This window comes from Dermacentor andersoni, chromosome 7, assembly GCF_023375885.2.
Source record: "Dermacentor andersoni chromosome 7, qqDerAnde1_hic_scaffold, whole genome shotgun sequence".
NCBI lineage: Eukaryota > Metazoa > Arthropoda > Arachnida > Ixodida > Ixodidae > Dermacentor > Dermacentor andersoni.
The window spans coordinates 124,850,450-124,994,628 of NC_092820.1; the positions used below are offsets into that span (position 1 = coordinate 124,850,450).

Below are 144,179 nucleotides of genomic sequence, written 5' to 3' on the forward strand. Positions count from 1 at the left end.
TCGAAAGCACCCCACGTGGTCAAAAATTCAAAAATGTTGCAGGAATTTTGACAATTGTCAACTGATGCGTATTAGCATTATTTGGTTCGGCCGCTACTTCGCTTTCGGTTACGTGCTCTTCCTAGCCTTGTGCATGTAAAGTAATGAAATCCGTGTACTGGACGGTGTGGAGATGAGTTACCAGGAAGATGTGCATAGTCCCCTTCGCAGCGTTCGTATCACTGAGCTGGAACACCGGCACCACCGGTTTCACCACAGCTGTCATTTTCCGTGTATATTATTTTCCATTTTTTTTCGCTTTTTTGCGACCTTGACGTGGCTACGGCGACGTGACCAGTTTTATTTTCGTTAACGCCACCAATATTTTGTATTAAAAATAAACTATTATCACATGTACCAATAAGTTGCAATTAGTACACTCAGTAGCCCCACAGCAGGCTTCTCTGCACAGAGTCTCTTACCGCGGAAAAGTAAGCTTTCGAGGCGGCCTGACGACAACAAATTTCTATCTGATCCGTTTTTTTTTTCTTTAGTTTCAATTGTTCATTGTCGTCTATAACGCAATCAATCATCTACACTTAGACTATTATAATGATTAAACGTCTTAACTTTACGAATTACGCATTTTTGTGCAGATACAAGGTATTACACTTTTCGCACGAGACAGATTTTGCTGGGGGTTTTCGCTAAAGAATGCTTACGCATTAATACCGGAGTACAACGTGTCTCGTAAGCAAACGGTCGTTCTGGCAAGTAAAACACCATAATTTATTGTGTTTATATTTACCCACGCCACCAACTCGCTTTACATATTCGCTGACGTAACGCAAGGTGCCATGGTCCACAAGTACGAGGAAAAGCTGCATGCGAACAATTAAAACTCAGGAAAAAAGAAAAAAAGAAAGCAGCATGAAGGCGGTTGATCGATCGGATTTAATGTCCCAAAGCAAGACACGGGTTGCTACTGATGACGCAGCAGAGGGTGTTGGATTAGTTTCGAACGCCTGGGGCTGTTTAGCGTCCACCAAGAGCTCGGAACACGATTGTTCCTGCACTTCGTCGTCGTGGAAATGCAGATGTACACCGCGACCGGAAATTGAACGCGCAACTATTCGTTCGCAGCGAAACACTACCGTAGCCAATGAAACCTCCCCCCGCCCCCCCTACCCTCATCCTTCTTCAAAATAAACTGAATTAACCCGGCAAGCTGGGCGAGTTGGTGACTGAACATATTCCTGAGCTCGTATCGTGCACTTAGTATTGTCCTTCGTCCGGCTTACGTTGCCCGCCCCTAGGAATATGTTCAAAATGAAGTAAAAATTATTAAAGCGAAGCGTTGTTCGGGAACATTTCCAGATGCGCGTTTGTCAACCTACGCTCACTTGAGTTGCGGAATAGCTTGTCACGGGACGAGAAGAAAGTGGGTTAACCGAGGGGGTCTGAGGAGCCCACGGGACGAGGCATTTATATAACGAATCGGCTTACACAGCCATCTGTACGGTCCTCACTCAGTCGGGACGGTGACCATGGAGTCCACCGGATAGACCCACTGAGCGGACTGCCCATTTCAGCGCGCGCTGAATGGGTATAGCTCGAGGTCCGGCAGCGAAAATTGGCGCCTGCTTATGCACCGGCTTCGATCTCTGCAGCCAATCAGTGCGCCGCGCGCTGAGATGGACATTCTAGACAGTGGACACTTACAGAACGGCCGCTTTCTTTCCTCTACCGAACTGCCAAACGTAACAAGTGGTACCTGAATATGGCACCCAAATGTCGAGGGTTCAGTTCACACCCAACATCGTTGTCGTATTCGTCGCTTTTTGAAGAAAAAAAGTATGGGTTTAGCGTGCCGAAACCACTTTCTGATTATGAGGCACGCCGTATAGCGGAGGACGCCGGAAATTCCGACCACCTGGGGTTCTTTAACGTGCACCTACTTCTTGACGACCATCGCAACAGTATTGAATACAGGAGTGACAACATTCTTAATTATACTGAAAGGAATATACGCGCTCAAGCGCTCATTCTTCTTTATCAAAGCGAAGCTTTCTTCTCCCTTCTTTCCCGTGATTTGGCGCGCCAGCATGGTCTGTTCTTTGTCAAATGGGCCGACTGCGGAGTCTATACGTATAATCCGTGGTCACGTGTGTCGCCATGTTGTGGCTATCAACCGCCTTGCGGTAGGCTATGCTGTCACGCAGGTACGTATTCGTTATACGCTGGGAAACATGGCGCGGAACTCGAACAGCGACGTGCGCGTAACCGCGAAACCACATTGGCACAAGGCATATCTGCTCATTGTGAGACAAGAAGGCCGAACAGTTCCTTGCACGTATAAACTTGGAAATAATAGAAGATTGCACGCAGCGTGCGTGCCCTTGCGCATATCGTTTAACTGAAACGTTTGAATCAAACGTTTCTTCCTTCGCCTAACGTTGATTCCAACAAGCGCATTGGATTTCACGTATTTCCTTTTAAAATTATTATAAACAGAAAAAGAAAGTGAGATGGAGCGAGGTCCGGGAGCGTCGCTATAAGCCTAAATACACACTGAACGAAAAAGTCAACGCGCGTGTTTTGATACGCGATACGTCGGTCTAGACGAGGCAGGCCGGAGGGTGGGGAGGGGGGGGTGGTAGCCAAGGGACCGTGCAGGCGAGGTTAGGTGCGCTCGAACCGGGCCAAACTAGGTCCCTAATCGGTGCGATATAATTTGAGCTCGCTGCCCTGAGATCCCCCTCTTGTCCAAACAGACGGGCGCGGTCGGGAGTCGGGGAGAGAGATTATGGCACGGGGAACTGGAGTGTTCCTTTGGGAGTAAGGGGCAGCGAGCAGTATGGCGTCATTAGAGGCCTTATCCCTTCCCCCTCTCCCCTCTCCCTCCCCCCACTTGTGACGTCAACAGCAGCGTCAATCCGCACATGGATCTGCAGCGTTTGGTGTACAGGCTTTCGCGTGCTAGATGCCAAAGCTGGATGATATGAAACCGCGTTTTCTTTTATTGCGAATAGTCGTAAATTAATTACATTAAATCGCGACGTTTAAGTGCTGGAACGGGATGTCGTGGTGGAGGGCTCGGGATTCATTTTCGTTGTCCACCCGGGACGTGGTTCTTTGACGCGCACCCAAATCACGGTTAACGAGCGCTTTTGCGTTCCGCGCTCGTCGAAATGCGGCCGTCACGGTCGTATCGAACTCGCGACCAACGTCGGAGATGTAGACGGCCGCAGCAGCAGCACTTGATGGTGATGATGATATGAGCGTACATATTGAAACCATTCATTGCGCAGTTTTACGCATTGGTCCACATTATTCAAAGGTGCAAAAGTTTGTTTCATTACATGCTTTCCGTTGTTCGAGCCAAAGAAGGTAGCGACTCATTCAACCGAATATCAATTATGTTGTTGCGCGCGCACACATACATAAACACACACACAAGAACACACGCACTAACACACACAAACACACGCACAAGCACACACACAAACACACACAAAAACACACACACGTACAAACACACACAAACACATGCACACACACACACCCACAAACACATGCACACGCACACACACACACACACACACTCACTCACGCACGCACGCGCTCACGATCGCGCAGGAACGCATAACTTCAATTTCCTTCCCTCTCCGGCCTCATTTCCGACACGCGCTGTCGCTCAGCCCCCTGTAGATTTTTTTTAGTCGCATTCCGAAGTTGCGTTTCGCGTTCGACAGTAGTCTGAACGGGCTCGAGAGCGACTGCGGGACTGTCGAGCGTCGCCCCTTCAACGGCCCGATGTAGTAGAGTGGCGTGGGATCAAGTGTGGGCGCGTCCCTTTGTGCGGAGGCAAGTGGCTTGCGTCACGCGATCCAGCGCGCGTTCAAGCGGCGGCGGCGGCGGCGGCTGTGAGGGACGCAAAAAATAAATAAAAAGAAATCGGGGTCGACAATCAGTGGGCAGGTATGGGGCGGTTGACTAAAGAGGAAAAGGTGTAAAATGCCGAGTGTATCGAATATATACACCAATAACCACGATGACTTTTCAATACGTGGCACCGGTGCCGCTAGGGCGTCGAATCCGTTAGCGGTCTGTATAGCGAACTATCGTGGTCCGAAGCATGTATGTTGTTTTTATGTAATTCATATTTTTACGTGATAAAGAGGTTCGAACGTACGCTACGATGAAGAAAATGAAGCTGTGCTACATGATTATGTGCTACAGAAGTGCTTTTCCAAGCGTGTAGGAAGCCCGCGAATACACGCAAAGTACCTCGAGCAGCTTGTCGCGCGGCAGTTTTGCGTGCATTTGCGGGCCTCTTTAACGATTGCAAAAACACGTTTATGTAGCACTTATTGAGCAACAGAAAGCTGTATCGGGAGTTTTTCATGTCACCGTACAATTTTCTCAGTGACACTTTTCATGTAGTTATATTTGAGAAGGTCATAAATTAATGAAGACTGATGATCCAATTGGGTGCAGCGAGTGAGTGAAAACTTTATTCGAAATTCCCCGTGATTTGGGCGGGGTGGGGTCATAAGAACCCCAGCCTAGGTGACGGCCTGGACACAGGCGGCTTCTTCGGCGGGCCGGGCAACCCACAGAATGAAAACAAAAATAATTTGGGTATCTCCAAGCGACCGCAAACAACATTACCTTGGTTCTGTCCAGCTACGTGGCATTTGCATATTTTCAAACTCTGGCTAAAGTTAGCTAGAACATTCTGTATAACCGGGCGCGCGCACACACACACACATATTATGTGTCGAATTTCTGAGGCCAGTTGTTCATAGGGTCGGTGGCACATTGGGTTTTGTATGCACTGAAGGGCTCCCTTGGAGTCACTAAAGACTGTACATTGTTGCGGTGGTTCCTGTTTAATGAAATCAAGTGCAGCATGGAGTGCCGCAAGTTCAGTACCCGTCGATCTGGTCACACATGAAGTTCTTCATTTGATTTCTTCAGATTTTGCTGGGATGATGACGGCAGCAGCATAGCTGTTGAGTTTTACCGAACCATCTGTGTAGACATGTTGCAGCAATCTGTGTACGTTTGGAATGTGTGCCAAAGTTGCTTGTTTCAAAGCTTGCAAAGGCGCTCCAGCTTTGTTTCTGATGCCTCGAATTGTCAATTGCACTTGCGGCAGGTGCAGACACCCCAATGGGTCTGATAAGCGGCTGGATATCACCGATATCGTTGCGCGGGCCACAGGTATCCGCTTGAGCGACGCAAGCGCTGGTGCTGCCATCACTTGTTCACTTCGCTGCTTACTCACAACGCGTGAGGAGACTTCAAGGCACCGCCTTGTGTACATTTCCTTTTATAAATTACGAAAGCCGCCGTCGTCATAATCTCTCATGATGTGAAACTTGCTTAACCTTGATAAGTTAAAAAAAGTCGAAGGAGGTTTCTAATGTTTAACTAATATTATTTCCAATGATTGAGTTCAGAAAAAAAAATGATGGCCCGGAACACAAATACCAGCGCCACCCGAGAGCGATGCAAATCCTATGAGCACGCGTTATGAACAAAAGGTATTCATGGCCACATAAACGACAGGGAAAATGCGGCGACAAGCACGTCTCTCGTCCGCCCTTGCATAAATGGTCGCTCATTAGCATGATTCGCCCAGATCGTGGCACTACAAATTATGGCGGGAAATCTCTGCAATGCCGACCCAGCGCAACGTCACGCGACGTCAAACTGACGTTTACAAAAGGGCCCTTCCTGTGACGGTCGTCACGGGATATTCCTTCATCCAATCAGCAAGCCGACATGGCAGCTATCTTGCACCGCCATCCCGTATTCGTGAAATTGCAGATGCATTGCACGGGCTTCTGAACGCTACCACTTATTTTGTTTTTAAAGCGCAAAAGTCGCCATATAGCTGCCAAGGACATGAAGAAAGTAGTAGTCGATAAAATTGGCAGCTCTACGTCACGCGTTGTCATTTTGATGAAAACGCACAAATGCATTTTGCTAAAGTTCCGTTTCCCGGCACAAATTTCGAAGCACCTGACCTGTCGACAGCCAATCAGAGAGTGAACATGGCGTATAATGGTGGCCGTGCAGTCGTCATGCGTGTTGTAGTTGTTGGGGACTCGGTGCTGACACCCGTTATTGCAAATGGGTCGCAAGCCCCAAGGGTAGCGTTGGCCTGGCGGCCTGGGGCACTGGAAGCATCCGAAGGTCCCGGCAAAGCAAGAGTAGACTGGTAACAGAACAACTTGTTTATTCTAACATAGCAAAAGAGTGGCCGGTCAGTTCGACCGAAGTGGAGAGACGGGAGAGCACGTAACTCAACAGTACAAATCGGAGCCTCTCTCCTGGCGTCCGGGGGCAGCTGCTCTTATACTCTCGGCGTCGCGGGCCAGAAGGAAGGTCACGGGATGAGCCCACGCGACGGCGGAGCATGAGCCCACGACGGCGCGCACGGTCGAGCCGAGAGACATGTTGAGCCGAGTGTAGTGACGCATCGCCAACCCGCCGACGGACAGACCTGCTGGCTCCTCACTTGGGGAGCTCCGCTCCCCGGCTGCCGCGCTTTGACAAGCGTGGGCACACACACACACACGCACATACGAAGACACGTGGCACTGAAACACGCCTGGACACGCTTGGCGGGGAGGCGTTGCGGCGGCGTCGAACGGGCCAAAATGTCCGCCGCTTTGAACGAAGCCCCGGCGTCCGTTGCATCCGCGCCGGCATTACCGCGCGTTGTAGGCGAAACGTAACAGACCGCCCCGCCGGGGGAAGGAGATCCCGATGGTCAGGGGACTGCATCCGCTGTCCGGAGGGATGTCGCTCGATGATGCTCATAACCGAAGTCGGGCGTCCTTTGGCGTTTCTTGAGCGCAGCGCACAGAGAAGCCCTCGTTCTCACGTTCAGGTGCACACAGGACACTGCAAAGTGACTTCGGGAGAGTTGACATTTTTGTTCTCGTTTCCGGCAAGCGTTAGAACTACGCCGAAAGTCAACCGCTCAGTCAGCAAGCACGGCACAACCCTCACTAAGCCCTGCCAGGCTCTTTCCCCTTTTATACTGCTGCCTAGTTCCTTACAGTAGTTTAGCAGCACTCAGAACGCGTCCACAAATCGGAAAATTGCACTAGAAAGCACATCATCACTTTGAAACACTACACAAAAGCAATAAGTTAAAAAAAATCCTGCCTCAGGAAGAAAAACATCAGTAACAAGCAATTTTGAGGCTGATTCCCACGTTAGGGGCTTCGACTTAAGCCATCGGCGTTACCGTTGAGACTCCCCTTTTTGTAACGCACCTCAAAGGAATATTGTTGCAAAGCGAGGCTCCAGCGCAGGAGGCGGCCATTTTTGGGAGAGATGGTCTGCAGCCATTGGAGAGGGCAGTGATCCGTCTCAATGATAAACCTCGAGCCAGCTAGGTAACATGACAATTTCTGAACGGCCCACACGATACACGCACACTCTTTCTCGGTGGCGCTATACGCCTGCTCACGACTCGTCAGCTTACGACTAGCATACAGGACGGGGTGTTCTACTTCTCCATTTTCCCGTTGGCACAGTACAACGCCCATGCCTCGCTCACAAGCATCACACTGAACAACGAACCCTTTTGTGTAGTCGGGCGATCGTAGCACAGGCTGGCTTGTTAGGGCGCTCTTTAGGGCGCTAAAAGCTCTTTCCTTTGTCTCATCCCAGACGACTGTTTGCGGCTCTGTCTTTCTTAGCGCATCCGTTAGGGGAGACGCGATATCAGAGTACCTTGGGATGTACCTCTGATAGTAGCCGGCGACACCTAAGAACGACCGAATATCGGTCTTCGTGCGCGGTTGCGGGAAGTCTCGCACAGCGGCCACCTTTATTTCAGAGGGGCGGCGACGACCCCGACCAATCACGTGTCCGAGGTAGACAACCTCGGCCTGTGCTAACTGGCACTTGGGAGCCTTGACTGTCAAGCCCGCATCGCGCAGGCGGGTTAGCACTGCCCGCAAGTGCGCCATATGCTCAGGCCAGGATGCGGAGAATATCGCTACGTCGTCTAGATACGGTAATGCGAATTCTTGCTGTCCCCGCAACACTTTATCCATGAGGCTTGAAAAGCAGTATGGCGCGTTCTTCAAACCAAAACTCAAAACTTTAGGACGGAATGTCCCCATTGGTGAAATGAATGCCGCATACCTACTAGCCTCTTCTGTAAGTGGAACCTGCCAATAACCCCTGACAAGATCTAGGGTGGAAATAAACTGAGCGCTACTCACTCTCTCAAGGCGCTCCTCGATGTTAGGGATCGGATAAATTTGATCCTTAGTGATGGAATTAAGCCTGCGGTAGTCGACGCAAGGACGAGGTTCCTTGCCCGGTACCTCAACTAAAATCAAAGGGGAGGTATAATCACTCTCACCCGCTTCAATAACACCGAGCTGTAGCATTTTCTTTACCTCAGCCTCCATAATATCGCTCTGGCGGGGTGACACCCGGTACGCCTTGGATCGTACTGGCTCTGGGGAGGTAAGTTCTATGTCATGAGTAAGGACAGAAGTCCTACCAGGCCTCTCAGAGAACAGACCTTGAAACTCTTGTAAGAGCTGGTGTAGTTCGGTTTTCTGCTCAGGCGACAGCGATGCTTTACTTATTAAGTCACTAATGACTTGATCGGTGTCTTTCCTGTTCGTCACTGAGCCTAGTCCCGGAAGCTCGACCGGGAGCTCTTCGGGAACGTTTACCATCATGCACACCACTGCTTCCCGTTGCTTATAGGGTTTGAGCAGATTACAGTGGTAAACTTGCTGTGCTTTCCGCTTTCCTGGCAGACTCACCACGTAGTTAACGTCCGACAGTTTTTGAACAATCCGTGCTGGGCCCTCCCACTGCACGTCGAGTTTGTTCTTTAGCGATGTGCGCAATATCATGACCTCATCGCCCACCTCAAAACGACGGGCCCTGGCTGTCCGATCATAATAAACCTTGGCCCTCTGCTGGGCCTCTGCCATTGCTTCACCTGACAACTCCTGTGCCCTTCTTAAGCGTTCGAGGAGCTTAAGCACGTACTCTACCACGACTGGGTCGTCGCCCCTGCCTTCCCATGATTCTCGAAGCATGCGAAGCGGAGATCGCAGCGAGCGACCGTACACCAGCTCAGCTGGCGAAAACCCCGTAGCCGCATGCGGCGCGGTCCTTAATGCAAACATCACTCCAGGCAGACACAGCTCCCAGTCAGTTTGATGTTCAAAACACAATGCTCTCAACACGCGCTTCATGACGGAGTGGAGCTTCTCAACGGAATTCGACTGGGGGTGGTGCACTGAGCTGTATAACAGCCTTACCCCGCACCTTTCGAGAAAGGCTGTCGTCAAAGCGCTAGTAAACACTGTACCCTGATCTGACTGGATTTCTGCAGGAAAACCAACTCGCGCAAATATGGACAGTAGTGCATTGACTATCTCAACTGAGCTGAGTTCTTTAAGCGGCACTGCTTCAGGGAACTTTGTCGCTGGGCAGATCACAGTCAAAATGTGTCGGTACCCCGTGGCTGTTACCGGCAGAGGTCCCACTGTATCAATAACGAGCCGTCTAAAAGGCTCCGTAATGATAGGTACCAACTTCAACGGCGCCCTCGATTTGTCCCCTGGCTTGCCCACCCGCTGACAGGTGTCGCATGTCTTCACAAAGTGGTCTGCGTCCCGAAAACACCCTGGCCAATAGTACTCTTGCAAGAGACGGTCCTTAGTTTTCTTAACTCCTAGGTGTCCGGACCACGAACCCCCATGCGACAAGCGCAACAGATCCTGACGATAGCATTGAGGCACGATCAGCTGATCGAACTCCACTCCCCTGCGGTCTAGATACTTCCGGTACAGGACCCCACCTCTTTCCACAAAGCGAGCATTTTTCTTGGCGATACCTTCCTCGACAATGCAGCGTATGTTTTCTAGGCTGCCATCCTTCTTTTGCTCGGCTATCAAAGCCGACCGGCTGACTTTTAGCAACCTGTTAAGTCCGTCTGACGTAGGCGCGATGAGCAAATCTGGAGACAGCTCTTCTAACTTTCCCGTGTCGGGATTTTCCTCTCCAGTATCTGCTGCCTTTAACGCTACAGGCGCAATTTTATTCAGTTCGGGCGTGCTCTGAATATCAGCTTGCTGCACCTCTGACCCTTTCTCATTGTTTGACAACGTCGGTCCCGCAACTACCGCCTTTGCAGCGAGCTCCCGAACCTTCGATCTGGTTAAGGCCTGAATGCTAGCCTAACCAAACAAAAGCCCCTTCTCGCGCAGGAGGTGATCGGACCTGTTCGAAAATAGGTACGGGTACTGGGGGGGCAGCATAGATGACACTGCGGCCTCCGTCTCAAGTGCTCCGAAAGGTCCTTCAATAAGCACTTTTGCTACCGGCAGACACACGCTATGAGCTTCCACTGCTTGCTTGATCCATGCGCACTCGCCCGTGAACATATCGGGTTCTACGTAAGAGGGGTGAACTACATCCATTGTAGCTGCGGAATTGCGAAGCACTCGGCACTCTTTCCCGTTCACGAGGAGGTCTCGCATGTAAGGCTCGAGAAGCTTCATGTTCTCGTCAGTGCTGCATAAAGACAAAAACACGACTTTTGATTTTGTTTCTGGACACTGCGCCGAAAAGTGACCCGGCTTCTGGCACGTATAACAAACGCGCGCTTGCCTCGTCTCGAACCGCTTTCTGCGTTCGGCTTCGGTTGCCGCCGTCTCCGTACGTTCGGTCGGACTGCTTTCACTTGCATCCGAACTACGTGTGTCCCCCTTTGCTCTCATGGGTGTGAACTTTGGCCTCTCAAACTTGGAGCCAAATTCACCCTTTTGACCGTCCTTAGCTCCACGAGCCCGACGCGTCACAAACTCCTCGGCTAGCTCAGCGGCTCGAGCCACCGTACTAACGTCTGGCCTATCCAAGACCCAGTACCGCACGTTCTCAGGTAACCGACTATAAAACTGTTCTAGCCCGAAACACTGCAGAACTTTCTCGTGGTCACCAAACGCTTTCTCTTCTTTGAGCCACTCCTGCATGTTTGACATAAGCCTGTACGCAAACTCTGTATATGACTCACTTTTGCCTTTCTCATTTTCCCGAAACTTCCGACGGAACGCCTCCGCTGACAGCCGGTACTTTTTTAGCAGACTCGATTTCACTTTGTCGAAATCCTCTGCCTCCTCTCTCTCCAAGCGAGCGACTACGTCGGCCGCCTCGCCGGGTAGCAAAGTGAGCAAGCGCTGTGGCCACGTTTCCCGAGAGAACCCCTGCTTCTCGCACGTTCGCTCAAAGTTAACCAGGAACAAACCAATGTCCTCTCCAAGCTTAAACGGCCGCATCAGGTCAGTCATTTTGAACAATACTCGTTCTCCTGCACCGTGTGCCTGACTTCCATTACGAGCGCGTTCCATCTCTAACTCGAGACGCTTCATTTCCAAAGCGTGTTGACGGTCGCGCTCTTCTTTTTCTTTCTCTTTTTGCTCTCGTTCTATCTGTTCTTTACGTTCGCGCTCATCTTTCTCTTTCTGTTCTTTAAGTTCACGCTCCTGTCTTTTTGCCGTCTCCCTCTCCTCAATGGTCTCAAGGCATTCCGACAGCTCGTCATCCTCAGCTTCTAACTCAAGAATAGCCCTTAGCAGTTCTGGTTTTCTGAGTTTGTCTGAGACATCCAGACCCAACTCTCTTGCAAGCTCCAGCAATTTCGGTTTGCGCAACGACTTCAAATCCATGGCTGCTCTGAAAGCTGCTTTCTCTACTGCCTACTATTGTCTTGCCGCAAACTAACCCGGCAGCAACGACAACCACAATTACCAGCTCTGTTTCTGACACTAACAAAAGCCTGGCAAAACTCAGAAGAAGAAAGTCCCGCACTCACCAAACCTCGCAGCCAAGAATTCAGCGCAGTCGTTCCGCTGCAGGCAACCAGTCATCACACAGGGCTCGTTGCACTGCTCCCGGATGGTCGTTGTGCTGCTCAGCATACAGTCAACCGCATCTCTTCGCTGCTGGCCTCCGTTGTCGCGATCTCACCGCTGGCAACCAGTTGTTGGGGACTCGGTGCTGACACCCGTTATTGCAAATGGGTCGCAAGCCCCAAGGGTAGCGTTGGCCTGGCGGCCTGGGGCACTGGAAGCATCCGAAGGTCTCGGCAAAGCATGAGTCGACTGGTAACAGAACAACTGGTTTATTCTAACATCGCAAAAGAGCGGGCGGTCAGGTCGACCGAAGTGAGAGACGGGAGAGCACGTAACTCAACAGTACAAATCGGAGCCTCTCTCCTGGCGTCCGGGGGCAGCTGCTCTTATACTCTCGGCGTCGCGGGCCAGAAGGAAGGTCACGGGATGAGCCCACGCGACGGCGGAGCATGAGCCCACGACGGCGCGCACGGTCGAGCCGAGAGACATGTTGAGCCGAGTGTAGTGACGCATCGCCAACCCGCCGACGGACAGACCTGCTGGCTCCTCACTTGGGGAGCTCCGCTCCCCGGCTGCCGCGCTTTGACAAGCGTGGGCACACACACACACACGCACATACGAAGACACGTGGCACTGAAACACGCCTGGACACGCTTGGCGGGGAGGCGTTGCGGCGGCGTCGAACGGGCCAAAATGTCCGCCGCTTTGAACGAAGCCCCGGCGTCCGTTGCATCCGCGCCGGCATTACCGCGCGTTGTAGGCGAAACGTAACAGTGTTGAGGATAGAACCCATAAACTGGGAACGTAACCGCTGTGTTGGCGCTGCAAAAAATGATACATTTCACGTACAATTTACGACAAGTGATACTATCATAACTTTATTGGTTGGCCAACCCTGGGTAGAAAAGTCAATGCAGAAAAGGATTGTACAGAATTGACTTAACGTAGGATGATTTGTCAACGTCGATCGATAGCTCCCCAGTATACCAACCGAGATATGCTACTGAGGACTATTGCTACTTGGTAACAAAAACCAATCTCGAAGGCTCTGCTTCTGCATGCTGCCTGCGGCAGAAGAACTTTCGGAGCCGGCAATAGATCGTGAGTGCCATGTTTTGAAACATCACCTTCTGGGCCTCTTCGATTTGTCATTCCAGGATGTCCAGGACTGCCCGAGACTCTGGATACGCAACCGTCACCGGCTCAAAGCACCACATTGGGAAGCGTCAGGAACGGATAATCGACGAGGTCTATTGATTATTGCTGTTGAGGATTGTGGGTGCTCTGACGTTGTACGGCCTCCAAGATCGGGGCACGTTACAAACCACGTTAAACACCCTTGCAGGGCCACATGTCGTACACTGGTGCCAGGATCGGTACACCAAGTCAGCACCTTTGATTACACTGCACTCGACATCGGCCCTGCTTACCTCTGCCAGACAGATACTCTCTCCGTACACAGTGGGTGAACACCCAATAAAAAATTCGCTTTAAAAGAACCGCATGTGAACTTCAGAGTGTGAGCCCCATGGCAGCTCACTCAATGGGCAGGCCAAAATATATGAAAGAACAGGGTGTAAGAAGTTGAAGTAAAATGATGTGTTGACCGGGATACTGCAGAGATAACCTGTATGCATGGCTTCCGAGATTTCGCGCGATCTCGGCGGCCGTGGTGTATGCACAGAGTTTCCTACAAAAAATTACTAGAGGGAACTCTGGCACTGCAATCGTTCAGCAACCACGGTATTGGTGGTTATTAATTTGTGTGATCTTCGTGCTTGTGGCTTCAGACTTCCTTGTTTCTTTATTTACTACGCCTTAACTGACTTTATTGACCCGATTTTTTTTTTTCTAAACGTAGAATGGAAGAAGATTTGCGCGCACGCATATTCAAAGCGAGTCGTTGCATTTCTAAAGCAGTATGCCGTTGAATACGATCCATTTCCAAATCACAAAGCTGTTTGAAGCCAGGACGACCGAGTTTAGGAAATTTCATGCGCAAACAATCACGACCATGCAGGCTGAAGCGCCATGCTTGGGGCTCCCATAGACACTAGTGCCGGAGTTCGCTCTAGTTGTTTTTGTAAGAAACTCTATTATGTTATGCGTGGCCTACGAGATCGCGACGGCGCACCTGCGTGCACCGTAATATCCGTAAATAGTGAAGAATCACGCAGATCACTATACGCACATATAGGAATCAATGTGAAGCGAAGCTTTCTTGAAGCAGTAAATTAATTCCCGTATAACTAAACGCGATGCGCGAACAAGTTTTTGTTATCCTATGCGACGTGTTTCCTCATTTAGTGTCTATATTTATACACCGCACAGGTCACAACTTTACTCTTATGCGATTTTTTGTGTTTATGTAATATACCATTCATAAGCTATGCGCGAAAAAGAAGAGAAAGAGAGGCGCGCGATTAGCCAACATACCCTATATAGCACAAGGCCTCCGATCCATGACGTCACGCTACCTGGCCCGAAATTTCCATTGACAAGGCTGGCGTGAGGACAGCGGTGACCTCATATCAATGTTCCTTACTGAGGAGCATCCCATTAGATTTTATGGCAGTCGGGCCAGGTAACATGACGGAGTGAAAAGGCCTTGTGCAATCTAGGTGGTGTTGGATTAGCTGCGGCAGTAGAGACGTCGTTGCTCTCCGCCGCAGCCGAGCGCCCGCGCTGCAGTTTCTCTCCGTTTCCGTAATGGGTGGGCCACGCGTCACACGTGCCCCTTAGGAACAGGCAGCTTTCGATCCCGAGCACAAGAACAGGCTCGTGGAGCCTGCGCAAACAGCAACTGCGTACCGAGGACCCGGCAGCCTACCAAGCCGTCGTTTAATGAACCGTCGGGATTAACCCAGTGATAAACGCCGGGGCCGCACGTTTCAGCTTCGCTGGTTAACCATCTGTACGGAGTGTTTTGTTGTTAATTCTTTTTTCTGGTCTTAGTTGACTTGCCCATATTTTGTTACACACTGCATTGGGCCGGCCATAGCTAAATTCGGCTATCGGTCCAAGCATGTTTGTACACATCTTTTGTGTTCTTTAAAATAATGTTCCGGTGATTGAATGATAGTCGAGCGAAGAATGCTGATGACAGTTGTTTGTACAGAGAAATGCGACTCATGTGCAGTTGCATTTAAGTATTATGCACGTCTTTTGCCACAGTGACTCAGACCAGCTCTGAGAGGTTCGGCCAGGAATGGACACGTGCTCAGTGGCTAAATCGAAGAATGTCATGTGAATGAAATAATTCGTTCTATATATTGCGCTGCTTTATTAAGAGGCCAGTGTGCCGACATCATATGTAATGCTTTATGCAACACTTTTTTTACAATGAAGCTGTGCATGGCTAGGTTCTGGAAAAAAATTGCTTGTGCCTATCGAGCCGTGTAGATCAAGAATGTCTCCCCATACGTGGGCCGATCCCGAAGACGGTGCAATACCGGGCCGACCTGCGGCGGTGGTGAAGCAGGCTTTAAGCACTACGCTACTTGCAAAAATGAGCTTAATATCTTGGGTCAAAATACAATCTGTATCAGATATTAAGCTGATAACAACATATACTACACTTTCACCCGCGTCTGCCACGTCTTTACGTTCGCACCGCACTCTCTTTGTCGGCGTTCCAAGCGCTTGCGTATCTCCTTTGCTTCCCTTCCGCTCTCCCGTGGTGGTGGTCCCTTAAGCGTGCTGCCCGCCAGGACCACGAGGCGGAAAGAATTGCGAACCGTCCATACGGCCCCGATTCCGCAAACTTGGAAGATTTCACCGGGGCAACGGTCAGGTTTCAGAGGGTGTTTGTGGGGAACTAATATTGTGTGGTCTGTGTTATGTGTGACCGCTTTTGGTTTTCGAGTGACCTCACAACCATTACTGCACTGCGGGACGTCGACCGACGCAGGATCGCCTTGGCTACGGTGAAGCAGTGTGTGTGCCCTCGGAGTGCGGTGAGGTGCGTGTCTGTTATATAGTATACGTGCCGGGATTCGTTAGTCAAAGGTGTCGTGCCGCGTTTTACAACAAGACATGGGTATGTCTACGCCCCGGTGCCTCATCATCTTCCGAGGCTCGACATCGTCGAGGAGCGACTAGTCGCGCCTCGCCAACCAATATATGTGCATACGGCGTTTGACGCACGACAATGGACAGTTCCCGATTAAGGGACCCACATACACAGCTTCGCTGATCATCCACCTTCACAGAGTGGAATGGCACTGAATTTTTTTTTCGGGCGATTAGGCCCAGATATTGCCAGCAATGCGTGCAACTAACTTTTCAAAAGCGCTGTCCATCCTCCGAGAGCATCGCCAAGTTCCGTGCACCAGGTCGCCGCAGCACCGGTGGACGCAACCGGACCGCGCCGCGCCCAAAACCTCCTTGGTCGCGCCGCGTCGTCCCCGCACCACAACTCGAAATGTAGGACTAATCGCTGCCGCACGCCTCGCTGGGAACGCTGCAGTGGACGTCGAACGCATTCTGTCGGCGACCGATTTGGCTGGCGGATTACCGGTCGGGCTGCATGTTTGCGAAACACGAGGGGAGCAGGGACCGGATTGGGGAGGATTAACGCCCGCGGCCGCGGCGGCGATGCAGCTAAGCGGCCCGTTAAAGGGCTGCGCGTCCCTGGATCAGCGAAATGTGCGTCCATTGGCGTGGAGTATCACGCATTGTAGAAATCTGTTTGTTTCTTTGCACTCCACCTCAGTATAGTTCTCGGCAGCACTCAGGATGGCTACGAGGTGATTCTGAAACTGTGTGGTGGCGCGGCGCATACTCGCTACGTCCAGACACTGCTCATACTGACGTCGACTATAATATTCCCTACGCTGACATATGCCAGTGATGCTGGAATAAGCGTGTACATGAGCGTTAAGCACTGGGAATCATGGCGGGCGTGAAGCAGACGACGATCTAGCAGATGACGGGATGCGAATGAACGCGTTCTCGATGAAGTTCAGCCTCCCCATCGGCCACCAACGTTCGCGACTTTCCCAGTGCTGCAGGGAACTAATAAGGGCAAAGGGAAGGGAGCGCAGCGGTTTGGGTGGAAGGGAGAAGTGTGGCGGGCAGCGGATATGCGCGTGCGTTGGTAAGTGCTTTGATCATGGCCGGGTCCGACCGTGGTCCTTCGCTTATGCGAGGCGTGAACAGTTCGTTCTGAGGAGCGAGGTGTTGCACCTCCCCTGCCTCGGGGCTTTGTCTATAGAGCGCGATTTTGAGGGAGCGCTGCAGGCGAACGACGAGTGGGTGCCTCTTCCTTCTCGACAGGGCCCTATAGGTTGGTCGCGGGAGTGAATTGCTCGGCGGTGATGTTTTCAGAAGCACCAGAAACAAGGCTAGCCCACCATCCACGTCGCTGTGCTGGAAAGCACGGAATGCTTGACGGGAGGAGCGGGACGGATTTGTGTGAGCGGGCGCGCGCGAGCTGGACACGTTCATTCAACAATAGGGCACACCTTGCTTTGCTATGGGTGTGTGTGTGTGCGTGTGCGTGCGTGCGTGTGTGTGCGTGTGTTTCCGTAGGTGCGTGCATGCGTGCGTGTGTCTTGCGTGCGTATGTGCATGCATTCTCTGTCTTAAAGGATTTATACAGTAGCGCTCGTCCGGTGTTTTCTTCACCCCGTCCATCGTTTCTTTTTTTCACACTGATACCATTATGAATGCTTACCAAATTGCCCACCTTTCTACTTAAAAAGATATGATATTGTGCTTTCCCGTGGAAAATGTATTACCTTTCCAAGGTATTAGTTGCAGTTTATTTTTATTTTTTTACAATGATGTCAAACAGGGTATGCGTTGGCGCAGCTAAACAAGGAGAGCTGGATAAAAAAAACTTCTTTAACGGTGCCATAAAGCTAGATTTTCCACGTTGCTCATGTTAGGTTGCTTATGTTTGACTACATTTCCCAGTTTGTGTGCGAGTATATGCGTGTGGCATTTCTTTCTTTTCTCAGCAAATATGCAAAATATATCTTTTTGTTCACTAGTGTATATACTAATTTATCTATTTCTGCCCACAGCGGCCACTAATAAAACACGAAACATTAAACGAAACGGAAAATAATGACGGATGTAAATGCCAATGACAGCCGTGTAAATCGTTACGTGTAAGGCAAACACGCCGACGATCACTAAACTATGTTTTTCGATAAATATTGTATTGCGTGCGTTTGTTAATAACGCATAGCTAAATGTGGGTTGTATTGCTCTAAAGAGTTTTAGCTTGGCCACGCACGTATTACCATTTACTGAATATCGGAGACGTAGACGTAAGCACCAGTGCTGGTGGAGCCATATCGTGGCGCTTAGCTCAACCAGAGCGAACAAAACTATCATTGCAACGACGTGCCTGATGTTACTTACTTGCTAATGCGAATGATGTTGCTAATGCGATATTCACGGGTGTATAGTGGCTTTCCTTTGCTTTTGTTTTCTTTAGACGAAAGTAAAACAAAACTTTTCGGGCGCTTTGAGGCTAGAAAAACCGCCAACGTTTCGCTACCAGTGCCGCTCGTTCACCGTTCACATCTGCGTCGTTACAATGTTTGTTAAACTACAATACTTACATGGGCATGCTGAAACTCTCTGAATAATGTATAGTGCCCTATGTGACATACACGGGTATGCCGTAACGTGAGTGGCGGTAGTAACGCTCGTGGCGACGCCGCGACGCCTGTCTTGCAACAACGCATTAAAAACATCTCGTGTTACACGAGTGCTCTCGCCGAATAAAAACTTCGAAGAAAGAACTGCGCGTGTTAACAATCACCTCGCTGCCGACCTTACTACAGTATCCAAGTGAGAATACGGTTGGTATCTGCAATAGTAGCCCTCTTGTCATTTTTGCCACAAGATGTCGCCACCAACGTGGCGGCATAGATCTACGTCTGTACGGTAACCCGTTATTCCATAGACGTCTATAGGTATACGGTCATACTAGAGAGTAGAAAACTTTAGCCTGTCGGGAAACTTCTGGTTGTCTACAAACACCAGGGTTACCGTAGCCGGGGACCGCAGTAGAAAAGGCGGTAGTGATATCTTGAGACGATACGTCCAACTACAAAGCATTCGAAAAAAATTTTTGTGTCGCGTCAGTGTTATCGTCGAAGGAAAATTATAAAAGTGCGGCTCGTTAACGATCATGTAGCTGCTGTACACCTGCTGTATAATAGAATATGCAAATCACTGCAGTATTAGTTTCGCGTGCACTCGTGGTTATAGACTCCGCATCACCAGATGCCGCTACCAGTGTTTTCTGCAGCCTTGCACTTGCCTTTGCACGTTCCGCAAGAACTACTACGTTTACGGACTAGCTAAAACATTTTAGTTTAAGCTTGTCCGTAAACCTATTACCCTTTGAGGAATAACGGGTTACCGGAGACCATTACATATGCTTCCGTATTGTTGGCGTCATCTTGCCGCGCAGAGTTTAACCAGACTGGACGCAAAGCTGCTGGCGGCAACCCACTTAAGTGTTGTTTTAACGCGTCGGTAGCGAGGTAACAGCTAACACGCAGTATTTTCTATAATTTTATTCAACGAAGAACACTCACGTAACACAAAAACGTTTGAGACGTATTGTAGCTTGACAGAGCATCACTAGATGCCGCTACCAGCGTTTCTAGTGCCGTCCAGGGCTCCTAAAACCCGCTATTTCGTAAAGGCTGTTACATTTGCGGACTAGCAAAGACTCTCTACTTTCGCGTATACCTAACCTGGCTGTGGAGCGTGTTGAATACGTGCGTGTGCCTTGAGGAAATTGAAACATCCACACCGAGTCTAGCCGAGTATCTACACAACAACCGATTCGCCCCGCTGCTGGGAAGGCAGATCTATATTTTTGTTCTTTTTCTGCAGCCAGTACAGGAGCACCGTGCGCTCCTATGTACAGCACAATGCCAATGGCCTTTTTATACGCCATACGGTTAGCGAGACAGGGTCGCGTTTGGAGTGTGAGCGCCCGGGGTGAGGGGACGGGGGGAGAGGATTGAAGTAGGGGTGATGTCAAAGGTGCAGTGCTTTGCAGTGAGTCTTGGAAAAAAAAGGAAGAAGGAAAAGCACTTCGCTTTCTTTTTCTCGGGCTCGTTCCCTCCACAGAGGAAGTGGGCAACGACATCTTCATATACTATGGTCGCGTCGCGTTTGTCCATTCAAGGGGAAGCATAATGCTCGAATGGGACATTGGGTGCGCTTCGAAGGAGGTGGGTGGGAGCCGTGGTTTGTTGAAGAGACCGCAAAAAGGCACGCCAGCCGCGCAAGAAAGGGAGCCATTCTTCGAGAGAGACAGCAGCAGCGAAAAGGGAAATGGGCATACACGATCGCATTGGGCGGCTCGCGGGTGCTCAGAGAAGACAGCCCGGAGGCAGAGAGCGAGCCGCGTCGGTTTTGCGTCGAAGTGCTTCACGAGACATCATCAAAGGATATTGAAACAGCAGTTGTCGCAGCACGAGGTCTCGCTTCTTCTTATTTGTATATTAAGAGGAGGCTACATAAAACTTAATGTCACAGTAGGGGACCTAAGGTGCAACGCTCTATCAGCTTAGACCAGTCTTCGGTGCCGAGGTTGTGAGTTCGACTGCCACAAGCAAACATTTCCCATTTTTCCTTTATTTTAGATGTAGGAAGCTTGTCGTAAATTTACGACTCATTCGTAATTGATTTTAGATTTAAATAAAACAGCGGCAGCTCCAACGTACGCAAATGTGAAGCCAACCTTTCGTGAAGCGCCTAATTGAACGTTGTCCAACTGTTCATCTTCTGCACAGCGTTCTGTATGGCATAGCGATTACCCCTCGCCCCTTCCCCATCCTCCCGTGCGACCCGCGCTCGTGCGTGGATTAAGGTGTCCCCGGGATCGGCCTACATTGGTACGACACTGTCTCCAGGGCCGCCTCGCGTTACTATTGCACTATATCCAGGATCGGCCTATACTTTGCTCGCTATAGGCGAGGAACCGATCTCAGCAGACACCCCAAACCGAGGGATAGAAGGCATTCAAAGCTTCGCCATGATAAAATAGTTACGGAGATAAAGACTTATATGTGTTTCAGTAAGGACATTTACGTACCCCTTTGTTGTTTCATTGTGTCATTCCGTACAGAACAGAGAGCTGATTCGTTATACGAGCGCCTTTCCTGCTCTACACGGTGTCGCTGTCGCTGTCACGATCGGCAAAGCCTGGGAGGCTTCTCAAAGAGAGAGAGAGAGAGATATATATATAACATTTATTCCATGCAAGTGACAGAGACCCAAGATTCGTTTTATAAACAACTAAGTCATTCGGTGCCGTGTCTTGACTGGCCGAGAGACTTTATAGCATGGTCGCTGTGTAATGTACTCGCACAAACCCCCTCCTTCCCTTCTTCTCAGATGGCCATTCATCCTTACACGCCTTCACTCCCCTTCCCTCAATGCAATGCGCAGGTGAGTGTTTATTAGCTTTGTTCTCTAACGATGGCAATTGGTGCAGTTGGAAGTAATCACCGATATAAATACCGATGAGTTCTCATACATATACATGTGTAAAATACACGCACTCTCTACTCGAGGCGCACGTGATGCAGATATGCCATCTTGCACTGGCGAAAGCAGAAGAAGCCTGAATCCGTCGCGGAACATTTAGAGCGAGAAGGTAAAATTCGTCATCCACCCGAATGTAGCGCGAAGTTATACGAAAAAAAACCCATACGAGTTTCCCAGAAAGGACGCTTCGCAGTTGAAGAAAGAAATTCGTCCAATATAAATTTGAGGAAAAAATCCTGGACCAGGAGGAATTCTTTTGCTTTTCTTTTTTCCAACTGTGAAGGGTTCCTTCTCATAAAGTCGAATGGTTTTCCCTTTCAGCTTCGGGCTATGCATTCGGGTGCATGACAATTTTTTTTTCCTTTTCATAAAAATTTCTCCACCTTGCGCAATTCCGCAGAACTGATTTGCCGAACTTGTAGGGCTAGATTTCTTTGCCTGGTGCAGCTAAGCATGCGCATCGCACATGTGACAGAGAGTCAAGTTTTGGGGCAGCACTTGGCCCGGCCGATAAATGGACCGGATTCTTGTTCTTTCCCCAACATATACACGTTCACAGATGAAAAAAAAGTAAAGAAAGATGTTGCTCGAGTTGGACACGAAATAAGAGGGGGGGGGAGGGGAAGGCACACAGAGTTTGCCATTCTCCCTATGTACCTTACTACAAAGGTGTATACCAGAGGGCTAGACGAAGGGGGCCGGGAAAGAAATCTTTCCCTACCGACCCCCTCTCCGCTCCGTTCTCCCCTCCCTCCCTTAGACTCCCTCCACTCCACTGCTGATTTCTGTAGCTTCAATGCTTGCGTTCGCACTGCGGGTTGTTCTTTTCAAGTTCCGCACCCCAATCGACACGACGGGGTGTCTTGCGCGTTTGAATGAAAAGAACATCACAGGAGGGGAGAAAAAAAGAACTGCGTTGACACGGCGATTTCACGCTTGTTGGACCCATGCGGGACTGTGTTAGTTCGTTATTTTCACATGCAGCGTTGCGTGCTAAGTCTGTTCCTCGTCGTTGCGGCGCTACATACAGCTGTAGGACTAAATAAGCAATAAATATATAAGGTCCAAGGACCGCCCTTTCGTTGAGTCCTCGCGGAAGCACTAAATGCGCGTAGTTCTCGTATGGAAACGTATTTAAGGGGTGGTAATAAGTGCAATAGTAAATAAATGTACAGTGGTGAACCATACATTTAAAGAAATATAGATGTGGGGGCGGGGGGGAGGAGGTAGGACAGGAGGTGCGCTCATTTGCCTAAAAGCGCATTGCGTTTAACGAGACCCTTAAGAATCAGTGCGACGGACAGTCGGCCGAGTTGGTCGACGTTCATTTTATTGCGATAGCAGCTATGCGGACAGTCGCCGTGGTGTTCCGCACATATACAGGTATACGCATGCTATACGCTTACCCATGCCATATATGCGTGATATATTGCTAGTACCAGTACCCACGTACCACGCACAAACCTGGAGGCATACGAAAAGGGTTCTACTTAAACTGAGGATGAAGCAAGGAACTATGGATCGAACTATGATGGGTGTAACGTTAAGGGGTAAGAAAAGAGCAGATTGGGTGAGGGAACAAACGCGAGATGACACCTTAGTTGAAATCAAGAAAAAGAAATTGGCATGGGCAGCACATGTAATGAGGAGGGAAGATAACCGACGGTCATTAAGGGTTACGGACTGCATTCCAAGGGAAGGGAAGCGTAGCAGGGGGAGGCAGAAAGTTGGGTGGGCAGATGAGATCAAGAAGTTTTCAGGGACAACACGGCCACAATTAGTACATGACCGGGGTAGATGGAGAAGTATGGGAGAGGCCTTTGCCCTGCAGTGGGCGTAACCAGGCTAATGATTATGATATTGCTACACTATTCAATCGCCAAAGTTGCTCGTACCGGTTCTTACCTTCATGACGAAATTAATACCCATAATTTTCTGAGAATGGCAGCATGCAAAAAAAGAAAGCTTTTATTAAACATAATATTCAGAACACACGCCTTTTATTTTAGATCTTCTAAGACTACTGAGCACTAAAATTGCGAAACAACATTAGTGCTCAAACTGGAAAGTGGTGTAACTTTAATGGAGCGGCTCTTTACGGGGAGCGTACAGTGGGGCCTGTGCGATGTCATTACTGGCCCCTACACACGTCGCGTCTAAGCTTTTACAATGGGTGCCAGAAATTTCGGCGCAGCCGCTTTTGTCGCGTCCGCATTAGTCGGACCGGCGTATAGTTAGAACACTGTCCGAGAAATTCCATCGCAACGAACCTTTCTATAGCACAGTCAGTGCTTCGCCTTTCATGACAAAATGCAATCTCTCTTTTTTTTTTTTTTTGAAGCACCTTAAACGGGCTGAAAGACGCAGGAGGTAAATACGCAGGACAGGCGCTGTCTGATAGTTGCCATTATTTTCTTTTGTTTATCCGGAAAATCAGCGAATAAATTCAAAATGGTCAACGTGCGCGCGCATGCGCTCGACCAACGGCGCTTTCGAGAAAAAAAAAAGAAGCTTAATTTTGCAATCGAACAGAGAAATAGAATGAGGGAACTGGTATGCAATTATCATTTGTATTGTTTTTTTTCTTATGAGAACCATTTCACGAGTCTGCTAACTACATGCCTAGATATATCACTAAGTTGCGCAGAAAAGGACAGCAGCCACACGACCTTTCAGTCCTGTCCTGCGTAGTGTTTGTCCCGTGTCTTCCTTCCCGCAAGCGCTGTTTCAAAAGTGAAGGCTAGAAACACGCGGTTCACTTTTTCTTCTTCCTTTCGTACAGGCAGAACGCCAAGGCCAGACCAGACCCCGAAGTTACTCTCAATTTAAGCCTCGCTTTGCGTAACCCGAAGCCGTTCCAGATTAAAACGGTAACTGGGTGTAATACGCTCGATGATGCGGTAGACCCGCTACCCCCCCCCCCCCCTGTTTTATTCTCTCTCTCCCACCCACCCAGCCGCTTTTCCAGTGGTTCTGGCATCCCGCTGTCAGCGCCCTCTGCACAACGTTCTACCTCGGCACAAAAGCACGGGGCTCCCGCCGTGCGCGCGACGCGAGGGGTACCTTCTTCACGGTGCCGTTTAGGGATGTTTAGTCGCTCTCCAACAAGAGGCAACCCCCCCTACCTCCCTCTTGCCCCCTACCCCTCCCCCTCCCCCAACTCCAAACTTCTCTGCGTGCTCTGCTACTTTCGTTTTCTTTATCGTGTTCTGCGTAACGCTGGGTCGTCGCAGCCTTCGCCCCCAAACGCACCGCTTCCCTACAGCCACCCTGACTCCCCCCCCCCCCCCCCCGCCTCCTTTCTGCATCACCATACAAGTTTTGCCTCCGCTATAGCATGTTTTCATATTCGACCAAGAGAGGGAGCCTTTGTCAGCTTCCGCATCTATGCACATCCATGAAACTGAAATAGAGGGATGGGGAGTGGGGATCCGGGTGGTTGGGAGGGGTGGGGGCCGGTGGGAGGGGGGGACGTTATGGCTCGATGAGTGCTGTTGAACTGTTGTACTTAGCTGTTGCACGCCTGTTGACTGCCACGACGGCGGTTTTCTCTGTCTGGCGGCCAGCCGGAAAGCGCGAAAAAGGAGGCGAATAAAGACGCACGTAGAAACCCCGCGCATGCAGACCGCGTCGACGTAAAACGTGGGCGCGATTTCTCGTGCGCGAGGTCGGCGGCATTCTTTCGCTGTCGCTTATCTTTTGTTTATCTTTCCTGTTTGTGTCGCGAGCACCGCTTCAGTGTACGTGTGAGCACGGTGTGCGTACACACACGCTGAGATAGAATAGCGAGTGGCTTTGCAGTTTGGCCGGCCAAACCGCGTGCGCCCGACCTGCCTTCCTTGGTTGCAAATTGTATCATCAACAACGCGGGGCCCCGCGGGATAAACGAATGCACCACGCAGGGGTTGCGGTGGTGACGTTGGTCCCGCGGTTACGTGCGGTGTTCCAGACGCTTATACACAGGCAAGAAGACCAAGCTTTTTCTTTCTTTATTTTTTTTTTAGGCAACAACACCGTGGAGCTGAAAGTAGTATAGATGGCCTTGTTTGTAGATGACCTTGTTTGCACGGATCACGTAGATGGCATTGTGGTCTGGCGGAGCATGGCATATACACGGACTCTAGTGGAGCGGGGAACTATTAAAACGAAAAAAGAAAACAAATTCTGCGGTTTTACTTGCACAAAAGTGACGCTTTGGTTATGCGGTACTCCGTATAGCGGCGAAGTCCGGGTTGATTTCGTTATCAATCAATCAATTTCATTATTCTTAGACATTAATACAATACCAAAGGAAATGTAGTACAGACGGAGGTCCCAAAATAAAAGCCGTTAGGGGGACCTCCTGTCATGACGTGTGTAAAAATGTAGAATATACGATTAGCAACGAAGGTAAGAACAGCGGGAAAATACAGATAAATATATTAGAAATAACTAATCAAACATCTGGTGGTTGAAAATTACACAGGAATGAGCAAGAATATTTCTATATTGAAATACACATGAAAGTACGAACATTACAGTGATTTAATAGGAATATAATGATTATATACCATCGACAGTGCGCAATACAACAATGCAACAAAATTTATAAACGGCTAATAATCTATGAACATAAACCGAGAGAAAAAACATGGCTACAGAGTAATGTACATGCATACATACATACATACATACATACATACATACATACATACATACATATGTATATTAATCAGGTTAGGTATGTTAGTAAACAATGTTTAAGAAGCCACCGGAAGCAGTGTAGTGAAGGGCATGATCTAATATTTGATGGCAGTGAATTCCAAAGCGAAATTGCAGAAAAGAAGGCTGTCATTTTACTGTAGTTAGTGTTGGCTTTAGGAAGCGAGAGATCATTATTTTCAGAAAACCGCGGGTTATTTGTGTGGAAAAGTTGCGTTGGGCGAAGTAACTCACTTGGAATGTCACTGTTTCTACTTCTATAGAATATAAGACCTAGCCTAAATTGAAATGTGCAGGTTAAGGGTAGAATTTCAAGAGTGAGAAAAAGGGGTGTTGCTGATGCATCGTATGAACTACGGGTAATTATTCGGACCACCCGGTTCTGAAGGTGAATGAGGAATGTCAAGTGTGCGGGGTATGTGTTGCCCCACGATGAAATGTAATCAGCAAAGTGACTGTTAAAGAAAACGCAGTAACGTGATTTTAGAATATGTTGCTGAAAACGGTGTCTTGTTCGAATGAGTGCGCGGATGCCAAAAGCAGTCTGTTTAGTGACATAGTTTACGTGAATGTTAAACGTAAGTTGAGGGTCTAATGTAACACCTAGAAAAGTAATAAAATTAGATGGGGTAATGCCGTAGTTATCGATGTGTAGTTCAGGGGTTAGTGTAGGCGTTTTTTGGGACGAGTGAAATGACATACGGATTGTTTTAACAGGGTTTACTTTTAGCGAGTTTTTTTACACCAAGAAACAAGATTCGTGACATCGGCGTTTAACTTTCTGAGTACACTGTTAATCTCTTTATCACTAGATAATATCGTTGTATCAGCAGCATAGAGGATGCAGTCAGAATAACTAAGTGATGATAGTAAGTCATTAATGTAAATGAGGAATAACAGAGGACCCAAAATTGATCCTTGTGGAAGGCCCTGATTAGTTGTTATTGGAGAGGATAAGACGCTTCCGTATCTTGCAACCTGGGTTCTGTTAGTACGGTAGCCTTGCAAAAGGACTAAAACAGGTCCAAAAATTCCAAATGATTCAAGTTTAGCATACAAGATGGAGTTGTTAATAGTGTCAAAAGCTTTAGTTAAATCAACAAATACCGCCCCTGCCCATTAGCCCATTATCGATAAACTGCTTTATGCTGCCAGTTAGCTTTATCAGCACTAATTTGGTTGATAAGTTAGCACGAAGACCAAACTGCTTAGGTGTCAAAAGGTTACGTTTTGTTAGGTAGTTCGTTAGGCGGTTAACAAGGAGCTTCTCAGTTACTTTTAAAAAAATGGAAGTATTGTTATAGGGCGATAATTAGAAAAAAATATTTAGATCTCCTTTTTTAAATACTTGTGTTACTTTTCCTTGTTTTAGACTCTTTGGAAAAACGTCAATACGAAAGGCAGTGTTAATGATATGAGAGAGCGCAAAAGATATATCCCACGAACAACACGTTCGATTTTAGATGGATGAATTGAATCTAAACCCCAGCCTGTGGTCTTCAGACGTATTATAGTGCGATGAACTTCATCTTGAACTTGAACTTGAACTTCATAGTGTGATGAACTTCATTGGCCACCAATGCACGGTACACGAGGTTCTTTTTTTTTTTAATTTCACCACCTGGGGAAGCTTACCGGGGCGGTTTGAGTGGTCACCATATATACATATTCAGCGATGACACTGACGCAGTTCCATTGCTACGTCACAACGTGAAGCCAATCATCTCCAAACAATGGGTGCGCCACCAACTAGATCGACGAACGCCTTAAGTGGCTCATTGCAATGGCGCATACCCACGTAAGCAAGCAAGGATGCGATGTCCGAATGTTAATAAAGAAACGAAAGAAAGAAATAACGAAGGAACAAAGAATGAAAGAAAGAGAGAACGAAAGGAAGAACGAAAGTACATTTAGGCAGTGCATTAGTTGCTCGCATGTGTTGTTGAGGAGGTCGACCTATTGCGCCATACGTTTACCTCAGAATGCGGCTTGTTATGTCTCGCAAGACGTCTGACCCCTCCGATCGCATAACTTAATGCATTACCACGCGTGCAGCTGAATTTCGCCTTCACGTGTTACAGGAATGTAAAACGTGCTGCCGAGCTTTACCTCTTTTCATATCACAATGAATAATCATTTAATATCACAATTTTCCCTTACCGTCTTAAAAATTTACTTTCCACAATTTCTTTCTGTAATTTCCTCTCACCCTCGTGTATACCAGTCGGTTTATGGCTATAATTCGCCAGAGTAATTTCCGCCATTTCACCGAGGACGAGCCAACCAACCAATCAAGCAACATGTGCGGTCACGTGCCGTGCAAGCCGGAGGACAAGAAGAAGAGGAAGAAGGATATGCGACGCCGAGTCCTCGGCACGGCTCTGTTCGTGTTCCTCGTTTCCGTCGCCTCCGTCCTCCTCATCGTCGCCATCGCCGTGACTCCGCGCAAGGAGGTGCCCACGCCGGCCCAGCCGTCCTGCGCCCTCGACACGCTACGGGAACTGCAAGCCAGCGTTGCAACCTGACGTCCGACCCCTGCGCCGACTTCTCCGGGTTCGCGTGCTCCCGGCAAACGCTGCGGCGAGGCCACAGGGAGGCGGTGCGCCTGCGGTACCTGGAGAACGTCGTCTACCGGACCCTGCAGGGAGTGCGGGGGGAAAGGGCGAGCCGCGCGATCCACGTGCTCCACAGGACTTGCGTGCGCCACTGGCTCGACCTAGTTAGACCCGTCGACCACGCCCGAGACGACGTGGAGCCAGATGGTGGACGCGATGCGCTCCCTCTCGAATTCGGACCGGCTGGACCCGCTGCACCTGGTTGGCCTCCTGGACATCAGGTACAACGTCGAGGCGTTCCTGCGCTCCTCCCTGACTTCTCCGTGGAGCCGCAGCATGACCCTGAGGCTGAAACCGGCCATGCCCAATCTTGAGCGACACTGCCAGCTCGCGCAGCGATTTGCTCGGTCGCCTGCTGGCGTTTCTCCGTTCGTCCCTCAACGTGTCGACTACGGCCGAAGGCCTGGACAGATTGGTCGGCGTCTTGACGAGCAATTTTCTCGCAAACGGAACGGGAGCTGCGGAAGAATCCCGAGGGAAGATTTCCCTGTTGGGCGAATATCTGTCCACGGCGTCGTTCAAAGTGTGTGTGTACTCCGTAAAAGATGTGTGCGCGTGCGACGGCGTCGTCTACGCGGACCTGAGGATCTACGACGCCAAGCTGTTCGCCGCCATAATCGACGTCTGCGCCGGCCGCGAGTACCGAGACGAAGTGCTCGCGTAGGCGATGGCGGCCGCCAGCGCGAAGTTGTTCGACAAGTGGCTTGCCGCAAGCGTGGACTGGGACTCGCCGACGCGTCTGGACGTTTGCACGTCGTGGGTGCTGAACGTCCACCACATCTGGGACGTCGTGACCATCGAGCGCCACGGTGACCGAGCCAAGGACAAGATCTTGAGGTCGCTCGTCGGTGCCACCGTAAAGGCCGCCGCGAAAGGTACGGAGGCCTTGTTTGCGCCCAAAGGAGGTGTTGCGGAGCTGCGTCGCTTCCTGTCGACGCTGGCTCTGCTCTACCCCCGGCATGTGAGCGACTTGTACGCCGACCTCTTGCCGAAGTTCGAAGGCGGTGAGCACGTTCGCAACACCTTCACCGCGCGCGAGTACTACGTGAGAACCCTGGCGATGGACGCCGCCTTGGACCTGAACGACAAGCGCATCTGGAAGGCGGGCACCCTAGGTCCGCTCGTGACCATAGCCAGCCGATACGTCTTCTTCTTCTTCTTTTCGAGAAAATTAACGAGATGACTATATATGATGTGCTCCAGCATTTTGCAACAGATGCTGGTGAGAGATATTGTTCTATAATTAGCGGGAGAAAATTTAACGTCTGATTTGTGGATCGGAACCACGTTCCCAGTTTTCGTTGTACAGGCAAAGTAGATGCGTCCAGTGATTGTTCAAAAAGTTTGGTTGCTATGATTTTGTTTTATAATACAATACAAGGATATTTTTGCAACGAGTGGTTCAGTACTAGGGACTGAATTTAACTGAGGAGTGCCTTCGTCATCGGGCAAGTACTTGAATGTCCCGGGGGAGTCACTAATCTTTTCCTGCATTTATCTGAGTTTCTCGATTATTGAGGCTCTGTTCGCGATAATATTTACGCCTTACAGATTCTCGATTCCTAATCTATAATTTTAGCTTGACTTAATGTTTGCCCTTGTGTCCCTTTAATGTCGATGTGAACCAAGGACGGCTTCGTTAAATCGAAAATACTTAACACGGGTCTTTCGATTTCCTCGTTATATATTCAAGAGCAAACAAGATATTTAATTTCTGACCGTGTAATCTTTTGCCACTTACAGAGGACCGTGAACCCGTCTTGTATTCCTTCGGCGTCCTTCATCAAGTGAGAGCAGACATATACCCGTCTTTTACGCATACCTTCCCCTTTCGTTAAACCGGACGATACGTTCATTGCTTTGAGGTTTTTAATGCATTATGCTCTATCGATGTGGGCCGGCGAATCAAAACTTCTTGGTGAAACCATAACCTTTATAAACACAGGGATGCTCCCGCCACTCACAAAGAGGTTATGAAATTCTCCTACATGTGTAGAAGGGTCTTTCCAACCCCTCACCCCAAGTTGCATAGGGCGCAAGCCGTTTCTCTTTGACTCTTACAGGCCAGAGCATATCCGTGTCTGTCCGTTCTCCACGAGGCATACCCCGACGTGTATCGCGACTACGCCTGCCCGTCCTGCGCGCAGACCTCTACTCTAGCGCACATGCTGTGGTAGTGCGGGTCGACATACCCCAATTTCATCAAGGGGGAGTGGGACTCGCTTCTGCGTATCCCCCTTTAGACAAGCAAATCCTGGCTGTCCGATGTGCCCGCGACCGCGGCAGTGGGCTAGACCTGCCGGTCCCGACGTGGGACTAGCCGGGTTCGCGACGAGCTCGCGTCCTCGCCGGATCTGCAATTAGGTTTTTTTTGTTTTCATTCATTATAAACACAGGTTTCATTGAATAGAGCACAAATGCACAAATATATATGTATATTATGAACGAGAAGAAAGGAAACCGAGGGGCCCAATTTTGTTATCATAAGAGGTCCACAAACCTTGGTGTCATTGTTTGTTGGCTTGTTATCATTCATATGACTAACAAAATCGGGCCCCTTGGTTTCCTTTCTTCTCGTTCACACACACACACACACACACACATATATATATATATATATATATATATATATATATATATATATATATATATATATATATATATATATATATATATATATATGCGTGCGTGAGTGTGCAGAGCGAGGCTTGGATTCAAGTACATACGGTACTCTCGTCTGTATAGGCCACCCGATGATCGACCCCTTCGTCGCCAGCGGCGAGCGGAATTGCTAAAAGGTCAGCGACTACAGAGAGAGAACCCTTTGCAATGCTCTGCGATGCGATGGGTCTCGGCGCTCTGTGTACGCACAAATGTCACTAGGGTGGCGATAAGGATCGAGAACGACGAGTCCGAGTGGCATAGCACTCGGCCGAACAGTGGCGCCCCCTCGGTGAGCGACGCGGATGAACGAACTACTACTGCCTCTACTTCTATGTGCAGAACGGACGTTGTCCTTCACGAGATACTGGCCGGCGCCTTTGTGAGCTCTCCCAATGGCTTCTCGTTCGTGTGTGAGACTTTCCTTGGTTATATATATATTTTTTCTGTTTGGTTCTGCTTGTTCGCTGACAGGACGCGTGCATAAGCGAGCCCCCCCTCTTTCTTCCACCTTTGGCTGCGAAAGGGTTTCACCGTTGTACGTAACTGCTTGTTTGCTGCTTCTGCGCGGGCCGACTACAGCCAATTCGTTCGCGTGCCTTTCATAGCTCGTGTGTGTGTGTTTTTTTTTCTTTTTTTTCCTGCAATCTGGACTTGTGCCCTGCCGAATACGCGTATCCCTATTCTTCCGTTCAGAAAGGCTTCCTGTCATTTCCTCGCACGGCATGCCGATTTGTTGATACAGACGGTGGTAATCTTAAATATATGGGCATATACAGCTAGAGGGGCAGAGACAGACAGAGATATTCTTTAATGAAAACCCGGGAGGTCCGCCTGGCGTAGCATGCGGTGACAAACAAGTTCTTTTTTTCTTTCTTTTTTCAGCGGCGTGCCTTGAGGCATGGATGTGTACTTAAAGTACATTACAGACACGGGGCGTACACCAAACACACAATTTGGTACACAACGGTACACAACGGTACACAGCGTACGAAATTATGCTCCTTGTTCATAAATGTACATTGAAGAAGAATGATACTCGCAGGACATAGGACAAGACGTATAACACAATCAATTACAGTGTTACACACACCGGCACCAAAATGAAGCCCTATTGAGAAAGACCACGTGATTAGGGTTGTCTGCAGCGCGTAGTAGCCGGAGCTATGGGATGAAGCGGCCTTCAGCGAAAGTGTGAGACTAGTGGTTCCTAAGTTTTGTGCAGCGCAAGCTCCCTCGGTGTTCCGAAGGTGACCTTCCTTGCGAAGGACTGACCGAAGACAACGCTGCTCACAGCGTCGCTGATTAAGAACAGGCGCGTTCAAGCAGGACATGTCCGACAGTGTTGTGGCCACCAAAATGTAACCGGCAAACACTAAGAACGAAGATATAAAATAAGATGTGAAAGTCAGGGGAGCTTAACTAGGGTAGCTGTCCGGTAAGGCTTTACCCTGCACTGATGGAAAGGTAAACGGGTAGAAACAGCGGCATTTAAGGCAGAGAACTGGACCAGTTGGAATTTAGACAAGGACGTGTTCCAGAGCGTAAGGAAGACGAAAGGAGGTAAAGAGACAAGAAAGAACAACTTTTTTTTGTCGTCCCTTTTATCTCCGCACCTCTTTTGTTTTTTCTTACGCGCGGGAACATGTCCTTGGGAAGAAAGAAAGAAAGAATGAAAGAAAGAAAACGCAGATGGGAAACGGAGTTGTAAGCGCAAACACAAGGAAGGCACTTAAAAGTGATTAGTCTTTAATAAAGTGCCGATGTATGGACATAACAAAGGGGAAAAAAGCACTAGTGCCCCCTTAAAGCAACGCTGACTGACGTTAGCTGACATCAGGGTACAAAGCATTCTGTTTTCAGTACGGGTGCGGTTTTCAAGCTTGTCGAGCATGACAGTGTGTGCTTTTCTTTGCTCACTGAAGCAAGGACAAGGAAGCAGGACCGTAAAAACTAGCGTCTCTTATCCGTATTTTCCCGTTCCCAGCCCAGAAAAGCGATGTGCGTGCGTGCGTGTGTGTGTGTGTGCGTGTGCGTGTGCGTGTGCGTGTGCGTGTGCGTGTGTGTGTGTGTGTGTGAAACGGTAATGCGTTCATATGTAAACCTCCACCTTTTACTTGTAAACTTTCAAGCTGCCTTGAAAGCTTGTTTCGTTGTTTCTATGCTTGATTCCTTGTTTGCTTTTTGTCCGTTTTTACACTGTCCTGGAAACAACAGCGAGCGAACTCACATCAAGCTTCGCGCTTCTTCATTTGTCCCTCCCACAGGTCGTAGTCCTCATGGTTAGCGAAATGCCACTCTTTGGATGCCTCTGTTGCGCAACCCCATCAGCCCACTCTGAATAAGCCTGCTATCTTCAATAAAGAAAAAAAAAAACCATTCCACACTTGTAGTACTTAAAACACATTCTATATACGCGCAGCAAGAGACGTCGCATTTCAGTAACGCTGTACCGGTCAGGCCCTGCACAAAGCCAACTTGCAGTCAAAAGGCCTTTCGGCCGTCTTTTAATTTGCTCTTCACGATGCTTAAATGACACACAAGACAACCGCCGCGGATTTTATAACTCGAGCATAATAAGTTGATTGATTACCGAAAATGACGTCATTTAGGATGTATATAACCCGTTGTTTCACTCTTTTACGAACGCCTAAATCCTCCGTAGAATGCCACAGCACGGTGTCTCATATCAGCGCATCGACCTCTCTTAAAGTGGCATGCACTAAACGTGAAAGTGAGAGAGAGAGAGAGAGAGACAGAGAGAGAATAAAGGCGAGCTTTATTTATAGATCGCCCTTTTACAATACGGAAAGAATCACTCTTACCGTGAGATGAAGTGTGATGAGCCAGAAAAGACTAAAGAAACAAAAGACGGCTGGCGACGTTGCCTTGAAACTTCTGCACCATGCACCTCGCCGTGATGTCATAGAGTTGGTGACGTCTGCTCTGGCCTAGTCAGTGTTCGTGAAAATGGATTGCATTGTATGCCAAAAGGTTCAATAAATGATCTTGGCAAGATTCAATAACTTTTATTGGGCCACAGCAGGACAAACTAAAAGGAATTAATAACTTAGAAAATGATATTCGTGATGTCACACCGACGCAAGGCGTTGAGGTTTCCGGGTAAAATACGAAAAAAAAATGAAATTTTGGCGTTCGTTTTCACTTGTAATATCAACGTGCATTACCGCAAAATCAACAGAAATTCAATTTCCAATGAACAAATTAAAAAGCGTAAAGTATTTCAGTGCTTCTATTTAGTGTCCCATTAACGAGACGTGGTCCGCTCTAAATGTCAGTCAATCGTTCAGAATAGGGTCCCACTTGTTTGTAATCTCCACACTGTTTGCCCATGTCGAAGCCCGTATTCACAAGGACTTTCTTACGCTGGAAGTGGCCTTGATGGTGCAGGTCAAGAATTCATCGACAACGAGATTCTTGGTGGACTCCACCATCAGGTTCCTCGTCAGGCAAGGGCACAAGTCGCCCGCCTTTGCCGGACAGATAAATCCCCAAGACGCCGGGACCATTATTTTATATACTTCGATGTCCGTCCTATAATAATGGTGGCGCGAGGCATGCGACACTTGTTGCCTACAGCTGTCTGAAGTAGATCAGACTCGATACGCGGCCGACCCCGCGCGATTAGCGCACCCTGCCGGTGCTCCTTCCTAACTCCTAGCTCCTTTATTTACCAATCAAGCTTAGTGCTAACCTGTTAACAGTTCACTTTACAACCCGCGGGGACGCGTGGCTTCTCGCCTTTCGCGCCAACGTCTCAGATGACAAGATAAGAGACCTATGAGCTAGGCGGGCTGCCAACGATGCTAATCCCATAGGGGTGCACGCATGTACTCTTATAACAGGCGCACATGGCCCCACGACTGTCATGCACACTCACGCGGGCTGAACCACAGGCAAATATAGGCTTTCACTACAGGCCCGAACGCTAACAAGTTTGGCTGGCCGCGTGGTACTTGTTGAATGTCCCCCCGTCGGGTGTCATCCGACGCTCGCGATTCTGCAGAGGCAACCAGGCGTATAGCTCGCTCGAGAGTAAGCACGGGCTCTGGCGTGCCTTGCGGATCGAACGCACACCACACACACACTCACATGCAAACGCGTACCCGCGGACCGGGCACAACCGCACACGCTTGCACATGCAAGCACATATAAAACACACTGGTAAACAGTTGCACTGGGCACCCACACAAACGCGAACCCACACACACACACACGCAAATACGAACTCGGGGGCATACAGAACAACCGCGCGCACAAGAAACACGCGCACAGACAAACATACAAACCCACGCCAAATGCAACACACACAAACAAACGCGCACTTACACGCACGCACACACGCATACAGAAAGTAACGACAAGCAAGAGACCATCTTGCAAGACGTGCCTGCACACCGTATAGGCATGCGGTGCTGACAAAAAGAGCGTCTCCCTCGCGGCCGTGTTTGCGAGGCGCGCAGTGAGCAGTCTCGAGAAAAGGTCTCCCTCGAGAAGGCGTGCACGAGCACCGTGTTCGGGAGGACACAATAGCGGAAACGCCGCCGCACGGCGGAGCGGAAGGAAAACATTTTCGTTTCGCCCCGCTGTTTTTTTCGCAGCCAACGCGCCCGGCCGACGTCTTCATTCGTCTGCACGGTGCCCTGTGCTGCCGGATCCGTAGACTGCTCGGGGGTCGCGTTGTCGCAGATGAAAGGAAAATAAAGAGCGAAGTTGAACGAGTGTTGGGTTTCAAAGCCGATGGCTGTCTTTCCTCGTTGACTGTCTGTGTGGAGTTCTGTGTGTTTTTGTTTACGGGAGTGTTTATGAAGTGGTCGCCACGATAAATAGAGAGAGAGAGAAATGGGGAGGACGGCGGGTGTCGAGGAGAGGGAATGGGGAGAGAGTGAGGAAGTTGCCGGGAGTAGAGTCGGGAGTAAGGGAAGTAACTCTGCAAAGCGAAAATACTCCTTCAGACCTCTCTTTCAGCCGAACTTCACAAGGGAATTGTATGGAGTGCGTTTGGTGGTTGCTTCGGCGTTGTGTCTCTTCCCCTTCCGGATGCTGCATTGCGTCCGCAAGGCCGTATTGCAGACACAATCTTGTACTTTTCAAGAAGAGAGAGCGATAGGGGAGAGGGGGGAAGAAAGGATACGGAAGGGTTGACGGAAAGACAAGCTCGCGTATTTCGATGTGCAATACATCGACATTGTGTTCGCCATTTTTGAAAACAACCCTGAGCAGTTTCCTCTCTTGACCCGAAAGCAGCTTGCGCCGGGGAGCATCGCGTTCCCCTTTCCTATTTGCCTTGCGTTTACGTGCGTGCGCGCGCATATGGGTGACGGGGGAGGGAGTGGTGAGGGAGGGATGTTGTTCGCGGGTGTGTGTGTTCGAAATTTCAGTGTATTTGTCCGCGCTTGCGTTTATTGGCGTAGTGTGCGTGCGTGCTGGCGCGGGTGTGCATGTTTTGTCTGTTATTTTGTGTGTGTGCGTGTCTGTCTGTTCATGCTCGTTTGCTTGCGCGTGTGAGCATGTTAATACGGAGCCCAACAATTTACTGCGTCCCTCATAACCCAGTGGGCAGTTTCAGGACATCAAACCAAACAAGTTATATAGTTTTGTTTATGTGCGTGAGCCCGCTATCGCAGCTGGCTGAATCTGAACGCAAGCCTAACTTTTCCTTTCTTTTTTTTTTAATTAGAATAGGCTACTTTGCTGACACTTCGTTAGTCGAAGCACAGGGAAATTACTGACTAAACGTACACGTGGGATTGCTTACGGACGCAAAATGAGATGTGCAGGCAAACTTTTGACTACAGCATTTCTGGCGAACAGCATTTTGAAGATGACTGAATTGTTTCCTGAGGCGCTCGCGTTTTCTTTTTTTTTCATCTTTCTTTCGTCTTTTTTTTTTTCGATGTTACTTGTACACTTTCTTTTTCCTTGGTGACATTTAAAATTATTGGCGTTCCGCAAACTTGAGCATATAAGCTTAATGCGCAACAGTTTAATCTCTGCATGACTAGCCGTGCAGTCAAGTCCACACACACACACCTATATATATATATATATATATATATATATATATATATATATATATATATAATGTGACGCTCTTAGGTGCATAGTGGGTTCACGAATGTGACGCGCTTAGGTGCATAGTGGGTTCACGCCTCAACAAACAGTATGCGGGGGCACCGAAGGGTGGTGAACGAGGACGACGACGTGTGGCTGGCTCGCTGAATCTCGACAGGCGCTCAGTTGACCAAGGCCATCGCTTCTAACTCTACCCGGCTTCAAAGTAACGCCTTTTGTGGGCGTAACAGAGTGGTGGAGGTGCTGGGTAGAGTTAGAAGCCTCCTCCTCCAGAAGGGCGTTCCCTTTGAATGGACTCCTGAATGTGAAGCTAGTTTTCGTGAGCTGAAGTCTCGTCTGACGTCTCATCCCATTCTCCGACACTTCGACCATGCGGCTCCCACAGAAGTTCATACGGACGCTAGCGGTATTGGCATCGGCGCCGTCCTTATTCAACGCGTCGACACCAAAGAACACGTCGTCGCCTATGCGAGTCGTTCTTTAAGTAAGTCCGAGCGTAACTACACCGTTACAGAGCAAGAATGTCTTGCAGTTATTTTCGCAGTACAGCGCTTCCGGTCGTACCTGTACGGGCGCCCCTTCACTGTGGTGACAGACCATCATTCTCTCTGCTGGCTGGTGAATCTCCGTGATCCGTCGGGCCGGCTTGCGCGTTGGACACTCCGTTTACAGGAATATAACTTTACCGTCTCTTATAAAAGCGGCCGCCGACACGCCGACGCTGACTGCCTCTCGCGCATGCCGCTTCCAACGACGGACTGCGACGCGGACAACTTCGACTGCTATATCGCATCACTGGAGCCGGGATTTCCTGATATAAATACCTTCAAGGTCGAGCAACAAAAAGACAGAACTTTAGAACCACTGCTCAATACTGCAAGGCGATCAGCACCATCCACTCGTTTCTGTGTTCGTGATGGGGTTCTTTACAAAAAGAACTATTCTACTACAGGCCCACGATATCTTCTGGTGGTCCCGGAGAGTCTCCGTGTCTCCGTCTTGCGCGCTATGCATGACGATCCAACATCTGGACATTTGGGTTCTGCGCGAACTCTCTACCGCCTCCAAGAAAGGTTCTACTGGCCTAAAATGCGCCAGACGACCGCCCAGTATGTGTCCAGCTGCAGCGAGTGTCAACGTTATAAGCGTCCGACGAGTGCTCCTCCTGGTCAACTCCATCCAGTGCCACCCCCCAGCTCTCCCTTTGAGCAAGTTGGCATCGACCTCCTCGGTCCTTTCCCGCGTTCATCCGATGGGAATCGCTGGATTATCGTGTGTGCCGATCACTTGACACGCTACTGTGAGACAGCTGCAATACCATCGGCTACTGCAACCGAAGTGTGTATTTTTCTGCTGCATTTTGTCATTCTCCGACATGGACCTCCCAGAGTCATCATCAGCGATCGTGGGCGGCAGTTCACTGCAGACGTGGTCGAAGAGATGCTTCGTCTATGTGCTTCAAGGTTTCGACATTCCACCCCGTATCATCCCCAAACAAATGGCCTTACGGAACGCACGAACAGAACTCTTACTAACATGCTGTCCATGTATGTCGAGTCAGATCATAAGAACTGGGACAGCGTGCTACCTTTCATTACGTACGCATTTAACACCTCAAAGCATGAAGTTACGGGCTACAGTCCCTTCTTTCTTCTCTACGCTCGTCCGCCTCGTTATACACTAGACATTATCTTCCCGTTTTCCAGCCACGATAATCTTTGTATATCAGAGACAGTCTGTCTTGCTGAAGAAGCCCGACGACTTGCTTCGTTACGCACTCTTGTTTCACAAGACCGCTCGAAGGCACGCTGCGACCGCCGACGCCGACACGTGATATATGACCCTGGTGATTTAGTGTTGCTCTGGAAACCAACCAGGAAACGTGGACTATGTGAAAAACTGCTGGCCCACTATGTTGGACCCTATGTTATTACGGAGCGCATCAGGGAATTAACCTACCGCATAGCACGTCTCACATCAAATGGCCGACGGTCAGCAAAGACTGAACTTTCGCATGTCGCCCGTTTAAAACCCTTTATTTCTCGACAGCCTGTTTGACTTGCCCGGCGGGCTTCGTCTGCGCGGAGGGAAATGTGACGCTCTTAGGTGCATAGTGGGTTCACGAATGTGACGCGCTTAGGTGCATAGTGGGTTCACGCCTCAACAAACAGTATGCGGGGGCACCGAAGGGTGGTGAACGAGGACGACGACGTGTGGCTGGCTCGCTGAATCTCGACAGGCGCTCAGTTGACCAAGGCCATCGCTTCTAACTCTACCCGGCTTCAAAGTAACGCCTTTTGTGGGCGTAACAATATATATATGAGCCCAACAGAGTGAATATAACTTTGGAATGGCACTAAACAAAATCACTGAATATCTGTAAACTGATCACTCAGTTTAGTTCTGAGCACTTTTATTTGGCGCTTCTTATTTTTTTTTCTTGAGTGTTCTGTCTACTCGGGAGCCGGTTCTTGAGCTGAATAAGGCAACGACTAAAAAAAAAAAAGTGTAGAAATGAGAGAAAGCATTTGGTGCAGTTTGCCAGGCGGTCAGTTAGGATAAAGCATACATGTTCACATTACAGTCAGATTCTATCTGAGCACACCTGGATACTCAGGTTACGAAAACTTAGCGGTGAACCCCTATAAAAAAAAAGCGTTGTCTTGAGCAATCTTCTCTAGTTTTAGCGGTATTTAGCTCTGACTCTGTTTTTTGTGCAGAAACAGAACTAAACACACACTCTCTCTCTCTGTCTCTGATATGACAGAAATTACACAAAACTAATAATCACATACGATCCGAGAATAAATATAAAGCAGAAGTATTCAAATGAGATTGATGCATAATCGGCGTACGTGCCGTACGAGATTTTCCGATAGGGACGGACAACACACATAGCAGTAATCCTTCTTATACAACCGAAAGCTTTTGTCCGCATCCCTGTAGAAGGCACTACATTGCAGCTTCATGTCTCAACGACAGAAAAAATAAAAAAAGGAAGGCGAAATAAAAGAAACAAGCAAGCAAGAAAAGAACACGACACTACAACATAACTTAGTCAGTGTCAGTGAACTGTACCTCGAAATTTTTTCCCGTCGCTTGCGTTAAGTGCTCCAGGTTTCTTTTTCTTTCTTACTGATCTTATTTCGAACTCCACTGTTACATCGTGGATGCGTACGGGTCTCTCCTTTCCTTGACTTGAGTTCCCCGGAATCCAAAGTTCGCGGAATCCGTCCTTCGTCAAATCCCCTCCCTCGTCCTGCTAATCCAGTGGCCCTGTTTTAAATCACTACGCACACCCCTATCCACAGCGAGTGCCCGTCTAGCTTTTTTTATGTTCTTCCCCGAAAACGATTTTCTCCCTCGACGTCGCCGCCAACGGCCCGAGGCATCGCAGCGTGCCGTAACCCGAGACGGGCGCCGGCCACGCGCCGACAGTGTATTAAAATAATGAAGCGCCCCCCACGCACGGACAGACACACCTAAGGAACGCACGAAACACAAGGCGAGGCGGGAATGGCGCCCCGGATGAACATGCGCGCAAGCAACGCACTCCTCGCGTCTCGGTGCGACACAGGCTCAGGTCTCGGTAGTGAATGCATCGCGGGGCTCTGTAAACGTGGGGCTCCCCCCTACCCCCTCCCCCCGCCTTCCTTGTGCGAATTCACGTAAAGCCAACGGAGCAGGACTCTGCTGCTGGACAGGCGGCATATTTTGTTTCAGTCTACGCTTTGGAAAAGCTAAACTTAGTTACAAACTTTGCACATTCTCAGATTTTGTGCGGGTCAACCCGTGCTATTTGCTTTAAATAATGGGAAAGAGTGCCCGAAATAATGCGACACAACTTGGTGAAAGTGGGGAGGAGTTCTCTTCATTTCAGACTTGATTCGGGAGCGTTTCTGTGTCTGTGCGGGGAGGTGGGGGGAAGCTGTAGAGGGGGGCGTGCTTCTCATGTTACACTTGAGTGAGATGTACGTACGCGGTACAATAGGTGTGCTGGCCCACGTTCTGTACCTTTGAGGTGCTGTCACAGCATTATTTATAACCGAAATCGCCCATTTGACTGCCGTCCGCGCGTTTTGCCGACGTCCGCACATGTGAAGGATGTTTCGCCTTCGGAATCCCCGTTGGTAGTACACCAAACGAGATAAAAAAGATTTTCTAATGCAAGCGTCACTAAAAGCTAAATTAATTTGGCGTTGATTTCCCAAGTGAGGCCTTTCTTTAATTTTTGCTTCAAGGACAGCTTCGCTTATACGGGCTTGCCCCAGCGTTTGGGATTCACAGATTTTTTGGGGCCTATTTAATATCAAGTCCACATAGCATAGATTCCCCCCCCCCCCCCCCACCCTCACGATCAAAGGAATGTTTTTTGTGACCGGGAGATGTGGTCTGTTTGTATATCTGGTAGAGCCGACTCTCTCTCTCTCTCTCTTACACGCACCATGCTTGCAGACCGCGATCTCTTTGGGGGGTCTCGACAGACACGCGAGTTCTCAACCCGTGCCGCAGGTTTTCGCAGTTTGCGGTATACGCGAACGGAAAGAATACGTACGCAGCCCCTGATCGGTGCTGCCGCTTGCATGGAGCAACTTATCGCATACATAATACCGCTTGCCCTCGTCCCTCCATCGACACACCCCTCGACCCGACCGCTTGCATATTGCTTATAGTCTCGTACATAACGGGCGCCAGCCAAAAGCTTGCGCGGCTGGCCCTTGTCTATTGAACGGGCACTTCGCGGTGCGCGCGTGTGCCCCCCTCCCCCTCTTTCTTTTTTGCCATCAACATCCATAGACTACAGCGTACCGCCGAATGACTGAGGTCATTGTTAAACTTTTTGGCTTGACTTTTTTTTTTTAAGCTTCACTTTCTCTTTCGCGAACTTCTCGACGGGTGGTGACCTCTATTGTACCACACGCATACACGCTTTCTTTTTTTACAACAAGTTTTTGCGAAGCGCCCGAACCAGAGCTGGCGCGCAGCTTGAGCATTCAATGTTGGCATTCAATGGCGTTCCCCTTAATCGCATAGGCGCTTGTTTTTGCGCCATGGGCATGAGTGGACTGTCTGGGGCCGTGCACGTCCTTCTTGTCTCTCCAATCGTGAATCTACACCTGCGTGACTGTATGATCAAACACGGCCTCCGAGATGTGCACCGTGTTACCGGGCGAGCTGAATATCTCGGAAGTCACTGTAGGAACATAGAGAATTTCTTGCTAAAAGTACTGGAGGTAAGCCTGAAGCCAGGGCGCAGCTTGCGCTGTATGCGCTATACGAATTTTCAGCCACAGCGGGAACAACGGGCACTGCAGGGGTCAATCCGTTAAACTCGTCTTCCGAAACGGTGGTGAGCTTCATTCAATTTCACGAGGTCTAAATATCTTTTTTGGCACGGTGAATTTGATTCCACAAAATTCTGATTTAAAGCGCTCTGAACCTAACACAAATGCAGCAGTAGCCATTTTGAAACAATGGAAGGGTCTTAAAATTGTGGAAAGTTCAACAAACTAATTATTTTATAGTTATCATAATAAAGCTTTAGTTAATTTGATCTCCTTGTTTGCTTGTTTGATTGTTTTCTTGCATGTCTTACGAATATACTCTCCGGGGTCAGACATCAATTATGGACGTCTCATTTTTTTTATTTTATGTAGAAGGGTGCATGAGGGCTTTGTAGGTGTAGCCTTTAATTTCAACGAATTGGACTTTTTAAGTCACTAATATATGCGCGGAAAATGCGCTGCGAACTTCATACACCTATTTATAACAGCTATGAATAAGCGTATTAAACAGAAACAAAAGTAAGCTTTTTTGTGTATGGAAGAAAAATCGCAGAGCTTTAGCACTCAATCCATAAAACGAAATTCAACGAAATTCCAATAAAATCACACACTTATTCAGATTACAGATCACTTCAGATTCATATCCGGAGAATACGCACATACTGTACTGGAGAGTTATGCTGTGTCATGTACTGGAATGTCTTAGTGGCCACAATGTTTGGCACTGCGAAGCCATGAGAAAAAATCGGAAAGCCAGAACAAAAAAGAAAACAAAAGAAACATAAACGACTACAAATGGGCGTACGTGGAGCCCCTTCTATCCAACATGTCATCTTTCTCAGATAATTTTTCTTTTTTCCAGCTTCCACGATCGAAATACTAACGAAAAGCGGTGAATGGTGCATGAGAAACTCTTACAACTAAAAAATCAATGCATTCCTAAAATCACAATCACGTCTTCCAGTCACAGCCGATGGTTCAACTCACACGTAATGCGGTGCATCAACAAGAAAAAGCGCTTGCATTCAAAAGCAACGTTCTCAGACTCTGATGGCTATTGGAAAAAAATTATAGACAGCAAGCTAGTTTATGCAATAAAGAAATAGCAACAGCTAAAGAGGAATATACGATTACACGCTTTGCTAAGAAGCAATACTAAAAAAAAAAATTGGAAAGTGGTTAATCCTATCATTTCCTGCGTAAATTCAATTCATTTAACTAAGGACGGTGAGCTTTTGTCTCCATCGGAGATTGTAGAAGAATTAAATTTGTTCATTGGTTCTGTTTTCACTAAGGAGGAGCCCGTTTCTGCTAATCTAGAATTTGACTCCATTAACGCCACTATGAATGACATCGTGATCACTCATGAAGGAATCCAATTAGCTATTGAACATCTCAGAAATAACTCGTCACCTGGTCCAGATGGTATATGCCCTAAATTACTTAAAATTGCTAAGCCGTTCATATCACACATTTTGGAAGCCATATTTCAACAATGTATTGGCACAGGATGTGCGCCTGAAGCCTGGAAAATTGCTCGTGTGACGCCGATATTGCAAACAGGCGATCCCTCCGTGCCATCAAATTGCAGGCCCATTTCCCTAACCTCTATACACTGCAAATAACTAGAACACATCATATCATCCGCAATAATGAAGTATTTAACCGAGCACAATTTCATTTCTAACCAACATGGTTTCCAGGGCGGTCATTCATCTGAAACACAATTATTCGAATTAGTTACCGACCTCAATCATCCTGTTCATGCGTCCATACTAAGTGATGCCATATTTATCGATTTTGCTGAAGTATTTCATAAGGTCCCTCACAGTCACCTGATAATGAAACCTGAGTGCCTTAGCATAAGCAGAAAGGTTACTAACTGGACAGCTAGTTTTTTATATAACCGCTATCAATTCGTTACTGTGAATGATTGCTCGTCTTCATTAATTCAAGTTAAATCCGGGGTACCATAGGGCTCAGTGCTTGGGCCGTTACTCTTCCTTGTCTACATTAACGGCATCACTAACAACCTCACTTCTACGACTCGCTTACTTGCAGACGATTGCGTGATTTATAAACAGATTACTAACAGCGACGACAATACTGCCTTACAAAATGACCTTGACAGCATTTCCACTCGGTGTAATCAATGACAAATGACAATTAACGCTTCTAAAACAAAAGTTATAACTTTTACGGCTGCTACTAACGCCACATGGAATCCCTACGTGATTAACGCAATGCCTATAGAACACGTTTCTTCATTAAAGTACTTAGGCGTCCACCTGCCTGCCGACCAACATGGAATACCCGCATTGACCCACTAAGCTCTAAAGCATCCAAAACACTCGGATTTATCAGATGTCGCTTACATCAAGCTAATCCGAAGAAAAAACTTATGGCATACATCTCTGTGCACAGTTCGCTATAAAATAGACAATGCGTCATTCATTTGGAACCTACATCAAGTATTCATTTGGAACCTACATCAAGTATACCTAATTAATAAGCTAGAGTCTGTCCAGAATAAAGCTACCCGATTTGTAACAAGAAATTGCTTACGTCTTTCCAGCATAACCAATATCAAAGCATCACTAAACCTTCCATTACCAGATAAAAGAAGGCTGCTGGCACTGTTATTCTACTTTCACAAGCTCTGCCCTAATCATTCGCCATTTGCGGCCTCTTACATAGAGCCTGCCCGTCGAGTTTTCCCGCGCCTAAATCACCCTTTCACAGTTGTAACCCAACATGCACGTACAAACCTCTCGAATAACTCTCCACTGTTTCGTGCCATCCATCGTTAGAATAATCTATCACACGATGTCGTGTCTATAATTAACCACGATACAGTTGTGCATACGCTGAATAGTTCGCTTAGCATCGATTAATATTTGTGTTTGAATCCTTATGTATACACCCTCGTAAATATTTTTTGTATACGCGAGTGTCATTGATTGCCCGTTTCATTGATGTTGCTCATAATGACTGTTCACCTGTTTCACTGTAACTCCCTATGTTTACTGTAACATCCCTCACCCCCTCACCCCTCTTCTTAATGCCTGGTCGGGCCTTTAGGGTTTATGAATAAAAAAAATAACACGGACGGATGTATCTAAACGTGCTTGAAGTTCCAAAAGAATGTTGATCCATTCAAAAGCGTTGAGTACCAAAAGGTTATAAAAGGTGCATTCTTATAATTTTCTTCATTTCTATAAACAGATTTATCTCTCTATCTCTCTCATGTCAAAAACATAGGTACAGCTAAAGCAGGCTCAATAGTGGTTCAGGAGGAACACTTGAAGGATTACTGACTTGACATTCGTGACTTGTTAATAAAGAGAAAATGAGACATCCAGCCAAATGTAGCTGAGTGCTACAAAGGACGAATTTTTCTTCAACTGCCGAGCTGTTCTTTCGAGGAACCCGTATGGGTTTCATTTGTAGCACTTAGCTACGTTTAGGTGGATGTCTCATTTTCCCTTTATTAATAACTTCTCTCCACCTTGCGGGTTTCTGCAGAACTATGAAGTCAAATTCGTGACTAGTATTTTCTTGCATGTGTAAATGAAGTTCCACATCATCTATAGGTAAAAAAAAAAAAAAGACGATAATATTCTAGAACGCTAAAATTGTTCGTAAGCGCTAGCAAATCCCAGATAATGGTAATGCAGGACGTATTATTAGGGAAGACGGTCGGCCAATGAAAGATCACTTATGAATCGAAACGCTAATAAATGCGATTCCAGCAGATTTTGCTCTGTGTCATGACGTCGCCATAACGTCCATCAGGTCCGGTTTGGCGCTTCGAGTCAACTCAGTGTCCAAGCATAATTAAGCACTTCCCAGAATTCACACTTTCTAAGTATTATTATCCTCTTACGTCTGAGAAACGTGCGCCAGGGTTTCTGCGATTTTGTTTCTTTACTCCTTTAAACTGAAATAGTGCCGAACTGTGGAAAGAAGAAACCGCGAAGTATGAACGCATCGACCGTCGAGAAAAAAGAAAGAAGAAAAAAAAGGGGGGGGGGGATTGGTACAAAAGAAGGAGGGACAGATCGCATTCACATATTAGAAATCTATGGGAAACAAAACGTTAGTGAAGCGGTTAATTAAATGTTATTATCCGATGATCTTCTACACAGCGTTTTAGCATAGAATTACATATACGTACACCGTAGGTGAGGCACGAAAAACCCCCACCGCGCGAGATAGTACAATGGTAAGTTGCACTATCACCGGTATCGGCGGACTTTTACTCGAGGAGGAACTGACCAATCAGACGTGGCAAAAGTGGGGAAAGAAGTCGTAGAAAGCTTTGTTGTAATAAATAAATTATGCGATCGATGGCGTATACCTTTGTAGCGAGGATATTTAGGCAGCTTTGGTTGTTTCACTGCGTAATTTTACAGAGAACTGAGCTGGCAACCAGCACATTTATACGGGTAGTAACAGATGGAGACAACGTACAAAATGTTTCAGCGAACACTTTCAAAAATCTTTAAAAGTTGCGTGAGGCAGATATGACAATTCTGGTTCATGAGCTGGTCTACTCGAAGCGCCGGACAATACTTGCACAACAAACTGAGGTCCAAAATCGACTAATTAATAGGAAAATCACTAATTAAGTTTCTAACTAATTACATTATGACCCGTATTGCAATTTACAAATTCTAGCCGTGGAGTTAACAAGGCGGATCCACTTGGAACGAATTGTCAAACGACACCAGTTTCGGTACATAAATTCGCGAACTTTGCGGAAGAAATGCGTTGGCCCTCCAGTTATTTGTTAACGAAACGCTGTTTCATGCACTGAAGCACACAAGTAACTGGAACGCCAATGCATTTCTCCGCAAAGTTCGGGAATATACATCTCGTAACTGGTGTCGTCGTGAGAATTCCAAGTGGATTCGCCTTGCGAAGTCAGCTGCAAGAATTTGCAAATTGCAATATGGGTCATAAGGTAATGAGCTAAAAAGTTAATTAGTGAATTCTTGTTGATTAATAAATTTTTCATTTCAATTATTGTGTGCAAGTAGTGTCCGCCGCTTCGAGTAGACCGGCTCATAAACTAGAACTGAGCTATCTGCTCCAGGCAACCTTCAAAAGCTTTTGAAAGTGTTCGCTGAAACACCCTGTATAAGTCGATTGGTTATGCCTGTGCGTAAACTATTATGGTGTGTAAACTATTCGGCCAGACAGCAGCAGCGTTCACGGTTCAACAAACCCCCCGGGGGGCGGGGGGGTTGCGAAGGAGGCTTCGCCTCAAAGAAAAAAAGAAAAAGAAACTCGGCAGAATGTTTAAGGCTTCTTACGTGTGGAATGTGAGAGCATTATACCTTTCGTAGACCTCGGAACGTCATCAACGCGCTCGCGTTATGCACTCATGACGTGGCACCACCTCCTCCCCATTGGCTGCACCGCCACGTGTCCAGTGACGCAAAAAGGCAAAAAAAAAAAAGACGCTCAGGAAACATAGCACTCCAAGAACAGCGGGCTCACAAATGACAGGCTATAGTTTTTAATGTCTCGTAAGAACAGTGCCAAAGTTTCGAAACGCTGAAAGAGAAAAGGAGGAAATTGCCTAAGAGGCCTCACCGCTATATCCATAATACTACGCATGCAGCTGTAGAACCCAAAGACTTCGAGTAAATTATCCTCGCAATAGAGCAAACGTTGAAAGAGAAGCCTTCAGAAAGCTGAGAAGAGCTTTCCGATTTTAAACAAAACCCTAAACAGAGACAACAGAGCGATGGCTTTGACGACAGGTTGTCTGTTGAATGGGAGAAGAGGCTCTTTATCCCCGCTGTTGCCCCCATTGTGGGCTAACGACGATGTTAACTTTTTAATGCATTCTTACGCAAGTAAGTCGTTAAATCATTAAAATGAAGCGTGCGAGATTGCGTATCTCGCGATAAGTGCGCTGCGACGTAACTATATAAAACATGCATGTACTCGCATCTCTTGTATGCGCAACAATTATTTCTCATTAGGTTTGTTTAATAATGGCTGGAGGTTAGATGGGCGTGCACGTTGATCTAACCATGTACCGAGAATGGGCTAATGGCCGCTCTGCTACATGCAGTGAATTTGACGTGTGAGAGTAGCACGCAAATGTTACCCCTGTACGCGACGGGTCGTCTTTCCTATACCGAGCAAACGCAAATTCTAGTGCAGGCGCGTTTTCTGATTAAGACGCGCTTTTTTCCAACAAGCTGAGTGGCGTAGGGCCGGAATAACGTAAACCATTCTATTACAATTCACTTGCTTTCCGCGCTTCGTAGATGGTCCGAGAGGTGATTCGAGCACGTTATCACCGATGTTGGCTGACCATGAGCGGCTGATGATAACAAAGGAATAGAATATGATCGAGTTTTTGAAAGGAACCCTTAGATTAATCCGCCGTACTCACAAAAAGTTCCTTACGCTGGAACAGTTTCTAAGAGCAGGTGACATGAAATTGGGACGTTGGGCATGGTTTTTGGTCGAACCCGGTTTGGCCAACGACAAACATTACTTACGAACGGAAAGCTTCATGGATCCGACCTATGATACGAAACCTAGGCAAGAAGATAAAGAAAGAGAGGGGGGGGGGGGGGGGCATGCACGAAAAGCCATGTAGTAAACGTAGATGTGGCAGTATCTCGGATGGCGATTACACACATTTTACGTGAGTCGTAGCACTTGGGTAACGCAGCAGCAAGAAGAAAAAGAAAGAACTTCGTCACGAGATGTTGAAGGTATTAATAAACGAGTAACATCAAGCACTACACAGAAGTCCGTACGGAGGCATCAGGCGCGAGCGGCAGCTCTATCAAGGGCTTGGGTGCTTCAGCCCAGCGAAGCGAACAACACGAGGCTTTCACGACAAAACTGCCTTCACGCCCCCCCCCCCCCCCCCCCCCCTACATCACCACCCCGCCGACGTCAGGCCGTACGTCTTTTTTCAGCCGCCACTGAAATGAAGCAAACCAAAAATAAAACGGGAAAATAACCGAAAGGCTCTCTAAAGAAAGAACGCAGAGCGGGGTACCGCGATTTCTCGCTTGTTGTCCGCCGAGAAATGTTTCCTCCTCTCCCTCCAATGACGAGGAATCCATTTCGCTCACTCTCTTTCGCGTCGGCGCTCCCTCATTGGTGCGACGTGCGCTAGAGGTTCCGCCTACCGAAACTCGGCGGCAGCCAATGAGAGGCGTCCGTCCGAGAAGACGTCCCCCCGCGTAGCTTTCCGCCCTGTGGCGCTTTGTTTTTATTCTCTCGACGGGGCTTCCCCACCAGGCTCGAGCGTGGCGATGGTCGTCCCGTGAAGGGTCAGAAACTTCAATCGGTGACGCCGGTCGTTGGTGCTGTAGGCGAAGCTACTGCATCGAGAAAGCTCCGGATATCGAGGACCGTCGTGTTCGCCGCTATGGTTCTGTGGAAACTGTGTCTCGCGCAACGACTTCGCTAAACAACTGGAACGTCCCAAAGGCTGGGACGACGTGATCTTCGACCTGTGAGTGTTTGTGGTGCTGCTTGATTGGCCCATCTGAAACCGCAACGCTGTCCGACTTTCTGTGCGCGTGGGCCATACGTTCGACACGTTTTGAGAATCGTTCCGTTTCGAGTAAGTGAAACGTGTCAGCGAGTTTTCAACATCGTGTGTTTCTGCTTCACCTCTTTGGAAAGGCCGACGTTCCGCGTGTGGATACTATATCTAAGATAACTGTAACGCTAATCCATTTTTCTTTAGCACAAGGACACAACATAAGGCTATAAGGGTGTGGCTTCTCAGGAGCCGTCGATCAGTAGTCACGTGTGACCAAGGAGCAACGAAACAAGTCGCATCAGACTCAGCCAAGCATGAAAGTTGCATTGAAAGCTGAACAATTCAACTCGATAGGCTCACCTGAACTTCCAGTGTCCAATCTTGAGTTGCAATGCTCGAAATCGAAAATTCAGGAGTTGGCCGATGAATGGCACGTGTCTGCCTGAGCTGAACTTCTTCCACAGCCTTCTTCGAGATCCGTGGCGTAGTCAACAGTGGTTCAACACAGAGGCGATTCTTTTGGGCTACATGAAATGCCCCAAGGTAACGGAAACCTTGACGCCATTTCGTTTAGAGGGTCAGTCGCTTGCAAGGACTGATACATCGTGAGTGAAGACCCGATTTGAGCTACTCCTCTAAAGATAATTGTCAACAGGCTCAGCGCTACAAGTGAGAATCTGATGCTCATTGCAGAAATCCATGACCCGTGACGTCAACTGCGCGTAACGAGCTCACAAAAGAGCCTGGAAGGTCAATTACATGCGCAGGATGCAGTGCTTCAGTGCAATTTTAGTTACTCAGTGACACCCCAGTACTATCACGTGATTAGACACGCGAACAACCGTCTACCCCGCATTCTGGAAAGCCATTTGTGTACCGGGGGCAACTCACAGACAGAAGTCACACCATCCAAAGCGTGGTCTCTGTCGCAAGTTTCATATTCCTAGGCAGCAGAACAAAGGGCACTCAAGAACTACAGAGTTCAGTCGTCACGCCTGGTTCTATGTTTTGTCAACTATACTTACGCCACTAGGCCGGCTAAGGTCAGTGTGCCACAGGTGAAGGTCGCTGGAGACCTGTCCGCTTCACTTGGTTATTCATGGCATTCCCCGTTTCTCCGCGACATGACGGGAAACATTAGCGACGGTGGTCCTAACATCGGCAGAATAGCTGGCCGCTGAGCAATCCTTGTCTGCGTCGGAGGCAGCGCCTCAGTCCATTCGGACTTTTGGCCCATCATGGCGACTTCGGCTCTGAGCAGTACCAGCGGCGGTGGTACGGACTCGTCCGGAGACAGCTGTCACTACCGGTCTTCCTCGTCTCCCGCTCCGCTGGACCTGAACCGCGACGAGCACGGTGGGTCCGGTGCTCAACATTCCATGCTGCTGGACCACCACGGCCCGTCGACGTCCGTGTACGGGGCCAGCCGGCGCGACGACCTGATGGACGACGATGAGGACGACGAGGACGAAGAAGAGGACTCATCGCTCCCGGACGTGGGTCACCACCACCACTCGTCGTCCCAGAGTCACCAGCACCACCACCACCTGCTGAGGCGAGGCGGGCACGAGCTCATCAACGGCGTGTCGCACCACGCTGAGCTGGTGGCGGCGGCAGGACAGCACGACTCGGTGTCGCGCGGTGTGCTGCCAGCGTTGGATCCGGACTCGATATGGTCAGTGCCGATTTCCTTTGTTTGTTTGTTTGTTTGTTTGTTTGTGAGTTTATCGTCTGACAAGAGTGTGCCGTCTTTAAGCGAAGGCACGAATGCCGACCCCTGTGCGGGAAAAATATCCCTTCTATCTGCATGCCGTGCCTATATTATATGGGCGGAGCCACTGCTCTGATTAAATTACGATTGAGGCCGGAGGTTTCTGCTGCGTCGATCTTTGTGTAAATGACCTCGTGTGGACGAAAAACGTGGGCATGGAATGTAGGCTGCTGTTGCCCTTGCCCATGAAAGGGGGTATAAAAAATAAGCGCCTTAAATTGTGGGGGACCCCGGCACTTGCCATTGATGAGGAACAGCAGATTCGGTTCCCCGGTGTGCCCCATCTCTATACACGGACAGTCTTTCAGAATGACCTCTTTCCTTGTGCGTGTGCTGTTTCCTAACTAAACAAAGTTTCTGAGTCATGTGTGACGCGAATGACAGGGCAAGATAATACAGAGACAGTGTGTAAAAGGGTTTCGAGTCACCGTAATTAATGGCGTATCCGGACACACAGAAGCATGGCAATTGCTAATAGATACGATGGCGTTTATAAGCCCCAATAAAGGTCACATGACGTCACTCTGCAGAGGAACGAAACGCTTCCCTCATCGGCGCCTGTGTCACTCGCTATTGGAACGCAGTGAATGCTGTATCGCGCCTCTGCTCGTTTCCTTCTCTCTGGTAGAGCTGCACCCATTCAGCAGCGGCCGAAATGGACAGTCCACTAGGTGGACTCTTACAGAATACCCCCTCAGGGAAAAGTTCTGTACTTCACATTGCTTCAAATGTACCCTTCAATAAAGAAAAATCTACCAAGTATCGGATGTAATCCTTAGAAGATGTGATACAAAGAAGAATGACTTTATGTCTTGAATACCATAGCGTCAAGCTTTTCTTCATTGTGAAGAAATCCTTCCTAAAACTTTTGGTTCCAAGGTCTTACCCGATGACGTTTATAGTTGCCCTCTGTTAGGCCTACCTGATAACCGTTGTGACTGCGAAGCGATGGCTCAAGCGTTCGTGGCCCAATCGAAGACCGCTTATCAAGCGAACAAAACATACATACAGCAAAAAGAATAAAAGGTATTCAGCAGGAAATGCTTTTAGCTCCAGTTATCGGCGACCATCAAGAGTCCTTGTGCCGAAATGCTGAGCCGTTATACGGGCACTCAAAACGAGAATGGAACGAGATTATTCGGACATCGTTGCGAGAAGAAAACGAGATCATCCGGGCTTAAGAAAATGCGGCTTTTTGCCCCCAACCCTTTGTACAGGACCGCATTACGTACGCTATAGTTACTGCCCAAACGAGTCTCAAGAAATATTGCTTCCGAGTTCTACCGAATGTTCACGATATCACTCAAGCTGTAACTTCTAATACGCTGAAGTTTTATTTGACATTTCCAATAGCGACGTCCAAAAGGCAGATACAGGGCACTATAAACTTGATTGTCACATTTTGGCGCTGAGACAGAGTTGCCGGCGCTCTTTTCAAAAACGCCAGCGGTCCGTGAGTTCGGCGGCGCGTCCGGCGCGCAGTGGATGACTGTTTGGCCGAGACGAGACTTGCAATGAGGTTCTGTCCGTGACAGGAAACTATTGCGTCCGTATGGACCGGTGCACAGCCCGGCATGGTGCGGTGTGGTGGGGTGGGGTGTGCCGTTGCGAACATGCGCTGCGCCCATTTTAAGATTGCGGCTAGTATAATCTCCACTCAATCAGCTTTGCCGGTAGCCATTTCATGCTTACATCTACTCTCCATCGAGCGAGAGCCAGCATTTTGTTTCTGTATTATTCCGTGTTCTCATTCGTCTTTGGCCACCTTCGGTTTCCTTTTTGCACCTGTGGAACGTACGCTATCAGGAAAAACGCCACTGCTATCAACACCACCACAACCACCACCACCATCATCATCATCATAATCATTTTCCTGACATATTCTCTTACCTTTCCTAGCCGATCACGTGGAGTTTGAGCAGTGACTGTCCCCCATTACTTTAGGTGGAGAATTCGAGCAAAAATAATTTTGCCGGCCGAAATTTCTAACAGCGGCAGATATTCGCGTTATTTGATTCAAATTTGATGCAGTAGTGTCAGTGACTTCCAGTAAGCAACATCTTTAAGCCCTCTAATACTGATTGTAGCAATTTTCATATGGAACTATTAAAAAAAGAAAACGTCACATTTAATTTTTAGCTACTGCGGCTCAACAATAGAAAACCTTATGTCAATTCCTTGTCACAAACTGCGTCTAATCATGAATTTAAAGCGGACAAAATGAATTTATCATACACCGCTCCGAAATATATCACTAACTTGTTAGCAGGTCACTTGCAAGACCCTCGTAAGCCTTGTGACAATCTAACGTCAGCTGTAATGTTATATATCAGGTTTCTTCGCTTTGGAGGCTCTAACAGATTCAGTTTATAGAACTGCGATAATTTTTTTTTTGGTGTGAAGTTACGGATTTGTAAATATTTTTTAGACTTACCAAATTTTGGGAATTCACGGAAAAGAATGCAGGCCTAAATCGAAATTCTGTCTGCTTGCTGTAGTCTCTAGAATTAAACTTTCTTCTTTTAAATGCAATAAATTTCATTCAAGTCGGACCAGTGCTTGTCTGACCAATGCATTTCTGCGTATTACTTGTATTTGACTAGAGAGATTGGAGCTGGCCCTGAACTAAAGCTTCCTCTTAAATAAATCGATCCGTTCAGAAATTCTTGTATGAATGGCTGTGTTGTGAAGGTCGTTTGACTTGGATGAAGGCTATGAACAAGAGAAAGAAAAGAACAGGAAAAAAAAGGGAAGGGAGGCTGTGAAAGTAAAACTATATAACAGGCATTTTTTTAGGCTTCCTTTTGGCGACGCAGAAATATGCGTAGAATTTTTTGAATCCCTATATTGACGTACGTCTACAATGTTCAACACTGCGCAGAAGAGTAGCACAAATACTCGTGTATGTCTATAAGGAATACGTTTTAGCGTCTCAGCGTTGTTACAACAACTGAATGTGTCAGTATGCCATTGTGCCATATTTATGCATTTACAGGTTTACTAACTTTATAATGTTTTCGCAATAGCTTCCTGCAGATAAACTTTAGTGACTGAACCAGGTGGAGGAGAAGTTATATATATATACATACATATATATATATATATATATATATATATATATACACACACACACACACACACATTGGCTATAAGCTGGCACGAGGAATGCAAAACTCCTAGTAGCCTTTCAAGAAGGCCTCTCTCATAACCCTGTATGCACTGTCGCGACCCTAGAACCCCAAAAATTAAGCTGTTAGTGAAAGTGAAGGCTTGAATTCATCATAAAAACAGCATAAACGAGGAATCCTTAGAAGCTACCTTGAAGTTCCCGCACAAGCTTGCCGTAACAGGTGGAATTCGACGCCGTCCGCTTGAGCCTAATTAAACTTTCATCCGTAAGTATGGACTACATCGTATACTAGATGAGGCAGAGACTGAACTTCAGTTTTGAGAACGTTTATTTAGTCACAATGGCACCAAATTCGAAAACAATGCTTTGAACTCCGTGACGTCACAGTGAGGTACCGGCCCTGGGGCTTCGGCGCGAAATTCAAAAAGGAATGGAACGTTGAACGTCGTCTTATATTCTAATAACCAACCTATTACCACGTAATCAACGAAGAATGGACTTCACCAAGAATACTTTATCAATCTAGACTGATTCAGCGCTCATGTTTAGCGTAGGAATAAATAGAGTCCAAAGATTATACCCTACCATGAAATGGGCTGCCACCCAAAATTCAACGCAGCTGTGCCAGTCTCCTGGACAGACTTAGGCTGGGGTTGGCGTTTACGCGCGGGTACGTGCACCTCATGCTACGCTCCGAGTCTCCACACTGTGAGCTGTGGAATGTGAACGAGGCTATAGGTCACGTGGTGTTTGGCTGCCCTCAGTACGTGGGTTCAGAGCGTCAAAAGTTGAGCAATGGCCTTACGCTCCTTGGCAGCCCGCCACTGTCGGAGGACCTTATTTTAGGCCTTCGGCCAGACGTTAAATTGAGTTTTGAGGACATTCAGGCTTTACTTGAGAGAGAGAGACAGAGGAAAGGGTGAAAGGCCGGGAGGTTAACCAGAGGGGAAGATACGGTTTGCTACCCTACGCTGTGGAGAGAGGGGAGGGGGAGGTAAAGGGATAACGAAGTAGAGATAAAGAAAGAAAGGAGCATAGACATACAATCACAGTCGGTCACTGTCGCCGCATACTGTCACCGCACAGGCCTTACTTGACTTCTTCAAAAAGTACGGGCCTGGGCTGTAGGCCTTGAGCCTTTCAAATTGCCTGCCGTATGTTTTGCACCCTCCTCCTCTCGTCATCTTCGCCCATCATGCGCCTCTTTCTTCCCTCTTTCTTTCCCTCTTCCCCTTTCCCCGGTGCAGAGTAGCTGGCTAGAGGAATGTACCTCAGGCCGCGACCTCTCTGCATTTCGTATCATTGAGCCTTTCTATCTCTCCCCAATGGAGTTGGACAGATCATTATTGCGAAGTACAGGAGAGACACCAAGGGACTACAAACGCAGCCTGGGACGTCAGAGGATCGAGTCATGAGCTGACACTAGGGAAATTTGTAGGCGTACGGCAAAATCCGCCGACGAAAGACAGGGTCAATTGGGTGCAACCTGGGAGGAGCTTTCGTGCTTCGGCCGCACATAACTCAGGCTGATGATGATAGTGCTAACGCAGCGTAAAGCTCTAAAGCGAATGTCAACCTTCCGTACCACGGAACATCCTGCACTCTCGTCGATACCCGCACAAATGTTCTGATGCAGTTCGCTGTACCTGGTTAAATGTACAGTACAAATTGAGAGAGATAGAAATAAAAAGGAAATGGATGGAGGTCAACGATATCGCACCTAAAGTTTGCTACCCTACACTCGCGGAGGGGGAAGATGAAACGAAAATGGAAAGAGGTGCCCGCGCGCGCGCAGTAAAGCTCGCGCACATTAATAGAGCAAACATAAAGGTGGTTGCACTAGACGCTCGTTTTCAAAGAGGACAGCGACGCCTTCCTTTCTGTGCGGGTGAAGGCCAAATCGAGGGTGCTACATTGAATCTTCCGTAAAGTAGTAGGTCCTCCAATCAGCAACGAGAAGTATAGAGATGGATGCAGCAATAGCAGCTTCTCGAATGTTACAAATATACAGTGCCGGAAGCTTACTATAGACTAGAAGAGCAGATTTAGCATTAGAAGTAATTGTCCAAAACATTGAAGTGCTACCGCATTCCACAACTACTCGTGTCCTCACTGGCGTGTTGTTACTGCGCAGGAGGCCGGACATCCAGACAAGCATCGCCGGTGGACACCAGACTTGCTCCTGGTCAAAGCTAGAGTGAGTACAACGTGAACTTGCGGAAATGTTGTGCCGTTACATCGCGCATCACGTGACATATGAAGAGAGAAATAAATGAAAATACGGGGAGGTTAACCAGAGGTGGGATACAAGTGGAAGCTACAAATGCTAACGGCGAGAAATCCATCATGCGTGCACCAGAAAGAAGCTCTAGCGAGGACATATAAACTGCAACAGGAACACATCGGGAACACGGAATTGACGTTGGCAAACGAGCTGTACATAAGTTGGTTACCTTGCCAAGCAGATCCACTGAGGCGCGTTAATGCACTTGGGCAGCAATTGTTCTTTTATTTGCGATAGCAATTATATGGACACACTCCAGTCAAATTTTAGCTGTCGCCATGCTGTTTCGTATATATATATATATATTGCTGACCAATCCAATCCAATTCGTGGCTCGTACCTACTGCGGGGACTGACCGAGAAAAGGCTACGTTATGCCAACAAATCATACATAACCACAAATAAACTTTCAGGACTACTATAGAGTAAGTGCTGCTGAAAGGCGAAATTACACGTTAAATTCAAAGCAACCATAGTCGGAAATGTCAATATAACCATTAATTGAAAAGCACGCACGCACGCACGCGCGCGCGCGCGCACACACACACACACACACACACACACACACACACACAAACAAAAGCAAACGATAGCATTCCACAGTGCTTTCGGTTGGACTTAATAAGAAATTTCTGGCCTGCGGAGCAAGCATCCCCACGTGACTGAATCACAGAATATAGGCACGAAACGAAAGAGTCCAAGCGCAAGGGTAAACTTGGCTATCGTGCTCAATGTTTCGCCCTTCGGGAGTAGACTGCAACTTTAATTAGAAGTGTTGCAAATTTTAGTGAACTCTGGATGTTCTTTTCTTTCTTCTGTCGACCTTTTGTTGCCTTTAGTACATGCTTTTGATTGAAATGCAATATATGACGTACAACACCCCCAAGTGTGCTTCTCCGCATACCACGTATTTCTTAATCAAGATATCAGTCAGAAGGCTATAATTTCTAAACGTTGGTCTACTTGAACATTTTAGTAGACTATTATAGTAAACCTTCTGTACGCGCAGGGGCTGATGCTGCCATCCCTGCTGTCTTTCATTCCTCAGAGAAAGCAACTTTCCAAACGCGTATCTTAGCTTCTAGAAGCAGTTAACGAGAGGTTGTTATTTTAGTTAAGGTAAGTTAGGTGTGCGTGCTTAGGGAATTTCGCATGTCGTAGATTATATATTACATGAGGCACGGTTTATGCAGGAGATCCCACGTGAACAGTGCGCGCCCGAAAATTTAGTGTGTTCCTCAGTCGCTCTACGCGTGTAACACCTGAAGACTTTGCATTGTGTTCTAACTGAAACAATACGAACAACCGTTTTTCTGTAATATGAATGAAAAAAAAGACATAGTATTGATAGATTACCTGATAGATTTTGATAGGCTGACAAACTGATTTGATCTGAAAGCAATATTCAAAAGATGGCCTCAGACATGCAAGAACACCTATACGAAGCTAAGTTTTGTAAGTTGTCTGGACCTTGAGCAGGCCGAGTATATAGACCTTGCGTAAATACCAGGTACAAGCTTTAAATAGAAACTAAACATAAAAATTACTCGAGTTATTTTTGTAGATAACCATTCCACAATACCGCTAGAGCAATTCTCGCCGCGAGGAGCGATTGATAAGTCAGAAAAAAGACTAACTATCTGGCTAACTAACTAACTAATTAACTAACTAACTACCTAACTAACTACCTAACTAACTAACTAACAAAAAGTACTGGTGGCGACGCCGCCTTGAAATTCCGGGCCACCATCAGTTGCACTTTGCTCCTCGAAGAGGCACGATGTGTGTTAAGTGAGCGTTTTGAATCACGGATCCGGGACCTCAAAGAGCTGCGACGTAATGCTAACGCATGAATTTTGCCTCGCCCATTGAACAAACCTAATTATATATATGTATACCCGTTCACTCCGACGAAGGCCGGTCCTCCGGCCGAAACTTCGGTAAAAAGATATGCCATAACGTTCGCCTTTTAAAAAATCTTTTTGGAATGTTATACCTACGGGTACGGGGCGAAATCCTTTGTCTTTTGTATGTATACACATATACTGTACCTTGGAAGCTGCAGGACTCCTTAGCCAATAGGAAAGGCCGCATGCCAGTGTACCTTCGGTACGAATGCTCGTAGTACCTGCAGCACTGCTGCAAACTATTTCTGAGATGCAGTATAGCATGGATTCCCACAGTGAGTGGGATCTGCAGAATGTTTATCGCGATTGCAATTTACACGGACGCTCGGCGCCGTTGGCGCCAGTGTGGTACTGTCGTGGTGTCAAAGCACACGCGGGGCCCTATGTGTGGCAATGCCTTATGACTACATGCGATCAATGAAATTTGTGATTATGACTATAGAACACTTACAGTTACAGTCAGCAAAGAAAGAAAGCATGCCATTACAGTCGGCGCAGCAAGTAACGCCACGAAGTTTTTATTAAATAGTATATATATATATATATATATATATATATATATATCCAAAGTCTACATAAGAGCAGATTACAAGATTTCATTTGGTTTCACTTAGGATAGCATATAGAACAACTACAGTTGCCGCAACAGTCAGCGCAAAAAGTTAGCGAACAGTGCAGTTGTCACAACAAGCAGCTATATCATGCAGCAAGAAAGCAGGCCACTACAGTTGCCAAAACAACTAACTATATCGTACAGTTGGGGTAAAAAGAAAGTAGGCCATAAAAGTTGACGCAACAAGTATACCGTGCAATCGGCCATTGCATACAGTCTTACCAGATAGAAAGCAGGTCATACAGTTGCCGCAAGAAATGTGAAATTAATTATTCTAACTAGGCAATTGAATAATTAAACATAATAAAAAATAATTCAGAGTACTTAATCTTAATGACGCCTCATTTCGATTGATTAGCATTACATTGGTTAATGCTAACCAGAATTAATTGAGAGTAACCAAGACGACCTAAGGGTAATTAAGATTCATTACGAGCACCATAATGAAGCCCAATCGGTAATAATAGGGGTAACGAAAATGAATTCATATTACCTTACTTAACTCTAATTCGAACTAATTACGGGTACATTATTTTGCCCAGTAAGATTATTTCCGACTAATTTGTTTCACCAATTAACAAATCTCCACAGCTGACTCCAATAATTCGAGCACGTTGCGTTATCCTTGACACAGATGAGCCGCGGTCTGCGTAACTCGGCCAATCAATCAATCAATCAATCAATCAATCAATCAATCAATCAATCGTTGCATGAGTGAAAGCTGAGCGACCGGAAATAATGCGTACTCATTGCGAGTGGCACGAGGCACCAATCAATCAATCAATCAATCAATCAATCGTTGCATGAGTGAAAGCTGAGCGACCGGCAATAATGCGTACTCATTGCGAGTGGCACCAGGCACTTGTAGTGTTCCCGCTGTAATTTCTTCTACTGCAGAGCCATTGCGTCGTGTTCGATGTGCCGCCAACGTATCTCTTCCCGCGTATACGTAGAAGACCGTCTGACGAGTTTTGACACAGCGTTAAATTTAGCCGTTCATTTCACTCGACTTTAAGCCTGAAGGGACACTCGTTATGCAACCGAAAGCGAAATTTGAGACTGACAATTGAAATGGCTCACATTGCGAAAAGGCTACTACCCTGCCTCTAACCCATACTGCCCTGCCTACGTAGAACGCAGAAAGATGCGCTGCTGTGGTAAAAGAAGATTTGCAATATTTCTTTCCAGTCACACAAAAAGTGCATCGAAGGACCCAATCGTTATCTGGTATTCCATCGCCCACACTGACCTTTCGATCAAACGTCACTAAACATTCGAACTATTAGAAACAAAGCTTCATTTAACGCTCAAAACGCACCGGGACTGTTGCCATCCGCTAGCATGCAGCAAGCAATTTACATAGGTCGCTTTCGCGAGGGACCCGGACCGGCGGGGTGGAGTGTGGAACTTGCTGCTGCAGTCTCTGTCGGCCACCTTGGGGAATATCGACTAGCTTCGGGAAAGGACTCGTAAGCCTCCCATAATTCCTTGCGAACCCTCGCTAACCTTGCTGACCGTGGCTGCTGCTGCCTTGCCAAATAGGTCACGCGGAAGACACCACTTATATGTAACGAATCGGATTACACGTTGTCCAATCTATACTATAACCCCCTACAGCTGAGCCGTAGGCTGGCTCTGCAGGTGTCAGCGGAATTGCCCAGCGAAAGGACACACACTGCCTAAATATCTTCAGTGCAACAAAATGTACGTCTTCAGGGGCGTGATTAGTTTATTAAAGCGAAGCGAGGTCTTGCTTCCCGTGGTTTGTGGGCTCGGTCGGCTTCTTGCCGAGTATGGTGGGGCCGATCCTGGAGATATGGCGCCAGAGCTGTGATTCTGCAGCGATGCCTTTTTTTTTTTTTGCCGATGCTGTTGACGTTGGCGTTTTCTCGCGCTTCGTTAGTGGTCAGAGCGACGCACACCACCCGTGTTATCAGTGGGATCAGCCGGCCGTGAACGGTGCACGATAAGAGAGGCATGGAATCGGGCGGGGGATGGCATCGCTGCAAGATCCCCGAGATGGCGGGAAGATAAGTAGGCCGATACTGGAGACTCTTCCGTGGTCGCGCGGTTCACGCAGCGAATGTATCAAGTTCTCGATGTTTCACTGGGCAGGCAGGTAATCAATACACTGTAAAAACGCGTTGCGGAACAGTTATGCATCATTTGTGTAGCCGATTCACGAAGACGCCGCTTCACGTAGATTCCAAAGTGTGCGTTGGACCTGCACAATTCTTTTATTGCAATTTTGTGCGGACAATGGAGCCACGTTCGCGCGTCACGGCCGCCGTGCTGTCCTGGCTTCTGCGGCGCATGCGCGTTCCGCACTCGGTGGTTTAGGAGCTCTCCAGACGACAAGCGATACGCTGGACTAATAATCTAAGGTTATCTCATAATCAGATCGATGGTTCTGGCGCGTAAAAGCCCAGAATTCAGCTTTTTTTTTTAATTTTTAGACATAAGTTGCACGTAGACGCGTTCCTGCGGGGCTTCTGTGTGCATAGCGACAACAACGTGGTACGCACACAGAGTGACACACACACACGGCGTCGCTGCGTTATTGCGCGTCCGGACTGCAACGCTTTCAATCGCGTTTCACAGAAACGCAACAAGGCGAGAAGGTACTGCGCCACGTACGTAATCTCGGCGAATTCGTTGCATCCATAACGCGTACACATTGCTGAAAAATGCTCAGTTTCACATTGCACAAACTCGCAAAACCTTTTGCAGTGCCAGGGCGAACTTTGAGCAAATCCATGTACTGTATAGTAACAATCATTTCGGTGCTGGTTGAACTACCAATCTTGTAGCTCCAGCAGACCACTAGCGCCAGCGATCACTCTCGTAAATTTTTTTCCAGTTTTCTTTTGTTTTGTTTTTTGCAGGGCGCGTTGCGCCTTTGTTGCCACGCGGTTCGGAGAGCTCCGAGGTCCGCGCTCGATAATCTGCTCAACGGACAGCGAGTCGTTCTCGCCGAACAAAGAAACGAGAAATCTCGCATGTGCGCGTATGTTCACGCGAGATCTCGCAACTTCGCGCTCAATTATAGTCAGGCCGACGGCGCGATAGCATCCAGCTGGACAGACAAATAGAAAATAAAAGGAAAAAAAATCAGGGGAGGGGGGGGGGGGGTAGCGCTAGGCACGCTTGATAAGCACGTCCGCAGAGCGGCTTTGCCTTCAAGGAACGACGCCGTGGATGTGGCCGTCAACACGCTCTGTCGCAACTGGCGTAGCGCAGATATCAGCTCGCGGAGGAGAGAGATAGCGGCTGAGCAAGAAGGAAAGGCCTGGTCGGGATGGGGACACATCGGGGTGCAGTGATAAGAGTCTGGGACCTTACTAGTGACCCGGGAGGTATTTCTTTATCTTTTTTTTTTGTAATGTAGAAATTTCTTGGTTATCTATAATTATAGTTTTTTGCCTTTCTCCCATGAAGGGGCTGAGAGAGGAGGCTGGAGATAGGACGGGGTTGTTTCATATTAGTTATGAGCTGGAAGTTTTATCTTGCGGACCCGATGTACCATCGAGCACACGTGTGTCGGCCTCCGCGGCGGAGATGCGGGCTTCGCCTCAGACGCTACGCGTAGTGCAGGGAAGACCACATCGTGTGTCCTACGAAACTTGCGCCGAAATCAAAAAAAGAAAAATAATAATAATAATATGCGAGTGCCACGTAGGTGGACCAACAGCAGAACCATGCGACTTGTCGCGCGGCATTTTTTTGTTTTGCTTTTGTATTTCGCGCGTTTTCTTTCAGGCTTGGGAAAAGACATTTATGTATCACGGGATAAGCAACAGGAATGCTGGATCGGGAATTTTCCAGGATGGTCTACAATATTCTCATGACACTTTTGCTCTGAATATAAGGTTTGAAGAGTTGAATAAATAATGGCTGATTATGCAATTATGTAAAATACAAAAGAAAAAGAATAGTCTGACTTGCTTCAAGCGAAGGCAGACAACCTTACCTTGGTTCTGTGCAGCTGTGCAGCTTGCATATCTTTTTAAATATTGGCGCGAGTTACGGGGGACACCTTATATAGGCTGTCCCACGCCTATTGTGCTCCACTAATCCTTCCGTGAAGAACAGGCAGCGTTCGCTTTGTGTTCTTCGCTAGTCGTCCTCGTCTATTTTGCGCACGCTGCTTACTCGATGGATTACATTCAGTCGGCGTCGAAGGGATGGCGATCATAGGTGGAGCGCGAGGGAGCCCTCCCTCAGTTTTGACTTCTTGTTGGGCTAGTTGGTACACCTTGCTTAAAGTGAACTACACGCACAACGTCAGAGGATGGAAAAGAAGCCACCGGCAGGACACGGCGCCCCTTCCTGTGGGGCCCATTTCACGCAGCTTTCCGGTCGCACTAAGTAACAATCCTGAAGTTGGTGATATCATTAGCGGCCAGTAGCACAGAACGCTTACGAACAGAGCTGAGGCAATTTCATTGGCTATTTGATAATTGTCATTTCTACGAGAATATTTTTAATGCCCCCTATTCTCGCACTTTGGTTGAAGGGAAGCCGAGCTGGCGAAAGGAAGAGAACCGAGCGACATGAATCGTTACGTCATGCCGTCCCTGGCTCTTTGAGTTCCGATTGGCTTACGCTTTGCTGATAGCTTTCGCCGCAACGCCCGGAGTTTGCGAGATATAAGGTTTCGTTCGATTCGCCTGCACTTTCGAAACTGGTTCGAGATGTGTTCTGCAAAAGGATAGACAGTTGGGCGAGTTGGTACGGTAACATGATTTTGGCTTCTAGCGCGAAGTGAAACACGGACACAGAAAGGAGCAGACAGGACGAGCGCTAGAAGTCTCGTCCGAGCGCTCGTCCTGTCTGCTCCTTTCTGTGTCCGTGTTTCACTTCGCGCTAGAAGCCACAACGAGATGTGTTCGATGCACGTCGCCATTCGTTTCACCCGGTGCATGCAGGCTTCGTGCAGGACGAGTGCACAGCATTGCATTCACTCGTCATAAAAGTAGCGCAGCATTGGTGCAGGAAATGCCGTGCCCGTTCCGCGCGCGAGAGAACTGGCACTGAACTGGTGGGACCTATTTGACGAACGATAGGGCGAATCGAATGTACCCGTGTAGTGCGGGAAAAGAGGCAAACCAGGTGGTCTATGTTAGAGAACGAATTCGAGGAAGTGGGGGCGGGGGACGGGTGGGGGGCGGAGGCGAGTAATTAACGAAACCTGCATAAACAGTGAATATCGTGCCGCTGTGTTCCCCAAATCTTTCTCCTACCCTGCGATCCACGCGAAGAAAAAGAATAGTGTCGTAGCGATGGCAACAATGACATCAGCTTTTTTGGCTTCAACGCATTTGGCTACTGAGTATTCTGCATTCTTCACTTCTTTCTGTAGAAAACGTTTCACTCTTATTAAAGGTCTAGATATGCGGTGTTGGCGACGTCACTCCCAAGATGCATCTGAAGTGCTTTTTCGCACTGCAGTTCGACGTTGGTCCTCAGAAACCAAAGAGCCGTTATAATAATAAACCGTATATTATGGTACATGCGCTGGCGATCGCGTCGCAAGCGCGTAAAGCCCAGACCGCACGTACGCTTGCGTCCGCGCGCCCACGCATGCGCAGACGGTGCCGCATGGCTCGCATGCGTCGAAACGCGCGTGATCTCGGGGAACAGCTTCCCTCTGTTATCGCGCGCTTGGGCTGCCCCGCGTCGGCGCGCCTGGCTACGCAGCTACGGCGCGGTACATTCAACTCTTCGTGAAGCAGATTTATATCATGCAAGAAAGTGCTTCTTCTTTCGTTTTTGTGCCAATCTAACAGCTGTAAAAATATAACAATTACGTTTATAGATATCGAAGCATATTGAAACGCCGTCGATAACAAAGTACGAAGCGGCGTCTGCAAAATCGTCTGCGAGTGAGCCCAGTGAGCACGCGCTATAGTGTACTAGAATAATGTATACATTATTCTAATACACTATAGCACGCGCTGTCTCACGTCATTGTGTACGCGAACCGCCATTCCTTCCGTCTTTCCTTTCTTTATATCACTATCATCATCATACGCCATTCCTCGCGAGGCGCGGCAGGCGCTAGGGGCGCTGACACGAGCTTGCGCGCGTCTTCAAGCGTACATGTGGTCTCGGCTCAAGCCGGTCTATACAACAATCAGCGCGCCGCTCGGATGCGACTCCGACGCCTTCTCGCGACGTGCCAACCTCGGCGTGTGCCCCGTTATAAACGAGCCCTGGCGCACTTGGCCGACCCCGCGGCCAGTGCGCGTTGAGCGCATCCCAAAGCAAGCAAGCAAGCAAGCAAGCAAGAAAGAAACATTCACTTTACACGGGGACGACTGCTGCGCGGTGACCGATTGTGGCGACGTGTTGTGGTCGAAACTCGAGACTTCCAGCCTCCTGATAACATCGCCCACGGGGCACGGCCCGTGGCACGCCGTCACGGAAGAAAAAAGAAGAGAGAGAGAGAGAGGGGCAGAGAGATGAGGGTGAGGGGGTGCAAGAGGACATTTATCGTCTGTTTCAAGGCTCGCGCCCGGCCGCACTATGCAGCCGCGTTAACGCGCATAATCACTCAGAAAGAAATACCGAAGAAACAAACCAAAAAAGAATACTCACAACCGATTTTATTCGGGTGCGTTGTGAGTGGCGGACGGAGGGTAGGAAAAGGGAGGGGAGGGGGCAGGATTCCTCTCATGGTGCCCCGCGGTCGTAAATATAGTTGCAGATGGTCTCATTTTTCAGCGTTTAAAGTTGGTAAGTTGGTTGGCGAGCTCACCCCCCTGTCCCCTATGCTCTCTCCCACACAGCTCCCTTTCCGCAGTTTCAATCTGTGCTGTCTGCCGGCGTGTGTGTTTGAGCCTCAGGGACATGGGCCTCTCTGCCGTTTGGGCGTCGTATAATGCACGCTCGTGTGAAATGAGTCGGTGCACGCGAGGCGGTAGAGTTATTCGCAGCGCAGATAATATCAATCATTAGTCTGCCCGGTCCTCTCTTTTTTTCTCCACATTTGTTCATTTTTTTCTTTGTACCGTTTTCTTCAGTTCGGTTGCGGCGTGCTTGATGGACTGCAATTTGATAAGAATGCCCAGTTTCAACTGTCGTTCTCTTAGGTCTGTCATTGCAAATAGTCTTGCGGTGGTCTGGAGTCGAACACATGACCACTTAGATCACTGAAGTGCATTAATTTGACGTTGTGGGGAGACAGAGGGCACATTTATTGACATGTATGTATGTATGTATGTATGTATGTATGTATGTATGTATGTAGATATGTATGTAGATATGTATGTAGATATGTATGTAGATATGTATGTATGTATGTATGTATGTATGTATGTATGTATGTATGTATGTATGTATGTATGTATGTATGTATGTATGTTTTTTGGGCCCTTCTGTGCCTATATTTTCTTTACCAGCGTTGTTCTTAACAACCATGCCATAATGTATCAACCCAAGAAAGATAATCCTTGGATAATCATGGATGACTGTAACGCCCATCATCCGCTCTGGGGAAGCTTCAGGACACATAAACGAGGCACGAGTCTAGTTGATCTCGCTGAGCATTGACTAAGAGTTTTGAACAATGGCAGCCCGACTTATCTCCGAGGAGTATCTTACAGCAGCTGCTTGGACTTGACATTAGTTTCGCCTAGATTAGGTTCCGAAGTTCAATGGTTCACAGACATTAGAACTCATTGCAGCGACCATATTCCTACGTATATGACTATCAGAAGCCTCGGCATTTCTCTGTACCCTGTGACAGACTGGCAGACAAACAAACTGGCAAGTGTACCGAATTTCGATCGAGGGAAAGTGCAAACATGACTGTCCCGAGCCCCTCGAAGTCATGATCATACAGGCTCTGCAGGCTACAAGAACTACAAGACGCACAGATTTCGACGAAGAATTGGAGAGGCTTCCGGTGGTCCACCGGCGGGCCGAGAGAGGATATTGGGGGCGAGATCCACCACTGGAAAAGCTGGCGCCACCGTCGGCGTGACGTGACATGAGGGATCACGTGGACACAGCGGCCATGTCGGCTGCTTCGGAAGCGCCGAAGCGAGCTGAAAACGAAAGTTTAAAGTCCCAGCTTAGCTGCGGTTCTGCTTAAGCGGTGAGCCTTTATCACCTTGGGTGTCTGCTTGACAACATTTCAAAGTACTATAATAGGTAGTGGCTGCCTTTGGAGGCGTGCAGCATGGTAGGCTACTGCTCGGTGCCGCAGTGCCGGACGTACGCAACGGAGCCCGGTGTCAGCCTTATTCACACGTAGCCGCAGGACAAAGAGCTGCGTGAAGCTTGGCTCGCGAAACTTAGAACCACCAGACAACCATCGGCTACAACTCGGGTAGGCAGCAAGCACAGACGCGAGGAAGATTTCTGCTACAGCGCCGGGACTGCGATGTTCGGTGAATAGCAGAAAACGCGCACTGAGACGCTCGCCCGCGCCCGCTGCCCGGCTAATATCACGACGGTTTGGTCTATGCACTTGTTGATGCTAGACACTGGCAAGTTTACTGGAATGGAAAGGGAGTGGTAAGAAGCACATTAAACAAAGGCATGGCATATGGTCATGTTTGTGTTATGAATTAACGCACTGGATTACGAAAAAGAAGCAGCGCGAAATCGCCCACTGAGTGCATACAGTGCGACGCAACTTTAGAAATAATGTTGAAACGTCCAAGAATTTAGAAGAATAAAAATATTGAATCGTCGCGACGGCACATCATAGTCACCGTAGGCGTCGAAGTCTATATAACGAAATTATTTTTCAACAGCTCTGATAGCCTCCGCGCAACAATGGTTGCTTGTGTTCTGTCAAATGCCCATAGTCTGCACCCTGAAGCTCACAGCACGGTGCGAAAACACGCTCACAGCGAAAGCAAAACATTGTGCGCGGACATGCATGCAGACGCGCAGTCGGTCGCTGCGAACCCGTGCGATCGCTGCATTGGGGCTTCATTCTGTTATGCTCCATTTGTTTATATAGACAACCCACTATAAGATCATATTTCACATAGTTTTCTCTCAGCGTTTGCCTACATTTCACGCAAGAAGTCGGTTCGGGAGACTCCATCGCGGCGACCGCACGCGGTGGCGTTCACTGTAAGTATTCGGTAAAGAGATAGCATCTGTAAACGTTTCTGTGCTTTCAGGTTGCCCAAGATTATTATATCGACAGTGAAAAATTTTCCTCGTTTTGGGAGTACTTACATAAATGTCCAGGAGGGCTGCTGCGTGGCGTTTTTATTGAGCGCCGTAACCGAAACTTATGAGGAGCGCGCAGCGTTATCCCTCATACTACGCAAGAGAGGTGCTTCCGACAGATGGGGACTCCGTAAGTCCTCGCCCCCAATAGGCGCACTAAAGGCACGCTCACACCGAAGGCGGAGCGGACAAGCGGATCCGACCAAGCGGCCGCGGATTTTCCGCTTTGCGGAAAATACGCGGCCGCTTGGCCGGATCGCGCCCGGACCGATTTTTTCCGCGCGGATAAGTTGGCCGCTTTGGCCGCAGCCAATCAGAACCCGACACTGCGGAAGCGCTGGTGAAGGAATGTAAACGAATGTCTTTCTCTGGGCTTTTCGCTTCTGTTATTCAAAAGCGTCAGAACGGCAAGTTGGGCCAGTTGGTTGGGATTCATAGTAAGGTTTGTCACAGCGCAACACAAGACAAGGACAAAAGAAGGTATAAAACGACGACACGGCGCCGTGTCGTCGCTGTATACCTTCTTTTGTCCTTGTCTTGTGTTGCGCTGTAACAAATCTTGAAAATCGACTAGACAAGTGGCGAGTCCCTGAAATTGCTAAAGAAATTGCGAGATGCCCCGCCTTCCCGGCGGCGCGGATAGCCAGACAACGCGGCCGGTCTGAACAGGCGCGGGCGCTCGCCGCCTCGCCGCTTTGAAAATCCGCTTGTCCGCTTAGACGCTCCGCTTTCGGTGTGAATGTGCCTTAAGTCCATCTTTGACCCGAGGGAAGCCCGACGCATTCAGTAGAAAGTTCAGCGTCAGATGAACAAACTTTAGGACCAACGATGCCCACCGGATCGCTGGACCAAAGGTCCAGCTTCACCGGAGCGCTGGACCTTTGCATGCTGTTATCCCCCGTGTGGAGAACTCTTCAGGGCCTTCGCTCACCTCTACAACAGCATCGTCCCTTTACAGCGCTGGCTCTACATCAAAGTCATCCAGAACTTGAGTCGCGGGAGAATTTTGTTTGAAAGTTACTGACGACTTCGTTCTGCTGGCCGACTTCTCGCTACATGACGTTCCCGTCGCGTAATCAAATCATGGAAGTGCGCTTCTCTGTGAAAGGACTGCAAGCGACCTTGGCTGCGTATAGGTGGTCGTCAACACCCGGTCCCGGTGGGGTGACCTACGCTGCCTTAAGGCACCTAGGTTCAACAGCACAACGTTGTCTTCTGGATATCTTCAATTAATCTTGGCGTGACGGCATAGTCCCCGACGGTTGGTAGAGTAGCCGACTGGTGCCTCTACTGAAGCCTGGGAAGTCTCCGCTGGATCTTACACTGTACCGGCCAATTGCACTTGTGAGTTGCATCAGTAAGGTCATGGAGAATACTATAACATCTACCCTGAGGCTATGGTTGGTTTTCGTCGTGGACGGTCTTCAGTTGACACCGTCACTGATCTCGTGACCTCCGTGCACCAATAAAATGTTATGAAGCGCCTCCCCATGGCACTCTTCTTAAACGCAAAAGGCGCGTACGACAACGTAATCCATGAAGCCATTCTCCAAGCTTTTGAGGCTGCAGAACTTCGAGGCCAAGTCTTTAGGTGGATTGGGAGCTATCTGCCACGGAGATCTGTGTTTGTCCTTACAGAAGATGGCCCTACAAATATATATATCTCCAGTCGTGGTGTCCCACAAGGCGGAGTGTTCAGTCCCACTTTTTCCAATCTCGTTCTTGTGGGGCTCGCCGAAACGCTACCACAGACTGCTAATTTATCGCTACACGCTGACGATATTTGCATCTGGGCGTACGGCGTGACAACGCCACAAGTGCACGCTAGAATACAGAAAGCGGCAACCCTCACAGCGGAATACCTTCGCTGACACGGTCTGACAATTTCTACAGAAAAAATTTGCCCTGGTGGCATTTACATGAAAACCGATGTCTTTCTACCCGGTGTGTATCGAGGGCCAGTTAATTGCGTACAAGAAAGCTCACAGGTTCTTATGCGTTATTGTGGATCGTGACCTCACCTGGAGTCCCCTGGCTCACAAAGGAAGAAAAATCTAATTTTTATTGCCAATATGTCCAAATTCGTAGCTGGAAAATCGTGCGAACCGTCCGTGCGCTGAATGTTACGGCTGTACACGGCACTTTTTATCGGACTTCTGCTATACAGCCTTCCTGTTATGTCCAGCATACGCAAGAATAATCTCCTTGCACTGCAGAGCATACAAGCTCAAGCACTTCGGACATGTCTTGGCTTCCCGAAATGTTCTTCGACAGCTGCAACCATTGTCGTTGCACGGGAGCAACCGATCACCATTCATATCGTCGGTGAGACGCTAAGAGCGCACATTGGACACCTTTCACTGCTATCATGGCACCATTTAGCCGATTTGCCAGTGTGAAGACCACAGGCTATATTCTGTGGTATTGTGACGGGACACCCTGGCTCGATACCACCTGGCTTCAAGCCTCCGAAACGCCCAACATTGGCATTGTGGTGTCTCCGGCCAATCCACGTGTGCCACTCAATTCCTGGGATTGCAAAGAAGGCAGATTTCTCACCGGTAGCCCTGAAGCAGTTGTCTCTGATCCTCCTCAACGAGTCTTACTTTGACCGCATACACATTTACACGGACAGTTTCACCAATTCCAACAGCTCCACCGTAGCAGTAGTTGTTCCATCAGGCGCCGTCTCTTCGCAATTTAAATATTCGCACAATACGACGTCTACGCCAGCAGAACTTGCGGCTCTTCAAGGTGCACTCAAGCCATTAGCGATTCTAAAGCAGGCCTACAAATTCTGCAGTTTGCCCTACGTCATGAGTTACACGAGCAGCTAGTGTACAAAATAAGGAACGATAATTGTCACGCGTTCGAGAAAGGCCACGATATTGTATTCCAATGGTTGCCGAGCCACTGCGGAATTGTCGGCAATGACAGCGCAGATGAAGCTGCTCGTTCGGCAGGCCAAAAATTTCAGCGGGTTTATATACCACTTTCGAGAACTGATGCTGCGCGGAAACTTCGATCACTTGGTCGCCACATTACACTTCTACGACGGAATTCACCGGGTTTCACCAACTTACGCTTGCACTCTCTCGAGCCCAACTTGCGACTTCGGCTGCCACCTGGGCTCTCCCGTCGCGAAACAACTTTACTGTGTCGCATGCATTTAGGCGTCGCATTTAACTATGCTTATTCATCCCTAATAGGGATGGCCAACTGCGCGGCGTGCAACTTGTGCGGGTGCGATGAGACTCTCGAGCGCCTTGTGTGTCACTGCCCATCCTTTGACACTCAACGACGTTCTCTACAAGCTAAACTCAACCTGCTACATAATAGAGTGCTCTCGGAAGGAAAGTCCTTGGACCATGGCCCATGCATTCGTGCATGCAAAAGGCCACAAAAACCCTTCCGCACTTCGCGAAGGACACTGGATTGTATGAACGCTTGTGATGGTGGAGATTCCTCCGCGACTGACTGTGAATGACTGACTATTATTTTTTCTTTTCTTATCTATTCCCCTTTCCCCTCCCCAAGAGTAGGGTAGCCAACCGGGAACGTCCTTGGTTAATCTCTCCACCTTTCCCTCTTCGTTTCTCTCTCTCACTCTCTCTCCGAGAAAGATAAAGTGTCGCTCTCTCGAGACCCCGCTCCATTCCTTCTTCGCAGCGTGGGCCTGAGCAACGGCACGTCGTCCCTGACCGGCACCAGCACGGGCAGCGCAACCAGCAGGTTGACCGAGCTCATGTCCGCTGGCCTAGGAGGAGGCGCCGGGACCGCGTCACCGTCACGCGGAAGCAGCGGCGGCAGCGTATCTACAGGTGGCAGCAGCAGCAGCATCGGAGCGAGCGGTTCTTCGGGGACCGCCAGCGGGGGCAAGGCGCTCAGGTTCACGCTGGAGCAGGTGGCCTGCCTGTGCGAGGCGCTGCAACAGGCGCGCAACCTGGACCGCCTGGCCCGGTTCCTCTGGTCGCTGCCCCCAGGGGACTTGCTCCGTTCGGACGAGGCGGTGCTCAGGGCGCAGGCGGCCGTGGCGTTTCATCGCGAGAATTATAAGGTACGGAGGCCTGAAGAGAATGGGTCGCGATGGTTACACCACGTCGGTGGTGTCTGTGTGTAATTACGTGTCATGTCCACGTGACGCGTATTTTTTACGTTCGATAACAGCGTCCCCATAGACAAATACCCATACACCTCCTACCGTAATTCTACATAGTCATATGGGTTTGCATAGGAACATGCAACCTTTCATATAAGAACCCATGTGATCATACAGGATTGTGGACTCTGGCCACATTGGCTACACGTGATTTTTCGATAGAGATATCATATCCACTGTTGGCAGCATTTTTTTTTTTCGAAGTAAAGTCCCAAGTTTGCAGCACAAAACAAACCATCTTTCAGTTAAAGTCGCTAACTAAAGAAAATGACCATGACTTGCTTAAGCGTTCTGTCTTTATTCGGTTTCCATTTTTAATAGACGTATTCCTTTTTTTTAAACTGCAGCTTCCAACTATCGCAGTGGCGTGTGAGAGGTTTGAATGGGGAAAAGCGAAAAGAACAATCGATTTTCTAAAATGACATGTTTTCTCATGAAAAGCAGCTTTAATGCACTCAGATGGCTAGGTAACAACCTGTTTGGTACATCTTTACAAGGAGCAATAATTTGAGGCGCGTATGTCTCACTTCTAATAAAATGAGGACGAGGCGATAAGGAGGATGAGGATGATGAGGAGGATGAAAAGGAACAAAGGAGAGGTAGGGAGGTCAACCAGACGTTAAACATCGTTAATCTCCCTTGAGGAACTGGCGCAGGGCATTTCCCTGGCAATATGCGTCACTGTAAAGCAAATGCGAAGGCAGCTGATACAAAAGGTTACTAAAGCTCGCTAAGTTTAACGAATTTATTGCTAAGTTATATTAAAGATACGCTCGGTCGTACGAACAACAGTGTGGCAAACAACACTGAGCCTCAGTCTAGAGTAAACGTTTCGACAACGGGAATCGTCTTCGTCAGGGCTGCCTCAATCCGAAGCCAGCGTTTCGACAGAGGGACTTGTTAAGTCGGCTTGTCTCCTTTAAATTGATGCACAGGTGGGACCTAGTTCGGCTGCCTGTCGGCAACTAAAAGTCCAGCTGAACGAGACAGACAACGATGGCGTGCTCTTGAATGGGCGATGCGGACGAAAAACAAAAAGATATCTCGCCAAGAAATTATAAAGCAGACTGACATCGGTAATCGGGAGATTTACTTTTGATAATTAAATGTTGTTAGAAGAAAAGATATAGGTCACTGCCAGAATCGCAGGTAACGATTCGCATGTAATTAACTACTCGTAGTCAGCTACGTTCTTTGGTGAGCTTGTAATTTAAGGATTACTTTGTTTACTCGGTGACGCTCACTTTAATTGAATTACTTTTTTTCAGTAACCAATTACGTGTAACCCATTACATTTTTCAGCTTTCGGCGCTTCAATTTGGCGAGAACTGTACAGTCTTCAAAGGGGTGAAAACATGTATATGGGTTACGTCCGTTACAGTTTCATCCATCCTCAAGTGCGCCGCCTGTTGGCGTCGTACACGTTTCGCGGCTGAAGCCATACTTCGCTCGCAGTTATTCGCCTACCACGCGCCGAGGCGGCGCTTCAGGACACGGGAGTCCTGTTACGGAAGCATAAAAGAAGAGAGAGGAAGAAGATGGCGAGCCGCTCGCTGCTGCCTGTTGTTGTACATTGTATATACATTGTAAATACAGTCTTATACTTCCAACATCCCCGTAACAATATTGTTACGTAGGAAGACGCAGACGAAAAGCTATGTACAAGTATGTTACAAGAAAGTAATTAAAGTATTACCAGAAAGTATTACAAGTATTACAAGAAAGTATTACAAGTATATTACAAGCTATGTACAAGTACAAGTACAAGAAAATACGCTGCGCTTGGCCAAGAGGCAACAGCCCGCGCTAGCTTCTAATCGTCGTCGTCGTCTTCACACTGCTCGCCTCTTCATCATCGCACATATTGTTCCGTAGCACTACCCCCGGCTGCAAAAGCGCCGTCCCGGAGCGACTAAAGATCGGACTTCGGTAGGCGCAGAAGGATCGAAATGGGCCAGAACGGGAGGCGTTGTGAGAATGTCGATTAGATGTGAGAATGCAGAGGACTCGTTATCGCCCCACTGGAAAGGAGCGTCTTTTTTCAAAAGCTCGGTTAGTGGTCGTGCTATGGCGGCGAAATTTCTCACGAAACGGCGGAAGTACGAACAAAGGCCGATGAAGCTGCGCACATCCTTGACACACTTCGGAACAGGGAAGTGCGCAACAGCATGGATCTTGCCTGGGTCCGGTTGCACTCCGTAGCAATATCAAAGATTTGAGTATGCCATGCTTTTGTTACCAGGCAATTTTAGCAAGCGAACCCCCTCTGACCGATTTTAAACACGCCTCACGTCAGGAAGAATTAACGCCATTGCAAACTCGGGGCAAAAAAAAAAAAAAGTGGGACTAATCCTCCTCCTCCGCTCCACACTCTCCATTGACCCGAATTGCCGACCGGACAATACGGGCCTCAGCCGTACTGGGACGCGTCGCCTATGCCTGACCAACTCGGGCCAAACTGACGATCCCGTACACAACTGAATACAATGAAATCCCACCGGTGTTCATGGCCCAAGTCGTTGGCAACAACCACGAATCCGCCTTAGACAGGCATCTTCGCGGTTACCTGTCAATGAGACCGGAAACCCACTACACACCTACCCAGTGGTACCCGATGCCTCGAGTCAATGGGACACCACTGTGGTGATGTTACAGAGGTTTAAAGCTCCATATATCTGTACTAGTGCGAACTTATATGTATTCCCATTTTGCTTCGCAATAAAAATACACATAAAGTAATCATTAAGGACACGCGGATGCACATGGACATGGAGACCGAAGCAAGCAAATAAGACCGTGCGGAACAAGCATCTCTGGTTTTCTTACTCAGCGTGTGGTGTGGTCTGCGTGGAGGCACATTTAAGGCAACTTATTTACAACGTGCAGGCAACTTGGAGGCAACTTATTTACGTACCCGCCGTGGTTGCTCACTGGCTATGGTGTTAGGCTGCTGAGCGCGAGGTCGCGGGATCGAATCCCGTCCACGGCGGCCACATTTCGATGGGGGCGAAGGAAATGCGAAAACACCCGTGGTACTTAGATTTAGGTGCATGTTAAAGAACCCCAGGTGGTCAAAATTTCCGGAGTCCTCCACTACGGCGTGCCTCATAATCAGAAAGTGGTTTTGGCACGTAAAACCCCATAATTTATTTTTAGGGCTAAATAATATCCAGCTATACGTTAAATTACCTTGCGAATTTGGCCACCTTTTCAAAAAAAGTGAACGTTTGCTGGCGTATGCTACGATTAGTCGTTCAAGTCCTAACATCTAACGAGTGAGGAGCGCCGGGAGGAGGACCACCGCACGTGGGTCGATGAATGTAAGCGGCGCTTCTGTGTCTCGATAGTGATGGCCAATTCGTGGGGAGGGGAGGGCGAGGGAGGGAACATGTAGCAAATGGTGGGCTTAGCCCGGGGATCGAGGCCGGCAATTGCTTCCGCCAAAGCATCCCTTACCACATTACTACCGTACGTCACCGCTTGGCCCCGAAACAAGTCTTTCTTTAGAATTATTACAAGAGAAGACTTGAAGCTTCTGTGCTAGCCAGAACTCGTCCTTCCGGGGTAGCACACTGTTGCAGGCACGCATCCGGAAGGTCATTCTTTTGCAGGTTGTCAAGTGGAGCATCGTTTTCACCTCGGTATTTTAGACAAGACAAACAGAAAGTGTTCCGTGTCTCTCCGTCCCTCCGCGTGTAATACAGTTTGTAGAATCAATATGCCCAGTCTTAAGTAACCGTGTTGGTGTACTAGCGTGCGCATCGAGCGAGCTTTCAGTGTCGTTGCAGATATCTTTACAAGAAAACGAGATAAGACTATCAGAGAAAATTTTGAAAGCAAGCCTTGGTGCGAAATAAACGAAGTGCGAAGGGGGTGCAGAGGGGCGTATTGAAAAAGCCAGTCTATAGCTGGTTCTATTTGCTGTATTTGTGCAATGTTAATAAAAGTAAGGTAGAAAGCAACGTGAAAGTAACCGATTACGTTTTTTTTAGTAAATATTCAGTTACTTTTGTGGGACTGTAAAAGGTAACCGTAATCAATCAGATTTTTGGAACAAGTAATTGTAATTGTAATTGGTTACCTTTATTTTGTAACGCGTGCAAATCAGATCATCGCATATGTATTGGCAGTGGGAGTTCTGCTGTCAGCGGTACAATACGAAATTACGCCAAGAGCGTAGCTACAACGATTCTTTCCACGGCCCCGCAGGAGCTGTATAGCATCTTGGAGAGCCACAACTTCGACTCCAAGTACCACAACGAACTGCAGCAGATGTGGTACAAGGCGCACTACAGGGAGGCCGAGAAGATACGTGGTCGCCCTCTGGGAGCCGTCGACAAGTACCGGCTCCGGTGAGTTTTGGGGCAGTCTCTATAGACGTCTATATTTAGCTGGCAATATGCGCATTTAAATTTTCGAGAACGTCCTCAAAAAACAATGTATATTACAACATATCTAAAATAACACGAACAAAAACAAGAACAAGGCAGTAAAAATTGCAGAATGCATTGCCTTCCGATAACTGAAGGCGATTCATTAGAATTAGATATCACTCATCACCATAAAAATGGCGGGGGAGAAATTATAAGCACACACAAGTCAACGAGAAGCATAATTAAGACGCACGCATCATCAACGGCAGCCGTCAAAGAAGAAATTACCAATGCCACGCAATAATTTTGTATAAGCCCAATGAAAGTGCACCTACACAGTCTTCAAATTCGCTCAACGCACGCAGCGGAGAAATCGATGACCCATAACGGCCATAGTGTCGCGTCTCTTCCCTGCCCGCAGTCGCAAGTACCCGCTGCCCAAGACCATCTGGGACGGCGAGGACACGGTGTACTGCTTCAAGGAGAAGTCGCGCATCGCGCTCAAGGAGTGCTACAAGGTCAACCGCTACCCGACGCCCGACGAGAAGCGCACGCTGGCGCAGAAGACGGGCCTCACGCTGACGCAGGTCAGCAACTGGTTCAAGAACCGCCGCCAGAGGGACCACGCACCGCACCGCAGGGCGTGAGTGGACACCGTTCTCATCCATCTTGCTTGATCGCCTACTTGCCCGGGCAGTGAGTTTGCTACGGTTATTTCCGGCGACGAATACTCAATTAACATTCGAAACTTGGAGGCTGCAGGCGACGGCTCTGAGTGGTGCTCCAATACTCGCCGTATAGGGACTGAGTAAACGGCGTAGCCTACACCGGCTAACTCAGGTCTCGTTCGAGTCCGTAAAAGCAGGCGGCTTTGCGAAGACAGGTCCATAACCAGGAGCAGCGTATATGTATTTTGCTGTATCAAACATCGTATAAGGAAAATCAAGAAATTAAGTTGTAGTTCACAAAGCGAGTTCCGAGGGTGGTTCGTGAAAAAAGAGTGTAAAACATGCTTCACTGTTAGTTCGGATAAATATCATTGAACATATTGAAAGCCCTCTTTATCCTAACTGTTCGACACAACCTGCCGGAGTTCCTTTTCGAATCTCTAGCGCCTTTAGGCATGACGTTCTCGTTATGTAAACTAGCTGATAAAGACGACGAACACAGCTATTTGGCACCGTAATGCTTCTTGGGCCAACAATATTTGGTAGTTGAGAACGTTCATACGTCATGCACATTCAGACACGAATTCAATGAGGAGTTATTTTTGCCAATTTGCGAGCAGGATGGCTCAAGCGGGTGGTGTGTCTCTTGACTTTATACTTGCCCAAATTGAATCAGGGGAAGCAGAACAAAAAGCATGTTTTTGAAACGAACCGCGGCAGACATTTGTTAATGACTGCTCGGTGCATTGTCGCGCAACTATGAATTATGACGTCCATCCAGCGACGTATATCACCTTTACGTTTGCGGAGACAAAATGGTCACAGAGAAAGCGGACCGAAAAGAACTGGCCGGCAAGTACAACTAGCAGGGGATGAATGCCTCCCTGCTTTGTAATGAGAAATGTACAGGCGCGAGCAAAAAATCTGGAAACGACAGATGCCACGAAAAATTGACATTTTTTTTTCTTCGCACTCATTGCTTACGGGCTGGAATCAAGTTGTACCGCCTACAAGTGTTCGTTCGACCAATGCATTGGGTTTTGGCAATTCCACGTTGCGCAGCTGTGCTAGAATCAGTCTAATTCCTGATGCCGTGGTCACTAGACTTCTGCGGCTGACTGTGCATACAATACGCAATGATTAAAGAAAAAAAGAGAACGACTCGCAACCAATAAGAAGGACAACTACGGAAGACGCACTTACATTACACAAAACGCTGTGGATATCAACGTCGGGCAGATAATCCGCAAATTCGAACAAATTTACGCAGCACCGTTGGTCAAAATGTTTACACTATGTGGGGAAGTCTAAATGCGTCGCTTTCAAGAACACATACGAGCCACACATAAGAAACAACAGCAAGAAAAGAACAGAAGCCGCAGTTTGAGTGGTCGTAGTACATGAAGAAGTGCCAAGAGGACGGGGGTGTTGCTCTGCTGAAGAACAAGCTTGTCGATTTCGATGTGTAAACGGGAAATCGACAAGCTCGATTTCCCGTTTACGTTTCCCGTTAGCGAATAGCCTCGACGACAGCGTGAAGCCGTAATCTCTGACGTCCGTATAGTGTTTTTCGGCGTGTCAGGTCGATGCGATGCAGGGGGTCGCACTGGCGTTTACGCGAGCTCAACGCGGAGTATCTGTAACGCGGCGGAAGCTGCACGGCGGTAAGATCGTGGGACTCGGGTATTTACGAGGCACGCACCTCGAGCTGTTCGCCACCGCGTTATGGCGCATTGGAGGGGCGCGGCCGCGGAGTTGGTTTCCCTCGCCAGTTGCACGACACGACAGCCCAGGGGCTGTCGACACTTCGCCGTTCCGGAGGAAAAATATGTAAACATCGCTGATACTGTACACCCCTGGGCATATATATATATATATATATATATATATATATATATACATACACACACACACACACAAGGCCATTTGGAACGAGGCAGCCAAGCAGGACCTTCTACAGAAAGAGGCTTTCCGGGTGCCCTAGCTGGTCTAGAGCTAACTGTTTAGTTTTGGAAGGTGCACTTCTTGGCACGACTTGGCAGGCTCGAAGCAAAAGTGGTTCGGGATTTGCTGCAGTGGTTGTTGGGGCCTGTGTTTACATAGCTCCCCGGCTCATGCGGGGGAAAAAACAATTCTATGATATCAACCGCTGTCTTCGGTTACGCGCGCGCTACCACGATCGTCGACTTTGGTACAGGAATGTATGCGCATGTTCCGCTATATTGCAGAGTGAGCTCAACAATCCCGTCCCCGATTTAACAAAACAAGACTCCGTTGCGTGCCATCTGATTTACGGCTCTCTGTCAACAACGGACACTTGTAATGGAGGCCACTGCGGTTACTGAGGTTTCTTCGTTTTTCTTTTATCATTTTGTATCTCTCTTTTCTTTCTTCTGCGTTTGGAGAGGAAGGGGCCGTGGACGCAGTGTGAAGTTTATCTTCGCGCCTGCGTATACACAGCATGTCAACGCGCACCTTTGCCTCGCTATAGCTGAGAAGCGGGTGGTCCCGTCGCGTCTTTCCTGCGCTTCGGCTGAGAGCTCCCCCGGTCGCGTGCGTACGAACTTCAGCAACGTCTTGCCGTGCTTATACAGAGCTATATACAGGGCACCGTCGTTGACAGGCTTCCGATGGTGGTTGAAACTTTACCAGCTTCTCATAGGCCCCAGGGCCCACGGCGTTCATGCAGGTTACTAAGCACGAGAGTCGAGGGTTCGACTGCCGACCACATTTTTTTTTTTTCGTGGGAGCCTGCAAAGCAAAAAACTCTCGCCCATATATGTAGCCTGGCTTGCGCGCACCTAAACGAACTCTCACGGTGCAATGAAAATTAATTTGGATCCCCGCATCACGGCGCCTTTCACAGTCAATGTGTCGTGCTTTGGGCCATTCAACCTCATTAACCCATTTATGTGTACCAGTGGGACCGTATGCGGTGTCATTGCAACACGCGCTGCTGCAGACACATTTCCATTTATTGGGATCCAGGATTCAGCCCCGGTTGTCGAAGCGTTTGTGAGTTACTTTTTTACATGCTAGAAAGCACGATACATGTCAGTATTTTGGATGTAGTATCTAGAAGCCCAAGAAAAAAAGAAAACAGGCCCTTACACGCCGGAAGTGGCTCAGTGAATGCGGCGCTTTGCCGGTGAGTGCGATGTCGCGGGTTTGAACTCTCATTTGCATCGCTGCCGCACTCTGATAAAGGCAGCGAGCAACAACACTCGCGTACCGTGCTTCAAGATGGTCGAAATTATTCCGAAGCCTTCCACTATACGCTCCGTGCGTTGCTCTAGAACATTAGACCTCGTAACTTCAACTCACGGATCATACGCGTACGAGTTCTGTTCTTGAAATGGATGCTCAAACGCGACTGCCACAGCGCTGTCAGCTGTCACCATTGGGCACGTTGATCTGTTTGTTTCTGTGCTTGTTAGTACACCGACCCCGTTTCTCGCCCGCTTCAGTTACACTGATTTTCCGGTGAGTGGGGTAACCAGAGAGGGTTGCTCAAGATAAGATAACGGGCTCAGACAGAAGATGCGAGGGATGGGGTTACTCTGTTGTGACAAACACTAAACACCGCTCCCTGCAAGCTGTGGGAACGCAGGCGTCGTCCTCCTGCTTCTGTTGCTTTCTTTCCCTGTTTCAGCCTGGCGCAATGAGGAAAACCAGCGATAACTGCGACCGATGTCGCGTATTAACCTTTTCTTGGTTCGACTAGAGAAAGAAAAATGGACTTTACATCGTACTCCATCATCATTATCCTCCTTTATTCATTAAATTCATTAATTCACTAGTTCATTCGTTATCGTAGACTACATCAGAAATCCTAATTATCAATGCCCTCAGCAGCACTCTAACTTAAAGGGCCCCTCACCAGGTCACATGGCAAATTTCGGTTATACTCAGGAAGTTGTTACGTGCCCTCCAAGATAATTTTTAAAATTGGTTCATTAATATCTGAGATAGAAATGTTCTAGTGCTGCGAACCCACGATTTCATGAGGCAAGCGTCACCGCCAACATAAACACGCTCTCCATTTGCCCCCGTGCAGCCTCCGCAAGCGAAATTCCTTCCCTGTGTTCTCACATACCGGAGCTGGAGGATCGCGTGACGCATACGTCAACGGGTCCCGCCTTCCTTTCTTTTTTTTTTTTTTTCTCTTGCGTTTTTGCTGCGCGGTACACTTCCACAGGTGGCACCGCGCGCGAGCTGTTGAGCTTGTCTCCTTTCGCGCAGCGCGCTCTCCACGAGAACACCTGACTAGCGGTATAAGTCAATGCCGCAGTCACGAGCACAGAGGCAGACGCGAGCGGTAAAACTGCGTCAATTGACGATCAACACCCAGAAGGTAATTTTGTGAGTGGTCTATTTCGAATATATAATAAAAAATAAGACATCCTGATTATGTTCACCAGAAAGCAGGAACGTTGGCACGATGCAACCACTTTAGTGAGCGCCAGAACCGAAGGGCAGTGACCACATAAACAGTATACCAACTGAAAATTTGAAGCTCTGAAAGATGTTTAATGGAGACAGACCAATACAAACGAGGTCATAAACGTGTTCCTCGCTCAGTGCGTTCAGGAATGCTGCTGACCAACACAAATAAATTCTAATCTCCGAGCGTGATTTATATACTCTCGGATTTTAGTTTAGCTGCAAGTTGTTCTAACCCATGTTTCATGGTAGGTTTATTTTTCTTGCGAACTACATGCTGATCAAAATATCCGACGAATGTTTTGCACATCACTTGATTACAAGAAGCACATGCTATGCAACATGCTATGCTGAAGGGTCATGCTAAAAAGTAAAGAAAATCGGGCAAGCAAACACAGGCAAGCATCTAAATATGGAAGCCACTCAGGAACGGGCTTCAACGCATCGTCGACAGGCGCACTGAGTGACGTCGGTTAACAACGTTTGCCGTCTGAGAACTTGTTAAAGGTGGGGCGTTATTACAGCCTTTGAAGCAAGAGTATTTCTTTTTAACACTCGCTCGGTGAACGTCAACAGTTCCGTTGAAATGGCAGAATAGAGCGAACAAGTCACGCATCCTCGAAGAATTTGCGGCGAGGCAGTTAAGACATGTTGCGACATCGCGCGCGCTTCGCGGAAGACTATATAGCCGGGAGTTGCCGGGAAACAATTTGTCATGTTGGCGCATCATTATTATCTACAAATGGTAATACGATCTATATACACGTCCTAGTATGGCGTGTACGTGATAAGGAATGCATAATGAATAAGGACCACAAGTATCTCATAAAGAATATCAGTCAACGATCATTTTCTATAAATACCGTAACATGGCGTCAACGCGTCGTAAATATTGCGTAGACGTGTTGTATGAAGTGCTTGTAGACTCTTAGAACAATTGCACCCTTTGAGGTGCGTATCTGCCACACAAGAATAATCGTCATCTGTCTTGCTTGCGTTTCCTTTCTTGAAAACGCTGCGGTCGCTGCATTCCTGTCGAGAATGCTCTCTCATGCTGATAACGCGCAAGCTGTTCGTGACTTGGAAGTGCCGGGCTCGCAGCGTTATAAAAGGAAAAGCGGCCAGACAGATGATGATTATCGTTGTTTGGCAAATTACATCCCAAAGGGTGCTACTGTTTTTAGAGTGTACGCTTATAGGAGGAGACGTGGGCATCCCTCGGATATCGTCATTGCATCTCGTTCGCTCTGGTAACCGAGGGTCCAGCAGTTTCGTTCTGATTAACTCGCGAAACAAGAATTCAGTCGTCCCCAGTGCGTGTGCGGACGTCGCGCGAGTAGTTTCGCGACGCACTGCCATCGAGCAACTCCGGGCGGGACGATCTCTGTAGCTATGCACGTCCGTCTGGCTGGCGCAGTCGGCTTTGGCTCGGCTTTGGCTCGCCTTGGTGTCGGGTTTCCTCGGCGCGCCGTCGCCGCCGCCTGGCAGGCATGCGCCCTTCGCTAGCGAGCGCAGAACTAAGCGTCACGGTGCAGTCCGTGCCATCGCGGTTTCGGGTTCCACCAACGCTCTTGCTTTTCTTTTTTTCTCTTCTACAGTTCTTCTTTCTTTCTGTCTTTTTTTCCTTCTTTGTTCGTTCTCTTTCGTGCATTCCCTTTTTCACTCTTCGTTCGGTTCGTTCGGTCTTTTTCTTTCTTTCTTTCTGCCACTTTCTCCCACATCAATCCATTTCTCCTTTCGTCGCATTTCTCCACCGGGAGCACTTCCTCCATCCGGCGCCGGTTAGCGTTCTTTCAATCGCGGGGACTTCCACTCTCGAATCGGCTTTTTTCTGGTACTGTTTTCGGGTAGTTATTTTTTACCCCCCGCTGTGTTCATTATTTCTGTGTTCGTGTTTGTTCGATGCCGTTTAGGTAGTTGCCAGACGTTATTTCGACCAACTATGTCCCTTCACCCAAGTTCCAGGTTCATTCGCGGTTTCCTAGATTGACGAGTCCCCTTGCTTTATTACGTTTCGAACGCGCTATACCGAGAGTAAGTAATTTTAGTTTCGTGTCCCGGTAAGCATATAGCACCAAGGTAACGCTCCTGCAAAACGGGAACACACACACACGCAAACGCACGGATACACAAACAGGCGCACGCAAGAACGCACGCGCACGCACACACACGCACTGTTACGCACTTCTGTGCGTACGTGTTATTTTGTTGTTTAGAACTCAGTCGCAATATAATTTAATGACCTTTCAAGTAAAACGACGCCTGTATGGAATACTGCCTAAAAATCTCAAGGTTCGTTTTTTTTTTTTTCAATTTCATCGTACACGACAACAGCACCGCGTCCAGCATACAAGTCCGGCCCATCAGTCAGATCGACTTCACCGACAAACCAAGTGGCAACGCCGGAAGTGAGAACGCGAAGCACCGTGAGCCACTTAAAAACCGAGTAGCTTCGAATTAGTAGCAGGGCTAGGCTATAGATGCAGCATCACGAGCGAACCGGTCTATATAAACCAGTCCGTCTTTGGTTGCCCATCCCCCTCGTGCCACGAAATTCGTGCTAGTTCGTGTCATTTTCTTACGAGTTTCTTTAATTCCTCTCCCTTCATTTGCTTGATCCTCTCTGTGGTCTTGACAGCATTATAAATTGTTATTTATTATTTAAAGCACGCTTTTTTTCTCGTTTTTGTGTCGTGCAATTTACCCTCAAGGTAGGCTACTGGCAGAGTGCGTGCCACTGAATTTTTTTCCAACCACGTTCTTAAATCTGACGTTAGGTCATCCACCATTTTTTTTCTTCTTCTCTATTCTTTTTGTTTACGTTAACCATCATCATGATCCGCAGTAGCCTATTTTATGTTCACTGCAGGACGAAGGCCTCTCCCTCCAATTACCTCTGACCTGCGTATGTTAATCAAGAGCTTTTTTTTTTCGAGTAATTTTCATCACTCGTAGCGCCTTAGCGCGCATACAAGTCCTAGATAGATACAGAATTTGTCTGAAACCGGGCAGAGAGGTCGGCTTGAGCTAGCGCGCTCAAGCAAGCACATGCTTTTAACTTATCCGCCTGATCCTACGGCTAAACCAACCTGTCTGCCTAGCGGCATAACTGCATGTCACCAACAGCAGCAGTTGCAGCAGCCTACATGCCTACCCTGCGTAAATAATCTTTCTCGCATATATCTGTAATGACCCCTCTTCAGTCCTGCACCGCGACTTATACCATGACTCTGTCAGTTGACCTGCCCGACACCACTTCCGCCTTTTTAATCTCGCCTTTAAGATGCCAACCTCGCACGTTATCTCTCTTAATCATCACTTTACAACGTACGCGTATTGATTTTGATATCACATAGTACGTCGCATAGGCTCGCCCACGAATTGCATCAACTTGGTCGCGCGACCTGACTAGACCGTTAACAACGTGCCACGGTTTACGTGTGGATTTAGATTGACGGATCTCTCTACACGTGCCCTCCCCACTTCGTCACCACATCATCGCTCTCAGTAGCCTCGACTACACTGCACCGAATTCAGCTGGACAGAGTGAAAAAATGAACAAAACCCGTGGCAGCCAGGGATCCCTGCACATCGCCCCGTGTAACGGGGCAGATTTGACAGTTTCAACGAACAAGCCTGTACACATAGTATACTGCGGGGTCGTTCGCATTGAGGATGTGGCAGGGGCCGCACATGCCACAGCGTTTTGTGGCTTCGACAACTGGCCTGCATATATATATATATATATATATATATATATATATATATATATATATATATATATATATATATATATATATATAAACGCACGCGCGGAAGAGTTCACTTTGGTAGCGGAGAAAGTGGGTGAAGCGGCCATGATGCGGCACCGTGCGTCACCCACGTGTGGCGACCCCAGGCGGACTGCGGCCGTACCAAAACGGGAGGCTGGACCAGACGCGGCGCGGAGGCTTTCGGGTGCAGTCAGGCGCACTGCTAGTTCCCCGACGAACACTACCAACCCTTTGACGGCGCGTCCCTCCTGGGTCCTTCGAACCGCTGCATCCTGCAAACAGCTCGCTGTATCCCATGCGGCTCGCGTACGAAAACCATTGGACTCGGGTAGTCATAAACATAACCCGCAAAACCACGCTGGTGCGTCTCGATGGGACGCCCAAAATGGCAGACACGAGAGAGTTGAGCGTACGAGACCATTGCGTCTGAGTGCATGAATACAGGGTTAATGTTCGTAATGGCGAGAAGCTTTGAAGCGTGCAAAACCGTAACGCTGATACTTATACACGCCATCTGCGGGATTGGGCTGCAAGGCGTGGTATATATCGCTTGCAACGTCATACTGCGTGCTGGGCGGACGAAGGGTTGTATTTGGAGCCGTCGCGTTTTGTGCACCGGGAGTATGTATATGAAACGGGACAGATGGGGGTCAGCTTTTGCTTCCAAGCTGATTCTGCCTTACGCATGCATCGGGTCAGTCGTTCCACGAAAATTTGTTGAGGCCGTATGATGTAGACAGTTTGCAGGAGTTCATTTTCGTTTTGCCACGTCTGTAGGCAGTCTGCGAACTTAATTACATGTTTGTTTTGGAGCAGCACAAGATGAAGTACTTGACAAAATTTGTTGTTGAAACGATTATAACAAAAGTGGTTTCGCTTCAAAGAAAAAAACAAGAATGCATTCCTATCACGACTGTTTGAAGCACATTTGCAGATATTTACCGCCAGTTTCTTCTTTGTGAAAGTTTAAAAAAATGCAAGATGTTTGTCACTATGTATCACACCAAATACTAATACAGATAAAGCGACTCTGTAAAGTTCACTTCCTGGCGTGTCTGATGTACGCAGATCTATTGTATGGATTAGCAAGCGTGAAATCGCTTATTTCTTTACGGATCTCATAACTTTGCCCAATGGCAAAGTTATGAGATCCGTTTTATTGCGAAGCTACATTTTCGTATTTTACCAGCTTTCGGAATTTCGGCAATTTGAGGTCTTGTAAATTTATGGTCAACTTCCAATAGTCACTATATAATTTGTTTTATTATTATTCAATGTTTCCGAGCTTATGTAAACTGGTCGAGTGGTGGTCAACCGAAACTGTTTCTGCGTCCCACATCTGTTTCTGCATCCCACACGTCGATAAAATTTCCCGTTACAGGATCCTAAAGAGCAACACCAAGTCAGTTTAGGTTGGTATAGTGGATCTTTTAAAATCTATATTTCGATCTCTTTGGCTAAGTAAGGTCTATTATTTGCGCTGGGACTAAAGGGGCACACTCCCCCATACGAATTAATCTCGCACCCAGGCAGCGGCACCGATGACATGAGCGTAACGTCACGGACTTCGCAATATTTTCGCTTGTTCGGGTCTTTCTCGTAAAAGCAATTTTTTTCTTCGCACACTTGCCACGTCCTCTTAAATGTTGTTATTCTTCACTTTAAAGCGCGCGGCAGACTCATTTCTTGGCAAATGCGTTACTTGACAAGAACAGACGCCACAAAAGTCCGGTGACGTCACAGGAAGCTGGAGCTAAAATGTCTGAAGCGGTGTTGCCACCCACATCTTTCGTCATCGACTCGTGCCTGTCTACCCTAGCCTACGTTCCCGGTGGCACTGGGCTATAGTTATTTCAAACGTTCCACCTATCAACAGTCATTTTAGATTAACGTCACGTTTCTCCAATAAGGTCGGTTAAGCACAAGTATGTACGATAGTGAAGCGAGATTTCAGCTGTCATTCATTCATTTACGTCACAGGCTCCTACAATCGTTTCGTGTGAGGTTGTATTGTGGGAGGAAATAGCGACAAAGAGTAAAAAAGTTATACAACGGTAGCGAGAAAGAAGTAAATCCCAAATTATTCACGGTGGGTTGAAAGTAGCAAGGTGCCCTTTGTTAAGTGGTTCGTTTGTTGTTCCCCCGTTTGCAACAATGGTTAAACAAGGTTAGACAAAAGCAAACGAAAGACAAAAAAATCGCTATAGACTAAGTTACCAAGTGAGTTCTTCAACTAAAGCCTGCGTGGTAAGTTACAAGTCGAGCTCCGGAGAAAACACAGCCTTACAGGGGAATGTATAGTTTTCCGAACAGGTCTCTCAGCCGGCGCAGTATGTGGTCTACACATATGGGACGAATAAAAAAAAAAAAAGAAAACAGAGTCAGCTGAAGTGCGGCGGCCATTAATTGAAGTGAAATGCTCCGTTCCAGCGGACGCAGCAGAGACGCGAGAACAAAGGCGGCCCCAGATGTGTGCTATGCGCTCCACATTACAGCAGCGGAGAGCGTTCCCATTGTTCTCGCGCCCGTACCTGGCTTTCTTTTTTTCTTTCTTTCCTGCTACCCCTGCGAGATCGCTCGGTGCACCAGGGCCATCCTCGAAGCCGCCCGTGGAAAGTTTCCCCACAAGCCGGCAGGGTGCTGCTCCCGAAAGCAGAAAAAAAAGCAAGAAGAAAAGCGATAGGTATAGGCTGTGACGCCATTACTGTTAACACCGCATGCCGGGGAGCTTTGACTGGACTACGTAGGGATAATTTTAATACCGCAAAAGTTAAGAGGGGGGTGGGCGGAAGGTTGCAGGGACGCGGTCCTTTTTATTCGTGAGTTTTAACTTTCCAAGGCAACGCTGGGACTACAGGTGTTGTCATTGTGGTAGGCTCAGGATTAATTTCGACAATCGGTTCTTTTGACCCATTTCGCGGACTAGTTTGTTTTTGACAAACGAGATGGCGCTGTTTTACGCTGCCTTAGAGAAAGCGCACGAATGCTGAACAGTCAACGCTTCTACGCTGCTACTGTGCGATCAGCTATCGGAAATGCAAGTGGGTGATCGCTAACGCACCCTGCTCCTTTCGTGCTCTAAAATGTGGAACGGTAGAGTGAAGACGTGTGCAGTAGTTAGCTGCAATAAATGCTGATTGGCATATTAAAGAATTGAATGAATCTGTGTGTGTAAGTTCATATGCACCGCTGCTATCACTCTTAGGCAAAGTTACACCATTTGGCTTGCCCCTTCTGCCACACAACAATAATCGTTATCTGCCTCGATGCATTTCCTTTCTTTAACGCTGCGAGCCCGGAACTTTCCAGTAACGAACGGCACGCGCGTTATCAGCATAAAACAGTTTACACCCTTTGGAGTGCCCCTTCTGATAACGCGCGTGCCGTTCGTCACTGGAAAGTTCCGGGCTCGCAGCGTTAAAGAAAGGAAACGCATCAAGGCAGATAACGATTATTGTTGTGTGGCAGAAGGGGTAAGCCAAAGGGTGTAACTTTGCCTAAGAGTGTACACTCTTAGGCAAAGCTACACCCTTTGGCGTGTATCTCTGGCACACAGCAATAATTGTTATCTGCCTTGATTGCGTTTCCTCTCTTGAAAACGCCACGCCCGTTACTTTCCTGTCGGGAATGCTATGTCAGGCTGATAACGCGCATGTCTTCCGTTACTGGAAAGTACCGGGCTCGCCGCGTTAAAGAAAGGAAATGCGAACAAGACAGATGACGATTATTCTTGTGTGGTAAAAGGGTGTAATTTTGCTTAAGAGTGTGCACAGGGACTGCCCATGTTGCGGGCCTTTCGCAATCCATGGCTTTCCTCAAGGGTAAAAAAAAAAAAATTAACCCATCCGTCAACATTGTATCGCTAACCTCCAAAAAAAAAAAAAGAACTTTAACCCCGGTACGTCGGCAAGAATGGGTACCGCTCGTTACATGGTGACAAAGTAAGTAGCGCCTCTTCCTGGCATATTAAGTTTTTCGCACGTCAACTACACACAGATCACGTGCAAACTTACGCCCATTACATCGCCAACGTATCAAGAACAAGTGAATGGGCAAATACTTGAATCAGTGCACCGAAGCATGGGTGACGGCGACTACATCGACATCACACGCGAATGTTCGAAGCTGAACGTTTCGTGACGGTCCACAGAGTAATCGAGTGACTTGCGATGATACGTGTTTGCTACAAGCTATTACAAAAGTACAGAGCATCTACGTTCGAAGCCTTGTACGCAGCAGGGACAAATTTATCACAACTAAGCACATCCGCGAGCGATTAAGTAGAGAGAAAGCAATCAGATAGTGACCGCACCGAGCAACTTTAGTTCGAGTAGTTCAGTAGAAACATGACGATCCGCTGCTTCAAAGTGTTTGCTAAATAACGAACGAAAAGCAAAACACACTGATCCCGATATAATTTATAAGCGGAAATTTTGGAATACATTTCTAGCACCGATTTTAGTACAAGCATGGTATATGCTGCTCGCGCCGTTTCGACAAGGCGTAGTGAGCTCTGAAAGCGCTTACGTGTTCACTGAAGCTATGGCCAAAGCTCTGTGTCGGTCATCCAGTCACCGTCTACGATATCCGCCCAGACAATGGTTCTCTGAGCCGCACCGGGAGTCACGCACATCCATCGTAAACACGGAGGTGACGGGCGCCGCTGAGGCATGCGATGGACGCGTCACGACGTGATCAAACATGGCGGCGCCTACGGTATCGTCGCGAAAAGAGTGTGTAGGTGCCGCGTGAGTCTCGCAGTCATTTAGACGCAGCTTATGGTCGAAAATTCCCGCACGTTTGTTTCACCACTCCACGGACCACGGAGCACGTGTCGACGTGACGGCAAGGCTAGAAGTCGAGCAGATGACGCGACGCGGACGAACACATCTTGAGAAGCATTTGGCCTTCCCATTGGCCAAGAAGAAGTCCTGCAGCTTCTGAGAAACGGAGATAGGGCGGCGATTTCGTATCGATGCCTTCCGCTCGATTCTATATGCCACTCGTATCATCCACCATTCACGGCCGGCTGACACCATCGGCGGGCGGAGCGCAGCTCTGACCACGTGACGTAGCGCGAGAAGGCATAGCATCGGAAAAGGCATCGCCACAAAATTGCGTCTGATAGTAGCTCAGAGACGCATCGTTCTGTCACGCGATAGCTTTGTCTCGTCTGAAGGTTAGGTGCTGTGGTTGGTGGTGGCGCTGTGTCGCATTTCCCCGACGCGTGGGTAGACTGTACTAGGTCCATAAAGGCTTTTTTAAAGCCGCAAGTGCTCTTTTCTGTAGACCCATTGTCGGCCGTTGCCCAAGTATTTTTTTTTAATTTTTTTTCAGAGTAAACAGTCGACGGTCTAACAACACTAAGTGAGTTGTGAGTTTGCGCCCGCCCTGTTTACTTCATTGTCCACGTTGCGCTTTGGACTGCCACATTCACTGTAGAACAATAAATCACCCTTTTGTCTTCGCCTGTCAGTATTTTATCGTAGACACTCGGGAATGAAGTGTTGCATACGTGTTCGTCAGCGTGGTGGTGATGATGACAAACACATAGACACGCACACGCACCTTCACTAGAAATTACGAAAAAAAAACGTTCTTGCTTGACCTAAAAAATATTGGTTCAATGCTTTTTTTTTTTTTTTTTAGTTTTGTGGGAATCAGAAACCACTCATGCAGCAGAACAAAAGAGAGCCCGGAGAAACACACATGCGGGTGGGGGGCATTTTTCAGCGTGAGAAAAAGAAGGGGCGAGTTCAATGATGCTCGTCGCGCTGTTGAAGTGAATGACAGCGCGATTTTTTTCTTTTCGTGCTTCATTTATTTTATTTTTTCACTTCGTCGAGGAAGCAAGGAGCAGTGGGTCCGCACAACGTTGGAAAATGTTGGGTGGGAGAACTCGCAATGCGGGAAAGCGCGCGGGGACGTAGGGAGCTACTACGGTAAGCTTGAATGAACGCGACGCGCGTCCGTACGTCCGTCCATCGGTCCGCGTTCCGCGCGTTGTATAGATGAACGTTATTAAGCTGGCCTCTTCGATTTGATCGGTTCGAAGCACCTGACATCCTCATACGTCTTCTCCTTGCCTGCGCGCAATGTCCCACGGGATCCAGGTCCGCGCTGCACAGAGTCGTGGCATACAGGCCCACACTGCGCCAGCGAAGCACGGGAGCCACTATTGTTCTTTCAGAGCCCGGCGTTGGCGAGCTCTTTTCACGATGTACTTTATAGTGAACGGAATCAGGCAAACAGCGAGAGATGCACTGTGACGTCGAGCCTTACGTCATTTAGACGGAGCCGCAGTGATTCAGCTGTAGAGGTTTGTTTGCTTTCTTCGCGAGCAACATGAATGCGCGCAGATTTTTTCCCGCGTAGAATCTTCCCTATAGGGAAAAGAGGCAGTTCCCCCTTCCCCAATCTTGCGATGCCGCTTAGCGAATTGGACATCGAATTTAATGAAATCAACTAGGTCAGCACCTAGATCCTTAAGACCTCTAGGAAATCAACTAGATCCCGGATGTCTTGACGAAGCCGCAATCTCCTTTTGTTTTCTTCAGCAGCGGCAACATCAGCGGATGCACGTGGTCCCAGGCACTTCGTACAAAATAACTCGTAACAAAGGAGTGCAGTACAAAGAACAGAGATAAGAGAGTATAGTGAACAGGCAAACAAATATTGCGAGCAGCAAAGCAATAATAGCAAATCAAGAATGAGCAGATATACCCAAGTGTCGTCGCAATGCATACGTGAAAGTACAATGCCACCGCGGTGCCAAATTATGTTATTTCCACATTTGCTGTATACACCATTCGCGAATATCGTAGTATGTGGCCCGGTAAGCTCATCAAAGTCAGCGATTTGGTACGTTATTTAGAAGTCGCGATAGCGGGTATAGTAAACGTTGTTAACCTCTATTCAAGCGATCGTTTTTAGGGATTGTGAACAGTGCAGGCTTCCGATTCATATCTCCAGGACATTCGCACGTTTGAGCGCGGAATAAACTTTATTTGTACCGTTAAGTTTAGCTTACTTTTGATCGGCAGATTTTCAAACCAGTCTCGTAATTGTTAAATTGTTAAAAAAGGAAACAATATGAAAAGTGGAATAGCTGGAATTAATGGTTCGCCGTACATTAACTACGGAGACGAGATTAAACGGTGTTACATATTTTAATGGAAACACGCCTATTATAGACATCCTGTATTGTAGTTACCGCAATTCTGTCTAATCATCTGGGTCGCTTAGAGGCAAGAAAAATTGCCGATTGACGTTACCTAATTAAAGAATCTAATTAATCAATTTGTAATTAATCACCTTAGAGAATGTCTTCTGATTGCGAAAATTGTGTAACTGGCTCCCTCCTGTAACTATGGTTTTCTATTAATCATCATAATTCGTTCTTTATCGGTATTTACATTTGTATGATGTCTTTTGAGATTTATTTACGAGTGATGTAGGATTTATTTTGCCACTCCATTCTTTTTTTGTTTGTATAGTTCTATCATGGGGTCACAATACAGTGCCTGACTACGAGACCTTCTCCTGTATATTTTGTAATTCTTTAATTATGAAGCAATCAAATTTAATTTGATTTGAATATACGTTTAGTAGAACTCCTGCGCTTAGCAGCAGTTCTGAGAAATGTGTCCTTAAAATCTGCAGCGTCCTTAAACGTGATGATCTATTTAACACTTGTTAATCAGCCCTGTGAAAAGTGTAGTGCTGGTAAGTGTTGCGCGATTGAGCAACACTCTTCAGTCACTAGAAATTACATAATGACACAGTCTAAACCATTATACATATACAATTTAGCCTCAAATAACGATATCATAAGGAAAATCCAAATTCAAGAAGGGGACTGACAGAGGGAGTTGCGCACCCCTATCGAAAAGTTGGCCAGCCTACTTGAGGCAACTTATTTCTGTTTATAACTTTTACACCACAATATTGTAATGTAGAAAGTGTTATGTCACTTCGTAACAGACCGTATAGAGAAATGCATGTATTTACCCATGATTCGAACGACAGTTAATCAGCCGCAGCACCAGATTTCTGCTTTAGTCTGAAGCAGTGTGGGGGAAATCGACATGTGACAATTTAACTGCGCCCACAATAGGCCACCCCGAGTAACGTACAGTCTTAGCTTGCTCGTATTCGCATGCCATTTACGGAATACCAGAATACAGGAAACGTAGACGTTAGCGGAAGCGCTAGTGGAACCTTCTCGTGACGACGAGTTCAACCAGGGGCTCGATTTTTTTAAATTACAACTCTATCAAGCGAACGGACAATGGAGTAGCAGCAGCGTCATGAATGTAAAGTTCCCTTTTTCTACAGATTTTGTATTCCACGATTACGGCATGACAGACATTGTGGCTCAGCAGACCGTCACGAAATGTCGCCACTTGCGCTTTCGCCGCCATGCCTGTCTCCTGCGTTCAAGTATACCGTAAACTGCGGCACGTTTACTCTCCAACGACAAACAGCAAACCTGACTAACGCAATGGTATTGAGAATACGCCTCCCCCCACCCCACTAAGCAACGCGCGAGGTGGCCGTTACACATGCATGCACGTGCACGTGAACTCGCATCTGAAAAATTGCTCGTGGACCGGCGCGTCAAAAAAGGCGGCATGCGTCGGGGCCTCCAGACGTCTTTCGAGAAGACGTACGACCGTGCTCGCCGACTGGATCCCGCTAAATGAAAGAAGAAAAAGCAAAGTGGGGGAAGGGAGGGAGGGAGGGTAGGGGGCGTGTGAGAGTCATGCGCGGGGTCGAGGCTGCGGTCCGAGTGCAGCTCGGTTCGGTATCTTATCGCGTCGCGAAACGCGCTCGCCCCCCCCCCCCCCTCCCTTCACGGTGCCTCGTGGGCCATCTACGCACTATCAACCTCCCCTCGCGTGCACGTGCTCTTAACCGCACGTCGGTTTGATACGCGGGCACATGCCTCGACTGAATGACGAGTAGCGCTGATCTATTGGTGTAGGAAGGGGGGGGGGGGTGCAGCTTCTTGCACTCGCTTCTATTTTCTTGCGCGTAAAAAACGGAGCAGCAGCAGCAACAGCAGCAGTCGTTGCAGTCACACCGACACAGTCCGTGCACAGCTACATGCGCGGACGACCGTAGCCGCAATCGTCCCTGCAAGTGATAACTTCTTGCGGAGAGGGGCTCCTGCAATTTACCCAGATTTCTCTCTCATTTCTTTCCCCGAAGAAATGATGCAATGTTCATCCCGACCTGGCTATTAATTAGCTCCCTTGAAATCAGTGCAATAGAGCTTTATTTCTATTTTCTGTATTATTTATTCTTTTACGCGTTTCCCCCCCTTCTTCTATCCTTTTAGTGACGCTCCCCCAGAACACAATGCGGTAACATTAGCAGACCCAATGGCTTTGGCATTGCACTGCTGAACTCGAAATCGTGGGTTCAATTGAGGTCGCGGCGGGTCGTAGTTTGACATGGGCGAAATGCATAAAAAAAAAAGAAAGGAAAAGAAGAAAGAGTAAAAAAAATTAAAAAGAATGCTCTTGCACTTAGATATTGCGCGCACGTTAAGGAACCCCAGGTGTTCGAAATAAATACGCAGCCCCTCACTACACGGTGCACCTCACAACCAGATCATGATTTAATTTTGAACGTTTAGCACATTCGCTCTAAAAAGTATGCGTAAATTAGCGTCAGCACGTACGACGTCTCAGTGAAGCAAACGAGAGCACTGCGGACACGTACTCTTTTGTTTTGCATTGAACTCTGGAAATATTTATGCATGAACCTCATTTGTCATATTCTGATTAGTTATTAAAGGAAGAATGAAACTAGAGTTGCCGAGGAAAAGACAGCCTTGTCGAAGGTATGACCCGAACCCGCGACTTCCGCATGACGCATCCAAGCCAGCTGCGTCGATATAACTTTGTGTCCGCCTATTATACGACAGGCGTCATGCAGCACGTGACTTTAGCACGCGACAACCGGCTAACAATCTCTGGTACGCCTCAAGGTGTTAACACTGCCAAAGTCAAAGCCCTCCCTGTGATGTGAACGAGAGGACTTCTTTTTAAAAGTAAACGACGTGGACTAATCACACAATCAAACCAATGAAATCATAGAAGAAATCACCATTTATTTTAGTGAACTCTACGAGAACAAGGAAATAAAGTGATGGCAAGTGCTTTGAGTAAGTAAGTGTACTGCAATGCATTCCGCTTTCATGAAGGGCCTTACCAAATTGTCATTCATGTTTGCACTGGTTAAGATGCTCTGGTTAAGTAAGGTATAAACTCCAGGCTACTCTGGGTACACGTTTCCCCACAGGGCAACTCGATTGCAAAATGGGCTTATTACTGGGTGATCCTGTGTCAATAGAAACATACTCAGTAAAAATATGCCGTGGCAGGTAGCGCAATTATGCAACACCAGCTAGATTAGATGAAATTAGATGAAAGATGATTAGCAGTTGGCGTTAGATAGTTAACGAATCTTTGCTAATTAAGTCTGTAATTGCTCGCGTTCGAGCACGTGTCTCCGAAATGCAGAGTTGAAGGGGACCAGTAATGAAGTCATATTAATTGAACCGAAATTATTGAGAGCCACTCTTAAAAGGGTATATATATATATAATGACGTCTCAGTTAACCTTATCACCACTTTTTAACTTGAACTAGAGAAATATGAATAGCATGAATACATAATATGCTGCTGCGCCATTTGGCTGGGCATAAGCTACCTTTACTTGAATCCGACAAAGTGGGATCGAGCCGTCCTGTCGAACCGAAATCCGGTTGTCAGGTTCATGTAAACAATTGCGAGTAGGGCCAGGAGAGTATCTGTTAGTGGACAGATACAGGAAAAAAAAAATATAGTTGGGCCTATGTGATTCGTGCGTCAAAGCAGCTTTCATTATCCTTGTAAATAATGAATTTACGAATTATTTTTTTTTCTGATACACGTGTCACGTACGCTCTGAGGTTCGATGAGTCATAGGTTTCCTTCTTGACGTCACACTATGCGCCATGACGTCACTGTGACGTCACACTTGACACTATTATGGCATGTGTATTTTGCAGGGTCAAAGAAGAAAGATGAGTCGTTTGTGCTATTGCTTGTCGAGCGTATTTGAATGATTTGCTTTTGCTCTAGAAATCACAATGCGCAAAAAAAAATGGAAATCTACTTTTTGATAGGCATAGTAATGCCCGTCGCAGTGGCAGGCTGCCAAGAGTTGCTACAGATAAAGCTTCACAGATAACAACCGGTTGTACTTCTGTGATAGTCAAGGCCACTTCGATTCACTTTCAGATATGGGTGACACGAGCAACCGCCAGTATTGCCAGCTAGTTTCCGAGCTTTTCGACACCAGGGCCGCTATCTTGTACACGTTCTAAGAGCCGACGTTCAATTTCGCCTCACGCGATTGGACTAGATTGGCCTAGGCTGCGATATCGGCGCAGCCTGGGCAATCGCACGAGGCGAAATCGAACGTCGGCTTTTCGAACGTGAACAAGATAGCGGCCCAGTTCCCGAATGTCGAATACGGGTGCCGCGCTCCCCCGAGCTGAGCTAGTATCTTTGTCGCAGAAATTTCCAGCACTCCTCTACTTTATTACGACAGTATTCAAGACATCGAAAGAATATTTGCTACGTAGATGAAGAGCCTTACGCTGCAATGGCTGATACCCGCTATAAAGAATTAGCCAAAGTCGGGTATAGCCCGAGACAATTAATTAGAATATCGATATTGTAAAAAGGTAATTGACCACTTAATTCAGAACGCTCACATTTACATGAAGCCCAGAGACAATGAAACAAAGGAAGGCATGGCGTAAATTACTTGTTTTTAATTGAAATGTGGAAATGATAAATCAAAGGGAAACGCAGAACTGACGAAAAAAAGCAAATTCTCGCAGGTGGTATCGTATCCGACCTGCGGCAAAGTTTACATTTAGTCTACTTTGAATATCTTCTTCATCCTATACCATACCTCAATATACTGCATAGTTCCACGCTCAGACTGTCTCCGAACTTCCATGATCTGGGTTCCCTCATGGAATAGTAATTGGTGTCCCACAAGACAACTTGAAGTTTCTCTTAGGAAATTGTACTGCCATATTCTACACTGCCGTATTACCTGAATTGATACACGTGTGGTCGGTCTTTGTCCCACTCTGCGTTATTGTTTACGATGTGCCTGAATCTACTGAGGACATTGTTTCTATCCTGCCGCCAATTATTGAGGTAAAAAAGAAAAAAAAACGTATAGTAGTATTCATTTCGCCAAGTTGAGGCTATTACTAACTTCGCCAGCCATTGTCCCCCTTGGGGCGTCTTAACCGGAATTCGGCCACAGAGATGCTTTTCTTCCGATTTCCATGTTTATTTGGGACACGAGACGATTACCTCCTTCAATTCTAAAAATTATCCATCAATTCCTTAATATTGTATTCTGCTCTAAATTATTTTATGCCAACATTCACATTTTCTTTCTCACTTCTACAACTTTTATATCATCATCATCACCATCATCATCTATTTATATTCACTGCAGGACGAAGGCCTCTCCCGGCGATCTCAAATTACCCCTGTCCTGCGCCAGCTGATTGCAACTTGCGCCCGCAAATTTCCTAATTTCATCACCTCTATTTTATGCCGTCCCTGACAGCGCTTCCCTCCCCTTAGCACCCATTCTGTAACCCTAATGGTCCACCGGTCATCTACCCTACGCATTGCACGGCCTGCCCAGCTCCATTTTTTTCTCTTATTGTCAACGAGAACATTGGCTATCTCCTTTTGCTCTCCTATCCACAGCGCTCTTTTTCTGTCTCTTACTGTTAGGCCAAACATTTCACATTCCATCGCTCTCTGCGCGGCCATTAACTTGTTCTCGAGATTATTTGTTTACCTCCAAGTTTCTGGCCATGTGTTAGCACTGGTAGAATGCGATGATTGCACACTTTCCTTTTCAACGACAGTGGTATGCTTCCAGTCAGGATTTCTTAATGTCTGCCGTGTACATTCGAAGCCATTTTCACTCTTCTGCAAATTTCCTTTCATGATCAGGGTCTTCTGTGAGTAATTTACCCAGATAAACGTACTCCTGTACAGACTCTAGAGGCTGACTGGCGATCCTGAACTCTTGCTCTCTTGCCAAACTATCGATTATTGTCTTTGTCCTCTGCTATTAATCTTGAGCCCCACTCTTACGCTTTCTCGATTAAGGTCCTCAATCGTTTGTTGCAATCCGCCCTCAGTGTTGGTGAACACGACAATGTCATCTACAAACCGAAAGTTTCCGAGATATTCGCCATTGGTCCTCACTCGTAACTAAGCCTTCCCATTCTAATAGCTTGAATACTCCTTCTAAGCATGCACTGAAAAGCATTGGAAAGATTGTGTCTCCTTGCCTGACCCCTTTCTCGATAGGTAACTTTCTGATTTTCTTGTGGAGAACCAAGGCAGCTGTGGAATCTTTGTAGATATTGCCAATGTAGTCACGTATGCCTCCTGTACTCCTTGATTCCGATATGACTGGTCATATCTCTACTAAATCAAATGGCTTTTCACAACCCACGCTCTCTAATAGTCTGAGCTTCATTTTGGTTCATCTTAATCTATCTAAAGGTGGGCGGATGTAAACTTTTTCGAATACGAATCGAATACGAACAGTAAGTGTAGAATATCGAATCGAATAGTCAAACGCAGGCGCATGTATTTACAACATTAATATTTTTGTTGTATAATTAGGCATCATGCCTGTACCGATCTGTACAAAGAGACCGCTAATTACATAAAATACAAAGATTCAAATTTTGTACACATAATACTAATTTTATTTTTAAAGAACAACACGAATAGCTTCTCAAGACCTTTAGAACCTGGTTACAAGCAAGCTTTTCAAGAATGGATGGCTGCTGTATGACCAGCTTTCCAAAAACCTAAATAATTGGTTGCCAAAATAGTTGTTCGTGGATGCAAAAAAAAAAAAAAGGAAGGAATAATGGGTTGAAATAGTTGCGCGCACTAAACGCATCCCCCGGAGTGGGTAGCGCCAAGTCACCTAACAACAACAATAACGACAACGACAACCACAGCAACAACAACCTTGGGAGAGCCTGTTGCTGTCACTTGGATAAAGGGCTTCCGTCTGCTTTTTCTCACCTTTCTTACATCGCATTGATGAAGCTGTAAGTGGGCTGCACAGGTGGGCTGTGCAGTGGCGTAGCTAGGTCGTCTGCCACCCGGGGCCGCTAGCTCTTCTGTCACCTCCCCCGCCCCCCCAGGTGTAGTCGAGAAAGGCGAGGATATCGACAATTTTCGGGTGTCTTCAGACGTATATGACCCCCCCCCCCCCACTGGCCCCCTGCACCCGGGGCCCACGGCCCACGGACCTCCCCTCCCTCCCCCCCCCCCCCCCACCCCACCCCCGTTGCTACGCCGCTGGGCCTGTGGTTCGTGCGTCAAACGGGCCTGTTGCAAGGAAAACATCACTGGCTGTAGCGTAAAAGAAAAACTGCAACATGACCAGACTTCCCAAAACCCTAAATGACCGACTAGGTACGAAATTCACGGTTATCACGTATGCTGGCGCCGGGAAGTCGATAACAAAGCTCGCATAATCCATTTTGTATCTGTATAGCCTCGACAACTTTCGTCGGCGTTTCACTTGTGATAAATTGCCATACATTGTTTAGCAGACGGAGCACAGTGACCAGACTTTACCAGGCGGTTGTTGCGAAATATTTGGGGAGTTTAGAGTATTCCCAAGTACTGAATAGGTTATTCCCGAATATGAGTAGTTAGTTGGTAACATTTGATTCGTATTCGAAACTTCCAATATTCGACTACCACTTAAAAAAATATATATTGTAAAACCGCCTGCTTCTTGGCCAATCCCTCTACGTGTTTATGCGCCATAGTTGATAAAAAAAGATAATAAGTGGGCGACGCGGGCGTATGTACGTTGAGAGATTCCCGATTCATGAGCGATCCACCAGAGTGACGACAACGACAACGACAACAACAACAACAACGTTGCGAGAGCATTCTTTCTTGTGGGGCGACTTCACTGGGATCCAGCCACAGGGATGCTTTTCTTGCAGTTTACAATTTTATTAGAGAGACAAAAAGAGTACCTTGCTGAAATTTGTACAAATTATCCATAGTTTCTATTATTTCATTTCTTTACGTTAAATTATTTTATCAAAATTCTTAACAATATTTTCATTGCAAATCTAAATTACAGTTCTATCGTCCCACGCTCCGCTATTGAAATCTAGTTTCTCTCTACTTCTAACCATACGGGAAACCGCCTGCTTCTTGGCCAATCCCCCATAGTGGGTACGCGCCACTGTCTGGGACACAAGACAAGACAACGTTGCGAGAGCCTGTTGCTGTCACTTGGACAAATGGCTTAAGTCTGCTGATTTTTCTCACCTTTCTTCTATAGCATCGATTGAATCTGTAAGTGGTGTTCTGTGGTTCGGGCGTCAAACGTGGGAACTAGGCCTCGCGTCGATCAAACCAAAGTGTATTCGAAGAACGAAACAAAGCAAGAAACAAGCACGAAAGCGGCGAGCATCGACGCATGCCAGTGCGCTCCAGGCGACACCCACCAGAGGGCAGAGGGCGCCTGTGAAGGAGTCCGAAGAAGGCGTTGTTGACAGCTGCCGCTATGCTTATCTTGGTTGAGGAAGTGGCGCTGCAATGGCGAGGTCGCTCGGGTTTGACACGCAGGCCGCGCGTGCAACAGCTGTGGCCAGCCAGGCCTTCGCACTTTGAGAACGCGAGGTTTGGCGCTTGAGCCAACTGTGCTTTTCTTTAGATACATTCTTTTTTTTTTTTTTTTTTTCGCCCACGTCCGCTGTCCTCGGGATCTGGTAAGTCCCGTCAACCGGCGCGTGTGAAATGCGACCCGCTTATTTACGACCTATTTCGGTTGTTGCGATCATTCGACGTAATTTCTCACGCGGGTGGGGCAATGCTTTTCAAGCTTTGTTTGGTTTGGGGAAATGGCAGAAAAGATTGACCTGAGGCTGACTCCTCTGTATTCGCGGGTCAAGTCTCGCGATGATGATGGGAACGCCACGGAAGCAAAGCACGCGCAAATAACGCGTCGCACTTAAAAACAGTTCCGAAGAAGGCTTTTTTGCGCCGTAGATTATAGCCGAGGGGAACTGAAAACACAAGCATCTCACGTCTCTTATTGAAATGAGAAATAAAGTGCCGTTTCCTTCCGCCTAGGGCGAAATGCAAAAGACAGTCGCAGGCCGGCTATACGTTGTTTGAATGACTGCTCCAAGAAAACTGAAAGCACTGTCAAAACACTACCTGACTACTTGACACCGCGCGTCCAGCTCGACCCCTGCACCTTTCGGTTCACTGCTATACACAAAGTTGTGCTACTCCGCCCCGGTATAAAGGGGAAAGAGAGAGAAGGAGAATTACAAGCTGGGACTACGTGGACTGAAAGTCATGGATATATGGTCTTCTGCCAGCCGGACTTTTCGCAGCCGCGAGTCAAGAAACCCGTGCTTCTGTAGCAATGGAAGTGACGCCTGATTCGCTCTGCAACTGGATTTGCCGTCCAGCCCGACGTATAAGTACAGTACACGTCTTCAGTGAGCGGTCCATTGCGGATTTCGGATAGAAAATCAGCCAGCGATCTTCTTTAGGTGCACGTTAAAGAAACGCTGGTGGTCCAAATTTCCGGAGGCCCCCACTACGTCGTGCCTCATAACCAGATCATGCTTTTTGGCAAGTAAAACCCCATAATTTATATTGGGGTTTTAGGTAATTGTAATTAGAGTAATTGGCAGTGTAATTTGGGTAATTGGCAGTGCGGTTCTGTGGGTGGAGCTTTCACTAAATTCTTATAGGATGTCACGCAGTAAAGTCACTCCGCATCGTTGTCTGCCCACGCTGATTGCGTTCACATTCTTCCCATGATGCCCTTTCTCTTCCACATGTGCTACATGACAGTGTTGATGGAAAATATGACCGCTGAGCAAGAATTTCAAGTTCAGTCTCCGGGGCTCACTTTTGGGATAGCAAGTTGGTTCGGTTAAACCGAATACAGCAGACTAGTGAGCCAAGAACTGAAATAGCAGTGACAGGCTGGTAACGATATTAACCACGAAATTCACGAACCATGCAGCTCTTAGATGAGGCTAGTTAGTGTGTATTGCTAAAATAACAGCGTTGTATTGCATTTGAAAACAGAGCAGGCAAATATTTGACTCACTTGCTCCTGACCAGAAAGCCTCAATGTGCGAAAATAACGTAAAAACTGTGGCCATCAGGATGGCCATCAGAGCGCGAAAGGGCAAGGATGCATGTGAAAGACAAAAATTAAGGTGGCTTCTAGTTTTCTTTTTAAATATTTTAAGGACATCTTGACTGACTAGTTGGCTGATGTTTTCTTATCCTGACTAACTACGAGTAAGCACACACACCTCAAAGGGATATAGATAAGTAAATTAATTTTCTCCTAGAAAAGCTGTTCACGTAAGCCGACATCGTTGGTAAGATAAAAGGAGATATTAATAGGACGAATTCAGTGTTTCGCAGCAGACAAAAAAAAAAAAAAGAAACAGAGAGAATGTTATGAAGAGCGAAACACGTCTTAGATCGTCTTAGAACAAAAAGGGAAAAGCTGATGCTGAGTTCAAAACGCCAGCGTTTTGTCAAGTCAGCAGAGCTTGAAAAGGGCCCACTTGGTACTGTAGCTTCGTTCTATTGCGCTGTGGCAGGCAGGCTGACAGACGAAGTCGCCAGGAAACAAAGAAGAAGAAGCAACGAGATAGATTTAGGATATTCGGTCGAAGCCGCAGGGTTGGACATCGCCGCAGCTCCAACCAATGACGTCGGGTTCGCATATCGCGGTTCGCCTCGGCCTAACAAGAAAAGCCAACCCTGACTCCGCGCATGCTGCGCACGCGGCGGCATGCACGCAAAACGGGCAAACAACACCGGACACCGGATCTGTCATTCGATGCGTGCAGCCAAAAAAAGAAAAAAAGAAAGGCCCGCCGAACAGCGCACGTACAGGCAGGCGAACAAAACCAAAACCAAACACACCACGCAGCCAACCGCCATGGTAGGGAAACACAAAGAGAAGAACAAAAGCTAACCGAGAAAAACAAAATAATGATGCAGAACAGCGAACAAAAGAAAACAAAAATGAAGAAAACAAGCTCTTGATCAGACTCGGTGGCGCCGGTGGTGTAAGGTATAGGCCTCGGGGAAAAAAACCAACGAAAAAGACGAGCGATCTGCCGCGAGGGCCGAGGTATGGGCAGGAGGAGGGACGGCGCGCGGGGATCGAATATGGCACCGGCGTTCATCGCTCGCCTCTTCCGGTCGGCGCTTGACTCGACGCCGTCCGGGCTAGGACGTCGTAGTCATCCGAAACCGCCCTTTCGCACCTGACGGAGCCGGCGCCAGTTATGGCGTGCGGTTGCGTGCCTTTGATTCTCTGCTTGCATGGAATGCCGCCGCCGACGCCTGCCCGGATGAACAGCCTTCGTGAACAGCGCTGTGGCGTTGTCGTCTGCCGCCGCTGCGCTGCCATTGGTTGAAAGCTGTGCGTGAGCGTTGCTGCCGTCTGCCTCTCTCTTTCCCTGGACGTCGACGACGACAACAACGGCTACGGGAAGGCGTAGTAGGGACGTTTGGCGAGGATGTGGGAAGCAAGCAAACAAAAACGACGCTATGCTGTAGGCGATCGCGACTAGGGGCGTCAAGGTGCAAAGGTACGGAAGCGACGGATAGGACGACACCCGTGTCGTCGCCATGCTGTCGGCAAGGCGCGCACGGCGTTCAAACGCCGGACGCGCCTTCTCATTGTGTCTGAAGTATTGATGCTTTGTGTGCCACTTGTTTGGCGGAGGTTTTCCACGAGGATTCTATTGCGAGACTGGCTGACTGGCCGATTGACTCACTGAACTAATTACCGGCTGACCTATCGACAGAACAACTATGACTGAACGATTGGGACTTATGACTGAACGACTCACTCCTTCGCTCACTCGCCACTCACCTTGTCACGGTCGAGAAAGAGAAGCAAATACAGGGTGGTTGACCAGATGGACGTTCGGTTGGCTACCCTGAACGAGGGAGTGGGGATGAGGGATTGAAGAAAAAAGAAGGCAAAATGAAAAGGATAGTTCACATCCACAGTAGCAGACTCAGGCTGCTTTATAATAGGTCCGTTTTTTTTTTTTTTTTTTTTGAAGCACGCGTAGCTTTTTTCGTTGATGTGTAATTCCATGTATACCTAGCATATTTGCTGATACTGCAGTTGCTTCGACGTCCAACTTCAGCCTCTTCGCAGCCCACTCAGCCAAATGAACGGTCGACCGTTCATTTGGCTGAGTGGGCTGCGAAGAGGCTGAAGTTGGACGTCGAAGCAACTGCAGTATCAGAGGAAGGGCTCAATGGTCGCTGCACAAGCCATCGTCATGAAGAAGGAGTACGAATTTGGGAAGTCTACATCCAGTCGGAGGCGACGGCACAGCAATGTAGCGAGGCGTGTCGAACCCAAATTTTTACGGATTCGGATCAGATTCACGCTTTTCCGCTCGGTTCGGGATCGGCTCCAGCTCAGCAAAAATTACTACGGTTGGAGCTTGTTTAGGGCTTTCTGAACTGGTAAATTCGGGTTCAAGATTGGTTCAAAAAATTATTCGAATGCAACCGGTTTCCGACAAAAGACACGGTGCTCTTGAATGAACATGCTAGTTCACTTGATTATGGCGTATAACTATGGAGGGCTGTTTCCTTTTCCTTTTTTTCATAGGCATTAACATGAAAACGTCTCAAGAGTGAGGTGCCAAGCACTGTTGTAAATAGGCATTTCGGGAACTCGTGCATTCAGTGGGCTTCATGGCTCCCTGTGTGGCCATCCAATGGGTTACCCCACGACACCGCTCCTCGACATAGTCTCGTTCATCGATTCCTCAAGAGTACTGTCGCAAAGTTGTTGTCCTGCTTTTCTTTTGTTTTGTTTTGCTTTCTAAGATGGCTGCCCAATCCGCAATTGCGGTACAATGCCCAAGTTCCTCAAACAAGTAAGAAATCATAAACTGTACAATTTTTCCTTGCGACCAATGCAAAGCGCGCGTCAAAGGCGATCGTGCGTGCAGTTGAGTGAGCCAATGACATCACTGCGTTGAGTCACGTGACCGTTCCTGCGGCAACACTCCGGGTGCTGCGCTCAGTGGACCCAAGACGTGAGCTCTACTATCGCCAACGCATCAGCATGCCATGCCATGGTCGTAGAATTTCAACGACGCCGGGCTGAAGCTGTGGTCGAACCAATTCGGAATGGTCCCTCTGCGTTTCGCGTTTGGTTCGGTTCCGGTTGAACAGAAAATAAGGGTTCATATGCGGTTTTCGGGTCAGTTCCGGTTCGATTCGGCACTCTGCTACGGTGTCGTACCGGGAAAGGCTTGATGGGGATCGCATCTGCAGTGATGGATGACGCACGCACAGACGACGTTTGAAGTACTCCTCTAAGTCTTCCAAAGAGCGAATGTGACGTCGCGAGCCCTTCGGTGCAGTTTCCTAGCTGCGTCACTTCTTGATACTGGCGTGATCATCATCATCATCATCATCATCATCAGCAGCAGCAGCAGCAGCAGCAGCAGCAGCAGCAGCCTGGTTACGCCCACTTCAGGGCAAAGGCCTCTCCTATACTCCTCCTACTACCCCGGTCTTGTACTAACTGTGGCCATGCTGTCCTTGCAAACTTCTTAATCTCATCCGCCCACCTAACTTTCTGCCGCCCCCTGCTACGCTTCCCTTCCCTTGGAATCTAATCCGTAACTCTTAATGATCCCTCCTCATTACATGTCCTGCCCATGCCCCATTTCTTTTTCTTGATTTCAACTAAGATGTCATTAACCCGCGTTTGTTCCCTCACCCGATCTGCTCTTACTATACCTGTTCCGTAGCTTGATCCGGAATTCCTCTATTTTCTCTCTTACCGCTAACTAATTGATCGGCTTCTTCTGTACCAGTTTCTTCCGTTCCCTCCTCAAGTCAAGGCTAATTAGAGTTCTTATCATACTATGGTCACTGCAGCGCACCTTGCCGTGACCATGGTCCGTGCTTAATAAGGTCAGGGTGCGAGCTAGTTGGTACGGTACCTTCCTCGTCCTTGTATTCTTCTCTTGTCCGTGTTTTTCTAGCGCAGGTTCACCATGATGGTCCGTGCGTTATCAAGGGCTGATTGAGCAACTTTATCAGCAAGAAGGTTGCCGAAAACGCCCTCAGTTATGAGGCAGCCACTTTAAATAACGTCATGCGCTTTTCGGACAACCGCAATCGTAGAATTTTACTACGTTTGAGATAAACTGCCCGTAATTCCCATGACGCAGTGCCGCCTGCACGCTCTGAAGGGTTGCGTTAGAATCACAGATCACCGCTCATTTGCGTGGCGATTGAAAAAGAATACCGAGGTTTTACGTGCCAAAAGCCACGATCTGATTAAGAGGCACCCCACAGTGGGGGACGACGCATTAATTTTTGCCACATGGGGTTCTTTACCGAGCATCCAGTGCAGGGTACATGGGCGTTCTTGAGTTTCGCCCCCTTCGAAATGCGGCCGCATCGGCTAGGTCTCGAGCTTGTAGTAGCAAAACGAAAAATCCGCTAAGCCACCATGGCGGATTACATGGCGATTCCTGTTCAATATATTTCACAGCGAAGTGTATGCTGACCGCGTTCACATTTACACGGACGGGTCGGTCACGTCTACCAATTCCAAGGCCGTTGCCGTTTCGCCGACCCGCCTGCATGGTTTACTGCTAAATTCCAAATGTCGTTTGTCACCATGCCCACAGGACTTGCCGTCCTTCGTCCTGGTCGAAAAGCACGTTTTCCCGCTCAGCCTTAGAAAAAAGCCGGCGAACGCTACCTGAACGCAATCAAAGCAGTACTGATTGTTATCCTCTTCGGTGGGTCATGACTTTTTCTCAGTTACCAAACCGAAACAGCGAAGAAAAACATTCCTAGGTGGCGACATGAACAAAAAAGACAATTTGCGCCAGGGCTGGAATAATACGCGAATTTGTTTCGTTTGATTCTATTGCTTTCTTATTCACCGCCCACGACTGACCGATCAAAGTGATAATGCGCACGAGGTGACGCTTGCATCACTGACCACGCGCGAAGACGAATAGCATTGCAATAGAGTCCCTGTATTATCCCTGTCCAGTTGTGCGCGACCTCTAAGGAAACATAGAACAAGCAGTCAGCGTTATCCTCCCTGTTCACCCAACTCTTCATGCAAATTTGCTTACTGCGATGAAAATGTCAGGCGTCGTATGTAGCCATCGCGAGCAGAGATTCTGCATCAGGGACCGCATTCTGCGACGACTGTTTGTTTTCTGTTTCATTCTAGATTTTTCTTACCTTTCATGATGAGCTGGCAAAATACTGTGACTCGTTATCGCTTGCACATAGGCTATACTTGGTCATACGACCGAGTGTCAGGAAAAATCAAGGAAAAATAATGGGGCCGAATGCGCAGAAGCTTCGACTCCGCGCAACAGTTTGGAGCCGTCTGACAGCCTCCCTTAATAACGTGTCCGAAACCAAGATTTGCTGTCAATTGCTATTACGACCTATTCTGGGGTATTGGGGGCGAGGAGTTACGGAGTCGCCATCTGTCGGAAGCGCCTCTGTTGCGTAGTATGACGGATCACGCGGCGCACTCCTCATAGGTTTCGCTTACGGCGCTCAATAAAAACACCACGCGGCAGCCCTCCTGGACATTTATGTAGGTACTCTCAAAACGAGGGAAGTTTTTGACTGTCGATATAATAATCTTGGGCAAACTTAAAGCACAGAATCGTTTACAGACGCTATCTCTTTACCGAATACGTACAGCGAACGCCACCACGCGTGGTCGACGCGATGGAGTCTCCCGAACCGTCGTCTTGCGTGAAAGATAGGCAAACGCTGAAAGTAAACTATGTGAAATATGTTCTTATAGTAGGCTGTCTGCATGACCAAATGGGACATAACAGAATGAAGTCTCAATGCAGCGATCGCACGGGATCGCAGCGACCGACTGCGCGTCTGCATGCATGCCCGCGCACAATGTTTTGCTTTCGCTGTGAGCGCGTTTTCGCACCGTGTGTGCGTGCCGTGAGCTTTAGGCCGCAGCATATGAGCATTTGACCGTACACTAGCAACTATTGTTGCGTGGACGCTATCAGAACTGTTCAAAAACAATTTCGTTATAGGGACTTCGACTCTTACGGCCACTGTGATGCGCCGTCACGACGATTCAATCTTTTTTTTGTCTTCTAAGTTCTTGGACATTTCAATATTATTTCTCAAGTTGCGTCGCACTGTATGTTTATCGGTCTTCACAGCGTGCGATTTCCCTCTGCTTCTTTTTTGTAATCCAGTGCATTAATTCGTAACACAGGCATGACCACATGCCATGCCTTTCTTTAATGTGCGTCTTACCGCTCCCTTTCCGTTCCAGGGAACTTGCCAGTATCTAGCATCAACAAGTTCATAAACCAAACCGTCCTGACATTAGTCAGGCAGCGGGCGCGGGCGAGCGTCTCAGTGCGCCTTTTCTGCTACTCACCGAACATCGCGCAGTCCCGGCGCCGTAGCAGAAATCTTCCTCGCGTCTGTGCTTGCTGCATACCCGAGTTGTTGCCGATGGCTGTCTGCCGGTTCTAAGTTTCGCCAGCCAAGCTTCACGCAGCTCCTTGCCGTGCGGCTACGTGTGAATAAGGCTGACACCGAGCTCCGTTGCGTACGTCCGGCACTGCGGCACCGAACAGTAGCCTACCATGATGCACGCCTCCCAAAGGCAGCCACTACCTATTATAGTAGTTTCAGATGTTGCCAAGTTGACACCCAAGGCGGTAAAGCCTCACCACTTAATCAGAACCGCGGCGCACGTGAGGCTTTAAACTTCCGTTTACAGCTCGCTCCGGCACTTCCGAAGCAGCCGACGCAGCCGCTGTGTCCACGTGATCCCTCATGCCACGTCACGCCGACGGTGGCGCCAGCTTTTCGAATGGTGGAGCTCGCCTCCATGCGATCTCTGTGAACACGAGCCCAAAATACACAATGCGCAGTTCCCTATGCAGATCGCATTCACAAAACTTCTCTGGTTATAACACCGGTTCAACATTAACCGGCTCTTTTGTCACCCATGACGCATGAATATAATGACAAAATCGTCGCGGCGATGGCCTCTCGGGGATGTTTCGTGCAGGAGAAATATCGTAAGTAGGGCCCGAACAGTGCTCGCATTGACAAAATTTCTCTTTCGTAATTATTTTCCGCAATTGACGATCGTCTTGGATATCACTCCGATCACTCTTTTTGTGGCGGGCACCAGCCAATTAGAAAATTCGCTTACATCAGAGAAGCTTTATGAAGACGAGCGCAATATTCCACTTCTCCAGTGATGATAATCGTGGTAGGTTAGCGCAACCTAATAACGGACACAAAGAACGAAGTGGGCAAGGACGGGCGCTACTAGCACTTGTTTATTCTCTCGTGCCGCCCATCGATATTTCTATAATTTGTTGTGCGCATGCGCCGTCGCGTCATCACATTACAAGGGAAGAAACCACTGCTCAAGTCACTCGCGCATCCAAGAGCAAACCTGCATGAATTCGCACTCAGACCAATGCAAGATTATCGTAGCTTTGCTGACACAAACACAGGCATTCCTATTGATAAAGAATTCCTCCAAAACCAACCGAGACTTGCAACTTTTGCTGCTTCCTAGGATCTTTGTCTCCCGAACTCGTGGTTCACGCCAAGACGCAGAAACGTGCGCGGTCAAAAGTGCGTGTTTATCCCCTTTCTTTTCTTTTAAATTTTTAGCATGCTCCCCAGGACGGTCGTTCACACACCTTTCCATCTGGTTCATGTATAGATTCTCCCACATGACGTTGCGATGGAGTAAGTGACTCCAGTGGAGCATTTTACAGAGCGACACCCATGCTTTGTTTGGCCTCCGCGTTTACCTTGAGAAGCACATCCGAGGACAGAATTTTTTTTTCAGCTTATTATGGGCCGAGATAACCAAAAAGTCATTGTATCTGCCAGCAACCTAGAAAAGTGGAAAGTACGACAAAAACACGTGGTCAGTGTTGAACTTCAATTGAAGGTCCAGAAAGTGCCTCCCGTCCGCGTCAGGAACCTCGTAGGTGAAAACCAGCCCTTGCCCGAGCTGACTGAAAACATTGAAAATAGAAATTAGGATGTAAGAAACAACACGGACGACAGAGAAGCCACACACAGACATTGCTGACGAGGTATAACGGTGATAACGACGAGGTAAAGTTCATTGAGCGAACGAAAATTTCGGTGGATAGGTTCCTGGAACTTCTTATGTTTTACTTGGAATGCACATTTGAAGGTGTTTTTTTTTTTCATTGATATGATATAAGGAGACGTTGACGCACAATTTAAGGCGCCGGCTACTCCTTATCTCTTGAATGGTTCCATCATACAACAAGAAGGTGTTCACCATCAAGTGTATCTACAAAAGAGGGGTATTTGCATTGACTCTATACTGTAGCACCAATACTTATCAACATCTTCTTGATAAAAGTCGGCAGGCTGATTCCGGAGCGATTGAATGGGTTGGCATTCAAAGTATTTCGTTCTGTTGACGATTACCTGATCCTGCGCGAAGTTGATGACATGAACAAAGGAGTGGTAGATATCCTCAAGCTATTCAAAGGAAACGGAAGCGGTCTCAATTTCACGTTTGAGTTACCAACAAACAAACCTTCAGTTTTTAGACCTAACGCTAATGTTCCACGTTGAACATGTGTACTGGCAGTACTCACCTAGGTCGCAAAAGCCACTCTTAACATCTCAGCCCGTTCAAAAGCAACGAAGGACGGTATGGTTGTATCGGAGATACAAGCGACCGTGTCGAAGTCATGTGTAGACACAGTGCGCAGCTGTGTATTTGGCAGATTCCAAGATTACAATAGGCCTGGTATCCGGACTACATTGTTAATTAAATTATAGGGTTTTACGTGGGAAAACCACTTTCTGCTTATGAGGCATGCTGTAGTGGAGGACTCCGGAAATTTTGACCGCCTGGGGTTCTTTAACGTGCACCTACAACTAAGTACACGGGGACTACATTGTAACTAGGTCCTACGAGAAGGAGGCACGATGGATCAACGCATCTCACAGGCGTGACAAGTAAGCAAAATATAGGCAAAATCAGCTCGCCCCAGTAGCACATGTTCCCAAGCTTGCACACAATTTAAGGAATGTCGTATCCCAATAATGTGTGAACGCCGCATCTCACTTTCACAGCGCCCAATAAGTTGGCCAGCATGCGCGCACGTGTGGAGCACCGGGTATAGAAGGCGAATCTAAAAAAACTTACGCGGGAAGCATAGCGCGGGAAGGACGATCGACAAAGGCGAGACAGGACAAGCGCTAACATGTAACTATGTGTAACTGTATGTATTACCAACCAGCCCAAGCCTATACTCTTCTGAATCTAAAAAAGAAAGTGTGCTGTCTAGCGCAGAAGCCCATTCATTGCGTGGGCGGCAAATGTAATCTGCCAGATCCCTCTGTCCTGCAGCAATGTCTATACTGGACAGACTGGAAGATGCGCCAACGTCAGATTGTGAGACCGTGTGTGCTTCTCTGTCGTCCGTGTTGTTTCTAGCGCTGGAGAAGCCATCTCAAAGATGAATCAAGACCAACTAGCCCCGGCTGTCATTTCTGCTGTGGGATGTAAGGTCACCCTGCTTTGTTAAAATAACTTATAAATCATCGACACATGTGAAAAGGCTTCAAAACGAGCATCCCAATAACAGAAAATTGCAATGCTTTGCCACCATTAGATAAAAGTATATCATATAATAAAGGACCTACGCATGGGCCTATACACAGCCCCTGACGCTGAAAAAGAAAGGCTGCTCATCCAAAACCATATAAGTGTCCACTTGTCCACTTCATTCTTTGAATCCGTTATTAAATTGCGGCATTCTACCACAACTATAATGCGAGATCAACTATCCCAACAGTCAGTCCTCCTCCAAGATAAGTTTTCCTCTGCCCTGTTCGCTTGTTGCCCTTGACATAAACCCAAGACCCTACGGATGACATGCGCATACCAGCGGTTATCTGAAGGATCCCTGGCAAAGTATGATCTGTCATAGGTATTACTCTGAAAGACTGATGGTAGACAAATCTTTTATAATGGAACAAATGACGTTGGTGATGTAACGAATTCATTGTTTTGGGCTTAGATTCGGTTGGAATGTACAAAAAATTCAGTGAGGTGTTTACACAGTAGTGTTTTTCTCGATTACCTCTAGCAAATTTGATGTGTGATCGGTATTTCGAGAGGCCCACGATAGACAATAAAAATTATTTTGAATGGAGAGCGAGTACATTGTTTGCAGTTCGGTTAGTTCTGAGTTAACACGGACGAACAGACGGGTACCAACAGCGACAACACATATTCTTTTGCATATCGATCGATCAAGTGTAGTACGAGGAGCCCCAGATTTTTTAAAAAAGCTTTTAGAAGTTTAGTATTCGTCACGGTGCGCAGACGATGTTGATTTTATGTGCGTTAATTAGTAGCCTAGAAACTGAAAAGTACATGTGGGTCCTCGACTCGATATAAGAATTCCCGGAAACTTTTGGTGAAGACGTTGATGATTATGAAGATAACGGTGGTGGGGACCTACAAGGAACACCTGTTTCTTTTTTTTCTGATGATGATGGTGATGCTCTCAGTAACTGTTTCACATACCCATTGAGGAACATCAGCCTAGAATCGGACGGTTTGAGCAAAGAAAAGTTGATATCATCTTAAACATCATTAAATATCCGACAGCATTAAAGAAAGAAACAAAATCATGAAGGCATGAGCACTCAGGTTGGTATTAGCAGTAGAGTACAAAAGAATATGCATACCGAGAGACAGCAATAAAACAAGACAAAATGAACTATCAACATACAATACGTAAATATCAAGCACAATAAACACCAAGCAGGTAGGCAGCGATGCTCAACGTAGAAACATTCCGTCGCAGTGCAAACGCTAATGCGAGTGTGACTGCCGCAGCTCTTTTAACTCTGTTTCCGTCTGCCGGTCGTCCACTCGATGCAGGGGCGGTGCCAGCGGACGCGCCAGCGGTGGCGACTCGGTCCCGTGCACCCCGCGCTCGAGTCCCCCCCTGATGGCCGGCATGTGCATGAGCGTCGCGGCGCCCCACCAGACGGCGCTGCCCGCCCAGAGACTGTCTCCCGCGCTGCCGGGACACCACCTGCAGGACGACCTGACGACGCTCGCCTACCTGCAGCAGCAGCAGCAAACGCAGCACCAGCAGCAGCAACACCTCCACCACTCCCAGCAGGCGGGCCACCACTCGAGCCACCACCCCCACCACCAGCAGCAGCAGCAACAGCCGAGGTCCTCCGCGCTGGACGACATGCCCGCCATGTCGGTGAAGACCGAGCCCGGACTGTACCCGTCGCCGGGACTATTGTACTCCTCGTGCGCCTTCGACCCGATGCACCACAGTCTGCAGCCCATGGTGCACCAGTGTTAGCCACCGTCCGTGGGAGAGGACAGTGCCCCACCCCCTCTCCTTTCCACTTTTTTAGTCAACAATTCCAAGCTGCAAGCAAAGTGTGTCCCGTGTTCGCAAGCGGACACCTGACCGTCTCTTCCGACCGTCATCAACGTAATGAATGCTGGCGTTCTAGTTGGTGATGCATTCTCGTATGTAGCAGTGTTACGGTGCATGCAAATTGTAGGGGGGGGGGGGGGCGAAGAACAAGAAGGAAGAGGACAGACCGCTATTGACTTTCATCTAATGGTTTGTTTCAGTGTGCCGTCAATTTGTATTAATCAGTAGAAACAGGCGATGACATTTGTGATTGTTAGCGTATGACGGCGATGCGGTGGTGCGCGATTATCTTCTTTTCATTCCATTATCTTTTTAAATGTTGACGCCTCCTTGGCATTAATTGCAGAGCTGCCCTCGATAAATCTGTTAGTTGTAAGTCAACACTCTGACCTGTTCCTTGTTATTTCTACATACCCTTTGTACGTGCTGTAACACTGCTACGAAGAATTCATCAACACAGCTTTTTGGGATCCATGGTCGGCTTCAGTGCTAGTTACGATATCCTAATGAGTAGGAGCCTACATGTGCTTCTTATGCTGGGTAATCGTGAATCTCGTGGACTTTTTGTTTTACTTCTTGGAGAATAGTGCAACTGTGGTAGTTTGCGGTAGAACCGTGGGTTATGGTCTCGTAGACAGCTTGCCACAGAAGTGCGCGATAACTTGGCGTGCGTGAAAGCAAACCATACAAGGACAGCATTTGGAGCATTTGCTCAACTGTAGTAGCGCTGAAAAATGTGGCTGTTTATCACCTGATGCGCAAGCTGCACGGCGTGACAGGAAATGTTAGGAGAGCGCAATGCTATCGAACTGTGGTTCGGTAGTCCCGTTTGTTCTTTGCCTTCGATCCCGAATGGTCTTTGCGGAGACATCAGTGGCAAGAGGCGATGAGAAAATCGGCAACCAGTGTATGTCGTCACGTTGGCGTCGATGTGAATGCTGGCATAGTGACACTTCTTTGGAAGTGTGTGTGGCTTTTTTTTTTTCTTCGGACATTTGAGCGTCAAAGCCTCGCATTGGTTACGCGTTCCGACAGCGCGTATTTTGTTGTTGTGATGCTCTATAAAGTGCGAAAGCTCACTTAGAAGTCTTAAAGAAGTTGTTGTGAAAGCTTTCGCAACCATTATCAATGATTCACGTGTGCATAGTAATAGGGCTTCTTCTGAGCAGAGTTCATTAGATTGAAGTTCTCTGTAAGCGTGTTACAGTTTTCGAAGTAGCGGAACATCAGAGACGTGCGCAGTAACGCTGCTGGCGCCATCTTTCGACGCTCACATTAACTAGAACATAAATAACTATGATTTCGACGACCTCCTTTCACTTGTCTGCCGATGCGCCAAAAACAGACAAGTTTCATTAGCGTAAGGTAGATTTATTCGCTTCTCATTCACTGCAAGGACATTGGCGAAACACATAAACGTTTCTAAGGGATTGTAGTTGAACAAAGAGCTACATGATGGCGCTGGCAGCGCTGCGGTTGCCGTCGACGTGCCCGGCGCTCTGGCATTCCGTAAATTGTGGTATAAGTTTCCTGAAAATCTATCTTTCTCTTTTTATCCCTCTTAACCCTTCCCCCCGTGCAGGGTAGCCAACCGCAACTACCTCTGTTCAACGTCCTTGCCTTTCTCTGCATTCTTTTCTCTTTCTCTCTATTCAATATCTCTTTAATATCTGATACCGGTTCTGTTCGCGGTAAATGTTTCGGTTCATGTGCTGCGTCTCTTTTGTCCAGTCAAATTTAGGTTAGCTCTGTTTATGCGTGAACGCGTTTGACCTTTAGTAGCCGCCTAGCTGACACACTTTTCGATGCAACAGTAGTGCCAAATATGTCAGCCTGAAGCAATTACATATTTCTTTTAGTTTCTAAGCGCATCTGAAGGCACTACAAGGCTAATTTCACGTCAAGAAAGAGCCAGTAAAGATGTCCAACGACTACATTTTTCACTCTTCCGCTTTCAGGAATTCGCGCATCTGTCATTCGTAAAGAGGCATTATTCCGAGTGTCGCGAGAGCTAAGCGGTATTCTAGACTCAGCGTTATTCCTTGTTTCTATTTAGCTTTTGTTGCGCCTTTCTTTACGAAAGAGACGAATTTTTCTCAGTTCAGCTCTTCAAATGTGGACTAGTACAAATGATATGTTGAGACGTGCCAGTATTCATTTTTCAGTATTTTACCGTCATCTGTTTCGCAATATCACGGTGCGGTTTTAACATACGCTTGCCTACGTTGATAGCTGTGCTTGCACCTATCGGAAGCCCTCCATTGGTTCTCAATAAGCGCAAAATAGAGAAAGTGATCGATTCTGGCGTTTGCCTGGAGAGCAATGTGGTGCGGCTTTTTCTTCTATATATGAATAGCTACGGTTACTTTTGGAGTGCTACGCGAAAAATCGCCTGCCATGCATTAGCCCGACCGAATAATGTCTATAGGCCCACAGTGTCACTCTTAGACTAATCCGCAACGCTTTGTAACCATTCAGTTGTATGCAAAACGGGGTGCTGTAGCAATTGTGCAATTCCAAATACGGTCGTTTAAAAGCGGAGCTAGCGATGGCCATGCTCAAGGCGTAAGAAAGTACACCTCTGTGAAGCGAGCATGTGTTATGCAGGCGGCTTTCTGGAATTTCTAACGCGATATAGTGGCGATGCCAGCTATAAATGATGATGTCGAAACGGACACGCATTCAAGTATTGACAATTTCATAGCACATCAACCATCAGAAAACGAAAAAAAAAAAAACTTAACGCAATTTCTTCTGTGTTTTATTGTTCCTGTTTTGCGTGTGCCGTCAGCTGTCCTTCTGTTAGGCTAACAGTTTTCTGTTTGGTTGCTGCGAGCGCGTTTTCGTTGAAAACATTTACTTTGTTTTGTTTCGTTTTGTTTTGAGCGTGTGTGATGTTTATTCTCGCTGCGGTATGTGCTAGCGGGTCAGACAACGAGAAAGAATAAAGTGCATAGTTCTTGGTGGGCCTCGAAAAATTGCACTTAGATACGGGACTCGTAGGGGAACGGAGAATGTCTTTTGAATTCGAATGCGCATATGCAAACGGCCTCGAGTGTTCGTCTTTGATTGTATGGATCTTTGGTGACGTCACGCGGTTGCGCAAAGCTGTGACGATTTTATCAAAATTTTGATCAGCTCTCGCAGTTTAGGACACCAAAAAGACGTTGAGAAGAACAAGTGACACTAGAGAACATAACGGCATTCTTCAAAAAAGCATTATTTGCATCTATTTGATTGGAAGAGGCTGATATAGAACCCAAGGCATGGTGCTGGTGACGTCACTGATTTCGTAGTAGACTTCCGGGTTGCGTTTGCACAGGAAAAGTTTTCGAAGGCTACTAGCTTGAGTTTTCCGTCCGTTTAGAAGGCAATATTATCCTCCATTACCAATGGGCGACTAATGCGGACAAGGTGCTACCAAAATTCTTAACGTCCGGATAATTTGGCGGGTGCGCGAACCTTGCGATGACGTCACCATCGGTCTTTGTTTTCGTTTTTGCGTATTTTCGGTGTAGCGCAGCCTTTGATCACGCATACACAGTTTTCTTTTTTTTTTTGGGGGGGGGGGTATTTCGAAAGTGCAATTTAGTAATAAACTAGGACTAAATATGTCTCCCGAGTCTCGATTTGAGTTGGATCGGTATAACGCCTGGACTGACATCGCCGCATGAACGAACCAAATATAAGTTCGAGCACTATCTTCTCTGCGAATGAGTGCTGATTAATGAAGGATACCTACCGCGTTTGACGTACCAACAGTATTCGAAAAATTGAAGCAACATTGAGACTTTTATTTTAAGCTGAGACAAGACACGCTGATGTCGTCACGTGGGCTACAAAGTACATTACACTCGATCATGCATGTTGTGAGCAATTTACGTAGTTTTGTTCTATTTGTTATCGTACTGCTTTCCTGATTTTTGCGTGTTTGCAGTTGAGTGTTTCAGAGTTTATTGACATGTATATCAGATGTGTTTCTTTTTGTGTTCAATGCACCATATTCGTTTCTTTTTCATTATTAGATTTCTTCTTCGCGCATCATTCTCGGTTAATTCTAGCGACAGATCTGCGGCGCCAAAGCCGATTAAAGGCTGTCGCTATATATCTCATCAGACATAGTCCTTTTTGTTTAAGATCTGCAACGCTAAATAGTCACATGGAGGCCCTTGTCTTTTATCGCAACTAAACCTTTGCCTTTTGTTCCGGCAAGCTAGGCATCTATGCGCTATCCAATGAAAAAAAAAAAAAAAAACGCTGCATATCAGGAGTTGGCACCGCTGCTGCAGTTCTGTCGCTCGAGTCGGCCTCGTCTAAGCGGGAATCAGTCACGTGACCCATGTTTGTCAAACAAACTGTTTAATTGTGTATCCTAGTGATCTCACAGTGCGACCGCTGTGTTTCTGGTTCATGAACTACTTTGTGCGAGCATCGAAGATGACAAAGCGACCGGAGCTCATGAAGATCGTATAGTCGCGTTATTGAAAATGACAACAATAAACAAATGTCGAAAAGGGATAAAGTCCTAACACTTTTCACCCATCAGTGTGATTGGAGTTGTCATCGCCGCAAGGCATCGTAACACTTGTCACACAGAGTGGGCGCAGGAAAAACTCCTCAGCCTGGAGCGAGCGTTTCGACAAGGACGCTTGGTTTCATCAGGCGTCATGACACCTCTTCCTCTCTATGACAACTTTATATCGATCGTTGGCGCCGGACAACGCTTTCCAAGCAGTGCGCAGTGCTTAGTATTGTACAGCATTCCGTAATGTTGCATCGCAAACTTCCCGCCCGTCAGCGTCGGTATAGCTGAGCGAGGAAGTCGCTAAATTTCGCTCGTGCCTAACCATCTTTGTTAAACGTTTACCTTTTTGGAATCTTGCCAACTTTTCGGCTACTTCTTTAGTGAAGATAAGTGGCCAGTAAACTATATCCTGTTGAAACTTTCCTCGACGTACATTGACGTGGTGCTTCACCTACGTCAACGGAGCGTATGTGCAGCTTTATTTGTCTCTACTTCTTTAAAGGCACCCTAAAGAGCTTATTTGTGAGCCATCTGGGATCCATCAAAACTCCATCAAAACGGCTTTTCTAAGCGAAACGCAATCTTGTGAGCTGATACGTGGACACGTTAAGCCGCAGCCATCTGGCTGACGTACTAAAGGTGTGGCCTACCGCGTGCGTGATTGGGCCCATGACGGCGCGCGCAGCCAATGGGAAGAGGTGGCGCCACGTCAGGAGTGTATAAAATGAGCACGTTCATGACGATCCGACGTCTACAAACGGCATAATGCTTTTCCATTCGCACACGTATGTAGTGTTAAGTGTCCCTGGCGATTTTTTTGGTGTTTTACTTGTTACTATACGTCGTGGTTATTATTTAAGAGCTGTCCTTATCTTCCAGTGGGGCCTCAATGTCTCAATGGTCACAAAGTGCAAATGGAAAACAAACCACCACTTTCTAAAACAGCAATGACGCAGGCACTAGGCACACCGTTAGCGGAGCCGCCATACCGTTGGGGAAGCGTGCTTGTCTACGATTCCCACCCAAACCGATGTGTGCTAAATTTTCTTTTCAAAGCCATTAATTTGCATTGTTTGCAAGAACCTCCCTGAGAAATTTGGCATCAATTTGAGCAATCCGGCGGCCGTTTTTGGCACTATGTTTTGGTCACACCAACGCCGACGGATTTTTACGTAAAGGGGCATATAATGCTTTCGGATTAAAAAAAAAAGTTCCTGGCTCGCCGTAATCTTCCTCACTAGCAACTCGTCGGGAAATATGGGTTGTTCTGAGCAGCAAACTGGCTGCAAAGTAAAAAACAAAGTTGCAGTTTCACCCAAAAGGCGAAGCATCGATTGCTATAGCAAATTAGTGGACAGCTATACGAAGTAAGGATAGTAGCTTTATTGGCCGTATTAACTAGTAAACATAGGCGTACTAACTACATTAACGAGCATAATGTCCCGCGCGCACAAGCCAACATGAACACATCTCACTCGATGACCGCGGAAACTCGCTGTCAAAACGCTGGAGTGAGGAAGCGCAGCAGCAACAGCGAGTGAATTAACCTTCGCGATGCGTCTCGCATCAACACGAACTAAGCCGCGAAAACACTGCACGCGGCTGATTCTGTCCCCGTCGCAGGTGGCTTTCAATATACAGCGGTCCGGGCGGCCGCGCCCACCCGCCCGGGCCGTCAGGAGTAGAGCGCGCCCCTCTCCCTACCCTCACTCAAGAGCCTCGCGCGCGGTGGAAGGCGGCGCGCTTCCTCCCCGCTTTCCGCCGTTGCGTGCGCGAGATCGAGCCGCGAACGCCGGCTCACCGTCGCACGCTTTCACTCGCACATACAGCATACGGCGCGCGGCGACGATTTTATCGCCCTTGGATTTTATACGAAATCTCACGGCGACGCCGACGTCGACGGCAGAAATGCGTTTGGAGTGTCCACACATTTCTATCGCAACAAAGATGTGCTGCAGGCAACATATTTTTGGAGGTCACACCTGTGCACACGAAAAACCAGACAGACTGAGCATGAATGCAGCAAAGCGTCGACGAGCTCTTAAAATAAACGTGCCTACTCATACTACGAAAGCTGTAAATATTCGCTATATATTATGATACTTGTTAGGGAGAAGAAGAGGGAAGGTTGGGAGAGGAGAGGAAGAAGGAGGGACAATAAACAAGGATGGCTACCTTGCTAGGCTGACTTACCTCAGTTTTATTACAAATTTGGCGCAGTCAAGGACAGGATCCGAACTTGTGCACCTCATCCGTTTCGTTTCACCGGGGACCATGTGCTTGGATGTTATTGAAATATGCCCAGACGGCACGCGAGCGTGGCAAGCTTTTTACTCGGTGGATGGTTCGCTGTTGCGGGTGTGCATTGATCCCCAGTTCAGAACGCTCACGAACGATCTTTTGCTATTGGTGGTACAACGTAACCGTGTACGACCAGCGTGAGTTAACAAGGCTGAATATATGAGAGTGTGCAAGACATGTTTCATCAAGAAACAGACGTATAATGAGCGGGCACAAGTGTACATCACTTGCATGTTGCAAAAGAAAAAGCACCTTAACTAAGGCTCTCGTACTCGATGGAGTAAAATATCAGTTGCTCTTGTCTCACCCAGTCATGCCAGAGCTACGACTTAATCTCTACTGGGATGGGGAAGTCACCATACTAGAGGTGTCCGCCAAATGTCTTCTGTTTCACTTGCTCAACATCAACGGAAGGCCACTACAGCGGCGGACGTTATCAAGCTGTATCCGGAGCTAAGATGCGTCGGGGGCTATCCGAAGGCCACATCAAAGTTTGAAATGCCATTTGAACTTGGCGACAAGACTCTAGTGAAAAATATATAAGGCCTACAATATGTCGCGAGAGAAGAAACATTGGTTGAACGAAGAAATACAGAAGAGGCTCCACGCCGGCGCAATCCGCCCCATAAACCTCTGCCTTCGCTCCTCCAATCACCATTGCTCCTAAAGGAGGTGGCGCATTTCGTCTCTGTACTGATTACAGGCAGGTCAACAAACAGACTGACTTATTTCCATTTCCAATGCCACTTATTGACGAAGTCATGAATGAAACCGGAGCAGGAAGATTTTTTCTCGCTTGGACCTGTGCAAAGGCTTCTGGCAAATGCTACTGTCAGAGGAGGCTAAAACGTTTTCCGCCTTCGTGGCACCATTCGACGTATACGAATATAACAAACAACTTTTTGGCTGGAAGAATTGACTTGCATGGTTTCAGAAGATGATGATCAATGTTCTAAAGTCATATATCGGAATTTTTTGCACTGTTTACATTGATGACATCATTGTGTATTCGAGGTCTGAGCAGGAGCACACCGAACACCTGGCGAAGGTCTTACAAGCACTCAGCAATGCCGATCTGAAGATAAATGCAAAAAAGAATGATTTCTTTCAATCTAAGGTCCTTTTTCTCAGTGGAGTATTCGACGGTGCTACCAAAAGTACCAAACAAGAGTCTGTACAACGGATTTCCACACTTACGAAGCCGCATGACCTTCATTCGCTGCGAGTTTTCCTTGGACTAGCAGGCCACTTCCGAGCTTTCATTTTGCAAACATGACAAAGTGCCTGACCGAGCTGACAAAAAAGGATGTTCCTTTTATTTGGTCCAATTATAGTAAAGTAGTCTATTAAGAGCTAGTGGGCTGCATCTCGTCTGACCCAGTGCTAACTCCATCTGACTGCAACCTCCCGTTCGAAATGAACACAGATGCATCATATTATCGTACAGGGCCAGTGCTGTATGAGAGGACTGCAGTTTTCTACTAAACCGACAACTTCGAGTCGTAGGGTACTATTCCTACACCTTTAACTCTTGTCAGCTCAAAAACTCTACCCTATGCCCTATGCCCTATTACGCGCTCAGAACAAATTTTTAGTGAAGCACCTTTTAACACCCGTACTTTCCACAACATAAGAAATTGTGTTAATTAATTAATTAATTACTTAATTCGTAAAATACTTTACAAGGTCGCTAAATTGGGCTTTCAGTAATTGGGGGGGGGGGGGGGGGAATAGAACCCTGTACGCAGAGAAAAAGTGGCAAACTCTCAACAATAACAAGGTCGAAGAAACAACACCAGCCAGGTGCCCAACTAAATGATTACAGAACTGTTAAAGACATGCAGCTGTACATGATGATAATTGAAACAACTCGTTACATTTGTAAACAAATCTACTACAGCGCAAAGAAAAAGCAGGAAAGGAAAACAAAACTGAGTATGATTAACAAGAGGTAGGCGACTTGAGTTAGTGCCTGAATTTTTCACGGTCAGTTCCCGCAACCATGTTATCGGGAAGATGTTATATGACAGATGTTAGTTTATTATAACGACTGCATTCTCAGTACACTGCGACTACGCGTACGTATACGAGCAATGACTGGTCGCCTAGCATTACCGGACGTGAAACCTTCACCAAGAATCGTGACAGTGCGGCGATGTCAAAAGTCTACGAGACGACTCAGTCGTTCTTAGAAGGCTCAATCGCGCGCTTAACTGTTCATATAGCATCCATATCGGAACTAAATACCTCTTTTGCAATGCTGAGTTTCCTAACCTTTGAAAATACTCATTCATCTATGACAGACAACCATTTATTTGCTGGTCACTCTCTGCAAAACAGCCGAACCCGTGTTTTATCTTGATATTACAGGGTATGCTGGTATCGGATAGCGTCGGAGGATACTTTTTCTAGTGTACCTCGCCACATTTTGCCTCATATATGTAACACGTCATCATAAGCAGTCAAAGAGCACAAGCCCAATTCATTTTAACAGTGATTCAGATATTGGGCTGCATTCGGAAGGTGCCGTATGACGTAGCAGCCAGTAGTGACTTCGCTATCTGACCGCTGTAGACCGTGTATAGAAACAAGTATTATAGTAAGTTGCTTAAAAAGCTCTGGCGCTTGCTATCACTCCTCTGTGGTTTATAGGGTTATGACCATAAGGTAGCTCAAGAAGAAAAAAAGGAAAGCAGATCGAAAATAGCATGTCAGTAATCTTTTTACAGCTGACAGCCCCACATAAAGAGCGAGAAATAAATGATAAAAAAATATACGCTGCCACCGGAGCACCACCTCGGCTGGAAGCTCACCAGTAGTTCAAGTGGGCTACTTTAGCAGCATGACAACGAAGGTAATTTGGCCAGATGGCCTCGCCAGTTCAATCGTCGGTGTCCAAGGCGTTAGGTCCCTGGTTTAATGCGACACTAAAAGTAATGTGACGCATTATTACCAAACAAAATATGCGAAATAGCAAAACAGCCTCTGTTATGGCCAGACGAGGCTTAGCGAGCAAGAAAAAAAAATGAGAAAACAGATGACAGGTGGCGACGCCACCCTATATTTTGTGTATCAGCTGGCCGTGATGTTTTGACAGCGTCTACTCCTGTGTATTCTTCGTTTAGCTATAAGCTGAGAGTAAACTGCATCGTAATTAAATCGACGACTCAGCTTTGTAAGTTTCCAAAGCTTTTCTGGGCCAAAACGGCCTGTTTTACGACATATAATACTTTGTAATGTATGTCCTTCATTTCCTCCAGCAACAATCACCATTTTCCCAAATGAATGAAGATAAAGTTTTGCCGTAATATTTTACGAAAATATTGGGGGGGGGGGGGGTAGGTTATGTGACTCACTAAGCTGGTTATTTTTCCCCAGCTCCTTAAGCATCTGTCCAGCCCACTGTTTCTGAGATGGTGATATCATTGCTTCTTAGCTGGAGAAAGCACCATCGCGGCACCAACGGGAAGTGACCCCAACCTTAGTCGAGTTCCGGGAATCCTCCACCGCCCCCAATATGCGGGCCACCGGACAGGGGCCGAAGGCTTTCTCCTTCAAACACAAGCGGCACTTGCCTGCGTCTTTTGTAGAAAATGACCTGTCAGCACTCTTCCACCGACCGATCATCATCCGTCCATCAGTGGCACTCCACGCCATACGTAACAATGATGATGATGATGATGACGATGATTGAAGTTTCCATTGAGACGATGCGATGTAATTTTCTACCCCAGACCAGCACGCTATGTAATATTTGATGGTTGGACGGATATGAGCATTCTCATTGGAAAGAGGTGGCGGAGGATATCACCGAAGCTCGTCGCCTTTAGCTTGCTTCTGCACTTATTCTCGGGCATAAGATGGACAAGAAATCAAAACGTGAAATGAGTTTTGTCTAAATAGACACTAAATCACTTTAGCAGATAAATTATTCTGTCAAAACCCTACAAAACCCTACATACGTTAATTTCATATCAGCGGTTGACTTATTACAGACAAAACGGTCAAACTTACAGGTTTGAATTTCGCGCCGAAATGCCAGCGCCGATACGGACGACATTACATATATATATATATATATATATATATATATATATATATATATATATATATATATATATATACACATATGAAGGAAAGAGACAAGAGACGACGAACTTTTTGGCAGACTTATTTGAATGAATGACCATGCATGTCGCAGGGCCAAGCATGGCCAACGAGCGCCATGCCCGTGGTAATGAGTTCGCAGTGTAGTTATGAGTTTTATGAAGTTGGTGTGACGTGGCCGTAAAGGGGCCTTAAAAACAATCGCTCTAAAATGCGTAAAATCTGCATAATAAGATTATGGCGATGACATGTGACGTGTACTATGAACATTGAGATGCATTTCAAAAGAATTATACGATGTATAAAATATATCAGATTCTAAAATTGGCTAGACCACTACTGCCTCCTTAGAGCCCTTGAAACGCCAGGGCCTGGAGGCACGTGCTACGCAAAACAATTATCGCAGCGGCATCCTCTGGAACGAGGATGCTCTACCTATATCTATCCCTATCCCTTTTATCCCTTTTAATTTGTCCCTATATTTAGGGGTTTTAGGTTCTGTTTAAGAATTTACCGTCTTTCTCGAAGTATGTAGAGATTTTTAAAGATGCAATTACCTGGCCATTTGCGCCGCTATGCATACCCATAAGTACCGACCCAAACTCTAGCAAGGTTACTAGAACCAGCTGCTTCTCAACTCTCTGGCACTACCAGTGGAGGTAGAGCAGCGCGCCCGGAGCAGCGGTCCCTAGAACTAGCGGCGCTGTGGTCAGTCGCGACTTTTTTCAATTCTGACATATTAATAGGAGCGGGCGAAGCGGGTGGAGCGGACGGGGCGGGTGTCGCTGTTCTCTTGACGGCGGCCGGTGTCGGGTGTCGGGGGCGGGTGTCGCTGTTCTCTTCCGGCGGCCCTGTCCCTCTAGTAAGATGGTGTTCCTTTTCGAACAAAAAGGGCGTTCAGCGCTGCCGCCTATGCTTCGTTTTGTAAAACCCTTCGCTAAACAGGGCGAATAATTATCGCGGAAGGGTATTACAGTTGCCGCGAAGCGCGCGTGTAAGCGAAACTTCTGGAGCTTGGCCAGAAAGCGTGCTTGGCAGTTAGCAATATTTCTACTTTCTCAGCACTTCATACGTTCCAGGTTCCAAGTGCTCTGTGTGCAGTAGATGCGTTACCACAATAAATGGCAACTTGTGCCATTTACTTTTAAGCGCTCGTCCTGCCTGGTGTTCCTTTCTTATCTTCTTGTGCTTTAGCGCTCTAACTCAAATGTGAATTCTCACAAACTCGCGAAATTTTCAGTTCTTGTAGGCAACTTGTAGAACGGGCGGTGAAGAACAAGGTCATCCAAGTAAAAATAAACCAACTGACTTTATGATTCGACAAAGTATGAGAGTATGTGACAGACACGCGCACAAAGCTCTGCTGCTCCGTGTAGCATAACGTCGTCAGTGTACAAAAATTTTAGAGATTTTCCCAACAATCTAGGGATTTTGGGTATCAATCTAGGGATAATATGCCACACTCAGTTGGCAACACTGGTAGGCCATAGGTATACATAATGAATATAAGCGAAGCCCCACGGCGACACCGACGGCAACGACGGAGAAAGTTCGCTTGGAGCACCAGTATAGTTGCTTTCGCAATAGACGTTCTTGAAATTTGATAAGTTCAGCCTTTGTCTCCTCAAAAATACAATGTAGCCCAGCTTTACGGATAACAATCTAACTATAATAGGCTATAGGCTTGAGCAGACGCCGGCAAAATTCGTGACGTCACGTCGAGTTGGCGCGGGACTTCAAGGCGGCGTTGCCACCCGTCTTTTGATGGTGCGCCTTTCAAGCCTTCTCTAAAAATCAAGAATGGCTTTTTTAGGTATTGCATAATGGTAACTTATTTTTCTCTTTATTGAACCAAGACCCAGGGCCATGTGTCGATTATGTGCAAGGTCAACCGTTCTGCTAACAAACGCGCTAAGCGCGAGAAACAGTCTTTGGAATGAATTGGATGTTGGCGCCCTCTACACACAGCGCCCTACACCAAGCTCCCTATATCTGGCGGCCGCCGCATGTTGCCAATCTCGGAGGCCTTGAGCCCAGCTGCGCGAGAAATCTTTAAGGCAACACTTTCTTTGCGAACCCTCCCGGAGTTTCCCGACCGTGAATGCTAGCTGAGGGCGGCTGCTGCTGCTGTCTTGCGGAATAGCTCACACTTAAAAAACTTGAATTACGCGTCCGATGCTAGGACGAAACCTCGTATCCCAGTAGAGCAGCCCGACGCCCTAATCATTAGTACCGAGTCGCGCATATATACGTCTATCCTGCCAGCATACACTAGCTCTTTGAGAGGAGAGAGAGATATCAAAGAGAGGAAAGGCAGGGAGGTCAACGAGACGAGCGTCCGGTTTGCTACCCTACACTGGAGGTGAAGGAAAGGGTGAATAGAAAAAAGAAAAGAGGGAGGAAGTGATGACTGCGTGCAGTGAAGCCCTGTGACACCAAAGTGGAGTTCAACAGGTGGTGATCTGCGTTCATCACATCTGGGACGACCAAAGGGCCAGTGGTTGTTGCGCGAATAGGAGGCTGCGGGTGAGCTACGGAGCTTATTCGAGAGTTGCAAGCACTGGATTAAGAGTCCATATACTTGCCCTGCACTTCGCGTTGACGGAGTATGTAACCTGCTGAAAAGTACACTAAGGGTATTTATGAGAGGCCGATGCATCACAACCGCTTGCTGGTCTTCTTCGGACAATTTATCGGGAGTCGGCGCTGTGGACTCTACCGTGGTGCGCTGTATCATTTGATGTGACTGTGGCTTCGACTTTGAGAGGAAAGCCGCATGTTGCTTATCATGGTGATGATTTCCATACCATGGCACCAATAAACGGGCGGTGCATATCAGACATGAGCGCCGCGAATTGATGATGGTGATGATGATGATGATGATGATAATAATAATAATGATGATGATGATGATGATGATGATGATGATGATGATGACGACGACGACGATGATGATGCTGATGATAACGTCGATTTGCATACTATCGCACATGCCCACAACGGTGGATCGGTCAAGAAGCGACAGGTACATTTAAAATAAATGACAATAAATTGAGAAATACAAGCCAGCATTTGAGGTTCTACATCGCGCAGCGTGGGTGTGCGAGAGCACATGGGCGCGGCCCAGTTTGCGCCAAAGGTGCCGGAATTAAACAGGCAAATTTACAGCATTAAATTAACTGCTCCAAGAAAGCTTCGCTTCACCTAGATTCCAAAATGTGATATGGAAAATTGCCATCCCACCGAATGTGGCTCGAAGGTATGTAAAGGCTATGTAAAGCTCGAAGCAATATAAAGGGTTTCTGACAAACCCAGGCGGGTTTGTCAGAAAGAAAGCATCGGTTGAAGAAAAAAAAAAAATAGAAGCAGATCTCATGCACTGAGGGAATCGATGTTATGAGGAGCGCGCATATATAAGGTTGCGCTTTCGGTCTGTACACATTTAACTTCGATAATCGGTGGCAGCTGCTGAGTATATTTTCGATGCTTGTCCGCTTGTCTACGTCCGCTTTGTCCGCATCCCTGGACATTGCGGAATCTTTAAATGGATCCGCTGACTCGTTCGCATCGTCGTCACTAAATGGCCCGGTCTTAAATCTTCTTCCTGATTTCTCTTTTATAACAGGAGCTAGAACTAAACGCATTAATTACATTTATAAGTGGCAATGAATAATTATCCCCACTTTCCACTGAGGATTTTCGACATCTAAGCATTTCCATGGAACATGACCAAATGGCTTTCACGACAAATACGAGGGGACGTTATAGCGCTTACGTTGTAGATTTTGCCGTCAAAATTTATTCTTCGTAGATCTGGTCGTACAACTCACCACAGCTCTTTTTTCATCATCATCATCATCATCATCATCATCATCATCATCATCAGCCTGGTTACGCCCACTGCAGGGCAAAGGCCTCTCCCATACTTCTCCAACTGCCTCGGTCATGTACTAATTGTGGCCATGTTGACCCTCCAAACTTCCCAATCTGATCTGCCCACCTAATTTTCTGTCGCCCCCTGCTACGCTTCCCTTCCCTCTGAATCCAGTCCGTAACCCTTAATGACCATCGGTTATCTTCCCTCCTCATTACATGTCCTGCCCATGCCCATTTCTTTTTCTTGATTTCAACTAAGATGTCATTAACGCGCGTTTGTTCCCTTACCCAATCTGCTCTTTTCTGATCCCTTAATGTTACACCTATCATTCTTCTTTCCATAGCTCGTTGCGTCGTCCTCAATTTAAATAGAACCCTTTTCGTAAGCCTCCAGGTTTCTGCCCCGTACGTGAGTACTGGTAAGACACAGCTGTTATAAACTTTTCTCTTGAGGGATAATGGCAACCTGCTGTTCATGATCTCAGAATGCCTGCCAAACGCACCCCAGCCCATTCTTATTCTTCTGATTATTTCACTCTCATGACCCGGATCAGCAGTCACTACCTGTCCTAAGTAGATGTATTCCCTTACCACTTCCAGTGCCTCGCTCTTTTTTAATGAACCGAAAATATTGGCCATTGCCTTCTTTCTTGCCGCCGCTTCTCCTGCATCCGCAGAATGTTTCTCATATTTCCTACTGGTAATTAATGTGGGAACTTAGAACGCCAAACTTATTGTCCTTTGTGCCTGTCAATTGGGCACAAGCCACAGGTCTATGATTACTGCTCTGCACAAGTTCATTGAAACGTACCAGGTAGATTACGCTGCCAGTGTACCGGCCGTGGTGCACTTTTTCTTTTTTTGTCTATGTTGCCTTCAGTTGTCTAATTCTTCGTTTTGGCTGTTTGCCTTTTACCGCTCTTTATAGTTGATGGATGTGCTTTTCAATCAATCCATGGCCAATCCTCACTCCTGGGTACAAGCCAACTTTTCGGGCTACGAAAACAGCGTTTTGCTTGTAGCTGGATGTCAAGCATAGTTTCGGATTACGCAAAGCTTTGCCAAGTGGACAAACGCTGCGTAAGGCGAACAGCTATGTGCCTGACATGAGCGTGTATGTGTGTGTGGCGACAGTAGCAAGACAACGATCGCGGGACGCCGCCGGCATGATCTTATACTTCGGCCGTCCCACACGAGTTTACGACATGCCAGTAGCCCTTGTTCAAAAAAAAAAAAAAACATGGATTGTGTTCGAAGAAACATAGATTGTGACGTCATCAGCTACTGCGTGTTATACAATCGTACGCAGCTATAGCTACGTCACCTTGTGCGTACGTGTTTAAGCGCCGATGTCACATTGCACTGCGGCGACGAAAAGCCTGTTTGACCTAGGCCGATCATGAAGGCGGTACATCGTTGTACAATTTCTATGTAGCATTAACTGATATGAAAGGAGAGTGCTGGAGAACGTGGGCCGTTCACGGAGACGGTAGTGGAGGGAGCGTGGCATTCAAGCACAGCGTCCCAAAGTTCGAACTGTCCCTGCTGTCGCTACAACAACAAATAGAGAATCTGACACGTGACGCGCGCACCAGACGTCTCAAAGAACAGGTCGGCTTTCGCACGAGAGGAATGTGCATGTGATCGTGACCCAGTTGAGCTAGTCGTTCTGCTTCCAGCAGCCGAGCTGATGGGATGGCAGAATCATGACCTCAAGCGGGGCGGCGACAGCGGTCCCTTCTGGCCGCGAAAGGAGGTTCGGCAGCGAAAAAGAAACGGACTACCAGTTCATTTTGAGTCAACTATACCAAAAGACGAGTTGTGAATAACACCGCGTTTTTACTCGGTGATGCAGCAGCTGTGTCGTTAGGCACGCCCTTACGCCGACGGCCTGCTGCCTGAAGTGGTGTGCTTTGGGGCGTAACAGATTAGAGAGTTATAGCTGAGCGGGCCCATTGTAGATACCACTGCGCATGTACGTTACGCTGGGGCGGCCAACGTCTTCTTTAAGCGAATGGCGACCATGCGCGCGATCAGCAGTGGCATCTCGTCGACGTTGTTTTCAGACGCGGCGCTGGCTCGTTTGCAGGCGAAGTAGCCTTGGAGGTGTTTCACTGGCGAAGAGGACCTCTGCATCCTGTGAGAGGTTTCAGGAACGAGGCCATTTGGCGACGAATTGAGTTTTAGCGTGTCCGGTATTCCGGTAAACGCAAGCGGACTGGACGTTTTACCTGACGAGCGAAGCTGCAAACGTGAACGGCCTGCACAATGCAGCCACCTCGTGGCTCAGAGCTCAACCAGACAAACGCAAAGCTAATGTTGCACTAGACCAGTGTATTTTACTTCGCTGTTGGCGTAAACTTTCGGCAGCAACACGATTATGCCACTGCCAAAAATTAACAGTAAGGCACTGGTAAATTTACACCAGTATTGGTGGAAAACGCAGGGTAGAGATTTATACGACCGGATCCGGTACTGGACCATAACATAATCACCCGCCACCTACCTTTCCCTGTATTTCCCACTTCCCCTTTCCCCAGTGAGGAGTAGCAGGCTAGAGACACGCTCTCCAGGCCGACCTCTCCTCCCTTCTCTTCATTAAAATCTACTCCTCCTCCTCCTCCGGTACTGGCATAGGTAGCGGTACAAGACAGATAGAAAAGTTTTGAGGAAGAGAGAAAATATTAAGGACATGTATACAAGAATGCTCGCATGAAAATCATGTATAGCCTACCTCAAGCAGGCTAGGTGACTATTTGTCCCCGCACCGTTTCAAACGCGACGCCAATAAATCATCATCATTCACATTTACGCCTACACTCACCCTGTAAAAGCCCAGTCCACTTGCATTTACTCGAATAGCGGACTCGCTAAAAATATCCGTTGTCTAGGCGGTGATCTGCCACGAAACGCCTGATGGCCTTCAAGAAAATTCAGATGGAGGGGCTTCGATGTGTTGTCGACCCTCAAGGCTAGGATCGAGGAGAAGCTCAGCCTACATTGGCTGCTGCACGGCATGGCCGACGAAAACGTCTGAACTGCGTTCGCGGCCTTCGGCAAGGTGTTTGAGGTGAGCCGGAAGTAGTAGCGTGTCCAAGGCGTTGCAGAAAGGTATTAAACCACGAGGACCGTTCTCCTCAAGCTGAAGAGTGGCTTGAAGGTGAAGGACCTCCCTCATAAGACCCGCGTCTCCGGAGAGTTGGCCTTGGTGGTAATGCCCGGTCGGTCGACACAGTGCCTGCGCTGCCAAGGCAGGATTCACGTCCGCTGTGAGTGTAAGGTACCCCGCTGCAGACATTTCGGGTATGTCCACGAGGACTTCGTCAAGACCTACGCCGCCACGACAGGCCCAGAAGCGAGCAAAGAGACGGTAGAGCACATGGTGGGTGTAGTCGAGACCGAGGAAGCTGCTGCGGGAACCATAGACCAAGTGCTCCCAGCGAAACATGTCTCCGATATACGGATGTTCTAGATGCAACTGGGATCGCAACACTATGAGCCCCCACTACAACGCTGGCGCATCTGCTGAGGACTGTCACCTGTCCACTTATATTTTATTCATTTATATATTTATTTATTTATAGATAGTGTAATCCCAACAATGTATTTTAGCACAGCGGGTTAATAAATCCAAATATAAACAATTGACAAGAAGGGAAATGAAAATAAAATTAATTAAAAAATAATGAGCCATTCTACTCTGTGAAGGTGGATGACCAGCGAGCCTGTTTAGCACAAGACAACGAAGGGGCAAGAAATTTTCAACAAAGGTACGAACTCATTTACAGTAATTTTTGTATACATTCACGTGGATGACGGGACCGCCGCCCGAGGAACCAGAGGAAGCTAGACACGCGTGACGTTTCGACGGAACCGTCAAAACGGGCGGGCGGAGAGAATGGAAACCAGATGCGCAAGCGCTCGGAACGCCGACAAAGACAGGGCGGTGCGAACGTAGGCATGGCCGACGCGGGTCGGCATTTTGGGCTTATGATCCGATCATTTTGAGCTGAGATCCGAACCAGGGCAAGGTCTTGCGGTGCGTGGCCGCCGATCCCGCGAGTTCGCACCTCGTGCACTCCGGTTCTTTCACCCGGTTTGCGGACTGGCGGTTCATCCACGAGGCCCGGCTCAATCTCCTTCCTCTCAGCAGAGCCTGCATGTGGGTGACGGCTGAACGCAGTCAACGGTGCAGGGTGTGCGGGTACTCCAGGGAGACCTTGCCGCACGTCCTGTGTTCCTGTAGACAGCAGAGCGAGCAGTACACGGCCCGAGACAACCACATCGTGCCGGGCCTTCGTACTGCGTGCCGGGGCTAGTTTACCAGCATCTACGACAACCGGCCAATTGGAGACGCCAATCTTCGCCCCGACATCGTCCTGGCGTATCGCGAGGAGGCAGTCATCATTGGTATCTGTTCTCCTTTCGACAACCGCCCGCAGGCTTTCACCGAGGCACGCCACATCAAAAAACCAAGTACGAGCCCGTACGCCTACTTCTGGCACGGCGATATCAGCGCGTGACAGTACACGTCGTTATCGTCAATGCACTTGGCTCCTGGGACCCGGCCAACGACCACGTGATGCGGCAGATCTGCTTCCGGTCCTACCTGAAGTTGCTCAAGAGGTTGGCCGTCAGCGACGTGATTGCCGCATCACGAGAGATATACCAGCGCCACGTCGCCCGCAGCTAGCGCTTCACTGTTAGCGCTTCAGCCTCAGTGCATGGAAATCTATGTGTCTTTCTTTCACACTTTTTTCTTGTAAACTCTCAACTTCCTGCTCCTATTTCTTGTATCACAAACATCTGGATAAAATCTGCTCTTACACTTGTGCCTGGGACCTCTTTGGGTCCCAGGTGTGACGAGGGTAGTTCAAGGGCGCGTAACCAGTCCCGGAGCCCATCACCCGGAGTCGAGAGGGCTATGTGTCATTGCGCTTAGACCCTTTCTGCACTATCTTCTGGATCGGCCCACGTTTTTTTTCACACGCACGCGAAAACTGCATGGAAGCCTACCCATAAACAGCTTCGCTGTAAAACAAACTCAATCTTGTGTACCTCTGCCACTAGCAGTAAATATGTTTAGTGCACTTTTGTAAACTATGCACACTCCGCATTCCCTACTACCGTGGTCTTTCCTTCCGTGGTCAATATGAGAATGCCAGGATTATTAGTGATCACCAATACGATCATTAGTGATAACCAATTAGTGATAACCTACAGTTAATGTTTAAAAGTTTCAAAGACCGACGATCATTGTTCGGGTGTCAGTTTCGCCGACCATGTTCTAGCTTGAAACGAAAAGTTTTCACCCTATCACAGCCACACAGAACGCCATCCACACTTAATTCTGTCAGTGATAAGCTTTATCCTAAGCCGCCTTTGTTTTTATTCTTCAGAACTTTTCCCATTGCAGCTTCCATTCTTCACGGACGCGCTGCGAGAAACCTTCCGAGATCGACAGTTTTTAAGCTAAAAAGTGTTTAAAATGAACATTTTCTCCCGATAATCCAGAAACCTCAGTATAACTGGACGTGATCTATTCTCGGTAAAGCGACCGAGTCTCTGAATTCACTCAATGCCGTTTGCCAAAATTCCTAATCTTTGCGGTACAATGCCTTCATTAATTTTTTTTTCCAGTTCTTTCGTCGTCTCGTTCCTCGATTCATCTAGACCATACAGGATGAAATTATTGCGGCGGCCCCTATTTTCCAAGTCATCCAGTTTATCTTTAATTGCCAGTAAGTCTTTATAGAAATGCGACGCTCTATTCTCAAAGTCCAGCATCTGGTCACCTAGTGTAGCAGCACTAGACAACCTACCCCTCATCCAGCGTATCGATTTTACCGCTTACCGCGGGGAGTTTCGCTTCAATATTGTTATGCGAGGATCGAATATTGTTTCCAATATTTACCGTTGCCCGGCTAGTAGCTCCAGCAATATCTCGTTATCGGAAGGGCCAGGATGTGTCTCTACGTCACCACAAAGCAATAAACATTTTGACAAAACAACAATACAAGACACCACATTTTGTACGCACGGTGAGCAAGGCAGCAGCGACAAAAACGAGCCGTAAATTCGGTAAAACCAGTAACGTCAGCGATCACCAACCTGAAGAACGAAGCAGAAAGAATCACTGAGCATCCGCCGGTGAAGCTGGCGCGATGCGCACTGGAAAGATACGCCGGTGTTAGTCCTTTCGTAATGTCCGTCCAGGAAGAACACGTGATGTGACGTCACCAACAAGGGAAGCGGCGTGCAAAAAAACATACGCAGAAACTGATCTCCTCTTTCGTAGTTTTCTTGCTCCATGTCAGCGAAACATTCTTTAGAGTGCAGCTCAATTTAGGCGCCCGTTCCTGCGGCGAGCGTCGGCGTCGGCGGCGTAACCGAGCAGACTATAGCGCAGGAAAGGATGAAAGCGAACGTGGATCGCAGCGGGGGATGAAAGGCGCGAGGCAGAAAGCTGAGAGGAGGGCACAGCGGAAACATGAGGCGGAAAGCGGAGTAGGGTATAGCAAAAGCTTGAGAAGCAAAGCGTATAGTGCGGCGACGATGACGACGAGATGGCGCCAGAGTAGCGGGCGTCGTCTGGGAGGTCTGTCGTAGGTGGCGGCTGCTGCTGTGAATCGCGCCCACGCATAGCCCTCGCGCTGGCTCTGGCGATCTCCAGATTGGCAAGGCAGTCGCGACACACTTGGATTCGTTAGCAACGTGCCGCACGAGACCGATTGTACGCGCCAGGCAATATATCGCAAAAAGAAAACACGTCCAGAGCTGCGCTCGAAATTCGCATTCGGAGTATCGTAATCGTCGGTGATTTTTTTTTTTTTTTTTGGAGCCACCATTGCCTCATCCATTAAAGCCGGCACAGTTGAGGGCCGAGCTCAAGTCAAAGCAACATTCGCGCACGGAAAAGCGTACAATTACCACTATACTTCAATAGACGGCATCAAGCACTGTGGAGATGGGTGCGCGCGAAGCTCATCCTACGAGCGACGGCCAGGAAAGGACATGACGCTCCCGCGCTTCGCGGCGCACTGTGGCAGGGTTTAGACTCTCGATCCGGCATGGCGCAGAGAAGGCTGCGGAGTGAGCTCGTGAAATGCGGGTTCGTTAATACAAGATATGCGACACGACAATTGCCACTTCCGGGCAAATGACCATGGCGAGACCGATCGACTCATCGTGATCGCCTCTGCGCGCCAGCTCAGCGCGCTGCGCAACGCGCAAGGCGGTTATCAGCTACCGCTCGTCATCACGTGATGGCGTTCATCAGGCGCCGCGATGGCTAAGGAACTCGCTCAGTGGGTTTGCGGAAGCAGCGGCGGCATAGCAATGAGCGAAATGCGAAAACGTCTTTAGGTTCGCATTGAACGCGAAGGTAAGCCGGAATAAATTTGGAGACCCGCCACTCTCCCACCCACTTACACACCCGCTCAGCCTCTCTATATGGCCTGCCTCGTAGTCCTTACCGCTTTCGGACGTCAAACCGCATGTTCTTATTCGATTTTTTTACGAGAAGTCTCTATGACAATGAGGTGGCTGCTGCAGTCTCAACCGCAAGGCGTCGGGCAGCGCGCATGCGTAGGCTTTTCCCCTTCACATTCCATCGGCAGCATTAAATCTGCGATGTTGGTCTGTAGTACCGTGCTCCTTTTATCGACGTATCATTCGGAAACACACAGACCCCTTACAAAAGTAATCAGTGTAAGAAAACGACAACGTGGTGGTATTCTTCTTTCTTTCTTTTTTTTTTCTTTTCGCAATCAGTGTTGGTGCCCTGGACAATCCGGCGCTGCTGGTGACGGCGACGACGACTTCCCACACGCAGTGCCCCCGCTCAGATGCCCAGCGTGGACGCCATTATGTGGTGAACGGCGGCGGGCGCCTGCTGCCCCTGCTGCGCTGCTGCGGCCGCTGCATCGCTGGCCTCCTTGCGCGTCACGCCGAGGAAGATCTGCTCGAGCGACGTGTCGGCGATGTAGAAGTCGAGCAGCTTGTAGCACTTCTTGATGCGCGCCATCAGGACGAACATCTTGCTCCACGGCATGCGCACCCACGAGATGCGGAACTCCAGAACGCCCTGGGAGAGAAGAAACGAAATGCGTACGTTTTCGGCGGATAACGAAAAATTTTTTACAGCCATACGTCACCGACAGCGCCACCTGAAAAGCACGAAGACCAGCCCCGATTACATAGCCTTTTTTTTTTTTAGTTCGTGCTACAACCTTCGCAGAAGTCGCTAACCTCAGAGAAGCTTCCATGAAAAAAACAAAAGCTCCGAGGACACCTAAACACTTCCTATGAGTTGTGAATGCGAAATCATTAATGTCCAACTGAACGCCGCTGAGCGGCCCTTCGAGCTATGAATTCCTTGCGGGCAAGCCGAGGGATTAAACGCTTGGCCTGGTTTCGTGAATAAGACACTCGGCTTCTTGGCGTGGGGTTGCAGGTTAAACTCACTAACGACAGTGTTTTCTTTTTCTTTTCGAATTTATTCTGTATTTTTATACATTAATTTTTTCATAGCGATTACTGAGGCGCAGTTAGAACGCAGGCGTGAGCATAACGCGTGCATAAACACGTACGCTGGCGGATGCATGCAAGCTCGCGTCCACGCGCCTAGCGCCTGCAGCGCCTCGCGAGGAATGGCGGTTTGCATCCACAAAGACGCGCGACAGCGCGCGCTCACTGGGCTCCCTCACAGCCACCTTCGCAGACGCCGCTTCGTACGACATTGTTTCAAAATGCTTCGGTATCTATAAACGTAATTGTTATATACTTATAGCTGTTAGATCGGCGCAAAACTTAAAGAAGAAGCACTTTCTTGCATGATATAAATCTGCTTCACCCAGAGTTGAATGTACCGCGCCGTAGCTGCGTAGCCAGGCGCGCCGACGCGAGGCAGCCCAAGCGCGCGACAACAGTGAGGAACTGTTCCCCGAGATCGCGCCGCGTTTCGACGCGTACGAGCCATGCTGCACCGTCAGCGCATGCGTGGGCGCGCCGACGCGCGCTCGCGCGCGTCCGATAGCGTATGTGTGGTCTGGGCTTAACAGGCGTCCGAGGGCGAGGGTGACGTGGGGTCGCGGCGATGTCCCCTCCACTCACGCAACACGACCCCTTTCGCTCCGTAGAGGCGTGCACGGGACGTGGCGTCGCAGCCAATGGAAATTTAGGTGCCGTTTCGCTGCTACAGACGCCGGCTTTTTCGCTCAATGGGCCATTTGATGCTTTCGCATGAAAAAAAAAAATAAGAACATGCTTGGAACTTTGGAAACACAATGTTCTCACTAGTCAAACTATACACTTATCACAGGCGACGTTTCTTCCGGTCTTCGAGCGCGATGCGACATTTGATATTTCAGATAAGCGCATCTACGCGGCTGTGTTCACCTATCATTTACGCTTAGAAGTTTTACACCCTTATGTTTCTGTTAACGTGTACGTGTACGATAGCGATCCAGTCGCAATCTAGTCGTTCGCGTCCGCTTCATCAGATCATGCTTCTATTCATCATGCCACACCCGCAGCGTGTGCTGTCTCCATGCCCGACTTGGTAAGTAACGAACTACATGTAATTAGTTGCATGTAATCAATTACGCCTTTTAGTAATTTTGTAATTTAGCTATAACGTAGATATTAATAGATAGACACATTTGCTACCAGGCACACACCCACACACGCAGTCACACTAGGTACATCCTCCACAGAGCGCTTTGTGTGGAGCACGTGTATGTCTTTTGTAGCTTCGTGCAACAAAGTGGGGAGAAAAGTAACGTGAAAGAAATGATTACTATTCGCTGGTTGTCCAATTACTTCCCTGGGGCAGTAATTAGTAAATGCGATAAATTACATGTCTGAAACAAATCATGAGAAGCCAACAAACACTGACACCAAGGACAACATAGGGGAAATTACTTGTGCTTAATAAATGAAATAAAGTCATCATCATCATCAGCCTGGTTACGCCCACTGCAGGGCAAAGGCCTCTCCCATACTTCAACAACCCCGGTAACGATGACTTAACAGAAATTAAAGTGGATGTTCCCACCTGCGGCAAGTTGTATTTTTCATTTATTTCATTCATTTCATTTATTAAGCACAAGTAATTCCCCCTATGTTGTCCTTGGTGTCAGTGTTTGTTGGCTTCTCATGATATGACTTATACAAATCGGGCCCCTCGGTTAACCCCCTTTCTTCTCGTTTATTAAAAAACGAGGGTCTCGAATCCGGCAACATTGATGTCTTCAGGTAGCATATGTGGGTTCATTGACCAGTTGCCTTCACCGAAAAAGATCACGTTCTCCTGACGCCTGAGGCAAAAAAGGACGTTCCACGTCCGTCGCCAAGGTCTGTGAGTGGTGGCGCTGGCTAACACTCCCAGGGTTATACTAGTACACATAAATACCCAGGAAAGTGGATGGGGAAACGCCGCCGCGGTAGCTCAATTGGTAGAGCATCGCACGCGATATGCGAAGGTTGTGGGTTCGGTTCCCACCTGCGGCAAGTTGTTTTTTCATCCACTTTAATTTCCGTTAATTCATCGTTACTTTATTTCACTTATTAAGCACAAGTAATTTCCCCTATGTTGTCCTTGGTGTCAGTGTTTGTTGGCTTCTCATGATATGACTTATACAAATCGGGCCCCTCGGTTAACCCCCTTTCTTCTCGTTTATTTCTGAAACAAGTAATTGTAATCGGTTGCCTTTTTTTCTGTAACATGCACAAATCTCCTCCCTCCACGCAGTACACCCCCGCGGCCGCGTGACGTCATTGCTTGAGCCAACCAATTGGCGCCGCACCCTACCCTTACCTTACGACATCAGCTGCGCCAACCAATCGGTGCGTGTTATTGCCTCTCTTCCGGCTTTCTTCTCCTCGGCGACGCCTTTCCTCCCCACTGCCATCCTTTCCACTATCCAACCCCCACAAACACTGACCGCAAGCACCACACCTGGCCGACCCAATACAGAAAAGCTTCCCTCCAAAAGGGGCCGACTTCAACCCTTCGCCGGGGCTCATTTTGCTCACCTCGTACGAGTGCACGAATTCGGAGCCCGGGAATGCCGCCGAGACGGCGTTGGTCACCTGGTGCAGGTAGACTTCGTCGTGCTTTCGGTCTGGCAAGGTCTTCACGGTGATGGTGTAGCCCTTGCCGAACTTGGCCTTCAGCTGAGGCAGCGAACCCAGGCACTGCAGTCGGCCGGCGCCAAGGATGGCCATCCGGTTGCACAGGAACTCCACGTCAGCCAGGCTGCGCGCCGCACAAGCGGGCAGTGTTTCAAGACGATACATTTTACACAAACTGCACAGAATTGATGTCCCGAAGCTCGAAAGAACGTGGAACTTAACTATATAGTTACTCGCCGTCTTGAACGGAGGGGTCGGTGGGGGCAAATATGGACAAACATTGCGAGAGGACATGAGGCCAACAGACGCGCTGTTCGTTTTTTACGTGTCGTCGCACTGTGTTTGTCAGCATTTGTGCGCAACATGCCCTCCTTTTAAGACATGGCGGCACTGCCGTGACATTTCTTGTAACAAAAAAAAAAAAATTTTCGACTAAATGTGCTACCGTGAATTTTGTCGCCAGGATACACTGATCGAGGCGACCGAGCTCAGAAAGGTTTCTTGACAAAGGCGGGTTCGAAGCGTCGAATAGCGAAGAACAATAATGTCAGTAATGCTGCGACGAGGGCTAGCTGGTGGAACATCATGGCTAGACGAGCCACTTCGCGTTAAGTTTTAATCTGTGTCACGTAATTACGTTTGCCGGGTCTTACCCTCCCTCTCAAATGTCTGCCCGTAGCCCCCGTGCTCTAACGGAGCTGTGTGTTCGCGCGTCACCTTTGTCGGAATCACCGAGGCCTCGTCGACTGCCCATTGTAGGTTGCCGGATCGGCAGCCGCCGCCAGATGGCGAGGCAGCATCTGCTCTGGCGCTCTATGGCTTATAGCTGCATCGACGGTGGGGGCTAGTGGGGGCTAACTGGTCACGTGATGTTGTGCGCAAGCTGGAACAAGCCGGGTTGTGGCTTCGAAAACCGACGCCGAGAACGATTTGCGTGTCGCAGACTGTGGCGGCACAGCGCAGCAAGTTCGAGGCGTGTTCCGAGCCGAGGTGTAGGATAAACTTGCTTGTGTGTCTCTACGCTTGCCCCGACGTTGTTCCGAGTTCTATCTAATACCCAAGTGTATTTATCCAATATCGTTTCGTTGTTGCAAGACGTTTTATTTCCGGTGCTTGAGGCGGGCGAAATGCTGCTCTGGGGACCCGAACGGAAGCGAAGGCGCTTCAACATGTCTGCGATATAATGGTTAACTTTTCATTTGGTCTAGAGGTAGTTCTAGCTCGGGGGCTCCTAAGTACATGGGAACGGAGAAATTGTTCTTGTGGGCAACCATTGCACCAAATTTGATTCAGTTTCTTGCATTTAAAAGAAAAGATTTAACTTCAGTGGCAGTAGCAAGCATATTTCTTATTTATGCCGTCAATTAAAGAACAGGGTTAAAAACTGCACAGGAAAGAATAAGCTCGAATATCACATTTAGAACTCTGTAACTTCGCAATAAACAAAGTTATATTTCTGTAAAGCGCACCCAATATTGCATCTAAAGCAGATGAAATCGATGTATTATACACCCCTCGAAATTACGCCATTATTTGCGAGTAAGACATCTGGAAAACCTTCGTAAACAATTTGACTTAGGCTGTAAATGTATGCTTTAGTTGTTGTAAGAGATGCTGTTTACAGAACTGCGATGGTACCGAGTTACGGACTTGTAAAGCTCGTGTTTCATTTTTCTTTTTTAGACTTATCGATTTCCGGGAATATTACGAACCTATTTAAGGCCCTAAATCACTACTTCCTAAGGTCGCTACAATTTGCATTTCTCTCTCAAATGCAAGAAAATTTATTCACATTGATCAAACGATTCTCTCATAAAGGAATTTCTACCTTTACATGTATTGGAACAGGATAGTCAGAGTTGGCCCCTATTGAAGTTGAATTCTCTGTCTTACAAACACAAAGAGCAGTTTCTTTTTTTTTTTCACTCACACCATAGATGTCAATAGCTGGTTGTTCTATTGTCTGCTGCGTTTTCATTTGGGATTTTTTTTTTTTCATACTACATGGCAGCTGTTAATTCCGACGTGGACGCGGCGCCATTGCATCGTCTGCTACCTGGAATGGGACGGCAATGGCAAGGACACTCACTAAGAAACCAGCATCAGTTGTAGATGGTGCGAGAAACTGCATTTCAGAGTATCATGTTTTGATCACTAATAGTTTAGCACTCACTACTTTGCGCAGCATCAGCGGGGGAACACCACAATCACAATCTATACCGCGAAGTTCCAAGGCGTGAAGCAAGCAGTTCGTAATAGTCATAAAGGGTTTCCAGATATCCGGGTCATAAAAAGCCGTTTTGGTAGTTTCTTTTTTTTTTCTCGACAAATAAGAGACCTTAACTGTTCCAACGCAACATAACTTTTTGCGTGCCTTCTACCCACTTTGAGGGCGTCTGTCTGACCCCGATGCGATGCCTCAGCCAAGGCCCACAGATGGCGTCACAACTGATGTTTTATGCTAGTTTAGATATCTAAGTACATCAAGAACGGTTACAAGCGCAAGCTTGGCGGCACGCGCCACTATCCCACTTAAAAGAGGGTGTCGATAGGATTATCATCATCGTATGCACGCCTTCTGGTTTTTCTTTTTTTCACCTGGAAGACGTCCGGGTTTACCTTGAAGGTTTGTGCGTAACATGCACCAAGTGCAGACGGCGGTTATCTGCTTCTCTACCGTCTCGCTAGTCTCGTCACCTGTGGGACGTGAGCACGACAGACATGTTGGCCGTGTGCTGCAACGCGCTGATGTAGTTGACCACGCGCCTTCGAGCCATGGGCGCCACGCCGACGTACGGCTCGTCCAGCAGCAGCACGCGGGGAGTGCCCAGCATGGCGATGCACAGCGACAGCTTACGGCGGGAGCCCATACTGCATCGCGTGCAATGAGGGAGCGGGACGTTGAAGTGATATATCCTTTGTTCACAATATTACATCT

General features: G+C 47.8%; 2 protein-coding genes and 1 pseudogene across 2 annotated transcripts in view; 1 reads left to right on the forward strand and 2 right to left on the reverse strand.

The window, feature by feature from the left end:
* Window positions 1–15,315: 15,315 nt before the first annotated feature.
* On the reverse strand, window positions 15,316–15,494 carry LOC126535020 (U2 spliceosomal RNA; annotated as a pseudogene).
* A 34,276-nt stretch (window positions 15,495–49,770) lies between these two features.
* On the forward strand, window positions 49,771–119,810 carry LOC126533869 (uncharacterized). Its single transcript, XM_050181063.3, has 6 exons — window positions 49,771–51,992; window positions 57,353–57,415; window positions 72,887–73,274; window positions 77,586–77,728; window positions 78,171–78,392; window positions 114,774–119,810. The coding sequence occupies exons 1-6, from the start codon at window positions 51,556–51,558 to the stop codon at window positions 115,213–115,215; spliced, it is 1,695 nt and encodes a 564-aa protein (XP_050037020.1). The 5' UTR covers window positions 49,771–51,555; the 3' UTR covers window positions 115,216–119,810.
* Window positions 119,811–136,466: 16,656 nt separating this feature from the next.
* Window positions 136,467–144,179, reverse strand: part of LOC126534665 (phospholipid-transporting ATPase ABCA3-like) — a 130,955-nt gene continuing 123,242 nt past the window's right edge. Inside the window, exons 26-28 of the mRNA XM_050181927.2 lie at window positions 143,939–144,112; window positions 141,143–141,365; window positions 136,467–138,191 (exon numbers count right to left, since the gene is read on the reverse strand). Coding sequence (XP_050037884.2) covers window positions 137,949–138,191; window positions 141,143–141,365; window positions 143,939–144,112 — 640 coding nt within the window. The 3' untranslated portion in view covers window positions 136,467–137,948. The remainder of the gene's footprint in view (window positions 138,192–141,142; window positions 141,366–143,938; window positions 144,113–144,179) is intronic.

What these genes read in the sequence shown, in the direction of transcription:
- LOC126533869 (XM_050181063.3), top strand. Translation starts at nt 51,556, where the DNA reads ATGGCGACTTCGGCTCTGAGCAGTACCAGCGGCGGTGGTACGGACTCG. An exon ending in TTGGATCCGGACTCGATATG is followed by an intron (nt 51,993 to 57,352) that starts GTCAGTGCCGAT and finishes GTTACTGCGCAG; the next exon opens with GAGGCCGGACATCCAGACAA. An exon ending in CACGCACCGCACCGCAGGGC is followed by an intron (nt 78,393 to 114,773) that starts GTGAGTGGACAC and finishes CACTCGATGCAG; the next exon opens with GGGCGGTGCCAGCGGACGCG.